Source organism: Dendrobates tinctorius, unplaced genomic scaffold, assembly GCF_039654945.1.
Source record: "Dendrobates tinctorius isolate UK_male_01 unplaced genomic scaffold, ASM3965494v1 ptg000058l, whole genome shotgun sequence".
Classification (NCBI taxonomy): domain Eukaryota; kingdom Metazoa; phylum Chordata; class Amphibia; order Anura; family Dendrobatidae; genus Dendrobates; species Dendrobates tinctorius.
This window is the reverse complement of record NW_027361726.1, coordinates 2,307,847-2,452,025: the sequence shown is the minus strand read 5'-3', so window position 1 is coordinate 2,452,025 and position 144,179 is coordinate 2,307,847. Positions and strand designations below refer to the sequence as shown.

The following is a 144,179-nucleotide window of genomic DNA, read 5'->3' as shown; positions in this document are numbered from 1 at the left end:
CCCGATCATCAGCGCTAGCGGTGACGGAGCCTCAGAAGCTGCAGCCCGCATTCGAGGCTTCATCACTGAATGACGGCACATCGCGAACGCGTGTCGCTTTATGGCATGCATCGCGATGCGCCACATAATGGGGGTCAATGGCAGCGTTAACGGACTGCGTTACACCGTGTTATACCGTGGTTAACGGACTACCTAAGCGCAATGTGACCCCAGCCTTAAACAGAAAACATGTCAAAAGCAAGATAATTTTTTGACTTGGATGACTAAACCTTTAAGTCTACAGGCAAACAAAAACTGGAAGACAACAACCAAAACTTTTATGGAGCCCTTGAACACTAAATGGTATTTAGTGCATTAGCCAGCTTACGACATTGTGAAAATGTGAATATTCTACACTCACACACACAAAAAAAACTAAATTGTAAATTGACCTCAAGCCAAAGAACGCATTAATTACATAGCAAAAAAAAAAGAAGATAATGTTTCACTCAGCTGGATACTTTGTAGTTAGCACAAATGTAATATAAAGCGATCCAGAGTTTTTCAAGTGTCTGTCTGGTTTTTCAGTTTTCATTAACGTTCTAATTAAAGCCACATTTTGAGCTATATTACCCTATAACAAGAAAGGACTGAGCTTGTCAAGGTCAAGTCTTTCGTGCAGTTAATAGTGTGGATCAGTCGCCCACAAGGTTTAGGAGTTAGTTTTTTTTAAAAATGGAACAGCCTTAAATGCCATAGTACAACAAATATTCAGATTTTTCATGAGGTCACTAGAATTGGGATGTGGGATGAGATAAGTAGCTGCATAAATATAACATTGTGTCCTGGGTATGCTTGCCAACCAATATTAACACCTTTCCACTTCATGAAGTAGCAGTACATCATGAACTGTTGGGCCTTAATACAAGAAGCGGGGTCCAACATGCTGCCTGTCTTACAAGCAATCCAAAGATTGGATAGACCGCCACAAGAAAAAAAAAACAGAAGTAAAAAAAACAAACACTTTTTTTTCTTCTATTATTACTGGAAATAAAAAAAAAATAAATAAAAAACACATGCAAAACAATAACCCCTATATAATTGGCACATTTTAATCTGTAATAACCAGAAATATACAATAATTGTGTTATTTTTCCAGGCTGGAAAGCTCTGTAAAAGACAAGAAAAATACTTTTTTCCCCTTTTTCTTTGGTTCTTGTTACATATCTAACGTGGGTGATTTAATTGGGGTTGGTTTCAACTATATAGGTACATTGGCTGAACTGCCCAAAAAAAATATATATATATTTTTTTAAAAATACTTTGCAAGTGTTCTAGAGTTTTATTTTTTTTCTTCTTAAACTGTGATCTATTTTAATTAAATAGATCACAAAAATAGTGTGTACATAATGAAAACATAAGGTACCGTATTTTTCGGATTATAAGACGCACTTTTGTTCCCCCAAATTTTGGGGGAAAGTGGGGGGTGCGTCTTATAATCCGAATGTGTGCTGTAGAGGAGGGAGGACGGCTCTGGAGTGGTGTCAGGGGGCTGGGGTGGGCTGGCTGCGGGCTGCAGAGACAGCGGGTGGTCAGTGCTCCCGCTCATTAGGCTCATGTAATATTCACTGCACCCGCTGTCCATCACCTTGGTGCTGAAGCCGAGCCAAGTTGGTAGACAGGGGAGAAGCGCATATTACATGTGCCTGCACTCTCCCCCTGTCACTATAGTCACCTTCCGATGATGGCTCCTGCTCCCAGCTCCCCCCGTGGCTTTCCTGTGTCTGTGCTGAGTCTGCTGACATCCTCCTCCTGCAGGGCGCGTGGCAGCAGCTGCTCATTCAGGCAGTTCATGGTAGCTAGTAGCAACAGGACCTTCCATGATGTGACCAATAGGACCTGCGGTCATGTGACTCCCAGTGTGCATTGCGAGTCACGTGACCGCAGGTCTTATTGGTCACATCATGGAAGGTCCTGTAGCTACTAGCTACAATGAACTGCTTGAATGAGCAGCTGCTGCCGTGCACCCTGCAGGAGGAGGATGTCAGCAGACTCAACACAGACACAGGAAAGCCACGGGGGGAGCTGGGAGCAGGAGCCATGATGGGAAGGTGAGTTAATTATTTGATATTTTATCATGTGCTTGCCAGCAGGGGAGAAAGATAGGGACAGGGGCCATGTGTGACAACAGGGGGGAATATATGGCCGGGGGGGACAATGTGTGCCAGCAGAGGGGAATATAGGGACAGGGGAAAAATGTGTGCCAGCAGGGGGGAATATATGGATGGGGGGGACAATGTGTGCCAGCAGGGGAAATATAGGGACAGGGGGACAATAAATTTCATCCGATCCCTCTCACCCGGGACACTCCTCATTCCAACTACTCCCTTCAGGACGTCGCTTCAGAGTCCCCAAATGCAGCACCAACCGCCATATGAACAGATTCTATCCACTCTCTGTTCAACAATGAAATCGTCATGTGTAGACTATATACTGTATCTGTCTTGTTAGATGTTACTTGTTGTATCTGTTGTTATATATTATGTTGCCTCTTTGCCACAAAGAATTCCTTGTATATAAGTAATATGTACTTGGCGATAATAAATTTGATTGATTGATTGATTTGATTGATTGATTGATATGTGCCAGCAGGGGGGAATATATGGACGGGGGGACAATGTGTGCCAGCAGGGGGGAATATATGGATGGGGGGGACAATGTGTGCCAGCAGGGGAGAATATAGGGACGGGGGACAATTTGTGCCAGCAGGGGGAATATAGGGACGGGGGCGTGTGAATGCCAACAGGGGGGTAATATAGGGATGTGGGGGCCATGTGCATGCCAGCAGGGGGCATATAGAGAGAGGGGGCCATGTGAGTGCCAGCAGGGGGGCATATAGAGGGAGGGGGGCCATATCCAGGATGGGATGGGGGGCTATGTGCCAGCACAAGCGGGCAATGTGCCAGGATGGGGGTTATATAGATACCAGGATGAGGGACATATACAGTATATGATTTGAAAGACGGACACTGGCATTATAATACACACCTCCATTTAACATTAAAAAAAAATGTTCTCTTTTTCTTCACCAAATTTGGGTGTGCATCTTAGAATCAAGTGCGTCTTATAAAGCGAAAAATACAATAATTAAAATTTACTAATTTGTGTTAAAATATTTAATATTTATAAAACTGCAAATGTTTACCAAATTCTGTGGCATATTCACCCAAATAAAGTGCAATGTGTTTTAGACAGTTTCATTTTAACGCAAATAAAAAAAATAATAAAAAGTCTGCAATCACTCAAAACACAAAAAATATTTATTTCCCATCATGGATTCCAACAAAAAACTATGAAAGATTCCAGTAAAAAATAGTTTAATTATGTTCACAGAGGTTTTTTTTAGGGGATCCTATACAAAGCACTCTTCAAAAACTGCTTGTAAAACTGTTCCTACTCATTTGTATAGAAAATCCTATTTGCTGTTCACCTGAAAGGTTTCTCGAGTTTTTTCCCTTAAGTGGTTCTTAAAAATGCACGACGAAAAACAAGTACATTTAGGAAACCTCTCATTTTTCAGGAAAAAAAAACTCTTACAAATTTCTTTAAAACCACACCCAAAAAAAGAATTTCCTGAAGCGGTTTCCACTTGAAAAACTCATTGTTTTTGAATATCTAAAAAAAATTACTAAGAGCTGCACAGATTCATGTCAACTAAAAGCCGAGATCCTTAGATCAGGGATAGAACAGATAATTTATAGGACATTTCATAACGTTCCCAAATTCTTATGAAAAAATTTTCATCACATCCTGCACTGAACTACGGTACCCAGTTTATTATATATTTTAGGAGTGGGACCATTTAAATACCATCTCCGACTCCACCAAAAAGGACACCGACTCTGACTTCACAACTCTGAATCCACAGCTATCCTTTTTGGAAGGAAAACCACCTGAGCAAGTTGTGTGCAGACCTTGAGGCTAGCAACGAATGTTGGAGGATTTCAGCTCTGAGTTGTCATTCAGCTGGTAATTCAAAGTACCGGTAAATAAATTAATTTATTCACTAAGTTTTTGAATTTTTTATATACATCAATTTTACCATAAATAGATGCTAAAAAGGTAGACATATGTTTTAAATCGGGTGTCGTGATAAGTTTCAAGAAGCACTTGATATTTTTGAGATCTAAAACAGCACAGAACGCTTCACCATGATTCTGGCACTGCTACCTTTCTGAACTGTTAATGATTTCATCAAGTAATTTGTAATGTTGCAACAGGTATTACAATTGGGACTTCAAAGCTGATATTACCCAGTGCTGCCTCCCGAGTCTTTGTGTTGACGTGAACTCTGGGCTATGTAATAATTTAAAACAGCAGCACAAGGGCCACAAGCAGACACAAATGCCAACAATCACATCATCGCACAAAAGTCTCATGTTACATAGCTAATCCAACAAAGCAGGTAGTAAAATAATAAAATGGCGCTTACTGCTGAAATTCCCAATGTATCCACCAGTGCTGGTATCTATTGGGACAATATAGCTCATCACGATTCTCTGCTCATTGCTCTTATACCGTGACACAGAATATACATCACAAAATGTCACCTTAAGTCAATAAATTATTTGATATCGCATACATTGTTTATAATGTGCATTTACAAGGCACAATGACAGTGAAATGAATGTTCCTAGGAATACTTGTTTCACAATAAGGGAAAAGTCAGACGGTCGTATAACTCGGACTGCAACGCTATACTCGGACTGGCTGTCGCCTCTCCCGACCAATGCATAATGATACATACTGTCACACTCAGGTTGGGAGAGCTAACAGCCAGTCCAAGAATTAGGTTGGGAGAGCTAACAGCCAGTCCAAGAATTGTGTTCCGATCTCCATCCGAGTTATTTGGCTGTCTGACTCTTCTGTATTCATGCAGTCTAAACAGGCAGTCAATCACTCAATAAAAGCGCAAAATTATTATTATTATTCATTTTTATAGCGCCATTTATTCCATGGCGCTTTACATGTGAAAAAGGGGCATACAAAAACAAGTACAATAAACACGAGCAATACAAGGCACACACAAGTACAGAAGGAGAGAGAACCCTGCCCGCGAGGGGTTACAGTCTACAGGGGATGGGTGAGGATACACTAGGAGAGGGTAGAGCTGGTCGTGTGGCGGTTCAGTAGACTGAGGATCACTGCAGGTTGTAGGCTGTTGCCTGTTTTCTTTTGGTTTGCACAAAAGATCACCATTCTTGTCAGCAAATCGTCCTGTGCAAACGAGTCCCGCACTTATGAGAACATTGACAACTACTCCACTGAAAGATCTGGGCAGCACGGTGGCTCAGTGGTTAGCGTTGCAGCCTTGCAGCGCTGGGGTCCTGGGTTCGGATCCCACCAAGGACAACATCTGCAAGGAGTTTGTATGTTCTCCCTGTGTTTGCGTGGGTTTCCTCCCACACTCCAAAGACATACTGATAGGGAATTTAGATTGTAAGCCTCATTGGGAACAGTGATGAAAATGTATGCAAAACTGTAAAGCGCTGCGGAATATGTTAGCGCTATATAAAAAGAAAAAAAGATCTATTTTTATTATTTAGTGCACGTCTGAAGTGTGCTTAACCTGTGTAAACGATCTCTAATGTGAGGGGTTTTTTTTCAACTTTGCAGTTTAAGGGCTCTTTCACACACGTCCAATTTTTCCATGTGTGAGAAATATTGAGCCATTATTCTGATCAGACTATAATCATAGTGTGGTCCGAGTGTCATCACTTGTGGAGAAATTAAAAAAAAAAAAAGACTTTCTCCACCTTCTCCTTTGTAACAGTCCATGAAGATTAGACCACACTCGGATAACATCTGATTGCGGTCCGTTTTTTTCACAGATTCATTAGCTTGCGACCTGATTTTGATCCATGTCTCCACAATTTTCTTTGGACCGAAGAATCAGGGATATGTGAATAGTCCCATAGACTATCACAGGTACAAGTACTATCCGTGAAGAACACGGATAGCGCTTGCACGTGAAAATCAGACATCTGCATTTCCCTAATTGAAAGCACTGTTTCTCAACTCTCCTACTGCTACAGTAGTTACCGTATATCATTGAAGTGTCTGCAGTAACCTCAGTAACCTCATTTGTTGATAACTTTTAATGGCTAACTGAAAAGATGGTAAAAAATTGCAAACTTTCGAGACTACTGCAATTTGTTATCTTTTCAGTAGTCGCAAATCATGCAGCTACGGCGACAGAAACTAAATTTCCGAGCACATCCAAATACTCAGATCACCTGAGCATGTTCGGGAAATCTCGAGTAACAAGTAAAGGCCCCGTCACACTAAGCGAGATCACTAGCGATATCGCTTAAGTGTCACCGATTTTGTGACGCAGCAGCGATATTGCTAGCGATATCGCTATATGTGACACTTACCTCCGACCGGCTCCCCCGCTGGTTATCGCCGATCACGCGAGAACGTCCTGGGCCGTTTCTCGTTGGCCGCTTCCTGCTGGGCTTCCTGCTGGCACCGAGGAGCGACGCGTGGACGCGAGCGGGAGGACGTCATCATCGCCGCGTCTGACAGGTAAGTAACGACCGCCGACCCCTGCTATGTCGCTGGTGAGATCTGCCTGTTTGGCAGCTCACTAGCGACCATTTAGCGATGCACCAGCAATCCTGACCGGGTCGTATCGTTGTCGGGATCACTGGTGCATCGCTAAATGTGACGGTACCCTAACTCACTAGTTACTTCTCTGCATGCACCAATGAAGGACAACTTCTCCTCGACACATCTAACCCTGTATATATATGACTTCAGCAATGTCGTCGAGGCTGAAAGAGAAGGCAGAAACTTTCTGTACATGACATCAAAAAAAAGTCTGCATATGTCTGACATGGCATGCCACATCACACATATAGACAAAAGGGAATGTTCAGAAAAGAAATCCACCTTTATGGGAAGGGAAAAGAGAAGGTTCAGTTGCTGAGCAATAGTAAAAAAACATGAACTTGAAAAAGTCTCGGGTGTGCAGTAACCGAACCTGGTAATAGCAATTACACAAAATCTACCAATATGACGAGTGATGGTGACTTCACCTACATGCGATGTGTGACGGAAATAGAAAAAGTTAAAAGTACCTGGGTTAAACTGAACCACAGAAAACAGAGCTGACTCATAAGTAACCACAAGAAATGCGGAAGTGAGGCAGAAATATCCCTTGACATCCTTTTCATGTGGTGTGCTCGTCAGGGCAAGGATGCTAACAATGTTACAGGAGAACTACTGAGATAATGCAAGATCATAAAACCAGATGATCTGAAAAAAAAAAAAGTCTACATTTCTTCTACTGAGAGCTGCCAGAGATTACAACACAGCTTGCTAAACCCATACAGGTGCAGTTAAACCGCTGTCTATGGTAGAAACAGTCATCAGGGTTTAAAAGGAAAAAACAACAACTTTCCTTCTGCTGAAATTTGCCACACACTCACTTAAAATAGAGCAGAAAGTTTTATTTATATCGATATGAAGAATAAAAGATCGGCTCCATTTGAAATACATGGACTGACTAATGTAGACCCTGTAACATGTAGAGCTGGTCATTGAGGCTTAACAGGAATTACAGCTATAATAAAACAAAAAAATTCTAACTTAATTTGGTCGTAAATCACACACACGTCCTGTACCATCACGTCAGCTCACATTCTGTACTTATTGGAATTTTATTTGGCCGGTATGTGTCTTTTTTTCTTTTCTTAACAATGACTAAGCCAGTCAGAGTGTCACCATTAATTACCACTATCTCTATCTCTTTACTGCCCCGGATTGCACCACCTTGGAGCCACTTCTAAGTAACACCAGCCTGTGAGAGCAAGAACAGTTTGCATTTGTAAGAAGATTTGATTCACAAAGATGTTTATCAAGAGACGTCTAGGGCCTGTAAACTCCCCGCTTAGTCACAAGGACCAAATACTTTTAGGTTTAGTCACCAAAAAGGAATGGTCACTCCACACCCTGGGAAGATATCAAAGAGAGAACCAGAAGAAACTTCTAGAGTGATTGTAAGTGTTACAATGAAAATAAATAAAAATTCTATACATACATTATACACCTGCGTAATATTTTCCCTTTTAGCTTAATGTAACCTTATGTTCATAAGGACTATCTACGGTATCGACCTTACTCCTTCTTCCTTGTTCTCCTTATAGATAGGCACACTTGTCCAACCGGGGCTTCAGAGGAGAAAGGTATCATATAGAGAGTAAAGCCACTAAACACCTTCATGTTTGCCTATGAGCCTGTTGAGTTTGAGTCAAGAGACGAGAGGCCAGTCTGTTGTGAGCTCATTTTCGGGTTTGCCTCTGGCTTCTGGTGAGGGTTATGGAGCTGGCTATGCTGACAGAGGAGTAGTGAGTTCTCTATCTGGACTCCCTCTGTTGGTGAAGGGAGGTAATGAAGCTGATCTAAATGGCAGAGACCGGCCACCTGAGGAAGAGGACTGCAATTGGACATCAGGAGTTTCTGATTGGATTTAAGGCAGCAGACTCCCTAGTTTCTTGCTGGTGATTTTTCCTGACTGTGGCTTCTGGTTTCCAGTTTGGTTCCTGCCTTCCTAAGCTAAGTTTTCTCTGCTATTGTTCATATGAGTTTTTGTCTGGTTTACTTAGTTTTTGGTTTCAGCCAGCCCTGGCTGGGACTGGGCTGAATCCCCATTTTGTCTCTGATCAGTTGTTCTCTTTTGCTCTGTCTTCAGAATATACCTGAGTGCTGATATAGTGATTTGAAGTCTAGCGACTTCAGGGCATTTTTCTATCAGACGTGTTGGACATTTTTTGGGGGGCAAGGTTATTTGCGTGATTGCAGACACTAGCTTTTCTTTCCTGTCCTTTCTAGTTAGTGAGGGCCCCATCGTTTGCTCAGTCTATCTTTCTATCTGTGTCTGTGTTTTCATCTTGTTTCACCGACAATACATGTTGGGGGCTGTCTATTGCTTTGGGGTCTGCTCTGGGGCAGTTTAGATTTTCCCTTTCTTTCTTTAGGCTTATTTACTTCTCCGGCCGTGACGAGGTGTCTAGGACCACCGTAGGCACGCTCCACGGCTACTGCTAGTTGTTGTGGATAGGATCAGGGGTCTGCAATCTGCTAGTTACCAACCTCTCCGGTTTTCTGGGCTTAGCTTGCTTTTTGTTTTTTCCTCCTCGGTGACTCATTCATAACACCAGTCCGTACTTGGACTGCGACAAACAAATGTGTGAAACCGACCATATACAGAGCATAGGTCTCCAAACAAACTAGTATCTGGGAAAAAGAGCCACGTAATAAGCGCTCCAGCAGTGATAAAAATGGAACGTGATAAACGCATCATAAAGCTAAAAAATATTTATAAAAAAACTCCAATGCATTTTGGCTGTATCCAGCCTTCATCAGGTATCTAGCTAGACATCCATATAACAGTTGTAAGTCACTTTGCAAGTCTGATAGCATCATACGAATCTATCATTCTGTCAGTTTGGGTCATTAGATATCAAGTTATATACCATTATTTTAAAGCTCCTCTACGACTGAGCACTGACATCAGCAGACATCAGAGTGCCTATCATATTATCTTCCATTATCTTCCACACTGGGCTGGGACCTACAGTTGTGATGTGGTGAAACTGGCTTCATACTTTTGCTATGCCTATAATCCACTCCTGGATTTGGCAAACAAATACTAAAATGCAAATATGAAATGGTATTTTGCATAAACCAAAAGCAAGACAGGATAAAAAAAAAATAACATTTCAATATATCTTTTTTTTCTCTATGTTGTTTCACTCTGTGTTTGGAGCTATAAATTCAGATGCAAAAAGTATCAGCATTTTGAAGCCAAAATCAGAAGTGGTGAAAAGGAGCAAAGAAGTAAACCAGGCCTGATCAATCAAGACAGATATTGAGAAAATCGTCAAAGTGTAGTGACCGATTTAAATTGACAGATAATCAGAGACAAGTATTGGTGGGAATGCTTGTTTCCCGATTATCGGCGTGTCTAAGCAGGCTAGGCTGGCAAACACCAGATGAATAAGCAAAACTCATTTTTAAGCTTGCTTAAATATGATCATTATCGGCAGCACGTTGCTTGATGCAACCAATTAGCAGCAGCCTTCACATTGTTCTTTCACTGAAGAGCAGCGATATAGGGCCATTAATAAGTGGGTGCTCACTAATGGACAGTCTCCATCTTAGTAATCTCTAATAAAAGGTATTCTGTGCATTTCTTGTAACAAAACTGAAGTTTTCCACCAAAACAAAAGAAAAAAAGTCCTACCATGATTTGGATGCATTTAAAAAGGTTTAAACAAAAGTTCCTAAGACGCTCTCCTTGCATGATCATGAGCCTGAAGGAGCCTACAATACTTTCCCATTAAATGAAGAACAGTTGTAGCACGTCAGCAATAGCTCATCTATAGCAGCACCCAACGTCGACTTTAGAGAACTAAATTATATTTAAGACAAATTATATATCGTGTGTAGGAACATGTTTAGAACTAATTTATAAAAAAAAAAGGTAAAACAATTTTCATTTACCATTTTTTAAATAAGTTTAACTAAAAATTACACTATAAATAATGTATAAGCCAATTAGAAAGGGTTGTTTCAGCCATTGCAAGTCCAACAAATCCCTCTGTAAAATATGTTTACAGTGTACAAACCCAAGAAAATAAGCTGGATCCAGTCAGTCATTGTGAAAAAGATCAATTCTGGCTTAGGGAGATCATGTTCTACAAACAGAGTGAAATGGCTGTGCAGACTAATGGGCTTGTTGTAGAGCAGTCAATTTCTGGAGCCGTGACACTAATAGGCGAATCACAGTAAGGGAGTAATAAGTACAGTTTACAGGGCTTAGCCTTTTCAGACAGATGGTTGATATTAAGGATATTGCATTTTTATTGTCAGATTTCTTTATTGCACAGTCATTCAGGATTAAGATAACCATCAAGTAATATTGGATTGTATTTATATAGAGTCCATCAGATATTTAGCACCATAAATGCAGGGCAATCTATGTGACTGCCATGTGGTCATTGGGCGTCAGAGGGAAGATTAACCTTTACAGGTTGATAAAGGGTTAATGAGTTTATCTACTATATGCATTTCTATACATTTTCCATTGCAGAACAAAGAGCAGTGTGCAGCATAAAGGGGGTTTTACACATAGCGATATCACTAGCAATATCGCTAAAGCATCACCGATTTGGTGACGCAGCAGCGATATCGTTATGTGTGATACTTACCACCGACCGGCACCCCCACTGTCCACCACCAAAACCTTTTCCCAAAATTTATTGGTTATTTTAAATTTTCGTGGAAAGTCAAAAACTGAAAAATGGGGCGTGCAATATTATTCGGCCCCTTTAACTTAATACTTTGCTGCGCCACCTTTTGCTGCGATTACAGCTGCAACTCGCTTGCGGTATGTCTCTATCAGTTTTGTACATCGAGAGACTGAAATTCTTGCCCATTCTTCCTTGGCAAACAGCTCGAGCTCAGTGAGGTTTGATGGAGATTGTTTGTGAACAGCAGTTTTCAGCTCTTTCCACAGATTCTCAATTGGATTCAGGTCTAGACTTTGACTTGGCCATTCTAGCACCTGGATATGTTTATTTGTGAACCATTCCATTGTAGATTTTGCTTTATGTTTGGACTATTGTCTTGTTGGAAGACAAATCTCCGTCCCAGTCTCAGGTCTTTTGCAGACTCCAACAGGCTTTCTTCAAGAATGATCCTGTATTTGGCTCCATCCATCTTCCCTGTCCCTGCTGAAAAAAAGCAGCCCCAAACCATGATGCTGCCACCAGCATGTTTCACAGTGGGGATGGTGTGTTCAAGGTGATGAGCTGTGCTGCCTTTGCGCCAAACATATCATTTGGCATCGTTGCAAAAAATTTCGATTTTGGTTTTGTCTGACCAGAGCACCTTCTTCCACATGTTTGGTGTGTCTCCCAGGTGGCTTGTTGCAAACTTTAAACAACACTTTTTATGGATATCTTTGAGAAATGGCTTTCTTCTTGCCACTCTTCCATAAAGGCCAGATTTGTGCAGTGTACGACTGATTTTTGTCCTATGGACAGACTGTCCCAGCTCAGCTGTAGATCTCTGCAGTTCATCCAGAGTGATCATGGGACTCTTGGCTGCATCTCTGATCATTCTTCTCCTAGTTTGAGATGAAAGTTTAAAGGAACGGCCGGGTCTTGGTAGATTTGCAGTGGCATGATACTCTTCCATTTCAATATGATCGCTTGCACAGTGCTCCTTGGGATGTCTAAAGTTTTGGAAATCATTTTGCATCCAAATTTGGCTTTAAACTTCTCCACAACAGTATCACGGACCTGCCTGTTGTGTTCCTTGGTCTTCATGATGCTCTCTGTGCTTCAAACAGAACCCTGAGACTATCACAGAGCAGGTGCATTTATACGGAGACTTGATTACACACAGGTGGATTATATTTATCATCATTAGTCATTTAGGACAACATTGGATCATTCAGAGATCCACAATGAACTTCTGGAGTGAGTTTTCTGCACTGAAATAAAGGAGCCGAATAATATTGCACGCCCCACTTTTCAGTTTTTGACTTTCCACAAAAATTTTAAATAACCAATTAATTTCATTCAACCTCACAACTGTGTTCCACTTGTTGTTGATTCTTCATCAAAAATTTACATTTGGTATCTTTATGTTTGAAGCATGATATGTGGGAAAAGGTTGAAAAGTTCCAAGGGGCCAAATACTTTTGCAAGGCACTGTAGCAGGCTGAATACAAATAGCCACATATGAAGCCGGGAACATTGAAGACAATATAATATACAATAAAATAACATAACATGAATTCTAATTGATTAAACAGCTATTCATTTCAAGTCTTCATAGGCGCGATGCTCGTTGCCAGTTTATGGATCAGTGATGAACACATCTATAATTTGGCATAACCTGCTTTTGATGTATTCTGTAACTACACAGGTAGAGAGAGATGAGCAAATATTTCAATGTTCGGTTGGGACTACGATTGCCGAATTTGCAATATTTGCCGATTAATTTGTCAAATATTCGCAGAACATAGCCGAACACCATTCAGCTCAATGGGAGGCAAAAACAAATTTGTGGTGCACATCTTCTAAGGGCCCCAAATACTGCCAAAACACATCAAATGAGGGGCAGACACCAGGAAAGTGGCCTCAATTCACACACAGTACTAATTGTAGCATGGAACTGCAGCAATCAGCCAGGCATGAGGTGTCGGGGTCTGGGACAGCATTTACAGCTTTCAATTGAACGTCACAGTAAAGCTGCCGTTACACTAAGCGATGCACCAGCGATCCCGACAATGATATGACCTGATAAGGATCGCTGGTACGCCGCTAAATAGTCGCTAGTAAGCTGTCAAACAGACAGATCTACTCAACGACGCAGCAACGATCCGGCGATCCGTATAATGACCTCGGCGGTCGTTGGGACCTTGTCACACAGCAGCTATTTTGACGACTCCCGCCTGCGTCCCTGAGTTCTGAGTCACCCACTAGGTCGCTCGTTGGCGTCAAACACAGTGATCCCTGCTGGCCAGCGGGACACCAGCGATCAAAAAATGGCCCAGGACATTCGAGCACGATCAGCGACATCGCAGCGGAGGCCCGGACGCCGCTATGTGTCACACGTAGCGAGATCGCTGGCAAGGTCGCTGTTGTGTTTCAAAATCTGTGATGTTTCAGCGATCTCACTATGTGAGACGGGACCTTAGGACGAGGTGGGTGAGGGATCAGTGTAGGCATCCTGTGCTGGGAGCCCTGATACCACATGCAACACCTCTAGCTGCTTTCATGTTGAGTCACATTCAGGTGGCTCAAATATCATATTGTAGACTACCATTGTCAGAAAAACTTAAGGATAGTAACACTGCTACTTGAGTCCAAGGAAGTGGAGGCCTGACAGTCTTGGAGGCGTACTGCTACCGGCAACACACATGAAGGAGACCCAACCAGGAGTCTACACATTTACAAAAATTAGTGGCAGAGACCAACAAAGTGACATCAATTGCAATCTATTCTATTATTTCTAAACACTGCTTTTCGGTGATTACTTTGTATCTCCGTTCATACTGCACCCACACACACAAATGATAATCCATTTGAAAGGTAAACTTGCCCCCTTCAGCAAGAAAATAGCCAAACAAACCACACATTCATGATTTAATCACAAAATAAAGTTTAAACATTAATTTTCATAAACCTGCAGTAAGGAAAAATGACCTGCAGGTGGCACCACAGTACCCCAAAGCACACTACCACAAAGCTGCTTACAGACATCACAAACAAAACCAAACATTTGCCTTGAGGGCTTTCCAGCTTGCCGAACTGCTTGCCCACCCTATTTTAGCCAAATTGGAGGATTGCACACTTCACTGCACGTGAGGCACATATACAAACACATTTCTAAACACGCACTGCCTATTGGATTGCACACTTGCTCCTTTCAAACTCCACCCACACAAACAAATGATATACTATTTGAGAGGTCAAATTACCTGCAGATGGCAGCACACTACAACAAAGCTGCTTACAGACATCACAAACAAATCCAAAAATTTGTCTTGGGGTCTTTCCAGCTTGTGCAAGTGCTTGCCCAGCCTATTTCAGGCACATTGGAGGATTGCACACTTCACTACAGGCGAGTCACTTATGCAAACACATTTGTATACATGCACTGCTTTTTCAGTGATTACTCCGCCCCACACACACAAATGGTGAGTCACATATGCAAACACATTTGTATACATGCACTGCCTTTTCGTTGATTACTCTGCCCCACACACAAATGATACACCATTTGAAAGGTAAATTTGCTCCCTTCAGCAAGAAAAGAGCCAAACAAACCACATATTCACGATTTTATCACTAAATACAGTTTAAACATTCATTTTCATAAACCTGCAGAAAGACACAATGACCTGCAGGTGGCACCTCAACCAGAAGACATTTTTTGGCCTCTACTTATCAAACCAATTTATTGTATTACCAATCTACATATATAAATACCTGTCTGTGTTCATCATCTCATGAAATACATTTACATTTGACCAGCTTGCTTTTTCTGAAATTGCCTGTGCCCCCGACGACCAATGTGCGAAAATTTTGCACGGGCCAAGCTAGTTAAATTTAACGTGCAACAGCTCTGCACGTAGAACAAGTTCAACGTCACTAAATGAAAAGGTTGGATATAGCCGGGTGTATCACATTTATCAACAGAAAAAAATTAAATACTTAAATGTGCTTGCAGTCTCCAGACAGCTTCATGTCACCACCAGAAAATGAAAACGTGGGATACGGCGGGCTGTATCACATTCAGCAACAGAAAATATTATAATTTTTTTTACATACGCGTCAGGTCTGCAGACAGTTTCATATCACCGCCACAAAATGACAACATGGGATACAGCAGGTTGTTTCACATTTAGCAACAGAAAAAATATATATTTTTTTTAATGTGCCGTAGGTCTGCAAATAGTTTCATATCACCACAGCACTAAATGACAAGGTGGGATACAGCAGGCTGTTTCACAGTTTCACATTTAGCTTTCACACTTTCACATTTAGCTAGAGAAAAAAAATTAATTACAATGCTATACTGGTGCATGGAGCACAATAATAATAATCTTTATTTATATAGCGCCAACATATTCCGCAGCGCTTTACAGTTTAACAGTTTCAAACACAACAGTCATAGGTAACAACCGAAACAATACAAAAAAGTAAAGTAAAATAAGACGGTCCTGCTTGTGAAAGCTTACAATCTACAATGACGTGGGGGAGATACAAAGTACAGGTGTGTATTTACACTTATGTATTTACAATGATGGTCCAGCCATCTTGAGGGAGTGAGGGATAGATGGAGATAGTGAATGGGCTACACATATACTTACATATAAAATTACTTTGATTAGGGATCGTGATAGGCCGCTCTGAACAAGTGTGCTTTGAAGGAGCGCCTAAAACTATGCAAATTGTGGATGGTCCTAATTTCTTGGGGTAGAGCATTCCAGAGGATTGGTGCAGTGCGGGAGAAGTCTTGGAGTCGGGAGTGGGAAGTACGAATTAGTGCAGAGGTTAGTCAAAAGTTGCTTGCAGAGCACAGTGGTAAAGCGGGAGTCACACATGGCAATCTCGCTAGTGATATCGCTGCTGAGCCACAACTTTTGTGACGTAACAGCGATCTCACCAGCGAGATCGCTGTGTGTGACAGCAATCAGCGAGCGGCCCCCCTGCCGGTATCGCTGATCGCTGTAAGAAACCTCTGGACATATTTTTCGTCGCTGGTCTCCCGCTGGCCAGCACGTATCGCTGCGTGTGACAGGCGGGAGACCAGCGATCAGCTGTAAAAAATAGAATTAAAATAAAAAATATTGTTATTCTCACCTTCCGACGTCCCGCGCAGCCTTCCCGCCTCTCTCCACGCTCCGGTCCCAGTGATCCTTTGCACGAATGACCGCGAGACTTCGCGCTCCCGCGAGACCGTGATGTCTCGTGGTCATTCTCGCAAAGGATTACTGGGACCGGAGCGTGGAGAGAGGCATGATGGCTGCGCGGGACGTCGGAAGGTAAGAATAACAATATTTTTTATTTTAGTTCTATTTTTTACAGGGATGGCCAGCGATGCCGCGCGCTCGGCATCGCTGTGCTGATCGCTGGTGAAGCTGTCTGTGTGACAGCGATTACATAGCGACTTACCAGCGATCCTGACACTTTGATATCGGTGTCGGTATCGCTGGTAAGTCGCTATGTGTGACTCCAGCTTTAGTTAGGCCGATAGACGGAAATGAGGGATCAGTGCACAACACACTTGTAGGACATGTGCTCTGCTCACTTTTTTCTGTGGACCTCAGTAATGGCCCCCAAAAAACTGCTGGAAGGTAAATTTAACAACCACACTGGACACTAGCTAGCTACACTATCTGATTGATGTACAACCACCTATCAAAAATGTTGGATACAGCAGGCTTTTTCACATTTAGCTAGTGAAAAGATATTAATTAGAATGCTACACTCGTACATGAAGCACAATAGAAGCAGTGCACAACACACTTGTAGAACATGTGCCCTGCTGGCTTTTTCTGTGGACCTCAGTAATGGTCAAAAAAGAAAAAAAGTGCTGGAAGGTAAATTTAACAGCCACACTGGACACTAGCTAGCTATACTATCTGACTGATATACAACCACTTAACTAACTAGCTAAAATCTTGCTGTTAACAGTAGTAGCATCAGCAGCTGCCTCTCTGAGCTGTTAGTGTCAAAATGGCGCTAAAACAAAATGTCCGCTCTTTATATGGAGAGGGACATGTGATTTCAGCAGCCAATGACACAAGATGTTTTGTCAGGACATTGTGGTTTTTTCCTGTGCCCTGATTGGCTAGCTGCAATGTGCACACACAGAGTTAGGGGGGAAAAAATGACTGTTTACAAAAATGCCTCTGAGCTCTGCAAACCCCCCCACCTCATCAAACACATGCCAAACGCTCATGATACACCACCATTATCGTTGCTTACGTGCTGAAAATACTTTTGTGGCAACGCAAATATTTTCCCGCACCTTTACCGAATGTTATTGATTTTTCTCGATTTTATAAAATGTTGCTCGTGTTTCCAATCACAAATCTGAATGTGCCATATTCGTGACGACTTTATGTTTGGTGATCGTTTTCCGAACAAATACGCTTATCACTATACATACGTCAATGATTTCAAAATTACCATACTTCTTTCACAGAGTCCAAGAAATAATAAAAATGTGCTTATCCACAGTAAATGTACAGTACGATCATTAGGAGGAAGAAATTCCCCACCATTCCTGAGAATGAGTGAGCCATAGCACTGGTGTAGTTATGCGTCTCCTTCGAGGTTTTCCCTGCACACAAGGTGGCTGGGATGTTATAATGCAGGGTAAAACAGTAGTGGGGTGCCACCGCTAAATTAAAGCTGCAAATCTTTAAAGCCCCATTTAGATGTCCATTTTTTTCTTGTGTGTAAAAAATGAGTTATATTTCATCAGCGTGCTTGATCAGATTTTCGTCCATTTCTTGCTTGCATTTTTACAATGATCGGTTCTTCTCTTATGCTATGAAAAATCAAAAGTCCAGGTTTCAAAAGGTGGCCCAAAACTAAAATTTATTTTAATTCTAAATGTCCATTTATTTAATGTCATAATTTAATCTATTTTCTTACATACTTTAATAAAAAAAGTACCTACCATTCACTATCTAACTGCTTTATTTTTTTAACTACTAGTACATGCTGGGATTGAAGCGATGGCCGGGAAACCACCACGGTACAGGGAGACTACACAAGATGTGTCATGATCCATGCTGGATCATGACAGATAAAAAGCACTAGTAACCGTTTTTTTTACCTTAAGCTGTGTGCTTAATGATAGTTTTGCCCCCGGTGGCCGTTAGGGTCATTGCACTTGATGTTTTCTTTGCTTTGCCTTTTGCCCCCGGTGGTTAGTGGGGTTATAGCAGCTTTTTGCCTCTGATCATTTGACCATCCCCTTTTCCTATATAGGGTCACATGGTCTATGAGCAGTAATTGGTGATATTGCTCTTTCACAACCAAGTCTGGTGGAGAAAGGAACTACAGAGAAGAGTTACTGGCAGCTCAGGGGAGCTCTGGTGTATATCTTCTGGTGGAAGCTGAACTCAGGTGTCGAGCTTCAGGGGAAAGCTGCATTCTGGTGGTGGACTCTGTTGCTGGGAGCAATAGCAACAGAGCAAAGCTAAGTGGTGTTTCCCTGTTTGTATTTTTCCCTGGTGTGTATTAGTACAGCGGTGAGGCCAATGCCTGCACCACCCAGCTCCCTAGCAAGGGATAGGTGTAGGGTGTGCTAGGGTGACAGGTATTCTGATCAGCGCCCGGTGCGGAACCTGCCTAGAGATCGTTAGGAGTGTGAGGGACACTGACTCAGAGGTGTGCAGGAGGTCTCCACGTCCCCGTTCCCTATCGCAGGACCCACCATTGTAACGGTTTCCCTTCCCCTTGTCTTGTTGTTTTAGTTATCGGCCTGCGGGTCATGTCACACAGGACAGTTACACGTGCCGTGTCTTGTTGTTTTAGTTACCGGCCTGCGGGTCGTGTCACACAGGACGGGACCACGTGACAAGATGAGGTGCAAACAACAAAGGGTAAATTTATTGGAAGGCAAGGAATTAAGTGGATAAGGAAGGTGCAAACAGGGGTATGCAATGGCAAAAGATAGTTTACAAGAGTTTGTATTCTTTAGCTGGGCCATCAAATAGCACGGTGCTCCAACTATTACAGGATCAATATATTTCACACAGCCAAATCCAAGCAATGTACACAGAATGATGCTACTCTACGTATAACCTCTCTGGCCTCTACTAAACAGGCCACACGGCTGCCGTGTTCTGTCTGTTGAAGCCTACACTATGCCCTGAGATGTGCACAAACGGGAACAAACTCACGGTGATGTTGGGGACTCAGGTCCAGTCCTTCGGCCCCCCACAGTCTTGAACGGTGGTGCGCACATTTGTCTGGCAGATCCGTGAAACGTGGCCTTCTCCTTGCTTCAGGGTCCTGTAGGTGCTCCTGGAAACTGTAAATCCCTTTCTCGGTCTGTTCGTGGCTTCTCAAAATAGCACAGGACAGCCACCTTTGCTACACCCGAAGAGTCTGTTCAATCTCACAAGTCCACTAAGTCTCAGGCTGTGCAACCTGTTTACACAGCTCCATGCACAGCAGCAGCTTCCAGCTCACCCCCTCTCACAGGCTCAACCCCTCCCCTACTCAGCCTCGGGCAGTTCATTAACACAGTCCTTTACAGGGGTGGCAGATCATTCCATCACACCAGACAAAGGGGTGCTGTCTCTTAAAGTTGCAGCGTGTTTCTTACTGTCCATAACAGCACCACCCCCTTACAGTATACTCAAGTGAGACGTCATCAGGGGGTCAGAGGTTGCGGTCACTGCTACAGCCTGTGCTCCCTACCCGAAGTGAAACGTCATCAGTGACATCCATTTCAGAGGCTGGGCTAGTCCATGATCTACTGATCATGCGTCCGTTGTCAATTCCAATGTATGCTCAGTAGGATCTTGTCTTGACAGTACGCTCACTCGCCAGCTTTGATGAGAACTGACAAGTCCGCTAGAGAGCGCATTGTAAGGCTGTGTGAACGTTGTGGATTTTGATGCGTTTACGCAGCGTTTTTGAACCCGTGGAATTGCATCAAATCCGCAGTGTAGTACAGCACCAATGATTTGAGATTTGCTGTGCACATGCTGCGGAAAAATCCGCTGCATTTTTTTTTCCCTCAGCATGTCAATTCTTTGTGCGGAAACGCAGTGTTTCTGCACCATTGACTATACATTGAGTAAGGCAAATCCGCACAACAAAAAACACATGGCAATCCGCATCAATTCCGCATGAAATCTGCAAGCATTTTGGCCTGCGTTTTCTGCCAAGAGATGCAGATTCTGTGCGGAAAATTCCGGAGGCCCATCCGCAACATGTGCACATACCCTAATTGCGTGATGCAAAAAGATTACTTGGCATGCAAAAAAAAGCAGAGACAGGTGCTGACTCCGCAAGCGACGCTACCTAACGTGACATGAACCTGTCAGTTTGAATGGGTAAGTTTGATCTGACACTTTGATTGAAAGTGGACATGTCTTTGTTTTAATCCCTATACACAAGAAAACAAATACAGTACATGTAAACAGCCCCATAGACTATAATGGGTACCTGTTATATCCACGGATAGAACATGCACATAAAAAACGGAAGTCTCAATGTGGTGCCATTTTCACGAACAGTAAGGTATATATATAGAGTATGATAGCTGCTGGTTGTTACTGTCATAATTAATTACCAAATATCCAGATTTAGTTAGGGCAATGCACTACAGCTTTGACTGGGAATTGTAGACTCCATATTGTGAGTATAGCTTTATACATACACATTAAAGGTATGTATGCATTACTTATAATATAAGCAATAAGACCCACACAATGGCCAATAATAAACTCTGATCCTCATGATAAACGACAAAGAAATGAAAACAGTCAGAAAAAAGGAAGCACAACTTGAAAAAGAGAATATTAATTACTAACCTCCACAAACAGAGCAGCTACACAGGCTGGTAGAGGCTGCCATGTCTAATTAATCATCTACTTAATTAAAACAGAGCAGAGTTCCTTCTAACTACTGTTTGTTTATTGTTAATCTTAAGAACAAACAGAAAAGGAAGAGAAAGAAAAAAAATGACAGCATATTTTTATGGTATTTGAGTAAGGTCCCGAGTAAGAGCGCACGTGCAGTGGGCTTTGAGAGGTGGCCACCCAGGCTGTGGCCTTCTGTATTTTTCAGCATTAAAAAAAAATATCCTTTCATATCCAGGAAAAACAGATACAGGAAGCCCAGAGCAGGAAATGTCAAACATTTCATCTGCGCTGCCAGTTGTGTGACTGGACTCTTTCTGCGGCTTTTAATGCAAAGCACCAAAACAAAAGACTGGGGGCCAGGATGTTCAGGAAAACAGCGCTAACCTGGTTAAGAATTACTTACGTGGGAATGGCTCCCACAGCGTTGAATGTGAACATACAGCTCGATTTTGCATCTTAGGCCACTTGCACACATCCAGTATCTGGTGAGTTTTTTACTTCAGTATTTGTAAGCCAAAACCAAAAGTGGGTGAAAAATGCAGAAGTGTGCAAATGTTTCTAATAGGGCAGAGACACACTGCCGTCTTTTTCGTCCGAGATTTGCATTGTAAGGCCGGGGTCACACTAACCGACGCAAAATACGGTCCGTAGTTTACAGGCGTAATACGGATGAATGACCCCTAAACAGTGCTCCGTATGTCATCCGTAAGCAAGGTGTGGTCGCGTATTTTGCGCATGTCAGCATCCGTATGTAATCCGTATGGCATGCGTATACTGAGATTTTCTCGCCGGCTTGCAAAATGGACATATAATGGAGCCCTATGACAGGGTTTATAACAGAAACCAAAGAATAGATATATACATATAGAATGCATATATATATGGCTGTTGGGAGCTGCCCCATAGAGAATCATTTGTCCGTGTGTAATGCGTGCTTTTAGCGCCTCTCACTTGTCCGTATTCCTCGCCAGTGTGACCCCAGCCTAAAACTGGCACTGGCTGTCTGCTCTCCTGACCTGAGCTTGACAGCTGCATAGTAATCCATCACGCTGTCATGCTCAGGTCAGGAGAGGTGCCGGCCAGTCTGTGCTATGCGATGCGATAATCGCATGAGAAATTCGGCAGTGTGACTCCAGCCTTATTCTTTTCCTCTGACCGTTTCACTCCTGGTTTTGGCTTACAAATACTGGGGTAAAAAACTCACCAAATACTCAATGTGTGCACGTGGCCTTATGCACGTTTTCATCTTACAACCTTATTTATTATCGTTGAAATCGTTTGGCATAGTTTGCACCACTACAAAGAAAATTTAAATTCCTCAATGTTCCCTCCAAGGGTGCAGTAGTCTGCAAATAAAATGGACAAGAGAGATAATTGCAGGAAAGCCACAGATAATTGGAGTTCACTGGTCGTATTATAAATCTATGTTGCCTACAAAGATCTGCTGTAGAGTTGGGCATACATGTTGCGGTGTCTCAAGGGTCATAGAACCACATAATTGGAGGCAGAATTTCCAATATAGTAATTCAGTAAATGTTACATTGATCAACTCTGATCTCCAAAACCACTTTATAGTGGGCTTTATTATTGGTAAGGATAATGGCCTGCTTTGGAAGATCTTTTCCAGTTACATCAGGAAAGTGCTAGTTAAAGGGTTGTACGCTACTAATAAACTTTTTTTTGTTATTTAGAGTGGACACATGGCGGTGATAAAATAAAAAGATAAAAAACACATACTCTCCTACTGTACCCCTGCTATGTCTCTCTACTGTTACCCACCAGTATCTGCTCGACACTGCCATGTTCCATCTGTGGAAGCAAACTGTTTCCTACCATTTTTTTTCTGGTTTAGATTAAACATGGCTGTAGCAGTCACCTAATGCCCCCCTGCAAGAAAAAGAAGCCAAAAAGCTAGAAGGGGACACTAGCAGAAGAAAGGAGGAATTGTGGATTTAGGGTTAGGGTCTCATGTCGGGGCTTAAAGGGAACCTGTCAGCAGGATTGTACACAGTAATCTACACACAGTGCCAGTTTGGCGCCGTCATACTAATTAAAATGATTTCTTGGTTGATGAAATCCATCTTGTGGTTGTTCTTTAATCTTTATTTTCAGTTTGTAGATAATGAAATGCTCATGTCCTAAGGCGGGCCTGGAGGTGGGTAGATGACTACTACTAATTTTTTTTTAAGTGGACAAATGGCAGTTTTAAAATAATTAGCTAAAAAAAAAATACACCTGCAAAATCTTTGCACTGCTGCCTGTGGTGTTCCCCACCGGTCTCCTGTCACATTCCATTAGTGGAAGAAAACAGTTTCCTGTCAGGCCTGGAACCAGAAGGGGACACTAGCCACACTATGGAGGAATGGTGGGGTTTAAGAGGTATACATATTTTTTTCGCTTTATTAAAAGGGAACCTGTCAGCAGGATTGTGTACATTAACTACTGACAGTGTCAGGTCGGTGCTGTTATACTGAATAAAATGATAAATTGGTTGATGAAATCCATCTTGTGGTTGTTCTTTAATCTTTACTTTCAGTTTGTAGTTAATGATATGCTCATGCCCTAAGGCGGGCCTGGAGGTGGGTCTGCATGCTGTGCTTTGATTATTCGTAATGCAGACTGCTGACAGGTCACTGATCCCTCATTGACCCGCCCCCTAGATTGCATAATGAATACCTAACATACTGAAGAAAGAGACAAAAAAACGCTTCTGCAGGCAGGTGCCGGCCGTGGTACCTGCTCTGCAGCATAATCGCATGTTTAGTGTGCCAATAATACATTTTATTGATATTATTCAGCTAGGGAAAGAAAAAAAATCAATTTGAAAATGGCGCCCACCTCCAGTAAGATGGTGCCACCAACGCATGCTCAGTAGCCGCTATTGAATCATAGCTATAGCTACTGTGCAGGCGCGGCGGGCGCCATTTTCAAATTTTCTAGCTCCACTTTAAAAAATATGGTACTTTATTCCAAAATATTTGCAAAAGGGAGCCACAAAATAAATCAAGGGAACCTACTTACTGATGTGATTGATAGATAGATAGATAGATAGATAAGACTTCATTTCAATTATTGATATTCACAACTCCTCATTGATATACACTGAAAGTAGCTCTGAATATATAATAAAATAAAACTATGTGAGGGAGTTTTATCAAAACTAATGATTTTATTTTTTATTTCTCAAAGGTTCTCTGAAAAACAAGAGAAGAAATCTGTGTGGTTGAAAAGAGGAACAAAAAAATACAAATCGAAGAACAAAAGATTCATATTTATGATAAACAGAATTACTTTAACAAAATGTTCCAAAGTTCTCCAATGTGAATAATACTAAAATAATCTTCTATTGAAAACTCATATATATTATTTTGTTCAATGAGGGGAGAAGCATTTATTAAGACCGTTAAAATGCAGACTAAAAAAGAAGGGTATGTGCGCACGGGCATCTCCGTTGCACGTTAAAAACCATCAACAGTAAATGTCGCTGTGGGGCACATAAAACTGCACCCTTCTTCACCCTTTGCAATAATGTAGTGTCAGATCCACTGTAAGATTTCAGCAAATCTGCAGTGTTGGTCAGTTTAAGCTGCAGATTTTCTTAATAGTGTGTGAATGAGATTTTAAACATCTGATTCACTGGACAGCTACTGTAAAAAAATCCAAAATCACATTTTGGAGAAAAATGGCTAGTCCAAGCCAAGACTGTAAATTACTTGTTCTTTGACCTATTCTTTCAGGTACAACCCTTTTAAAACTGTATAACCCTTAGGCCGGGTTCTCACTGCGCTATGGCAGTCCGTTAACGCTGCCATACATCACCATTATGTGGTGCAACGCGACGTATGGCACAAAGCAGCACGCGTTCGCGATGTGCCGTTAAGCACTGATGGAGCTTGATTCATCAGAGCTAGCGGTATAGCATTACGCATATCACGTTATGCTATAGCGTTAACGCTTCCCGTCAACGCTAATCGTTGATAGGGCTGGTTAACGCTATGTGAACCCCACCTTAGGCTGGAGTCACACTAGCATATGGCATCCGATTCAAGAGCATTGCATGCAATATTCTAATAACCCTCGGCTCCTGCTCTGCTGCGAGCGGAAGCTGTGCTCTCATCCTTTCACAGAGAGGATTGGACCACAGCTGCAGAAGAGGTGGAGAAATTAATTTCTCCATGTCCTTCGCTGCCAGGGTCGGCGTATATGGTTACGGTATATCCAAGTGTTGTGCATTGTGTCACTCGCACTCATAGATTTATAGGAGTGCTAGGGAGCCGAGTCTCGGTGGAGTCTGGGTGCCAATCGAATGTTCTCGCATGCTGATTCGGCATGAGAAAATAATCGCAGATATGAGCTGACCCATAGAGTATCACTGGGCCAGGGGCTATGCAATGTTTTATTGCATAGCACTCGGCCGTATTGTATGGCAGTGTGACTCCGGCTTTATAAAGAAACTAAGTCAGCACAGATTATGCAAACCAAATACAGGCACTCTGTGAAATTTAAGTGCACCTTTCTACCCGATTGTTTTCCCTCTATGTCTGCCTAGAGTGGTACTCTGAAGTTCCTCCTGTCAGATGTTCCTAACAACTCTACTCGTATGGCAGACAGCTGTAGCCTCTCTCGGGGACTCCTTTCTCCAGAGTCCTGGCTCTCTATTCAGATGCTGTTGTGCCCCAAGTCTTGGATGGGAGTAGTGCATTTACAGCCAACTACTCCACCGGTGTCTGCTGCAGAACCATAAGTGTCCATACAACCTCGGGGACCGGGCCCTGGCCTTGCGCTGAGAACCTATAGGCAGGGTTCCTCTTCCAACCCACAACTGCTCTCTGTTCTCCTACTCCTTCGTTCCGCGCTGTTCCTTCTCTCTCTTATGGAAGCTTAGGTTGCAGTTCTACATCTTTCTCCTCCTGTTCCTTTCCTAGGGAGCTCATTCCACTAAGACCAGTCCTCAGCCTTGCCTGACTGACTGTCTTCCTCCGCCTTGAGCTCCCCTCAGGCTGACCTCCTGTCAGCCTGCTCTCAGCCTCCCCTCCGACTGATCTCCAGACTGATCTCCTGTCAGACTGATCTGTAATTCTAAACTTTCCCACTCTTTTATATCTACCTCCACCCACCTCCCAGCACATCTCGTGTTGCGAAGCAAGGACCCACGAAAGGTGCTGTGCTATCCTCTAAGCATGGAGCCGCAATCTGGTCCATTGCTGAACTATCCTGTGTGTGGGTGCAGGTGTTGGAGTGTGGAAAGGAGTTCCCAACTTACCTAGTTGATGGGGCACTACACCTTAGGAGAAGGTGCAGTACCTCTGTGGCAACTGAGCCTCAGGGGCGCCACAAGTGCACCCAGAGCCTGTGCTTTGTTTGATCAGTCTTTCTGTGCTGACAGAGTGGCTTGAATTTATTTTCTTAATTTTCTGGAGCAGAACTTACCCGTACCACCATCATCATAATAGTAAAACAGAAGACAGAAAACACCCCTACCTTAAGAGTGACTACAGGGTAATGAATAGCAATAATGAATTCTTCCTTATCACTCCACTGTCATCCAGATGATACATTTCTATATTCAGCTCTGCTTTCTTCCATGACAGATGGACACATTTCTTCATTTACTTTTATGTCGCAGTAAGGGAGCATACCATCACTTCAAAATGCTGCAATTTCCTGTACAGGGAGCCAAATAACTTTACATTACCAGAGCGAACAAAAATAGGCAAGGTTGTCACAGGTCCAGGCTCTAAATCATTATACTCAAACTGCTCACCCTTAATATATATTTTATTGGGTAAAGGTTAATTATTTTTTCTATACATGAATGTTATTTTGCTCACTATTAGGGCTCATTCAGACATCAGGGATTTTATCTCAAGACAGAAAATCGGTCTGTGTTTCATCTGTTTTTTTATATAACAGTGTCGTCAGTGTAAGTTTTTACCAACAGAGATTGGTCAAAGTTTGATCAGTTTTTCTCGATGAGAAACAAAAAAAACAATTATGAATGATGGATAGCACCAATATACGCAAAAAAACACCAGAGATGTGAATGAGCGATTACACTTATTCATTTATTTTTTGTCTATTTACCTATAGTGGGGAAAATAAGTATTTGATCCACTGCCGATTTTGCAAGTTTTCTCACCAACAAAGAATGGAGATGTCTGTAATTTTTATCGTAGGTACACTTCACTTGTGAGATAGAATCTTAGAGGCTCTCCCAGACCTGTTAGGCTGTGTGCACACGTTGCGGATTCTGCTGCGGAATTTTTCGCGCGGATTTGTCAAAATCCACATGTAAATCCGAAGGTCAAAAGACCTGCGGTTTATCTGCAGATTTATTGCGGATTAGGCTGAGGTTTGACACCTGTCATGGAGCAGGTGCCAAACCGCTACAGAATCCGTACAAAGAATTGACATGCTGCAGATTTAAAACTGCAGCAAATCCGCGAGGAAAATTCCGCACCGTGGGCACTGCGTTTTTCTATTTATATAGACTAAAAGGGTACTGTACAACGCAGCGGAAACTGCTGCGGATCCGCAGGGCCAAATCCGCTGCGGATCCGCAGCAGAATCTGCTGCAGCATTCAAGACAGATTGGAGAGGGGAGAGTTTTGTAAGAGGGAGACCGATTAGAAGAGAGTTACAATAGTCGATACTATGCAGGATCTCGCCTTGTGGTGTAAGGATGATTCTGAAAAAGGTCAGGAATCAGCTCAGAACTACATGGGAGGACCTGGTCAATGACCTGAAGAAAGCGGGTACTACAGTCTCAAACATTACCGTTAGTAACGCACTATGCCGTCATGGATTAAAATCCTGCAGGGCTCGCAAGGTCCCATGCTCACGCCAGCACATGTCCGGGCCTGTTTGAAGTTCGCCAAAGACCATCTGGATGATCCAGAGGATTCCAGCATGATAATGACCCGAAACACACAGCCAGGGCAACTAAGGACTGGCTCCGTAAGAAGAATTTCAAGGTCCTGGAGTGGCCTAGCCAGTATCCAGAGCTGAACCCAATAGGAAATATTTGGAGGAGGTGAAACTCAGTGTTGCACAGTGACAGCCCTGAAACCTGAAAGATCTGGAGAAAATCTGTATGAAGGAGGTGACCAAAATAACTGCTGCAGTGTGCGCAAACCTGGTCAAGAACTACAGGAAACGTCGGACCTCTGTAATCAGGGTTGCCACTAGGCATTTTGGGGCCCCATAGTGGCAAAATTTTCGGGGCCCCCTTGAGACTCCACCCAGGCTTCACCCCAGCCCCGCCTCCACCCCTCGAACTGTCCACAGTCAAAAGATTTTTTAAGCTGCCACAACAACAAGGTAGACTCTTTTGGCCAGACCCTAATCTACTCTAACCTATTAAACATTTGTTAAAATATCTAATACAATTTAGGTATATTTTTATTTATTTTTCAATTTTTAAAATGACAAATAATATCATGTACAGGGGCAAATACCGCCGCACCATGACCAGACACCATATTACCACCACATACTGACCTATAATACCAGATACAAGAAACAAATACCGCCAAACCATGTCAAGACCACATATTACCACCACATGGTGACCAATAATACCACATACAAGGAACAAATACCACCACACCATAACCAGACCACATATTACCACCACATAGTGACCAAACAATAGCACATAAGAGGAACCAATACTGCCACACCATGGCCAGACAACATATTACCACCACCTAGTGACTGAATACTACAGTTCTGACCAGTAATAAAAGAAACATAATACTATCACCATAAGTTCCGTTATACACAGAAGATCTGTACTTATTATGCAGTGTCTGTGTATAGGTAATACAGTGATCACTGGTGACATTGTACACAGGAGCTTTATATATAGTGTCAGTGTAAAGGTAATACAGTGATCACTGGTGACATTGTACACAGGACCGCTGTATATAGTATACAGTGTATAGTGTCAGTCTACAGGTAACACTGAATCACCAGTGACATCTCTAGGTGAAGTCCTTCATCTTTGTTTTTAATCTTCATCGAGCACAGACCGCTGTCACTTCTTCGAGTCAGGGCTTGTCTCTGCAGAAAATAACACAGTTATCTAGAGCACTGCTTGCAGAACACATTACTTATTTTTTTCCCAAATTCTAAACTATACCAGATGAAGAAAAAGGCGACAGCGTTGCTCTGCACAGTAACAGGACTGCCTCCCCCATTTAAAACAGTATCCTCAAAAAATAGAATAAATACATCACTGCAGTAATAATATCCCTTAATTAGCCCCTATGGTAATAATATCCCTCATCCTGGACCCCGTGTGTCTCATTCTTGGCTCCAGCCATATGTTCTCCCATCCTGCCCCCATGTGATGTCCCCATACTGCCCCATCTGTCCCATGATCCTGCCACATCTGTCTCTATCGTATCTATCCTGCTCCATTATCCTGCATCATCTGTCTCCAACCTGCCCCATATTCCTGCCCCAGTTGTCTCCATTCTGCAGCACCATGTCTCCATCCTACCTCCTGTGTCTTCAATCCTGCCCCCGTGTTTCCATTCTGCCCTCGTGTCTCCAATCCTGCCATGTTTCCAATCCTGCCCCCGTGTCTCCATTCTGCCTGTGTCACCAATCCTACCCCCGTGTCTCCATTCTGCCCCTGTGTATCCATTCTGCCCTTGTGTCTCCATTCTGCCTCTGTGTCTCCATTCTGCCCCTGTGTCTCCATTCTGCCAGTGAAACATATTGCAGCTTTCCGCTTTCAATAAAAATTTAAAAAAAAAAATTCTCCTTACCTAGCCGCGCTCCTGTGGCGATTATCTCTCCCGGCGTGTCAAGCGCGCACTTGCCGGCAAATGACAATGAAGTCATACGCCGGCGACGCGTGTGCCGACGTGAGCTGCCAGCCTCCGATTGGCTGGTGGCTTTCACTATTGCCGTGCGGGCCCACAGGTTCAGCTACTGTCAGCAAGCAGCATGATAGAGCAGCCATTTAGGAGACAAGGGCAAGATACCAGGGAGGAGGGAGTCTACTCAATGTGGTGCCGGCCAGGAGCGCAGCGCTGGCAATGAAAGACCAGCTCCAGGACCTGTGAGGAGGGCGGAGTTGTGGTGAGACAGCCGAGATTCACAGGGCCTGCGGTCACGTGACCGGGAGTCAGAGAAGGTGGGCGGGGCCACAGGCGAGCCTCAGTAACGCTAGCAGCTATACTGGAAATGATGTGGCTCAGAGGAATGGAATAGTCAGACAAGCAACCAGGTCATACACGGGGCAGGCGGCGAGGTACAAGAGGGGCATTCCAAGAGGGGTCAGTAACGTAGCCAAGGGTCATACACAGGACAGACAGCGAAGTACAAGAGTGGTATTCCAAGAGGGGTCAGTAACGTAGCCAAGGGTCATACACAGGATGGGCAGCGAGGCACAAGATCAACAGACAAGAGACGTTTACCGTGACAGGACCGAATCAAACACCAGACAGACAAACAACGATTGGCATGAAGCACAGGCAGAACAGGGTCAGGCACACTCGGCTAGGAGTATAAACGACAGAGGACAGCTCTACCATGAGGCTATAAAAACCCTCCCTGGACCCACAATGAGGCTTTACAAGTTAACTCTTAAACATCCAACCCTGAAATCTCCATAAACCATGACAGTACCTCCCTTTTAACGGGAGGCCTCTGGACCCCCAGGCCTCTCAGGATATCGAGCATGATATGCCCTAACCAGACAATCAGCGTGTACCAATCTGGCTGGCACCCAAGACCGGTCCTCCGGGCCGTACCCCTTCCAATGTACCAGGTATTGCAATGACCCGCGAACCCATTGCGAATGTACAAGGTGTTGCACTTCAAACTCCATGTATCCATCAACCAATACCCGAGTTGGAAGGGATCCTGGCTCCTCTACCACCGAACCTACTGGTTTCAGCAAGGACCTATGAAATACGTCATGGAGTTTTAAGGACGAAGGGAGAAGTAAGCGGTACGCAACCAGGTTAATCACCTCGGTTATCTCATAAGGGCCAATGAATTTCGGCCCCAGTTTGGCGGAGGGTAACCTTAGGCTAATATTTCGCGTGGAAAGCCACACTTTATCACCACACCGTAACGTCTGACCAGAGTCCCTTTTCTTATCGGCGAAAAATTTGTATTTCTCCTGTGCTTTGGAGGTGTTCAACCATACCTTTGACCATAAATCACTGATCTGGTTGACACAGTCCTCAGCCCCCGGAGAGTTAGAGTCTAGACGTGAAAATTCACCAAAGTGAGGGTTTAATCTATAGTTAATAAAAAACGGTGACCTACCAGTGGATTGACTTATCTGATTGTTAAAGGCGAACTCCGCCAATGGCAAGGCATCATACCAGTCATCCTGCAAAGTGGAAGTCAAGCACCGGAGGATCTGTTCCAGCGACTGGTTAGTGCGCTCCGTTTGTCCATTGCTTTCCGGATGGTAAGCTGAGGAGAAAGATAGAGATATCCCCAACTTTTTACAAACGCCTGCCAAAACTTAGCTACAAATTGTGTCCCTCTATCAGATACAGTGTTCATAGGTACTCCATGAAGACGAACCACCTGGGAAAGGAAATGTTTAGAAAGGACTTCAGCTGACGAAAATTTAGCCATAGGTACAAAGTGTGCTAACTTGGAGAATCTATCCACAATTACCCAAATCACAGTATTACCCCAGGATGGAGGAAGATTAGTAATGAAGTCCATGGACAAGTGAGTCCATGGCCTTCTCCATGGCAAAGGCATCAATTCCCCGGCCGGCAATGAGAGCTCTTGGAACGTGCACACATCCCACATGCTGCAACATATCTCTTAATTTCTGCAGACATACATGGCCACCAAAAAATTCTTCTTATTGCATCGCATGTGGCTGAAATACCTGGATGAGCACCTAATTTCAAGTCATGGAATTCCTGTAGGAGATTGGTGCGCAAGTGATGTGGAGCAAATAACTTACGCGCAGGTTTGGATCTTGGAGCTAAAGATTGAGCCCCCACAATCTCCCCCTCCAATTCCGATGACAGTTCAGCTATAACCACCCTGGGTTGAAGAATGGAGGACAGTGGATCGGTGGCAGACAAAGGCTCAAAACTTTGTGATAACGCATCCGCTTTCACATTCTTAGACCCTGGTCGAAAGGTAATCAAAAATTGAAACCTGGAAAAAAATAGTGACCAACGGGCCTGCCTGGGAGTCAATCTTTTGGCCGTCTTAATATATTCCAAATTTTTGTGATCAGTGATGACCGTGATAGGGTGAGCTGCCCCCTCCAAAAAATGCCTCCACTCTTCGAACGCCAGCTTGATTGCTAACATCGTATTCCCAACATCGTAGTTTCTCTCTGCTGGAGAAAACTTTTTAGAAAAATAGGCACAAGGCCTAAGGTTAGTCAAAGTGGCTGGCCCCTGAGACAACACCGCCCCCACCCCTACTTCTGAAGCATCAACCTCTACAATAAATGGCAAGGATGGGTCTGGTTGGACCAATATCGGAGCAGACATAAAGCAATTCTTAAGAACTTGAAAAGACTGTTTGGTGGGAGGAGACGAATTTCTAATGTCAGCCCCTTTACATGTGAGATCAGTAAGGGGCTTAACTATTTGCAAAAACCCTTTGATGAATCTACGGTAATAGTTTGCGAATCACAAGAAGCGCTGGAGTCCTTTCAGGTCCTGAGGTTGGACCCACTCCATAATGACCTGCACCTTCTTGGGATCCATCCGAAACCCCTGTGGCGAGATTATGAACCCCAAAAATGTTAACTCCTGGACGAAAAATTTACATTTTTCAAGCTTAACGAACAGCTGATTTTCTCTGAGTCTTTGAAGTACCGTCCTGACATGCAGTAAATGAGAATCCCTGTCAGTAGAATAAATAAGGATATCATCCAAATAGACAACGACAAAACGGCCAATGAGGTCCGCAAACACCACATTAATAAAATTTTGGAAGACAGCTGGTACATTAGTGAGACCAAATGGCATCACTAGGTTTTCAAACAGTCCCTCTGACGTGAGAAACGCTGTCTTCCACTCGTCTCCTTCTCTGATTCTTATCAAGTTATAAGCCCCTCTAAGATCCAACTTGGAAAACCACTTAGCCCCAGAGAGTTGGTTACACAATTCTGGGATCAGGGGTAAAGGGTATGTATTCCTGATAGTAATTTTGTTGAGTTCCCGAAAGTCGAGGCAGGGACGTAGGCCACCATCTTTCTTTTTAACAAAGAAAAATCCCGCTGCTACCGGGGAAACTGAAGGTCTTATATGCCCGTTACGTAGACTTTCAGTGATGTATTCTTTCATAGCAAGACGTTCAGGGCCTGATAAATTGAATAGCCGGGCTTTGGGCAATTTGGCCCCAGGGATTAGATCAATAGTGCAGTCAAATGGCCTATGTGGGGGTAATGCCTCTGCCTCGCTTTCTGAAAACACGTCCTCAAAGTCCTTGAGGTACTCCGGAATACCCTCCAGACAGACAGAACACTCAAAGACAGATTTTGTGGGTGTCACACAAAAAACAGCTTTATAACAACAATCAGTACATTTAAGGCCCCACTTGATGATTTCCCTTTTTTTCCCAATCGATCACTGGGTTGTGCCATTGAAGCCACGGCATGCCCAATACCAGCCCCGCTGGCAATTTGTCCATCACAAAACATTTCATTTCCTCACAATGAGAGGAACCAATTTGCAGAAAAAAACGGTTAGAAACATAAAGAATCCCTGAACGGGTGAGAGGGGAAGAGTCGATGGCCACAATTTTCAGTGGGGTCTCCAGCCTGACTGTCCCTATCTTGAGTTGGGAAAGGAGATCGGAGCTGACCAAATTGAGGGATGAACCACAGTCTACCAATGCTGTAGAAAAGAAAGTGAATATTGTCTACTACCAGTTCAACTTCAAGCAAAATTTTAGGGCATGAGGAAAAAGGTACCTGAAGGTCTGGGCAGCCTCCTCGACAACTACCCAGACCAAGTAGTTTCCCGTCGGCTTGGAGGATGACGGACACAATGGGCAATCCTTATTCCAATGTCCCGATTCTCCACAATAAAAGCAGAGCTGTTTCTCTCGATGGCGTCTCCTCTAATTTTCTTTGACTGCGGTGGCACCAATTTCCATAGGCACTGGACTGGCCTCAACCTCTTCTTGCTGTCAGAAAATAAAGAGGTTTCGGAGTGCATAACTCCTCTGGCCCTTAGCCGGCGATCCATCCGTAATGCTTGGGTCATGGCCTCCTCCAGAGTGTCAGGAGGTGGATGCAGGGCCAAGGCATCCTGAAGGCGCTCAGACAGACCTCTATGGAAAAGTCCCCAGAGGGCGACATCATCCCAGGAGACCTCCGCTGCCCATCGTCGGAACTCTGAGCAGTACCACTCCGCTGAGTGCCGACCCTGACGTGCATTCATCACCATATCCTCAGCCATTCTAACCCTGTCAGGTTCGTTATAAATGCGACACAGGGCTTCAAAAAACGCATCCACAGTCATATGTTCTGGGGTCGTGGGGGCAAGAGAGAACGCCCAGGCTTGTGGAGCACCCCGAAGTAAAGAAATAATTACCCAAAACCCTCTGAAACTCTCCCCCGGAAGAACGAGGCCTCAGGGAAAAAAATAGTTTGCACCTTTCCTTAAAAGACCTGAACTCCCTTTTATCCCCAGAAAAGGAGTCCGGCAGTTTAACAGAAGATTCCGGGGACGCAAGTGACACATCCCTGCTTTCAGGACCGAGAGCCCCCGCAGAGACGGCTCCCTGCACTGTGTCCACCAACTGCTGCTGGGTGTGGGCCATAGTGCGCTGCTCCATATTTAACTTTTGAAACATTTGCGTCAGCTGCTTAACCTGGTCTGAGAGCGCCTGCATAGGGTCCATAATCCCAGCCCATACACACACACCTTTTCTCAGAGAGAGGGGAAAAAATGGTTATGGTCATTTATAATGTCAGCAAGCAGCGTGATAGAGCAGCCACTTAGGAGACAAGGGCAGGATACCAGGGAGGAGGGAGTCTACTTACTGTGGTGCGGGCCAGGAGCGCAGCGCTGGCAATGAGAGACCAGCTCCAGGACCTGTGAGGAGGGCGGAGCTGTGGTGAGACAGCCGAGATTCACAGGGCCTGCAGTCACGTGACCGGGAGTCAGAGAAGGTGGGCGTGGCCACAGGCGAGCCTCAGTAACGCTAGCAGCTATACTGGAAATGATGTGGCTCAGAGGAATGGAATAGTCAGACAAGCAACCAGGTCATACACGGGGCGGGCAGCGAGGTACAAGAGGGGTATTCCAAGAGGGGTCAGTAACGTAGCCAAGGGTCATACACAGGACAGACAGCGAAGTACAAGAGAGGTATTCCAAGAGGGGTCAGTAACGTAGCCAAGGGTCATACACAGGACAGGCAGCGAGGTACAAGATCAACAGACAAGAGACGTTTACCGTGACAGGACCGAATCAAACACCAGACAGACAAACAACGATTGGCATGAAGCACAGGCAGAACAGGGTCAGGCACACTCAGCTAGGAGTATAAACGACAGAGGACGGCTCTACCATGAGGCTATAAAAACCCTCCCTGGACCCACAATGAGGCTTTACAAGTTAACTCTTAAACATCCAACCCTGAAATCTCAATAAACCATGACAGCTACTGCACCGGCAGAATCCTGCCGCTGGGGCCCGATGCGGGTCTCCTCTGCTGATCGGATCCCATACGCCAGTCAGGTCATTAATGCCCTGATGGCGGCCCTGTCTGTAATTGCAAACAAAGGTTTCTGTACAAAATATTAAGTTCTGTTTCATATTGTATCAAATACTTATTTCATGCAATAAATGCAAATTAATTATGTAAGAGTCACACATGATTTTTTTGGATTTTTTTTAGATTCCGTCTCACAGGTGAAGTGTACCTATGATAAATATTACATACATCTCCATTCTTTGTCTTTGTAGATGGGAAAACTTGCAAAATCATTAGTGTATCAAATACTAATTTTCCCCACTGTAGATGGTCTTGATAGTTAAAAAATACTTTAGAGGGTAAATATGCATATCCAGTACTAGGCATGAGGATGATATTTTAACTAATTTATGACACTTTCCAAGGCACTTTCTTTAAGTCCAGAAATTGATTTGCGGTGCAAATTTTAAAATCTACTTTTTCTACTGCAATAAAGGGACATATTTGTTATAGATTTTCCCATTGAATTCAACAGGGAAGAAAAATTATAGTATTACATATTTTCCACAGCAAAATCTACACAGTAAACAGAGTACTCTGCTTAAAGGGAATCTGTCACCCTATTTTTGCTCTATGAGCTGCGGCCACCGCCATCAGGGGCTTATCTACAGCATTCTGTAATTCTGTAGTTAAGCCTCCCAATATAACATGAAAGCTAAAAAAACAAGTTAGATTATACTCACCGGGGGACGGGAGCGGTGCAGTGGGTGTCGCGGTCCGGCGCATCCCATCTTCATGCGATGACGTCCTCCTTCTTCGTCCTCTGCTTCGGCTCCCGCGCAGGCGTACTATATCTGCCCTATTGAGGGCAGATAAATAATCTAATAATAATTTAATAATCTGATGGAGCTCCAGTGATAACTCCCCTTTTGCCCCTCTGGATCCAATTTATTGGCCTCCAGGCTGCAGCAGTCAAATGTGTGGACAGGTCATGGTAGTTGGTTGGGTGGACAGTATCCAGTGAAGGACGTAGGAAGTATCGCCAGAAGAGTCAGAATTTTAGATAGTCTTTGTTTTAATCAGCAAAAAATGGGAAATCCACAAAAATCCATACAACTTGGTGCAGAATTGTTCCATAGAAAATTCATTACATGTCAATTTACTAAAGACTAATGTAGAGGTCCGCCATTTACTAATCAAAGTTTGCAGAGCGCACACCAGTCCTAAAATATGGTGTGGCGTAGGAAATATTATTAAAGGCTTGTCCAGAGAAGATAAGTTATCACTAGTGTTGAGCGATACCTTCCGATATCGGGAAATATCGGATCGGTTTGGATCGGACCGATACCCCAAAAATATTGGATATCGCCGATTCTGATACCGGAAACCAATGCAAGTCAATTGGACACAAATATCGGAATGAAAATAAACCCTTACTTTCCGTGTAGGTTAATTCTACATGCAGGAAAACAGCTAGGAATAATGTAGAATGTATTGGGGGAGGTGGAGGAGACATTAAAGGCATAGAGGTTTAGCCCAATCAAATGGAATAGCAGGAAGTAATTTTTTTTTTAAGACGTTCGGAGTTACAAAGATATTGACTATGTTAAGCTTTTTTATATTTTGTCAGATATTTACGTTTCTCCTTCATCATCCTCAGCAGCAGCATCTTTTTGATCAACTTCTTCACCTTATTCCTATTATTCTTTTTTTTTTACATTCTTCATATTCTTCTTATTCAACTATTATTCTTTTTCATATTCTACTTCTTCATCTTCTTCATATTCTTCGTCTTCATCATATTTGTGACAGGCATTCCTGTAGTTGTTATCTATAAAAGTTTGAAGATTACACCTTCCGTTCTGCCTGTCACAAAAGATTTGCAACAGGATTTGTCCGTGTTCAGTTTTGCCTGCAGCAGCAGGTATTTTCCAGGGGCACCACGAGGAGGAACGGACTCACCCCCATACACTGCTTAGTCTTCTTCTGCTTATAATTTAGATATCTTTTGCTCTGATTTTTAGTTTTATGCTTAATGTTCTTCTGCTTTTTGTTCTGGTTCTGTAGCTTATGTCTCTTGTTCTTCTGTATCTTGGTGGTTGTCTTCTTGTTCTTTGTCCTCTTGGTCATCTTCTTCAGGGTCATCTTCTTGGTCTTCTTCGGGGTGGTCTTCAGGGTCATCATCTTCGGGGTCATCGTCTTCTTCGGGGTGGTCTTCAGGGTTGTCGTCTCCAGGGTCGTCATTTTCGGGGTCGTTTCTTCGGGGTGGTCTTCAGGGTCGCCGTCTCCAGGGTCGTCGTTTTCGGGGTCGTCGTCTTCTTCAGGGTCGTCGTCTTTAGGGTCGTCATCAGGGAGATCCAGAGTGATTACCAAAAACCATTTGAAAAACTTGAACTTGGAAATGTAGCAGAAGGTACAAGAAGGCTGAGGAACTGCTGAGAACCAGCTGACGGTACTGGAACCTGGATGGGTAGTCGAAGGTACAAGAGCCAATGGAACTATCGAGGACCAGCTGATGGTACTGGAACCTGGTTACTAAGCAGGAGGTACCTGTGCCAGAAAGCACTACCAAGGACCAGCAGACGTTGGTGGAACTCGGATACCGAGAAGGAGGCACCTAAGCCAAAGGCTCTGTCTGGAACCAGCTGACGTTACTGGAACCCAGGGGGACAGATTCAAGATTGACTTCCAAAGAACCAGCTAATGGTACTGGAACTCAGATTGGCAGCAGAAGGTACACATGAAAAAAAACTTGTCCTATTGGCACTACGGAACCAGCCTTCATTGCCAGATCCTGCAGCCCACATAGGAAGCACCTAAACTGCAGGCACCATAGAGTCGGCTAACCCGACCGCAACACGACAGGACAACATATTGGAGGCAAAGTGACGTTGACACTACCCGGAAACAGCTGGCGTGCTGGAACCAGGCTGGGCAGGAGGGAGTACCCATGCCAAAGACACTTGTGAGCAGCAACTGGCGGTGTTGGAGCCCAGGGATTACAGTAGAAACAGAGTGTAGCCAGAGGCCTAATTGGAGCAAGTTTAATATCTGTATTAGTGTGAATGTGGACAGAGCAGGTGAAATTGCCGGACACACAGCAGGGGATCAGCTGACATTACTAAACCCCAATAACACTGGAGCATGTGTTGACTGTGCAGACGGCACTTCTGAGTAGCAACTGGCGGTGTTTGAGCCCAGGGATTACAGGAGAAACAGAGTGTAGCCAGAGGCCTAATTGGAGCAACTTTAATATCTGTAGTAGTGTGAGTGTGGTCGGAGCAGGAGAAATTGCCGGAGACACAGCAGGGGATCAGCTGACGTTACTGAACCCCAATAACACAGGAGCAAGTGTTGACTGTGCAGACGGCACTTCTGAGCAGCAACTGGCGGTGTTGGAGCCCAAGGATTACAGTTCAGGTGGTAGAAACATGAACACAACAGGAGACCTGGATACTGTTGCCAACCAATTATTTAATCTGGAAGAGGACTGGCAAATTCCTGCGAGATCCAGGCCTTGTTCATTTTCAAAAAAGTAAGCCGTCAACGTTAACGGAGGATAGTCGCATGAGACGGTCTGTTAGTACACCACCTACGGGACTAAAGACGCGTTCCGATAATACACTAGCAGCAAGGCAAGCCAGCACCTCCAATGCATACTGGCTAAGCTCTGGCCATGTATCCAGCTTAGAGACCCAAAACTTGAAGGGGGAAGAGCCGTGTGGGAGAACACTGAGTGGGCAAGACATGTAGTCTGTCACCATCTGACGGAAACGTTGCCTCCTGCTGACTGGAGCCGTCTGTGATGGTGTAGACATTTGTGGCGGGGACACAAAACTTTGCCACATTTGGGCCATACTGGTCTTGCCTTGTGCTGAGGCGCTGCTTCTGCTCCCTCTTTGTGCAGAGCTTCCTCCACTGCCTCAACTCACTGAGCTGCTTTGTAAAGCACTAGCAGCACTGCTCTCGGGTGGAATGGAGAACATGATGGAATGCACCAGTGTGTCTTGGTACTCCCGCATTTTATGCTCCCGGTTCAACGGTATTATGAGGCTTTGTAAGTTGTCCCGGTAGCGAGGATCTAGGAGGGTGTACACCCAATAATCAGCAGTGTTGAGAATGTGGGCGATGCGACGGTCGTTTCTCAGGCACTGCAGCATGAAATCAACCATGTGCTGCAGACTGCCAACTGGCCAAGAAACGCTGTCCCCTGCTTGAGGTGTCATCTCTCCCTGCTCTGCATCACCCCACCCTCGCTCTACATACTGACTACTAGAGCATTGTGTACCTCCCTCCTCTGGACAGATGTCTTCCTCCTCCATTGACTCCTCTTCATCCTCCTCACAAAGTGTCCCCTGCCTAGGCCTTTGTGAGGAACTATGTTGCGCAGACTGTCCAGAAGCAGATGGCATTTGTGACTCCTCATCCTCCACCTCTTCCACAACCTCCTTCCTTAGTGCTTGCAGTGTTTTTTCAAGCAGGCAGATAAGGGGGATAGTCATGCTGACTAGCGCATCATCCGCACTCGCCATCCGCGAGGAATCATCGAAGGCATGCAAAACGTGGCAGATGTCCTTCATAGAGGTCCACTCAGTGGTGGTGAAGTGTGAACGGCGTGCAGTGCGACTTGTTTGCGCCTGATGCAGCTGGTACTCCATTACTGCTGCCTGCTGCTCACACAACCTCTCCAACATATGTAACGTTGAATTCCACCTGGTGGGTAGGTCACATATGATGCGATGTTCCGGAAGGCGGAATCGGCGCTGCAGAGCTGCAATGCGCGATCTTGCCATGCTGGAACGCCACAAGTGAGCGCACTCTATGCGGACCTTGTGCAGCAGTGCATCAAGATCCAGATAGTCCCTCAAAAAACTCTGCACGACCAAGTTGAGCACATGTGCCAGACATGGGATGTGAGTGAGGGTGCCTAGGCCCAGAGCTGCCACCAGATTTCGGCCATTGTCACACACTACCATGCCTGGCTGGAGATTCGCTGGCACAAACCACACGTCGCTCTCCTGCTTGATGGCATTCCAGAACTCCTGCACTGTGTGGCTTTGATTCCCCAAAGAAATTAATTTCAATATGGCCTGTTGACGTTTGGCCACGGCTGTGCTCATATCGGTCGTAACAGGTAAGCGTTCACGGGTCCATGTGGAGGTAGACTGTGACGGCTCCTGAAGCGCTGATTCAGAGGAACTGGAGTATGAGGAGGAGTCAATGTGTACAGACTGGATTCCTGCAATCCTTGGAATTGGCAGAACACGTACAGCACCACTCTCAAGATCTGTACCCGGCTCCACAACATTTACCCAATGGGCAGTGAGGGAAAGATATCGTCCCTGTCCATGGTTACTGGTCCATGCATCGGTGGTCAGGTGGACCTTGCTACTGACGGCGTTTAGTAGCGCATGTTTAATTTTTCCCTTCACATGCTTTTGCAGGGCAGGGACGGATTGCCTGCTGAAATAAAAGCGGCTGGGCACGTTGTATTATGGGACTGCCAATGCCATGAAGTTACGGAAGGTGTCAGTCTCCACCAGCCTGAATGAGAGCATTTCAAGGGACAGTAGTTTTGCAATGCCAGCATTCAGAGCCTGTGCTCGGGGGTGGTTTGCCGAGTATGGGTGCCTTTTCTCCCATGCTTGTGCTACCGATGGCTGTAGACTGGCCTGGGAGTGTGAGGATGACAGGGAACGTGGTGCTGTGGGTGGAATGACACTGTGTCTCTGTACAACAGTGCCAGAGGTTCTTCCATGGCGATCCTGTGAGGAAGCCGAACCAGTTGTGTGTGAGCTGGAGGAAGAGGCTACAACACGAGCTGAAGAGGTGGTAGGTGGCGCTGTAGGTTGACCTAGGTCTTCAGTGTGTCTTTGTAACTCCACCATGTGCTTGGTCCGCACATGTTTCCACATATTTGTGGTATTGAGGTTGCTGACACTTTTCCCTCTTTTCACTTTCTGATTACATAGCTTGCATTTGACAAAGCAAATGTCATCTGCAACTGTGTCAAAAAAGGACCAGGCACTGCAAGTCTCGGGAGCGCCTGTTTTGGGTTTTGGAAGAGGCATGCTCCTAATGGGTGAAGTGGAGGCTACAGGCAACCAAGTCTGCCCCCTCCCTCTCCCTCCTTTTTTGGTCGTTCGGGGAATCTCTTCCTCAGAGCTGCTCCCACCACCTTCCTGTACCTCACGCCCTGATGGGTCAAGGACCTCATCATCTACACTACCCTCTTCAAACAACTGCTTCTCCTGGGTAGTCTCGACAGCACAGTACGCACCAGAAAGTGGCACCTGAGTCTCATCATCAGATGCGTACTGAGGTGTGCTGACCATTGGCACTGGCCCACCCGCCTCTTCAGATTCAGAGAGACAAAGCTGTTGCGCATCACTGCATACTACCTCTTCTTCAAATTGTCGAATGCTGCTTGGCTGGCCCCCTCTTTCCAAGCCAACAGATTCAGGGAACAGAAGTAGAGATGGCTCCTGTCCAGGGCTCTCTGACTGCCTGGGCAATTTGGCAGGTGGTGAAGAGACAGAAGGGTGCTCTTCAGTGCTCTGGACCTGAGAGGATCTGGAACTAATTGAAGTCGATGCATTAGCTGCCATCCATCCGACAACGTCTTCAATTTGTTCGTCCCGCAGCAGTGGGGTACGGCGAGCTCCTACAAAGCTGCGCATAAAGGACTGTTCCCTGGTAAAACTGGGGGATGCTGAGTCACTGGTGCCCGCAGCAGGCACAGAATCCCCACGTCCTCTCCCTGCAGAAACTCCACGCCCACGTGCCTTACTCCCTGCCTTCTTCATCTTGGAAGAAGGATAAAGATAGGCAGAAAAGTACTAAGGGCTTAGTGTGCTTATTCCTGAACAGCTGCTAACAGGTATAAGAAACACTAATTTTATAAAGTGTGGACTAGACTTTATTATGAGCTAATGTGGCCTACACAACTGTAAAGTGGAGTGTTTGGTGAACTTTATTAACTTTTTTTTTCACAAAAAGACACTGGATGTGCCCAAAGATGTAACACCGATAGTATCACAAACTTTTTGTAGCTATTACAATGCAGGAAGGTAACCTACAATGCAATAGATGAGGCTCCAAAAAATAGGCTAATACTAATCTGGCTGGGGCTGCAGGGCACAAGCCAGCAGAAAGGCTCCTCTATCTACTCCTGTCTAGCTGGATACGGATAGAACCACACTAATAGGAGAAATCTGGAAAAATGAGCAGCACTAATGCAAAAAAGGACAATGTATGAGGCAGTGATGCACGCTGAGCGGACTACAACCAGAGGTGGCTGCAGAACACACTACAGAGTGAGCTGCACTCGCACACAGAGACCTCGCAGACAGCCGTGAACAGTGCTGCAAGGCTGCAGAAAAGCTCCTCTATCTACTCCTATATAGTGTTTTCAAGCAATCTAGCTGGATACGGATGGAACCACACTAACAGGAGAAATCAGGAAAAATGAGCTGCACTAATGCAAAAAAGGACAATGTATGAGGCAGTGACGCACCCTGAGTGGACTACAACCGAGGTGGCTGCAGAACACACTACAGCGTGAGCTGCACTCACACACAGAGACCTCGCAGACAGCCGTGAACAGCGCTGCAAGGCTGCAGAAAAGCTCCTCTGTCTACTCCTTTATAGTGTTTTCAAGCAATCTAGCTGGATCGGATGGGACCACACTAATAGGAGAAATCAGGAAAAATGAGCTGCACTAATGCAAAAAAGGACAATGTATGAGGCAGTGATGCACGCTGAGCGGACTACAACCGGAGATGACTGCAGAACACACTACAGCGTGAGCTGCACTCACACACAGAGACCTCGCAGACAGCCGTGAACAGCGCTGCAAGGCAAAAGAAAGCTTCTCACACAGCGGTTGCTAAAGTAAACTGGGTAAAGCACAACAAAGCAAATCGTTAGCTCAAACTGTCCCTCAGAGTCAGAACATCAGCGTCCTGTCCCTAAGTAAATTCACAGCAGAGTGAACCCAAAATGGCGGCGGCGGCTTTTATAGTGCATCATGACATCATTTCAGCAGCCAATCACAGCCATGCCATTAGTTAACATGCCTACATGCATAACAGGATGTGCCCACACTTCTTAGGATTCCTCATTGGCTGAATAAAATCAAACTGGCTCATTGCATTATGGGAACTTCCGATTCCGGTATTCGATATTCTAAAAGTATCGGAACTCAGTATTGGAACTCCGATACCGCGAATATCGGCCAATACCCAATATTGCAGTATCGGAATGCTCAACACTAGTTATCACGTATCCGGCCATGGGACCAGCACCTCTTGGCAGAATCCCTAATAGGATGGAGCTGCAGTGCTCCCTTTTCTGCAGTGGCGCCCTAGGAGATGAATGGAGGGCAGTCCAGCATGTGCATTGCTCCTCAGTTCTAAGATAACATTCACACGTTCAGTATTTGGAGAGTTTTTTACATCCGTATTTGTAACCAGGAGGAAGTGAAAAATACAGAAGTGGTGACGTGTTTCTATTATACTTTTCCCCTGATTGTTTAACTTCTGATTTTGGATTAAAAATACTGATTGAAACTACGGACCAAATACTGAATGTGTGACTGCGTGGCCTTACAGTGATAAAAGTTCTGACAATTGGGTCCTATTCCATGGATAGGTGATAACTAATGCTCCTGGACAACCTCTTTAGTTTACAAAACATTTACAAACATAACTATTTGTAAAATAATGTTATTAAATTGCTTGTTTTTGTTACCATATACATAATAAAACATTATGAAAAATAATTGCATTAAATTTAGCTCATGTTATTACACATTACCCTCCTAGATATTACCAAGTCTATTTTTTCACCTTTGATTCAATAGAACAGTTTTGGTGCCATCTAGTGTTCAAGAATCATACCATGAAAGAGAAATCTCAGCATTTTAGTATGTGTGTGTGCCTGTATATTTTAATCCTCCTACATTTAAACTGTTTCCCAAAAACACTGATTACATGGACACCTCATCAATACCCATTAGGAATCTCACCCTGTCCAGTCATCTTAGAATACATCATCTCACAGCTATTTGTTGTGCGTTTTGCAAAGAAAAGCTTTGTCCTGGTGACCTACTTAACATTTACAGCACATTCAGACATCTGTGCATATTGGTCCGAACACAGACCACTATGCACAGACTGGCCGCGGGTCTCCTTACCAGTATTCAGCAGCCTCATATATGACCTGTGGCCAGTCCGTCCACAAGGGCCTTGATTAGACCGATATGCATGAAAGTATGAATGCGGCCTAACTGTTTGCCTACTTGGTACTTTTTGGTTATCCAGCATTATTTGCATTTAGGGGAATCTACAATGCAGATTCATACAAATCTATATGTTGTCTATAATACTACGGATGACGTATTTGGTTTTTAAAAGTCTTTGGACCTATTCCTCATCATACTTTCTATATTATTTATTTTCCGTGCTTTATCTTGACTTTACCATTTACTGTGACCTCATATGCCATCTAGTGTCTTGGCATACCAATAGAATAGTGATGCTTTAAGACCCTGTTACATGGATTGTGGGTTTAAGGGGTTTCATGTATTTGGATGTAAACCCTTTTCATAAGTACAGCAGCAGCAAGAAATCAATGGTGCTTTACAAATAATAGAAAAGGTGGGGTTTGCATACAAAGTAAATACATATACAGTCAATAGTGTTGTCTCCCTTGAAATTGTCTCAGAAAATTATTGCAATTCCTCATGTTTTATTATACACATGATTATTTCCTTTGTGTGTAATATAACAACGCAAAAAAACAGAGGAAAAAAAGGCAAATTGGAGATAATTTCACACAAAACCCCCAGAATGGGCAGATCAAAATTATTGCCATCTTTTCCAATTTGTGGGGACACAACTTTTTTTCAAGCATATGATGCTCGTTCACACTCACCTCTGGCAAGTAAAATGTATGAGCAATATGAAAATCACACCTGAAACAAGATTAAAAAGTGGAGACGTTGACTCTCAATCTTTGCATTGTATATCTGTGCGTGCCAGACTAAGCATGGAGAACAGAAAGAGAAGAGAGCTGTCTGAGGACTTTAGAACCAACATTGTTGAAAAATATCAACAATCTCAAGGTTACAAGTCCACCTCGAGAAATCTTGATATTCCTTTGTCCACAGTGTGCAACATAATCACGAAGTTTACAACCCATGGCACTGTAGCTAATCTTCCTGGACGTGGACAGCAGATAAAAATTGATGAAAGGTTGCAACATAGGATGGTCCGGATTGTGGATACGCCACCCCAATCAAGTTCCAACCAAAGTCAGGCTTTCCTGCAGGCTGAGAGTACATTAGTAAAATTGCAAACTATCGGTTGACATTTGAATGAAATGGAACTGTCACAACCCAACAGGGATCGGTCCAGCAGACAGCACAACACACAAAATGGGATGGAAAAAGGGAGAGGAAGGCCCTAACAATAGGGAACAAGGGATGGGGCACCTCCTACACAGCCTGTGCTACTCACTAAGCTCCCGTAATTCACTATGCAGGTCCTTCCTCCCGCCATTATGTGCCTAGTCCCTTGCTGTCACCTCACTAAAACCTGGCTAATGCATTGGCCGGCAAATGTAATGACCAGAGGTCCGAATAAGATCCAGTGGGTCAAAAACCGAGACTGAAGCAGAAATCCCAGAATTGTCTTTACTCAAATAGCAGATAAAGTAGAACTTATTATGAAGGAAACAGATTGAAATATCCTAATACAGTACACTCATTCAGCCGCAGCTGAAATCACTATGCCAAACCAAGGTTCCCTGAAAAGTGTATTATACTGGGATTTAAAATAAATTTACCAGTCAAAAAGGTCAATTCAGGTACTCAGAGAACAGGTGTAATTGAATTAGGTGATATCAATGGACCCCCTGGGATGGTACACTGAGTATAACCTACACTATCCTACAATAACAGTACATAATATAATACAAGATTCTTAAGCGTTTTAACTAGGAATACCCGGGGATCTATGACTATGGTACCGTTAAGCTGAGGTGAGTATCCTCTCAGGCATATAGATTGCATCGGCTGCAGCCAGTCCCAAATCTTCGGCGCCAATCATTTGCAGCAACACAAGGTTCCCCGTCTTGTCAGCAGATGCCGAGCCCAAACACCAGGGACTTATAGTTCTGAAGCCTCAAGATGCCATCTCTCCTCCTGTAGTCCTCCCGAATTCTCCTAGAAGCAATCCGCCTTGTTAAAATATAAAATATCTGTCCAATATTGCTTCTCAGCTCACCACTACAGGGACTCCACAGAGCTCCACAGTCATACAGCTCTCAGGAACTCCCTGTCTCTATTCCACAACAGGCTTCCAAGATGAAGGGGTTAATGGAGCGCCATCACTCACCAGGGCCGTGGGGTACTCGGTACCAGGCTGGTTGATCCTCTCAACGGGGTTGTCACGGCAGCAGTGACCTGGTCCGTGGCCCTGGGGCTCCATTACAAAAGGGGTTGTTTCGGTTTATGGTGGTGAAAGTTTATAAGTGATTCGTGATGCCACCTGTGGTGTTCGGCAATAGAGATGTAAGCCGACGCTGCAGACAGATCCTCTGGGACAGATGGTGTGGTGCAGCAGTGATGTTATAGCCCTCCACAGGCAGGGCTGTAGTCCCAGGGCAGTGTAGGTGAACTGACACGTAGATGGTGTAGTGTCAGGCGCGAGGGATGTAGCAGTGCTGGACAGGTTGGCGCAGGAATAAGTGGAAGGCACCAGGGCATGTAGTTCCAAAGCTTTACTCACAGTCTGTTGCAGGTACAGGTGCCCGCATCCGTGCCGTGTCCTCCGGGTCAGGAGCTCAGCCAACTTCGAGGCAAGATGAAGTACTCCTTTCCAACACTCCGCCAAAATATGTGCCTTTTCTGAACGTCTCCTCTTATAGCGCCTTATGGTGGTGAATGTTTATAAGTGATTCGTGACACCACCTGTGGTGTTCGGCAATAGAGATGTAAGCCGACGCTGCAGACAGATCCTCTGGGACAGATGGTGTGGTGCAGCAGTGATGTTATAGCCCTCCACAGGCAGGGCTGTTGTCCCAGGGCAGTGTAGATGAAGTGACACTTAGATGGTGTAGTGTCCGGCACGAGGGATGTAGCAAGATGAAGTCCTCCTTTCCAACACTCCGCCAAAATATGTGCCTTTTCTGAACGTCTCCTCTTATAGCGCCTTTGAATGAAGTACTCCTAGTACTGAGTTACACTGGAATTCCTCCTGTCAGATGTTCCTATGAACTCTACTTGTACGGCAGACAGTTGTAGCCTGCTTCGGGGACTCCTTGCTACTGAGTCCCGGCTCACTAATATGTTGCTGTTGTGCCCCCAAGTCTTGTGTGGGAATAAAGTGGCCCCAAGTCTTGTGGGGGAATAAAGTGGTCACTACTTCTATTCCTCTGGTGTCTGCTGCAGGACCATTAGTATCCATACAACCTCGGGGACCGGACCCTGGCCTTAGAACTTGAAAAGGGTTCTCCTCTAACCCTGGTCCTTGTTCTCTTATTCTCCTCACATTCCATGCTAATCCTTCTTTCCAATGGAGAATCAAGCTTCCTTTCTCTGTCTCTTTCCTGTGCCAGCAGACCCAGATCACTGTGGCCTGCTGCAGCACTTCCTTCTTCCATCCCTCTCCCAGGGATCTTCTCTTTCTCACTCTCTGTCCTTCTACATCCTCACTCATTGACTGAAAGACTGACTGACTGACTCAACTCTTCCAGCTCTGTGAACTCAACTCCACCCACCTCCCAGCACGTTTCGTGTTCCAAGCAGGGAGCCACCAAGGGGTGCTATGCTACACTCCAAGCAGGGAGCCGCCGAAGGTGCTTTGCTACACTACTTTGTGGTGTGGGGTGCAGGTGTTGAAGTGTGGTCAGGTGTCTCCACCTTAACTGGATGGTAGGGTACCACACCTCAGAAGGAGGAGCAGTACCTCTGTGGCAGGCCCGAATTGATAATGCGCCCAACCGCGGGCTGCCAGTGCCTGCTCATCTGGTCAGCTGGTGTGGCCACTGGCCTGTTCCTCCTGCCGCCGGCCCAAAGCTCCCGACCATCGCGGGATTTATATTTCCCACAGCCCGCACTGCAGGGAGATAAGCCGCCACGCCCCTCCACGCACCACATCCTCACTGAGTCCCACAGACCCACCGCAGCATGAGCCTCTAACAGAGTCACTAGACTGCTCCCTGCACACAGGACCTGTGATGAGGTCACAGCAGGGCTGGCGTCAAGGGTCACATGATCACTAGCCTCTGTCCCAGGCCCCTGATCATGTGACCCGACTCCTCCCCTCCTGTGACCTCATCACAGGTCCTGTGTGCACAGCCCTCAATGTGTGCAGGACGCTGCTGTGCTGGTTGTCATGGTGCTGGTGCTGGATGAGGTAAGATTTCTGTGTGAGGTCAGGAGGGGTTTACAGTGTGGATGTAGCAGAGCCGTATGTGATGTGTGTACGAGGTGTACGGAGCAGAGCTATGTGTGTACGAGGTGTACGGAACGGAGCTGTGTGTGTAAGAGGTGTACGGTGCAGAGCCGTGTGTGTATGAGGCGTACGAAGTGGAGCCGCATGTCTACGGAGTGGAGCCATGTGTGTACGAGGTGTACGGAGCGGAGCCGATTGTGTGCGAGGCGTACGGAGCGGAGCTGTGTGTGTACAAGGTGTACAGTGCAGGGCCGTATGTGTGCGAGGCGTACGGAGCAGAGCTATGTGTGTACGAGGTGTACAGAGTGGAGCCATGTGTGTACGAGGTGTACGGAGCGGAGCCGCGTGTGTGCGAGGTGTACAGAGCGGAGCCGTGTGTGTACAAGGTGTAGGGAGCAGAGACGTGTACGTACGAGGTGTACGGAGCGGAGGCGGGTGTGTACAGGGTGTATGGAGCAGAGCCGTGTGTGTACAGAGCGGAGCTGCGTGTGTACAAGGTGTACGGAGCGGAGCCGCGTGTACGAGGTGTGCGGAGCCGGAGGTGTATGGAGCAGAGATGTGTACAAGGTCTACGTACCGGAGCCATGTGTGTACGAGGTGTATGGAACGGAGCCCTGTGTGTACAAAGTGTACGGATCTGAGCCTTGTGTTTACGGAGCTGAGCAGAGCCGTGTGTGTATGGAGTGGAGCTGCATGTGTATGGAGCGGAGCCGAGTGTGTACGAGGTTTATGGAGCAAGGCCGCATGTGTACAAGGTTTACGGAGTGGAGCCATGTGTGAATAAGTTGTACAAGGTGTACGGAGCAGAGTTGCATGTGTATGAGTTTTACGGAGTGGAGCCATGTGTGCGTGAGGTGTATGGAGCGGAGCCGTGTGTGTATGAGGCATACAAAGCGGAACCGTGTGTATGAGACGTGCGGAGCCATGCGTGTACGAGGTGTATGGTGGGGAGCATTCATTCCTCCCAACCGTCCCGGGTCCAACGGGACAGTCCCGATTTAGAGAGAGAGACTGCCCCAGCTGGGAGCTTACTTCTCCCGCGGACATAGGAGTACACGGCGGAGCCCCAAGGAGCACTTTAAAACTTGCACGTGACGTTCTACCGGAAGTGACGTGATGGAAGCTGACCGGAAATGAGGTAATTTCATGAGGAGATTGTGACGGGACCATGGAGGGACTTCAGGGAATGCTTCAGATCCATCACCTTGTGCTTCTCCAACAGCACGGACAGCGGGATTGCCTTGGAATCAGGGATGTCGGTCATGTGAGCGGATCATGATAGGTCCTGCATCGGGAGGCTCAGGTGGGCACTACAATGTGAGCCAGGCTGCTAAAGTATCTTTATAGAATCTTTATTTCTTTCTCTCTCTGTTTCTTTCTCTCCATGTTCTTTCTTTCTTTCCTTCTTTCTAATCTTTATTTCTTTCTTTCTCTCTGTTCTTTCTTTCGTTCCCCTCTTCCTTTCTCTCTCTCTGTTCTTTCTTTCTTTCCCATCTTTCTTTCTCTCTGTTTTTTCTTTCTTTGTCCACTCTTTCTTTGTCTCTCTGTTCTTTTTCTTTCTCTCTGTTCTTTCTTTCATTATTTCTTTTCCCTCTTTCTCTCTCTCTCCCTCTCTGTTCTTTTTTCCCCTCTTTCTTTCTCTCTCTCTGTTCTTTTTTTCCATCCACTCTTTCTTTCTCTGTTCTTTTTCTTTCTTCTTTCTCTCTGTTCTTTCTTTCTCTCTGTTCTTTCTTTCTTTTTTTCCCCTTTCTTTCTCTCTCTCTGTTCTTTCTTTCCCCTATTTCTTTTCTTTCTTTCTTTTCCCCATTTCTTTCACTCTCTGTTCTTTCTTTCCCCTCTTTATTTCTTTTGCTCTGTTCTTTCTTTCGCTCTCTAATTTTCTTTCTCGAATCTTTCTTTCTTTCTCTCTATTCTTTCTTTCTCTCTGTTGTTTCTTTTTCTCTCTGTTCTCTTTCTCTCTGTTCTTTCTTTCTTTCTCTCTCTCTGTTCTCTCCCTCTCTGGTCTCTTTCTTTCTCTCTCTCTGTTCTTTCTTTCCCATATTTATTTCTCTCTGTTCTTTCTTTCTTTCCCCTCTTTCTTTCTCTCTGTTCTTTCTTTTCTCTCTCTGTTCTTTTTTCTGTCCCCTCTTTCTTTCTCTCTCTGTTCTTTCTTTCTCTCTCTCTGTTTTGTTTTTTTCCCTCTCTCTGTTCTTTCTTTCTTTTCCTCAGTACCTGCCACTGTACCCATAATGGCAGCCACTGTGCCCATAGTACCAGCCACTGTGCACATAGCATCAGCCACTGTGCCCTCAGTACCAGTCAGTGTGATCAGCAGTGCTAAATGGTGTGGTTGGGGCGTGGACATGGGTGTGACTAGTTGTGAAATGGGTGTGGTCGGGCATGGCCTAATATTTGCCACAGTGCATGCCGCACCCTTTGTCCCTCTTTCCCTTCTTCAAAAGTTGGGAGGTATGCCCGGTTACACAGGTGCGCGCAAGCAGCAGTCATTGCTTGCAGTGCATGTAGCAGGACCGCTGCTGCAGGGGTTAAGAACGTGCTGACTTTGACATCAGGACGTTCTATGTGAGCGGAGAGAGTGCACTCTGTTCTCCTGCCCCTGGATGCAGCCTGAAGTATCAAGTACTGGGACACACAGCACAGGAATTGCAGAGCTACAACCTGCACCTGTAATCTTGTGCCTGTATTCAGTCTGCGTCTGGGTGAGTGTAATCCCAGCCCAAACACGTTTAAATTAAAATACATCAGCCCCCAGCACTGCATCGGTATATACACCAGCCCCAGCACCTGTATATACATCAGCCCCAGCACCCGTATATACATCAGCCTCAGCACCCATTTATACTTCAGCCCCAGCACCCGTATATACATATGTATATACAGTAGTCTCAATGTGATATATATTCAGCAGTATGTAACATAATCTATATATATAATTGCCTTAAATTGTCCTCGAATCCCACAATCCACCGCCCTTCACCGGAAGTACGCCGACCGCCATATTGGAATACCCAATTGATGGGTATTCCAATATGGCACCCGCTGGTGGTACCAGGCCCTTGCGCAGTATCAACAGTGGGACAATGCCAGTATCCCCGCCGCCGGACCCCGCCACCGGGACACCTGCCTCCAGACCCCCACCACTGGACCCCCGCCGCAGGGACACCCGCTGCATCCCGCCGCTGCCTGCCCACCCACCTCCGTGCAGTCACAGCCGGCAGGAAAGACCGCGACTTGCGGCCTGTGCTGGAGATGGGGTGCAGGCGCCCTCTGGTGGCGCCGCATCCCATCTCCAGCACAGGCCGCAAACCACAGTGTTTCCTGCCCACCCCATCTCCAGCACAGGCAGCAAACCACAGTCTTTCCTGCCGACCCCATCTCCAGCACAGGCCGCAAACCACAGTCTTTCCTGCTGACCCCATCTCCAACACAGGCCGGAAACCACCGTCTTTCCTGCCGGCTGTGACTGCACGGAGTTGGGTGGGCAGGCAGCGGCGGGACACACACCCCACACACACACACACTTCCCTCCCGATGCGATAGCATCGGGCACACCTCTAGTATAGTATAATACTGTCAATTATAATGTAGGGTTGTGTGTATATAGTGTAGAGCTGTTCATATAGTATGTTGCTGTGTATATAGTATATAGTGTGGAATCCCCACTATATACACTGGCCCATCTCTACACTATACAGTATATACACAGCTCCACTCTATATTCCTTACCACAGTATATAGTGTGTAGCTGGGTACATAGTGTATACTCCTCCTGTCCTGTATACATGGTGTAAATATAAGTATCTGCTCTAAGTGTGTGTATCTTTGAAAATAAAAAGCGCTCTGATGAATTGTGCAAAGTGGCGGACTCTTTATTAGCCCATGTGACAAAGTTCTGGATCTATAACAGATCATTTCTCTGCTGTGGAATTGAAATATTACCACGTGGGCTAATAAAGAGTCCGCCACTTTTCTCTTATTTAGTCTGTGTGCTGATTATTTTCTTTTTATAAATCCCTTTGATTTAAGGGTGTGTGTCCTAAATGCATTTCACCCACTGGTTAATATTTGGTGGTGCTCAATTATGACACACATATCAAGGCTGACATCACCACCCGGTGAAAGCGGGCAAGTGCCGTCCGGGACTTGGCATGCTATGGGGCTTGGAAGTAGTGGGGCTCCGGTGCCAGCGCCAACACAGTTGAAAACAATGATGAGTGAGGGAGCCAGCTGCTGATGCTCCCTCTCCCATCATTCCCCCTCTGCCTCTGACCTCTGTGACGTCTTAGTGCAGAGGACACAATGACATCACTACAGCACATCCTCTGTGTCAAGCAGACCAGAGGATCAGCATACACTGAGGAGACCAGAGGAGTGGGGACAAGGACAAGTATTATATGGGGCCCATTATACTGTATAAAGTAATATATGGGGCCCATTATACTCTATGAAGTAATATATGGGGCCCATTATACTGTATAAAGTAATATATGGGGCCCATTATACTGTTTGAAGTAATATACAGTATGAGGGCCCATTATACAGTATGGAGAATTATATGAGGCCCATAAAAATGTATGCAGCAATGTATGGGGCCCGTAATACTGTATGGAGCATTATGTGGGCTCATTGTACCATATGGAAGAATATGTGGGGCCCATTGTACTGTATGGAGCAATATTTGGGGCCATTATACTGTATGGAGCATTATGTGTTGCCCATAATACTGTATGGAGGACTATGTGGTGCCCATAATACTGTATGAAGGACTATGTGATGCCTATAATACTGTATGTAGGACTATGTTGTTCCCATAATACTGTATGTAGGACTATGTTGTGCCCATAATACTGTATGGAGGACTATGTGGGGCCCATAATACTGTATGGAGGACTATATGGTCCCTATAATACTGTATAGAGGACTATGTGGTGCCAATAATACTGTAAAGAGGACTATGTCGTACCAATAACAATGTATGGAGGACTAAGTGGTGCCCATAATACTGAATGGAGGGTTATCCAAATTTGGAAGTTCTCCCCTATCTTTTGGATAGGGTATGACTTTCTGTTTGTTGTGGATCAGACCGCTGGGACCCCCATGATCCTAGGAAACGTAGCTTTGAAGAGCACCATGTAAATGGAGCTGTGGTCAGTCATACGCACTGTGACGCCATTAATATGTGGCACTTCAAATAACTCCTTTAATAGAGTGATGAGGGGACGACAAAGTATAGCAAAAATTCACTGATCAGGGCTGATGAGTGCTATAGTATGTGGGCTGGTGGGGTTTGTGTGGCAGGGCTGCTTTTTTGTCCCAGTCCGGCCCTGCTCTGTGGCGACTGAACCCTCAGGGGCGCCACATTAACACTCTCTACACACGCTGGCAGCGAACAGTCTTTTACAGGGTCCAATCTCTTTTCTTCTCAAAAGCTGCTCCACACACACAGTGTTTCTCAGGACAGTCTCTCATCTAACTGAAGCTTTCCTTAGGCTACTTTTACACTTGCCCTGTTTTATGCAGCCCGTTTTTAAGGGCTGTTTTTGCGGGCCATATTGTGGTCTCCCGCAAAAACGGGCCGCAAAAAACATTCATGGATTGCCGTTTTTCCCTGTTATAACAAACAGCAGGGAAAAAACGGCGATCTGCAAATACGGCGTACCGCAAAAACAAGGTAACGTTGTTTTTGCGGTACCATCGATTTAAATGGAGGCCGTGTCCGTGAGCCGTGAAAAATATCGAGCAAGCTCAATATTTTTTCACGGCTGTATATACAGCCCTCACGGCCATAAGGGACATGGCGCTCCAATGTATTTTTGCGGGCCGTTCTTGCAGCACCATAGAAATCTATTGGGGCCGCAAAAACACGTCAAGTGTAAAAGCAGCCTTACAGCTCTAGACAGCAGACACTAGGCCCCACCTCCCACCACACACAGTTTCCCGGACCTGTTCTTAGCTGCAGCAAACACCACAGGGTCCTAGTGCTCTCCTGGTATAATCACAGGTCACCCTCTTACACAAGGACCACTGCTGATGGTGTAAACACAGGGGACGTGACAAGCACGAGACAGACAGAGAAACAACAAAAACTTAGCTCGAGCAGTGGCTGCAAACTTCACAAAGCTGAAGAAACGGAATCAGGACCTCAAGCTGATACCCTGCTGGCACCAGAGAGCTTCTTACTCCAAGGCTGGTCTTCAGAGACAAACTTATTACTAACAATCAGCTGATGCATCATGTGACTATTTAAAGGATGGTGGGAGTGATCACCACCCACATCAGCTGACCAGCAACAAAGCAGCTGCCAGCAAGAAAACTGACATTAACCCTTACTGTCCTGAAAGGAAAAAACTACATTTAAATTATAGCAGAACCAGAGCTGCCACGAATCCAACAATGAATTGTGACAGAAACTATGATAGGAGACCCAGGAAGACCCCACTGCTGACACAGACATAAAAAAGCTAGACTGTAGTTTGCTAAAATGTATGCAAATAAGCCAGAATCCTGCTGGGAAAGAGTCTTCTGGACAGATGAGACCAAGACAGAGTTTTTTGGTAAAGCACATCATTCTACTGTTTACTGAAATCAGAATGAGGCCTACAAAGAAAAGAACACAGTACCTACAGTCAAATATGGTGGAGGTTCAAAGATATTTTGGGGTCATTTTGAAATCTGAAAATTACCAAAGCATTTTGGGTGGCAATGTAGTGGCCATTGCAAGGAGGAAGGGTTTGCGTCCTAGGTTATGGGTCTTCCAGCAGAAAAATGACCCCAAACATACTTCAAGAAGCACCCAGAAATGGATAGAAACAAAGCACTGGAGAGTAGAGATGAGCGACTTTACCTCCGGGAGGGTCGAGTTGGGTTTTGGACCACCCAACTTTTCCAAAAGTCGAGTCGAACGAAATCGGACGACTATCGGCAAAAGTCGGAGTTCCGACCGAAACCCGACCCCAATGCAAGTCAATGGGGAATAAAAGTCGGCAGTGAGTGAAGGACAGTAAACACACCTACAGTGCCCATTTCACTGGCAACGACATCAATTCTTATTACTTAAGCTTAATTTACTTTATAATAGTAACGCATTGAAAACTGAGGTTATTTGGCTAAAATTGTGGTGGGGGGGTACAGCCCAGTTAGGGAGGTGGAAAAACTGGCATATGTTGAGGTGTAGGCTGGACGTTCAGCAGCTGCAAATGGAGGAATTGGAGAAGTCGGAGGAAGAGGAGGACAAAGCGAGCCATTTTGCTGGCAACCTATGTGTCATCAGGGGAAGGTGGTACAAAATCATTTGAAACCCAGGCATGGTTCATTTTAATGAAGGTGAGATCACCTACATTTTGGGTCGAAAGCCAGGTCCTTCTTTCTGTCAGGATTGATCCAGCAGCAATGAAGACTCTTTCTGATAGCCCACTACCAGCAGGGCAAGCGAGCTCCTGTAAGGCATATTGTGCTAATTCAGGCCAGGTGTCCAGTTTACAGGCCCAGTAGTCAAAGGGGAATGAACTGTGAGGGACAACATCAATAGGGGAGGAGAGGTAATTTTGAACCATATTTGACAACTGCTGTCTCCTGTCTGTTGCAATCGATTCAGTATTACCAGTCGTGTGAGCGTTACTCGAGAAATCAGTCCACAACATGGTCATGAAACCCCTGTCTCCAACGCCACTTCAGCTGTGTGCACCACGAACACCTCTTCCATGTTGCCCAGTACTGCTCATGGTAGAACCTGCACCGCTGCTGTGTGCTGGGAATGCCTCAAACAAACGGTTTACCAGAGTTGCTTGCTTGTTTGCCAATATTAGCTCTAGGTTCTCCTGTGGCATGATGTTCTGTAATTTGCCTTTATAGCATGGATCGAGGATGCTGGCCAACCAGTAGTCGTCATCCCTCATAATTTTGGCAATGCGGGGGTCCCTTTTTAGGATCCGCAAGACATAATCACACATGTGGGCCAATGTTCCAGGTGTCAACGATGCACTGCCAGTGGTGGGTGGAGGAGCACTTTCTGCCAAATCCACATCCCTCCAGTCACGCACAAACCCTGTACCTGACCTTGGCAAGCCAACATTTTCTCTTGCCCCCTGAGAAGCATCCTCCTCCCCAAAATAATCATCCCACTCATCCCCCTCTTCCTCTTCTTCCTCCACCTCGTCCAGGACAGTTCCCTGAGCAGACAATGCCTGACTGTCATCAAGGCTTCCCTCCTCATCCTCCTCTGCTGCAGACGCCTGATCCTTAATGTGCGTCAAAGTTTGCATGAGCAGACGCATAAGTGGGATGTTCATGCTTATGATGGCATCATCTGCGCTTACCAGCCGTGTGCATTCCTCAAAACACTGAAGGACTTTACAGAGGTCTTTCAGCTTTGACCACTGCACACCCGACAACTCGATGTCTGCCCTCAAACTGCCTGCCCGTGTATCCTCCCACAAATGCATTACCGCCTGCCTCTGTTCGCACAGCCTCTCAACTATGTGCATGGTGGAGTTCCACCTTGTTGCAACATCTATGATTAGGCGGTGCTTGTGGAGGTGGAGCGATCGCTGCAGCCTCTGCATACGACTTTGCACCTTATGGAGCAGGGCTGGTAACTCCGGATAATTATTTATAAGGAACTGCACCTCCACGTTCAAGGTGTGAGCCAGGCAAGGTATGTGTCTGAGTTTTGCCAGTGCTATGGCCGCCACAAAATTACATCCGTTATCACTAACTACCTTGCTTGGCTCAAGATGTAGACTGCCCAGCCATGACTCAGTTTCTCGCTGCAAGTAGTCGGCCAGTACCTCCGAGGTGTGTCTGTTGTCGCCCAAAGACATCATCTTTAAAACAGCCTGCTGACGCTTACCACTAGCTGTTCGACAGTGGGACACCTCATGTGCAACAATGGCAGCTGCGGATGGAGTGCTCGCGCGACTGCGCTCTGTCGGCGAGCTTTCGCTTCTGTAGGCGGAAGGTCGAACGCCTACAGCCAACTGTTGCCTATACCGTGGGCTAGGCAGCACTGTCCCACCGCCGCTGTCCCCCGTGGACCCTGCATCCACCACATTCATCCAGTGTGCAGTGATGGAAGCGTAATGGCCCTGGCCATGCCTACTGGCCCATGCATGAGAGGATGAGTACTTTCTTGTCCTACTCAGAGTCTCTGCTAGGGTGACCTGAACTTGAGAGCTGCATATGGTGGAACTAGCGGTGGACATCGTGGACTGAGGGGGGTTGGTGATGGTGGTGGTGGTGGTGGCCTAGATGCAGTCTTTCAGTGTAAAAACATTGTGATTCCCTGACTGCTTTGGCCTTGCAACGACACCTCAACATTTCTTGCTGGTGGTGTGCTAACTGGTGGGCTTACAGTGGGGGAAGCGATGTAGCGTTGCTGGCTACCTTCAGTCGGAGCAGGTGCCCATGTGCTACCTCAGGTTTTTTTAGTCCGTCCACGCTTGCAAGTGCATGTTGATTAAATGTCTAAGCATGCAACAGTTATTCAAATTTCAGAGATTTTTCCCTCAGCTAAAGGTCCTTCCGCACTTCTTACAGATAACCTTTGCCTCATCAATAGGACTTTGGTCAAAAAAGTGCCACACTGCACTCTTCCTACTATGGGAAAAATTTTCAGGGTTTGCACGCTGTTCTAATTTGACCATCTGGCCAAGCTGTCCTGCAACCCTTTTTGTTTTTTAACACGTTTTTGGACTGCTATGGGCCTGCCAGTTAACCGCAGCTGCGATGTCGATGCCTGCTGCGGATCCTCCTCTTCTGAGCTATTGCCAGCGGCACCCTCTTCCCCCAGTGGATGCCAATCCGGGTCAACAACTGGGTCATCCATCACCTCCTCTTCAATTTCATCTGCACCTTCCACTGTGTCACTATGTAAGGTGGTATAGTATGCGGGAAGGAGCACCTGAGTTTCATCAGGGTCAGAATCTGGCTCAGTAGACTGCGAGAGCAATGCAGTGCTCTCGGTGAATGTACCAACAGAATCATATAGCACTGGCTGTGCATCAGTGCACTCCATTTCATATTCATCTTGGACTGGGGAATTCAGGATTTCACTTGATAACTTAGACATGGTATGTGAAAAGAGCTCCAGGGAGTAATCTGAAGTGTGGCCTGCCGCATCCTTCACTTTTGGTGGGGGTGAAGGACACAAGGAAAGGTGTTGTTCCTGACCAGGAGCATGCACTGACGACTCAGTGCTTGCAGTTTTTGAAACTTCAGAAGAGGAGGCGATAGAGCTGGAGGCTGTTTCGGCAATGTAAGCCAAAACCTGTTCCTGATGCTCCGGCTTTAAAAGCGGTTTAACTACTCCCAGAAAAGGGAGCCTTCCAGGCCTTCTGGAGCCAGACGATGATGCAAGCTCAACACCTCCTGCCTTATGTGCTATTGTGCTTTTGGCACTACCAGCAGATGCACCACCACCATCAGTACCAGCTGCCCCCCGCCCACGTCCGCGACCTCTTCCACCATACTTCCTCATGATTGGGAAAATGTACCAAAAATACCAGCAGATATATGGTACTGTATGGGGCGCGTACAGCTGTATACGGTGTAGGGGAAAATTTAAATCTCCGTATTTATTTCCGGAGTCACACACAGACGCTCACTCAGTATGGATTTGACCGTAATACAAACAGCAGATATACAGTACTGTATGAGGAGCGTACAGCTGTATACGGTGTAAGGGAAAATGTAAATCTCCGTATTTATTTCCGGACTCACACACAAATAGTCAGCATGCATTTGTCCGTGATACTAGCCAGTACACGGTAGTTTGTGAGGATCGTACAGCTCTATACGGTGTGGGAAAAAATGAATGGTCGGTAACTGTGCAGAAAAAAAGAATAAAAGTGTTAGTGCTGTGTAAAAAGCAGTCTGCACAGCAGTTTACACACAGCAATACAGCTACCAGGCAGCCTAATAACCAGCGCTGCTGCACACAAGAAAATCCTTCCTCTGTCACTGCACACTAACTGTACAGCACAATTACTATCAGCAAAGGACCTAAGAACTTCTACATCTTTACAGCCCTAACTCTCTCCCTACTGATAAACAGCAACCTCTCCCTACTTTTAAGATCGGCAGAAGTAAAATGGAGGTCGGCGGTCAGGGCTTTTATAGACACTATGACGCCCCCCAAAGCAAGCCAATCACTGCAATGCCCTTCTCTACGATGGTGGTGGATGCTGCACATGTCATCTCGTTGCCCACAGTGTACGTCCTTCCTCATTGGCTGAAAAAAAGGCACCTGCAAGCATTCTGGGAAATCCGACTTTGACGCTCATTTTGCCGACCGCATGGCCGACTTCACCCTATGGTCGGGTTTCGGTCGGCGAAACTCGACTTTGGCATAAGTCGGCAACTTATGAATCTGGCCGACCTGTTTCGCTCAACTCTACTGGAGAGTTCAGAAGACGCCAGCAATGAGTTCGGATCTAATTCCCGCTGTGGATAGATCTTAAAATTGCTATTGGGAGAAGGTGCTTTCAAATATGAGAGACCTGGGGCAGTTTGCAAAAGAAGAGAGTGGTCCATAATTCCATTTGAGAGGAGTAAGAATCGTGTGGTTGGTTATAGGGAGCAAATGATTGCATTTATTTATTCCGAAGGGTGTGCAACCAAATATTAAATTGAGGTTGACAATTTTGTTTGGTCCATTTTTGGGACTTTGTGCAATATTGTATCCAATTTGCCTTTTTTCAGTTTTTATTCTGCACAGAAAGGAAATAAACATGTTGTGGTGTAGTGACCAGTATGTCCGCTAGGGGGCGCTGTGTATAGATGCTGAAGGATCGTTATGTATCTCAAGGTGGGTGGCCTTGAGATGGAGACTTATGTGTTGATCAGCAATGATATTTCTGATGTGTTGTTTCAATGTGTCAGGGAGAAGTCTCCAGGTAACTAGAGAGATGGGCGAGCCTGGTTACCTACAAACTCACCCAGGGGTGTGTTTAAGAGTGTCATAATAAAGTATATGTGTGGCTGTGTGTAATAGGACCTTTAGTGAGGTCATAGCCATGTGATCACCTGTGGGTGTGGTTATGGACCATATAAGGTACCTGAGGTCTGGTCACATAAGAGAGAGCGCATGGATCTGATTGGGCCATGTGGAAGGTCCCGGCAGGCCTATGTGGAGGAAGGTGTGCTACCTTCCTGAAGACCACGTGCTAAGGCTGCTGACCCGGTGAGGTCTGTGTATATTGGCTGTATGCGAGGAGGGATAAGCCTCTTGTGTTTACTGAGGCTCCAGGACTGAGCCGGAAATAATGGACATTTATACTTGCTTTTGCCTGAGCTAAAGGCTATTCCTTATGTTATGTGCTGGTTTATGGGTTATGGAGCAATAAACCCTATGAACTTTTAAAGGAACGTGCCTCCTGGTTGTCTCCCGTCGCACCTAAGTAAGGTGAATCCCTACAATGTGTATAACATGTGTTTTTGCTGTACCATTGAAATGTATTGCGTTCATGTGCCGTGAAATATATCATAGAATCGTAGAGTTGGAAGGGACCTCCTGGGCCATCTGGTCCAACCCCCTGCTCAAAGCAAGATTCGCTAAATCATCCCAATCAGATGTCTGTCCAGCCTCTGTTTGAAGACTTCCTTTGAAGGAGAACTCACCACTTCTAGTGGCAGCCTGTTCCACTCATTGATCACTCTAACTGTCAAAAAGTTTTTTCTAATATCCAATCTGTCTCCTCCCATTCAGTTTCATCCCATTGCTTCTAGTCTTTCCTTGTGCAAATGAGAATAAAGATGATCCTTCTACAATGTGACAGCCCTTTAGACAGCTATTAAGTCTCCTCTCAGTCTTCTCTTTTGCAAACTAAACATTCCCAAATCCTGCAACCTTTCCTCATAAGACCGGGTTTGCAGACCGGTCACCATTCTGGTCGCTCTTTTCTGAACTTGCTCCAGTTTGTTGATGTCTTTTTTAAAATGTGGTGCCCAAAACTGGACACAATATTCCAGATGAGGTCTGACCAAAGAGGAGTAGAGGGAAATAATGACTTCACGTGATCTAGACTGTATGTTTCTGTTAATATATCCTAGAATTGCATTTGCCTTTTTTGCTGCTGCATCACACTGTTGACTCATATTCAGTCTGTGATCTATTAGTATACCCAAGTCTTTTTCACATGTGCTGTTGCTTAGCCCTATTCCTCCCATTCTGTATATGCTTTTTTCATTTTTATTGCCCAGATGTAGTACTTTGCATTTTTCCAAGTTAAAAACCATTCTGTTAGTTGCTGCCCACTGCTCCAGTTTATTTATATCTTTTTGAATCCTCTCTCTCTCTTCTCTAGTATTAGCTATCCCTCCTAGCTTTGTGTCATCAGCAAATTTAATCAGTTTACCCTCAATTCCTTTATCTAAATCATTGATAAAGATGTTGAACAATACAGGACCCAGGACTGAGCCCTGTGGTACCCCACTTGAGACATTCTTCCAACTGGATGTGCAGCCATTTACGACCACTCTTTGGGTCCGATCACTAAGCCAGTTATGAATCCACCTAACAGTTGCCTTGTCCATTCCATACTTAGTCATTTTTTCAGTAAGGATTGTATGATATACTTTGTCAAATGCTTTGCTGAAGTCAAGATATACTATATCTACAGCATTTCCTTGATCCACCCAATCAGTGATTCCGTCATAGAAGGAAATTAAGTTAGTCTGACATGACTTATTAGTTACAAACCCATGCTGACTCTGTTTAATCACTTCATTCTTATCCAGGTACTGACATACATGTTGTTTAATAATTTGTTCAAAGATCTTTCCTGGTATAGAAGTCAGACTCACTGGCCTATAGTTGCCTGGGTCCACCTTCTTCCCCTTTTTGAAGATAGGAACAACATTTGCTCTTCTCCAGTCTTCTGGGACTTCTCCTGTTCTCCAAGAATTTTCAAAGATTATGGAGAGGGGTTCAAAAATTTCATCTGCTATCTCCTTCAGTACTCTGGGGTGTAATTCATCTGGACCAGGAGACTTGAATTCATTTAGGTTAGCTAAGTGTTTCCTGACTATCTTTCTGTTTATAGATATCCTGGATTCTTCTATTCTCTTAATAGGACAGTGAAGAACAGTTGATGTTGCATTTCCTTTCTGAGAGAAAACAGATGCAAAATAGGAATTTAAAAGTTCGGCCTTCTCAACATCCTGTCTTACCATTTCATCATTTTCATCCTGTAAAAATCCTATCGCATCTTTGACTTTTCTTTTACTTTTGACATATTCCCAAAATCCTTTATTATTGCTTTTGACATCTCTTGCAAGCCTCAATTCATTATCAGCTTTAGATAATCTGATTTGTGCCCTGTAGGTTCTGCAGACATCATTATATTCTTCTTTAGATATGCCTCCCTCTTTCCATTTTATAAACATTTCTTTCTTCCTTTTTAGCATGTGCTTAAGTTCTGTGTTCATCCATCCTGGTTTCCTTAAATGCTTCCTATTCTTCCCTCTTTTCGGAATTGTTAACAATTATGCTTTGAGAATTTCATTTTTCAAGATTTCCCATCCTTCCTGGACAAGCTCAATATTTTTTCACAGCTGTATATACGGCCCTCACGGCCATACGGCACACAGCACTCCAATGAATTTTTTGGGGCCATTATTGAGGCCCCATCTATTGGGGCCGCAAAAACGGCCTGCAAAAACACGGCAAGTGTAAAAGAACCCTAATACAGTAGTATAGTAGTTCAACAAGTCCCCTGTAGGCACTAAAAAGTTTTCCATTAGTATCTATCATTTTTGGTTTATATAATATTTTGATCGCTTTTTATTGCATTTTTGGGGTTGAAGTTGCAGCCAGAAATGTTGAAGTTTTTTTTTCTTTGCAACCCTTAAGCACTTTGTAACTTGATAGATTGTACTTTTTGGACGCACCTCTACCAAAAATGTTTCTTTTTTAATGAAGCCATGCAAGGTTTTTTATGACACACTGAAATTATGCAAAAGCTGGCCAGAGACCATGGAAATAGACCAAAATTTGCAGCAATTCCGAATACGTTTGTTTATGTAATTTTTTTTAACCCCTTAAAGACCGCTGATACACCTTTTAACGGCGGCAGTTAAGGGTAGTTATGCCTCAGCACTGCTTTTTAACAGCACTGAGAAATAAAGGTATAGCACCCCCCAGAATCAGAATTTCTCCGGGGTCTTGGCTACCGGGAGTAGCTGAGACCCCAGAGAACATGACTCGGGTCAGTTTCTACTGACCCCAATGTTGCGATCACCGTTATTAAAGGAACAACTGCAACAGCAAAAATAAAAAAAAAGTCAGATTTCCCATTTAATTTCTGTGAGGGAGATCTCCCCTCCACTTCTAAAATGTGCCCCCACCCTTGCATTCCCCTTCCCCCAGGACATAAAAAACAAGTGTTCCTTAATAAACTCCAGGAAGAAGCTCTTTGAAGCTCGGTCACCACCAATTAGCACCAGGGTGTGAGCTCTCTGCAGCTACAGGCAAATTGGATTATTTTGTCTGACTCAAGCACATGGCAGACAGCATGGCAATATAGGTCACATCAAGACTCTGAGGTATTGAATCTGGAAAATGACCTATAATAACAGAATGCAATATCTCTGAGACTAGCCGAGCACATAATCAGAATCAACATTCCTTCCCCCCCACACGCCCGTGCCCGGCAGCCACCTGTAGCACTCTGCGTTATTGAGTTATAAAGCATAGCTACCAGTAATTACATACAGTAGGCATATTTAGTCTATGCACAGAAAATCCAGCGTAACCCAGTGGCGGCGGCGCCAACCCATTCAGAGCATCAGGCGGAAAGTTATGGGCCATCCACGGTTCTGGACAGAAAATCATACTCTCAGAGATGGGAGGAGAGAGGCTGCACAAGCCCAGGGGTGGGCACAGAGTGTGGGAGGGAACAACCTAGGAGATAAGAGACAGCTGCTCATTTTGAGCTTAGCTTTCTACTTGCAGGCGGATCCAATACCTGACGTGGCCAAGGAAAGCCTGTAACTAAGATTTGGCCCTGTGATCCATCAGCGCCGACCTGTGGTCACATGCTATGTAACATGGTAATTGAAACCTATTTATACCCTACCCTTGTAATACACTCTTGACTGCATACTTGTATATTGATCTGTAAATATATGCCTGTATAATATTTCCAGTGCACATTTTCGGCGATTAAATATAAAATTAATCTTGGGCTGCACTTTTATCTCGATTCACGAATCCCCACGTCTGCACGCTCTGTTGGATATTATACGCTATCCGGGTTGGTTTCTGACCTGATATACGCGTGCTGTCGGACTGGGTTTATTCCGAATGAGGAACTGGTGGCAGAATACCGTACTGTGTTAGTGAGGAACTCTGGCAGTGAGGTTTATATATATATCCCCAGTCTGGTCTGGTGATGTATATCCCCTCTCACTGGGAGCACCTCAATAACCCGTACTTATAAGGGAAGCCTTTTTCGCGACTATTTGCCTTCGGTGCAGTTCCCTGACTGACCTGGAGCAAGTGGTGGCTCCAAAGAGCCAATCCCTGCTTGGTCCTTATCTCCCCTCCCCCAAGGTGAGCGAACATCGACACCCCCTTCCGCTGTGCGATCCGTCACAATTTCTCTCTCCTCTGATGTGATCGCACATCAGACAAGAGAGAAATGGGGTCCCCGATTCCCTCACGGGTACCTCAGGTGTCTCTGGCTCCTCCTGCTTCCCCCAGTCCTGTCCTCTGTCTGCAGGTGTCTTCTTCCAGGAAGAAAATGGCGGGCGCATGCGCAGTGCACTCGCCGAGATCTGTCGGCCAGCACCCAGCAACAATAGGAAATGTTTCTTATTGGTTTATTTTGACCACTGTGATAGACCCTATCACAGTGATCAAAATAAAAAAAATAGTAAATCAAACCCCCCTTTATCACCCCCTTTCTATTAAAAATAATAAAATAAAAAAATATTTATTTCCATTTTTCCATTAGGGTTAGGATTGGGCCTAAAGTTAGGGTTGGGCCTGGGTTGTGGTTATAGTTGGGATTACGGTTAGAGTTGGGATTAGGGTTAGGGGTGTGTTAGGGTTAGTTTGTGGTTATGTTTGAGATTAGAGTTAGGGGTGTGTTGGGGTTAGGGTTGTGGTTATGGTTATGGTTGGGATTAGGGGTGTGATGGGGTTAGGGTTGTAGTTAGAATTGGGGGGTTCCACTGTTAAGGTACATCAGGGGGGTCTCCAAACGCGACATGGTGACTCCACTGATTCCAGCCAATTTTGCATTCTAAAAGTCAAACGGTGCTCCCTCCCCTTTCTGAGCCCTGCCATGCTCCCAAGCAGTGACTTTCCGCCACATACGGGGTATTGGCGTACTCAGGAGAAATTGCACAACAAATTTTGTGGTCCAATTTCTCCTGATACCCTTGTGAAAATAAAAAATTTGGTTCCAAAGTAAACTTTTTGTGACAAAAGTAAAAAATTTTTTCCTTCCACATTGCTTTAATCCTCGTGAAGCACCTGAATGGTAAATATACTTCTCGAATGTGGTTTTGCACACCTTGAGGGCTGCAGTTTTAAAAGAATGGTGTTACTTTTGGGTATTTTCTGTTATATTGACCCCCCCCCCCCCAAACTCACTTCAAATTTGAGGTGGTCCCAAAAAAAAAGGTTTTGTAAATTTTGTTGGATAAATGTGAAATTGCTAGTCAACTTTTAACCCTTATAACGTCCTAACAAAATAAAATATGTTTCCAAAATTGTGCTGATGTAAAGTTGACATGTGGGAAATGTTATTTATTAACTACTAGATGGTGGCCCGATTCTAACGCATCGGGTATTCTAGAATATGCATGTAGTTTATTTATGAAGACAGAACTTGTTCAGTAAAGATGAGTGAAGTACGTTGCGCTGTGAGTGAGGGATAAATTCTGCGCCAATATCGCTGATTGGTCGCAGCCGGAGACCAATCAGAAAAGCGTGGTTCAAATCCCACGGCAATTCGTGGGCGGACTGCATCTGTCGCTGATTGGTAGCGCCTGGCCGGCCGCGACCATTCAGGCTAGCGCAGGTCAACTCCCGGCTGCGTCGTCGCTGACCTCCGTGCGGCAGGAGATGACCCGGGCAATCGTTGGGAGATCAGCGGCTAGCGCTGCAGATCTACCGACTGTAGGGGCGGCATGCGTCGTTCGAATTCCGAGCCAATTCGTGGCCAGACTACGCCTGTCGCTGATTGGTCGCGGCCGGCCCGGCGCAACCAATCAGCAATGCGGGATTTCCATTACAAACAGACAGAATTCGACGATTATATAGTAGATTTTGTGTGACACCACTCTCTGATTAAGGCTATGTGTACACTATGCGCTTTTGATGCGTTTTCGCCGCGTTCTTTTATGCACGGAGATGCTCCAAAAATACAAAGGAATACTAAAGCAAGGTAATGCAATCACAATCCTGAAATATTGTGCACATGATCCGTAAATTTCCGTCCAGATTTGCAGGGTCTTATTTTTTGCAGCATGTCAATTCTTTTTGTGTTTCTACAGCGTTTTTGACTCATTGACTTCAATTGAGTCAATCAAATCTGCAGCAAAGACACAGGTATAAAAAGGTTTGCGTATTTGCTGCAGATTTGCTGCCAAAAACTAACGCTGCAGAATTGTCAAAGGAAATGTTAGAAAGAGGAAGGTTGTATGGGCGGAGAATATATGTGAGCGGAGAATATGTGTGTGAGCGGAGAATACGTGTGTGAGCGGAGAATATGTGCATGTCTGTCTGTGTCTGTCTGCAGTTGTCTGTGTGTGTCTGTCTGCGTCTGTCTGTGTACACATGCGACGAACAGCCCATAGTGATTGTACTTAAGCATCATCTGATGGGACTAATCCTATTGTCTGCTGTCACACATAACAGACAGCATGAGCCAATGATGGGAGAATAGTCTCATCATCCGTTGCCTCAGTTCAATTGTAAAAAAAAACAAAAAAAAAAAACATTAACATAATCACATTCATATTCACATACAAAATACATACTCACTGAACACGTAGTCCCAATGCCCGTGTCTTCTGAAAGCAATCAAAAATAATAAACCAACATATACTCCCTGACTGCCGTAGTCCATTTAATACCGAGTGTCCCACGTCGATGTCACCCGGCCGCCGACGATACACTGACAGGAGGTAATTGCTCCAGCAGTGTATCACTGAGCCGCCATGAAAGTTCACCGGAGTACATCAGTTGATCAGCTCCAGAGCTCTCACTTACGGCACCACTGCGTGAGAAAGTTCTCACCCAGCGGTAGTGTCGTGAGACCACCGGAGCTGATGAACTCCGGTGAAAACTCACGGCAACGCAGTGATACACTGACAAGAGGTAATTGCTCCCTCAGTGTATCGCCGAAGGCCGGGTAGAACAGTCACATCTCCTGATGTGACTGTTCTACACGTGAGATCACCGTGGGACACTAGGAATTAAATGGACTACATCGGACAGGGAGTATTATATATTGGTTTATTATTTTTTGATTGTTTACAGGACACGAGGACATCGGGGATTAGGCGTTCAGTAAGTAAGGTTAATTTAGATTCAGTAAAGGAGTCTGTGTGATTATTTCAAATAAGGGATTTTATTCTGGCTGTGTGTTTATTTACCATATAACTATAGGATTAGTAATGGAATGGTGTCTTATAGATGCCTCTCCATTAGTAACCTGTGGGCTTGATGTCACCTGAAAATACAAAGGTGACATCAACCCCACAAATATTACCCCACTTGCCACCGCTACAGGGCAAGTGGGAAGAGTGAGGCTAAGTGCCAAAATTGGCACATCTATAAGATGCACCTTCACAGGCTATGAATATCAGCCCACAGCTGTCTGTCTAGCCTTCGATTTTATAGTGGGACCCCATGACAATTTTTTTCTGGGTTTCCCCTGTAAACTAGCCAGTAAAGGCTATGCAAGCATCTGTGAGCTGATATTAATAGCCTGGAAACCTTTATAGCTATTGGCTCCTTCCCAGAAATATAACATCAGCCCTCAGCTTTCCCTCTGCTGCTTATGAAAATTATGCGGGAGCCCACGCAATTTTTTTTTGGAAAAATATACAGACATCGCGTTTCACTAAGATTTCTAACAGTTGCTGTTTTGTTACAGCATATGTAGGTTAATTATGTTAACCTACATAGGCTGGTGTGTGTGTGACTCCACGCAGCCTCAGTGACATCAGCGGTAGTCACTGAGGTTGCGCAGAGTCCCCAGCTGACCTGGGGTGAACTCAAGAGCGTGGGAAAAAGTTCAGAAACTTTCCCACGCTAATCAGTTCATCTCCGGTCAGCTGGGGCACCTTCACAGACATGATTTCATTAATTCTGCAGTGGTTTACAGCTGGGCCAGTAGCATTACCACTTGGTCCAGGTTGTAAACTAGTTCATCCCTTGTGATGCATTGCAGCGGGGAACCTGACTGAACTGCGGAGAGGTATGGATATTGTTATTTTTTTTATTTTAAATTTTTATTCCAGGAGAACGTTGGCTTCAGTTGGAATGGCAGCATAATGGGGGAAGATGTTTGTAGCCGGGGGGCAATAACAATGGTCCCTCTCTAGGTTATTAATATCTGCCCTCACTCACTCTGGCGGAGAAAATTGCACGGGAGCCCACAAAATTTTTTTCAGTGAATTAATCCTTCAACTTAAGACCTACAGCTCCAAAATGTTACAGACATACACCACTAACATTATTAGTCAGAGACATATATAAATCTAACCTGATATGCAATGGTTTACTGTATGTAAACCATGTCTCATATCCTGTCGGCTTTTGCAATTATTTTACAAAAGCTGATAAATGAATTAACGGCTATTCTGCTCTCTCAAATATAATTATATATACACTCACTGGCCACTTTATTAGGTACACCTGTCCAACTGTGTGTTAAGACTTAATTTCTAATCAGCCAATCACATGGCGGCAACTCAGTGCATTTAGGCATGTAGACATGGTCAAGACAATCTCCTGCAGTTCAAACCGAGCATCAGTATGGGGAAGAAAGGTGATTTGAGTGCCTTTGAACGTGGCATGATTGTTGGTGCCAGAAGGGCTGGTCTGAGTATTTCAGAAACTGCTGATCTACTGGGATTTTCACGCACAACCATCTCTAGGGTTTACAGAGAATGGTCCGAAAAAGAAAAAAAATCCAGTGAGCGGCAGTTCTGTGGCCGGAAATGCCTTGTTGATGCCAGAGGTCAGAGGAGAATGGGCATACTGGTTCGAGCTGATAGAAAGGCAACAGTGACTCAAATTGCCACCCGTTACAACCAAGGTAGGCAGAAGAGCATCTCTGAACGCACAGTGCGTCGAACTTTGAGGCAGATGGGCTACAGCAGCAGAAGACCACACTGGGTACCACTCCTCTCAGCTAAGAACAGGAAACTGAGGCTACAATTTGCACAAGCTCATCGAAATTGGACAGTAGAAGATTGGAAAAACGTTGCCTGGTCTGATGAGTCTCGATTTCTGCTGCGACATTCGGATGGTAGGGTCAGAATTTGGCGTAAACAACATGAAAGCATGGATCCATCCAGCCTTGTATCAACGGTTCAGGCTGGTGGTGGTGGTGTCATGGTGTGGGGAATTTTTTCTTGGCACTCTTTGGGCCCCTTGGTACCAATTGAGCATCGTTGCAACGCCACAGCCTACCTGAGTATTGTTGCTGACCATGTCCATCCCTTTATGACCACAATGTACCCAACATCTGATGGCTACTTTCAGCAGGATAATGTGCCATGTCATAAAGCTCGAATCATCTCAGATTGGTTTCTTGAACATGACAATGAGTTCACTGTACTCAAATGGCCTCCTCAGTCACCAGATCTCAATCCAATAGAGCATCTTTGGGATGTGGTGGAACGGGAGATTCGCATCAGGGATGTGCAGCCGACAAATCTGCGCCAACTGTGTGATGCCATCATGTCAATATGGTCCAAAATCTCTGAGGAATGCTTCCAGCACCTTGTTGAATCTCTGCCACGAAGAATTGAGGCAGTTCTGAAGGCAAAAGGGGGTCCAACCCGTTACTAGCATGGTGTACCTAATAAAGTGGCCAGTGAGTGTATATACACACACACACATATATATATATACACACACACTACCGTTCAAAAGTTTGGGGTCACCCAGACAATTTTGTGTTTTCCATGAAAACTCATACTTTTATTAATCAAATGAGTTGCCAAATGAATTTAACATCTAGTCCATACATGGACAAGGTTAAAAAAAAATATTTTTATTTGAAATAATAATTTTCTCCTTCATACTTTGCTTTCGTCAAGGAATGCTCCCTTTGCAGCAATTCCAGCATTGCAGACCTTTGGCATTCCAGCAGTTAATTTGCTGAGGTAATCTGGAGAAATGTCACTCCATGCTTCAAGTAGTCCCTCCCACAAATTGGTTTGGCTTGATGGGCACTTTTGCTCGCCATACGGTCAAGCTGCTCCCACAACAGCTCAATGGGGTTGAGATCTGGTGACTGCGCTGGCCACTCCATTACAAATAGAATACCAGCTGCCCTCTTCTTCCCTAAATAGTTCTTGCATAATTTGGAGGTGAGCTTTGGGTCATTGTCCTATCTTAGGATGAAATTGGCTCCAATCAAGCGCTGTCCACAGGGTATGGCATGGCGTTGCAAAAAGGAGTGATAGCCTTCCTTATTCAAAATCCCTTTTACCTTGTACAAATCTCCCACTTTACCAGCACCAAAGCAACCCCAGACCATCACATTACCTCCACCATGCTTGACAGATGGCGTCAGGCACTCTTCCAGCATCTTTTCAGTTGTTCTACGTCTCACGAAAGTTCTTCTGTGTGATCCAAACATCTCAAACTTGGATTTGTCTGTCCATAACACTTTTTTCCAATCTTCCTCTGTCCAATGTCTGTGTTCTTTTGCCCATATTAATCTTTTCCTTATATTAGCCAGTCTCAGATATAGCTTTTTCTTTGCCACTCTGCCCTGAAGGCCAGCATCCCAGAGTCGCCTCTTCACTGTAGACGTTGTGGTGTAGTGACCACTGTATCCGCTAGGAGGCGCTGTGTGGATGTCCCAGGATGGACAGATAGCCATGTCCAGAGTGGTAACAGGAGCAGGGTCCTAAATGACCGTTATGTATCCCAAGGTAGGTAGCCTTGGGATGAAGGCTTGATTATGTGCTGATCAGCAGAGCTGATCTTTTGTTCCAATGTGTTAGGGAGAAGCCTTCAGGTGATTGATGAGACGGGTGGAATAAATCACCTACAAACCCACCTAGGGGCGGGTGTCTAAAACGCCATAGTAAAGTATGTGTATGAGTGGTTGAAGGACCTGTGATGAGGTCATAGCCATGTGATCTGTTGAGCGTGGCTACGGACCATATAAGGTGACCTCACATGAGTGAATGTTTGGACCCGGTTGGTCCGTATGGAAGGTCTTGTCAGACAGACTGTGCTGAGGAAGATGTGTCTGCCTTCCTGAGGGCATGAGGAGACGTGTGTCTGATAGTTCCCTGGAGGGAATGAACGTCTGCACTGAGAAGCAGTCATGAGGTAACCAGACAGGGGAAATACCTGTGAGGCTAGAGAGCCTGCATATCGGACATAGCAAAGCCTGTGTGACCACAGGGTTAACAGAGGGGAGCTCTGTCATGGATGCTATGCTGATATGAACTTTCTGTTGCTGTTTTATGGTTTATGCTGCATAGTAAACTGAATGGACTGAGTTTATGTTGAGAAACCTGTGCCGGACCTGATTTATCGGCTGCCTAGCGAGTATCCCCTATCTGAATAACAAGCGCTACCTTACAACGTTGACACTGGCGTTTTACGTGTACTATTTAATGAAGCTGCCAGATGAGAACCTGTGAGGCGTCGATTTCTCAAACTACAGACTCTAATGTACTTGTCTTGTTGCTCAGTTGTGCAGCGGGGCCTCCCACTTCTCTTTCTACTCTGGTTAGAGCCTGTTTGTGCTCTCCGCTGAAAGGAGTAGTACACACCGTTGTAGGAAATCTGCAGTTTCTTGGCAATTTCTTGCATGGAATCAGGGCCGGACTGGCCATCTGACAATTCTGGCAAATGCCAGAAGGGCCTGTCTTGTTGTGGGCCACCTTGCCTGCTATGTTGTTAAAAGAATCGGTATTATTAAGACACCCATACTGTTAAGAGTTGTGAGAAAGCACAAAGTGGCTGACTCGGTCACAACCCAGCAAGCCACGGGTATCATTAGAAATATTGGTCTTGTAGTAAATCTTGCTTTTCTTCCTCCAGGATAATATTAGTAATATATCCTATCTGGTGCTTGGGGACAGTGACAGCAAGGGTCTGTGTCATTTCAAATGCCAGGGCTCTATTTCAGTCCCAGTCCGTACCTGCTTGGAATAGCCTTCATTTCTAAGAACAAGAACACACTCTCGAGTTTCACATGAAAGTTCTTTTTTTCTGGCCATTTTGAGAGTTTAATGGAAGCAACAAATGTAATGCTCCAGATTCTCAACTAGCTCAAAGGAAGGTCAAGTTTATAGCTTCTCTAATCAGCCAAACTGTTTTCAGCTGTGCTAACATACTTGCACATGGGTTTTCAAGGGTATTCAAACCATCCATTAGCCTTCTTACACAGCTAGCAAACACAAAGTACCATAAGAACACTGGAGTGATGGTTGTTGGAAATGGGCCTCTATACACCTATGAAGATATTGCATTACAAACCAGACATTTGCAGTTAGAATAGTCATTTACCACATTGACAATGTATAGAGTGTTTTTTTAATCAATTAATGTTAGCTTAATTGGAAAAGCTGTGGTTTTCTTTCAAAAATATAATATAATAATATATACACATATATACACATACATGCAATATATATATTATATTATTATATGTTAGGTTTGTACTCGCTCAGGTGCAACGGGTGGCAATCAGGATACACGTTCCTTTTAAAGTTCACGGTGTTTATTGCTTCACAAACCCACAAAGCAGAACAGAACAAAAAAAAATAGCCTTTAGCTCAGGCAAAACAAAGTACAAGTGTCCAGGACTTCAGGCTCAGTCCTGGAGCCTCAACACACACAGGAGGCTTCCCCCTCCCAACATACAGCCCTGTGTTAAGCAGTAGCCCACATTATATAGGTATAACCACACCCAGGAACCCATCACCTGACTAGTCACGTGACTGTGACATCACCGCAGGTCCTCAAACACATAGAGGTACGGTGACATCCCTTAGTGCTTACGTGCACTAAAGAAAACACTCTGGGCTACATGACAGCAACAAGCCATCTCTGTGACACATACCTCCCATCAACTATACGACTCTTAGCCACACCACAATATATACAGTCATGGCCAAAAGTATTGACACCCCTGCAATTCTGTCAGATAATACTCAGTTTCTTCCTGAAAATGATTGCAAACACAAATTCTTTGGTATTATTATCTTCATTTAATTTGTCTTAAATGAAAAAACACAAAAAGAATTGTCCTAAAGCCAAATTGGATATAATTCCACACCAAACATAACAAAGAGGGTGGACAAAAGTATTGGCACTGTTCAAAAAATCATGTGATGCTTCTCTAATTTGTGTAATTAACAGCACCTATAACTTACCTGTGGCACCTAACAGTTGTTGGCAATAACTAAATCACACTTGCAGCCAGTTGACTTGGATTAAAGTTGACTCAACCTCTGTCCTGTGTCCTTGTGTGTACCACATTGAGCATGGAGAAAAGAAAGAAGACCAAAGAACTGTCTGAGGACTTGAGAAACCAAATTGTGAGGAAGCATGAGCAATCTGAAGGCTACAAGTCCATCTCCAAAGATCTGAATGTTCCTGTGTCTACCGTGCGCAGTGTCATCAAGAAGTTTAAAGCCCATGGCACTGTGGCTAACCTCCCTAGATGTGGACGGAAAAGAAAAATTGACAAGAGATTTCAACGCAAGATTGTGCGGATGTTGGATAAAGAACCTCCACTAACATCCAAACAAGTTCAAGCTGCCCTGCAGTCCGAGGGTACAACGGTGTCAACCCGTACTGTCCGTCGGCATCTGAATGAAAAGGGACTGTATGGTAGGAGACCCAGGAAGACTCCACTTCTTACCCCGAGACATAAAAAAGCCAGGCTGGAGTTTGCCAAAACTTACCTGAAAAAGCCTAAAACATTTTGGAAGAATGTTCTCTGTTCAGATGAGACAAAAGTAGAGCTTTTAGGGCAAAAGCATCAACATAGAGTTTACAGGAGAAAAAAGAGGCATTCAAAGAAAAGTACACGGTCCCTACAGTCAAACATGGCGGAGGTTCCCTGATGTTTTGGGGTTGCTTTGCTGCCTCTGGCACTGGACTGCTTGACCGTGTGCATGGCATTATGAAGTCAGAAGACTACCAACAAATTTGCAGCATAATTTAGGGCCCAGTGTGAGAAAGCTGGGTCTACCTCAGAGGTCATGGGTCTTCCAGCATGACAATAACCCAAAACACACTTCAAAAAGCACTAGAAAATGGTTTGAGAGAAAGCACTGGAGACTTCTAAGGTGGCCAGCAATGAGTCCAGACCTGAATCCCATAGAACACCTGTGGAGAGATCTAAAAATGGCAGTTTGGAGAAGGCACCCTTCAAATATCAGGGACCTGGAGTAGTTTGCCAAAGAAGAATGGTCTAAAATTCCAGCAGAGCATTGTAAGAAACTCATTGATGGTTACCGGAAGCGGTTGGTCGCAGTTATTTTGGCTAAAGGTTGTGCAACCAAGTATTAGGCTGAGGGTGCCAATACTTTTGTCCGGCCCATTTTTGGAGTTTTGTGTGAAATGATCAATGTTTTGCTTTTTGCTTCATTCTCTTTTGTGTTTTTTTCATTTAAGACAAATTAAATGAAGATAATAATACCAAAGAATTTGTGTTTGCAATCATTTTCAGGAAGAAACTGAATATTATCTGACAGAATTGCAGGGGTGTCAATACTTTTGGCCATGACTGTATGAGTGTATATATATATATATATATATATATATATATATTAGAATAAATGGGTGATAGACATATTAATGTGGAGGCCAAAAGAATCACCGATTACAATGGCCATACAAAGATGATCAATAATATATATTGTATACCTTTACACATTTACCTCATGATCCACATAATAGAAACAGGACATTATAGGAAAACTGCACATTTTCTAGAAATTACCCAAAAAGAACCAGCAGTCAAAAAATCCATAAAATGCAATATTTTATTGAATAGTATTAAAAATTATGGACATACAGTGCATGGATAGGGAGGAACAGCAATTGTAGGAGCATAGTGGTCATAGGACCAGCCACACTGCAAGCACAACACCAGGAAGAAATTGTATGCAAAAAGGATTGCAAAATACTAATAATAAGTCAGGGACACATAGAAAATAATATAGCAAGGAGTGTTATACAACATCACCATGTAGCAAGTGCTACTGCCCTTATATAAGCTGGAAAAATTCGCCCCCTGAGGAAGGAGCCTCTTGGCTCCGAAAAGCGCATTGGGGACAGGACTGACCTCACTGCCACCACTGCTTCCAGGTACATTAGTGTAGCTATCTGCTATTCCATTTGTGATGCTCTTTGAGCATCAGTTAAAGTCATGATGAGTGTTCTTAACTGTCAGGGAATTTTTCCAGCTTATATTAGGGCAGTAGCACTTGCTACATGGTGATGTTGTATAACACTCCTTGCTATATTATTTTCTATGTGTCCCTGACTTATTATTAGTATTTTGCAATCCTTTTTGCATACAATTTTTTCCTGGTGCTTGCAGTGTGGCTGGTCCTATGACCACTATGCTCCTACAATTGCTGTTCCTCCCTATCCATGCACTGTATGTCCATAATTTTTAATACTATTCAATAAAATATTGCATTTTATGGATTTTTTGACTGCTGGTTCTTTTTGGGTTATATACTGTATATATATATATATATATATATATATACACACACTGTATATATATATATATATATATATATATATATATACGTATATATATATATATTTTTTTATTTTTATTTTTTTCAAGATGCCAGGCTGACTACACCAACACTACACATTTACCTCAGAACAATGTGCCCGCGGCGTCATGACGTTTCCATATTTAACCAATCACATAGTAACATAGTTATTAAGGTTGAAGAGAGACTTTAAGTCCATCTAGTTCAACCCATATCCTGTCCTAACCTGCCCTAACATGTTGATCCGGAGGAAGGCAAAAAAACCCATGTGGCAAACAGTAAGCTTCACATTGGGGAAAAAAATTCCTTCCCGACTCCACATGCGGCAATCAGAATAGCTCCCTGGATCAACGAAATATTAAGGAAACTAGTGTATATACCCTGTAATATTATACTTTTCAAGAAAGGCATCCAGTCCCTTCTTAAATTTTAGTAGGGAATCACTCATTACAACATCATATGGTAGAGAGTTCCTTAGTCTCACTGCTCTTACAGTAAAGAATCCGCGTCTGTGAGTATGCTTAAACCTTCTTTCCTCCAGACATAGAGGATGCCCCCTGGTCCCCGTCACAGGTCTAAGAGTAAAAAGATCATTAGAAATGTCTTTGTACTGTCCCCGCATATATTTATACATTGTAATAAGATCACCCCTAAGCCTTCGATTCTCCAAACTAAATAACCCCAAGTGTAATAACCTGTCTTGGTATTGCAGACCCCCTAGTTCCCTAATAACCTTGGTCGCTCTTCTCTGCACCCGCTCCAGTTCAGCTATGTCTTTCTTATACACCGTAGACCAGAACTGTACACAGTATTCTAAGTGTGGTCGCACTAGTGACTTATTTAGAGGTAAAATTATGTTCTCCTCCTGAGCATCTATGCCTCTTTTAATGCATCCCATTATGTTATTTGCCTTTGCAGCAGCTGCCTGACACTGGCCAATAAATGTGAGTTTGTCGTCCACCCATACACCCAGGTCTTTTTCAGTGACCGTTTTGCCTAGTGTTTTACAATTAAGCACATAACTAAACATCTTGTTCGTTCTACTCAAGTGCATGACCTTACATTTATCCCCATTAAAGCTCATATGCCATTTATCAGCCCAAGCTTCTAGTTTACATAAATCCTCCTGTAATATAAAATTGTCCTCCTCTGTATTGATTACCCTGCAGAGTTTAGTGTCCTCTGCAAATATTGAAATTCTACTCTCTATGCCCCCTACAAGGTCATTAATAAATATGTTAAAAAGAAGCGGGCCCAAAACTGACCCCTGTGGTAACCCACTGCTAATCGTGACCCAGTCCAAGTGTGTTCCTTTAAAAACCACCCTTTGTTTCCTATCCCTGAGCCAGTTCTTAACCCACCTACACATATTTTCCCCTATCCCCATTGTTCTCATTTTATGTATCAACCTTTTGTGTGGCACCGTATCAAAAGCTTTTGAAAGTCCATGTACACCACGTCCACTGCATTCCCTTGGTCAAGTCCGGAACTTACCTATTCATAAAAGCTTATCAGATTAGTCTGACAGGATCGGTCCCTTGTAAACCCATGTTGATATTGGGTCGTGAGGTTATTCTTCTCCAGATACTCCAGTATAGTATCTCTTAGAAAACCCTCCAGGATTTTACCCACAGTTGAGGTTAAACTTACTGGCCTATAATTTCCGAGTTCAGTTTTTGTCCCCTTTTTGAATATTGGCACCACATTTGCTATACGCCAGTCTTGTGGTACAGACCCTGTTATTATGGAATCTTTAAAGATTAAAAATAATGGTCTATATATGACTGTGCTTAATTCCTGCAGTACTCGGGGGTGTATCCCATCCGGGCCCGAGGATTTGTCAAATTTAGTGATTTTTAGACGCCGCTGTACTTCCTCCTGGGTTAAGCAGGTGACATTTAATGGAGAATTTTTATCCCTGATCATGTTATCCGTCATGGGGTTTTCTTGTGTAAATACTGTTGAAAAAAAGTCTTTTAGCATATTGGCTTTTTGCTCATCCTCATCCACCATTTCACCCAGACTATTTTTAAGGGGACCAACACTATCATTTTTTAGTTTCTTACTATTTATGTAGTTAAAGAATATTTTGGGATTATTTTTACTTTCTCTGGCAATGAGTCTCTCTGTCTCAATCTTTGCTGTCTTGATTTGCTTTTTACAGAATTTATTTAATCTTCTGTATTTAGTTAATGCCTCATCACTACCTACTTGCTTTAATTCTCTAAATGATTTATTTTTATCTCTTATTGCGCCCCTTACAGCTCTATTTAGCCATAGTGGTTTCCTCCTATTTCTCGCATGTTTATTCCCATACGGTATATATTGTGCACAGGTCCTATTCAGGATGCTAATAAATGTCTCCCATTTTCTTTGTGTATTTTTATGTCTCAGGATATCGTCCCAGTTAATTGCACCAAGATCATCTCTCATCCTTTGGAAATTTGCTTTCCTGAAGTTTAGAGTCCTTATAACCCCTCTACTACACATCTTATTAAAGGATACATCATGACACTCCACTGCCAATGACAGGTCACAGCAGCGGTGTGACCTCTCTGTGACCTGCCAGTGACCTGTCTGACTGCTGTTTTCCTTTTATTTTTCACCCCCCCTTGCACCACCCCTGTGCGCACATACAACTGCCGCCGAACTTTGATAAGTGAAACAGTTCACTTGTCAAAGCTCGTGCCAACTGTTTTAGACACTTTTATATTTGCCACCCCCGTGCGCACATCCAGCAGCTGCCGAATTTTGATAAGTGACATGCAGTTCAGTTATCAGAGCTAGGGCCTGCTGTTTTAGACTTTTTTTCCAGGTATTTTTTCTCTCAGCTTTTTCCTTTCAGAATAGTTTACACCAATCACTATCCCCCCCCCACATGCACATACAGTTATCAATAAAGTACACACAAAGCACCATATTCACACAAAAAATGTTCTCCTCGTCAAATTCGTCCCAAAAGCGCTATTCAGTGGAGGAGGCATATTCTTTCCTTGCCTCAGACACTGATAGCGAGGGAGAGGATCCCACATTTCTGTACTTTTCGAATTCTTCATCCTCATCCTCTTCCTCTTCCCCCTCCTCATCTTCCTCCTCGGGTCCTGCGGAACCGCCATGCAGACGCCCCAGGACAAAAGATGAGGCAGTGCCCACCATTCCCGCAGCTGAACCAGCGCACCCCGTATGGACCTCGCCCCCCGAAAATTGCGAGCCACTGATCCCTGATTTTGTGGCAGAATCAGGAATCAAGTTTGACACCAAAGGCCTCACAGAAATAGACTTTTTCAAAGTCTTTTACTCTGAGGATTTTGTTAACCTCATGGTGGAGCAAACTAATTTGTACGCTCGTCAATTTTTGGAACAAAACCCGCGTTCATCATTTTCTAACTGGTCTCCTGTAGACGCAGTTGAAATTATGCAGTTTTGGGGCCTGGTCCTTCATAAGGGGATCCTGAAGAAGCCAGAACTTTGGCAATATTGGAGTGTTGATATTTTATATAACACTCCAGTGTTCCGAATGGTCATGGCCTGAACGCGTTTGAGGCAAATCACAAATTCCTGCATTATACTGATAATGCACAGTGTCCCGCACAAGATGACCCCAACTTTGACCGTCTGTTTAAAGTTCGGCCGGTCATCGAACACTTCAACAAAAAGCGTACGTGCCCCAAAGGGACATCTGCGTGGATGGGTCCTTGGTTCATTTTAAAGGGAGTCTGTCACCCTTTTTTCGCACTATTTGCTGCCGGCATTGACATCATAGTCTTATCTACAGCATTCTGTAATGCTGTAGATAAACCCCCGATGTAACCTGAAAGATAAGAAAAACTCGTTAGATAATACTCGCCAGAGGGGGCGGTCTGGTCCATAGAATCGTAGAGTTGGAAGGGACCTCCTGGGCCATCTGGTCCAACCCCCTGCTCAAAGCAGGATTCGCTAAATCATCCCAGTTAGATGTCTGTCCAGCCTCTGTTTGAAGACTTCCATTGAAGGAGAACTCACCACTTCTCGTGGCAGCCTGTTCCACTCATTGATCACTCTAACTGTCAAAAAGGGTGTCGCGGTCCGGTTCGACGCCTCCCATCTTCATACGATATTGTCCTTTTCTTCCCGTCCTGTAGTGCTCCGGCGCAGGCGCACTCCTCTGCCCTGTTGAGGGCAGAGCAGAGTCCTGCAGTGCGCAGGCGTCATAGAGGTCTGGCGCCTGCGCACTGCAGTATTCTGCTCTGTCCTCAACAGGGCAGAGCAGTGCGCCTGCGCTGGAGCCACTACAGGACGGGAAGAAGAGAACGTTATCGTATGAAGATGGGAGGCGTTGGACCGGACCACGACACCCAACGGACTGGACCGCCCCCTCTGGTGAGTATTATCTAACATGTTTTTCTTATCTTTGAGGTGATGTCAATGCCGGCCCAGCAAGAGGGCCAGGTACGGAATCAAACTCTACAAACTGTGTGAGAGTACCTCAGCATACACCTACAGGTTTAGAGTTTACAAAGGGAAGGACACCAGGATTGAACCCCCTGAGTGTCTCCCTTTCCTGGGAGTGAGAGGGAAAATTGCGTGGGATTTGGTGCACCCACTGCTGGATAAAGGTTATAACCTCTACACATAACTTCTATACCAGCGTCCCACTCTACAAATCCCTCACTGCGCGAGGTACCACAGCCTGCGGTACTGTCCACAAAAATGAGAGAGGCCTCCCGAAGACGCAGCAAACCGACCTGTGTACTGAGGTACAATAAAAACATGGGGGGCGCTGATCTCTCCGATCAACTCCTCCAACCTTACAATGCTTTGAGGAAGGCCAAGGTGTGGTATAAAAAGCTGGCAGTGCATATCGTCCAAATGGCAACGCTTTCCTGCCATCACGATGTGCACGCCACACTGATACGTCGTACCTTCAGTTCCAGGAGGTAGTGATTAAGGCCCTGATGTTTGGCACTCTGGAAGGAGCGGGACCCAGTACTTCTGGAACTGAAGGTGCTCATATAGTACCAGCATTTTCCGGGGGTGGTCCGCCAACCAAAAGAAAAGTTAAGCGGCAAAAAAAGTTCCGAATGTGTTACAAAAAGGAAATACGCAAGGACACCATTTATCAATGCGACACCTGCCCCGAAAAACCTGGCCTGTGTATGAAGGATTGCTTCAAATTGTACCACACCTCCATGCACTACTAATTTACTTTACCGGAAACATTAGATTAGTTGGGGCACATCTAGACATGTTCTTTGGGGGTCTAGTATCCAAAATGATGTCACGTTTTTTTTTACTGTTTAGGCACATCAGGGGCTCTGTAAACGGAATATGATGCCCGCAGACCATTTCATCAAAGTCTGCATTCCAAAACGTCACTACTTCCCTTTCGAGCCCTGACGTGTGCCTAAACAGTTTTCTCCCACATGTGCGGTATCAGCTTACTCAGGACAAATTGGACAACAACTTTTCGAGTCCAATTTCTCCTGTTACCCTTAGGGAAATTAAAAATTGGGGACTAAAAGATCATTTTTGTGGGAAAAAATAGGATTTTATGTTTTCACACCCGGGCATTATAATCTTTAGTGAAACACTTGGGGGTTCAAAGTTCTCACCACTCATCTAGATAAGTTCCTTAGAGGGTCTAGTTTCCAAAATGGGGTCACTTGTGGGGGCTTTCTTCTGTTTAGGCACATCAGGGGCTCTGCAAACGGAACATGACGCCCGCAGACCATTCCATCAAAGTCTGCATTTCAAAACGTCACTACTTCTCTTCCGAACCCCGACGTGTGCCCAAACAGTGGTTTTATCCCACATGTGGGGTACCAGCGTACTCAGGACAAATTGGACAACAACTTTTGAGGTCCAATTTCTCCTGTTACCCTTGGGAAAATTTAAAATTGGGGACTTAGGAATCATTTTTGTGGGCATTATAAACTTTAGTGAAACACTTGGGGGTTCAAAGTGCTCACCACACATCTAGATAAGTTCCTTAGGGGGTCTAGTTTCCAAAATGGGGTCACTTGTGGAGGGTTTCCACTGTTTAGGCACATCAGGGGCTCGCCAAACACGACATCATGTCCCATCTCAATTCCAGCCAATTTTAGTTTGAAAAAGTCAAACGGCCCTCCTTCCCTTCTGAGCCCTATCATGTGCCCAAACAGTGGTCCCCTCCCCCACATATTGGGTATCAGCATACTCAGGACAAATTGGACAACTTTTTGGGTCTAATTTCTACTGTTACCCTTGGGAAAACAAAATATTGGGGACTAAATGATCACGTTTGAGGAAAAAAATATGATTTTTCATTTTCACACCCGGGCGTTATAAACTTCTGTGACGCCATCGGGGGTTCAAAGTGCTCACCACATATCTAGATAAGTTCCGTAGGGGGTCTGGTTTCCAAAATGGGGTCACTTGTGGGGGTTTCCACTGTTTAGGCACATCAGGGGCTCGTCAAACACGACATGGCGTCCGATCTCAATTCCAGCCAATTTTAGGTTGAAAAAGTCAAATGGCACTCCTTCCCTTCTGAGCCCTGCCATGTGCCCAAACAGTGGTTTCCCCCCACATATTGGGTATCAGCGTACTCAGAACAAATTGGACAACAACTTTTGGGGTCCAATTTCTCCTGTTACCCTTGGGAAAACAAAATATTGGGGACTAAATGATCATGTTTGTGGAAGAAATGTTTTTTTTATTTTCACGCCTGGACTTTAAAAACTTCTGTGAAGCCCCTGGGGATTCAAAGTACTCACCCACATCTAGATAAGTTTCTTAGGGGGTCTAGTTTCCAAAATGGGGTCACTTGTGGGGGGGTTTCAACTGTTTAGGCACATCAGGGGCTCGTCAAACGCGACATGGCGTCCGATCTCAATTCCAGCCAATTTTAGATTGAAAAAGTCAAAAGTCAAACGACGCTCCTTCCCTTCTGAGCCCTGCTATGTGACCAAACAGTGGTCCCCCCATATATGGGGTATCAGCGTACTCAGGACAAATTGGACAGCAACTTTTGGGGTCCAGTTTCTCCTGTTACACTTGGGAAAATAAAAAAATTGTTGCTAAAAGATAATTTTTGTGACTAAAAAGTTAAATGTTCATTTTTTTCCTTCCACATTGCTTCTGTTCCTGTGAAGCACTTGAAGGGTTAATAATCTTCTTGAATGTAGTTTTGAGTAGCTTGAGGGGTACAGTTTTTAGAATAGTGTCAGATTTGAGTATTTTCTGCCATATTGACCCCTCAAAGTGACTTTAAATTTGAGGTAAATAGTTTTGTAAATTATGTTGTAAAAATGAGAAAACGCAGGTCAACTTTTAAACTTTATAATTTCCTAACAAAAAAAATATTTGTTTACAAAATTGTGCTGATGTAAAGTAGACATGCGGGAAATGTTATTTAGTAATTCTTTTGTGTGACATATTTCTCTGTTTTAAAAGCATAAAAATTAAAAGTTTGAAAATTGCAAAATTTTCGCCATATTTCCATTTTTTTCATAAATACACGCATGTTATATTGAAGAAATGTTACCGTTAAAGTGAAGTACAATATGTCACGAGAAAACAATCTCAGAATTCAAGATCCGTTGAAGCGTTTCAAAGTTATTACCTCACAAAAGGGACAGTGGTCAGAATTGTAAAAATTGGCTCGGTCATTAACATGCAAACCACCGTTGGGGGTAAAGGGGTTAATGGACGAGTTAAATAATTTCATAGTTGGATAACTTGGCCCTCTTACAGATTTAAAAAAAAAATGTTTTAAACTAGTAAAATAAGGGTGATTAGAATTTAAATATTTTTTTATTTTTATAAAATGTTGGGATTTTTTTTACTTCTCATAGGGGTCTTGCATCTGCTTGAATCTTGTTCTTTATTCTGCATTACCCAGCATGTGGTTAGGCTTCACAAATAGTACCAAGATGGCTGCCATGAGCATCCCGGCAGCTATGAAAACCAGTCGAGACCCCACCATTGTGTCACTGAGTAACGATGGACTCATGAAGTGTTATGTGACACCCGGATCATGCTCTTTCCATTGAAGGCCTCTTTCACACATCCTTTTGCCATCAGTCATGATCCGTCGCAGATAGTGACAAACTGATGCGATGGATCCGTTTTTTCGCTGGATCCGACTGACGGATCCGTTGAAAAAATAGATCCGTCACGTCCGTTTTTTCATCCGTTTTGGCCGTTTTTTGACGGATCCAACACACAGACACACAGACAGATAGACAGATCTATAGATAGATAGATATGGAATAGATAGATAGATAGATAGATAGATAGATAGATAGATAGGTAGAATACATAGATATATCCATAGATCTATCTATAGATAGATCTATGGATATATCTATGGCTACAGTGCCTTGCGAAAGTATTCGGCTCCCTGGAACTTTTCAGCCTTTTCCCACATATCAAGCTTCAAACATAAAGATACCAAATGTTAATTTTTGGTGATGAATCAACAACAAGTGGGACACAATTGTGAAGTTGAAGGAAATTTATTGGTTATTTTAAATTTTTGTGGAAATTCAAAAACTGAAAAGTGGGGTGTGCAATATTATTTGGCCCCTTTACTTTCATTGCAGTAAACTCACTCCAATGTTGTCCTAAATGACTAATGATGATAAATATAATCCACCTGTGTGTAGTCAAGTCTCCGTATAAATGCACCTGCTCTGTGATAGTCTCAGTCTCAGGGTTCAGTTTGAAGCACAGAGGGCATCATGAAGACCAAGGAACACAACAGGCAGGTCCGTGATACTGTTGTGGAGAAGTTTAAAGCCGGATTTGGATACAAAATTATTTCCAAAACTTTTAACATCTCAAACAGCACTGTGCAACTATCATATTGAAATGGAAGGAGTACACTGCACAAATCTGGCCTTTATGGAAGAGTGGCAAGAAGAGAGCCATTTCTCAAAGATATCCATAAAAAGTGTCATTTAAAGTCTGCAACAAACCACCTGGGAGACACACCAAACATGTGGAAGAAGGTGCTCTGGTCAGATGAAACCAAAATTGAACTTTTTGGCAACAATGCCAAATGACATGTTTAGCGTAAAGGCAATATAACGCATCACCCTGAACACACCATCCACACTGTCAAACATGGTGGTGGCAGCATCATGGTTGGGGCCTGCTTTTCTTCAGCAGGGACACGGAAGCTGGTTAAAATTGATGGGAAGATGGATGGAGCCAAATACAGGACCATTCTTGAAGAAAACCTGTTGGAGTCTGCAAAAGACCGGAGACTGGAACGGAGATTTGTCTTCCAACAAGACAATGATCCAAAACATAAAGAAAAATCTACAATGGAATGGTTTACAAATAAACGTATCCAGGTGTTAGAATGGCCAAGTCAAAGTCCAGACCTGAATCCAATCGAGAATCTGTCGAAAGAGCTGTTCGCAAACAATCTCCATCCAACCTCACTGAGATAGAGCTGTTTGGCAAGGAAGAATTGGCAAGAATTTCAGTCTCTCGATGTACAAAACTGATAGAGACATACCCCAAGTGACTTGCAGCTGTAATCGCAGAAAAAGGTGGCGCAACAAAGTGTTAAGTTAAAGGGGCCAAATAATATTGCACGCCCCACTTTTCAGCTTTTGTATTTCCACAAAAATTTAAAATAACCAATAAATTTTGTTCAACTTCACAATTGTGTCCCACTTGTTGTTGATTCTTCACCAAAAATTAACATTTGGTATCTTTATGTTTGAAGCTTGATATGTGGCAATCAACAATAGCTAGGAGGATTCGCCACTTCATAAAACATAACCTTTAAACAATCAGTCATTAAAACCTGAGACATCACAATAAACACAGTAACAAACATAACAGAGCTCGTGCAGATCAATGCTCATTAAAAAATGGTTTGGTCTCACCACTAGTCACGGACATAGCAATCCCGATCTGTTTTCAGATACGTATATCCTGCCGGGTACTGGATCTAAACAATGGGACAGAACAACATAAGGGGAGAGGGATATGAGTATGCGATATTCCCTATCCTCCCTGTCGTGCCCAAGTTTTGCTCCTGTCTTCACAAGGACAGGCCCCAAGTGGACCCTATAGTGTCACCCCCAATGGACGGAGATCAGCACTACTAACACCCCATGAGAGAGACACAGAGGTACCTCAACCAATGAGATTAATCTGCTCCTTTGACAACAGGGCCCCCTTTGTCAGAGAGATCATCACTAGGCATTGGGATGTTTTAAAAATGGATGAGGACCTGAGGGATGTGATTGGAGAAACTCCCCAAATAACATATAGAAAATGTAAGACCCTCAGTGATCGATTGGTGCATAGCCACTTCGTTCCATCTAGGGTCAAAACGTGGCTACCGAAAAAACCGACAGGCTGCTATAGGTGTGGAAATTGTGTGGCATGCGAATCTATTGAGGTGGGGAAGGAATTCTATAACATCAATACACAAAAGACTTACCAGATCAAAGAGTTTATCAATTGTAAAACTAAAGGTATCATCTATAGGGCTCGATGTGATTGTGGGATGACCTATATTGGCAAAACGATCAGAGAATTTAGGAGACGGGTGGGTGAACACCTAGGAGGCATCCGCAACCAGAGAGACACCCCGATTTCAAGACATATTAATGGAACACATGGGGGGAACACTGGAGCTATTCATTTCATGGGCATTGACAAACTCAAGATACCCCCCCGAGGGGGGGGGACTTTGATAAGGCTCTACTACAGAGAGAAACGAGGTGGATCTTTTTCTTGAACACCTGCCACCCACAGGGACTAAATGAAAAGCTCAATTTTGGCTGTTTTTTGTAGTCTGGACTCCACCCCTGCCATATTGATGGAAATATTAATTTTCCTTTTATATATTTCTCCCCTAAATGATACCTTTGCCTATTTTCTATGATTTAATTGATGAACTGCCACCTTTGATAATGAATTCCCATACATTTAGGAACTATTGCTTGAGTGGATTTGTACATTTACCAGTTTTCGTAGGTGGGATTACTTCCGTTGACATTATTTTCTTCTTTATTACAAGTCAATCTGAATAACTCCTCTATTTGGGTTTAAAGGATTAAGGATTGATTTCTCTGGCACTTGTCGCATATGGGACCAACAATGAAACAGGAGTTTTTTTTATTATTTGTAAAGATACTTGAAATGGGATATATACTTTCCCGTCACGTATATTCTCCTTCTACAGTATAACTAATATGCCGGGCTTGACCTAAGTATGTGCATTGATTAGGAATTATAGGGAGTATACTTTTAATTTTAATTAAATGTGCTGTCTTTTTATCCAGTGATGGTGGACTTGACCCTATGGCATCTTGATGGTAAAAACATATATCGCTATATCCTATAAATATTACCCAGATGGTACCCCAGAAATGGGATTTGTCCACCTGTGTTAGGAGATTTCCGCCTTCCCCGCTATCGGCATATGCCCCTGGTGCAAAATCCCTCCCTCCCTCCTTTTTCCGTCATTATTCCCTTATTTGTATTTTCACTGATACCTAATTTAAAAGTTGTATTTAGTATTGCGCATTCACACTGGTTTTTGCGCATTTTTATATATCTGATTGTTTACATATAAGGGGCATGTGCAGTGTGTACTACATACTGGTGGTGGTGCTCAGTAAATGTGCAATAGACTAGAAGGACTGTACTGTACAGATGCTTTGTATAATGTACGATTAAGGTCTTTTGACATACTGAGATTGATAGATAGTACATCACAGAATGAGGGCTGATGATTTTTATGGTGTGGTCATGTTGCAAAAGTTTATACCACTTTACATATGAATGCTTACTCATAACGATGTACATATGTGACTGCGCATTTTTGGGAATATCAGGCGTTCCTTTTGCATCACGTGTGAGGAGCGCTACCTACCCTTGGTGTGACCTTTATTTGGTGGTTATGTGGTGATGACTTTACCCCTTGGTACATCATTAGCTATCTCTGACCCTGTATATATGTGACGGTGCATCTGAATGAGTATTGTGTGTTCCACCTGCGTCATGTATGAAGAGCCCCACGCCCCCAGGTGTGACCATTTTTTGATTCCTGTGCGCTCCACTGGGTGAGGAATATAGGCTCAGTTACCAGCCGGAAATGACGTAGCGCTGAATCTGCGGCTACTTCCGGTCTAAGCATTCCACTGTGGAACGCATAAAACCTCCCAGCCGGAAGTGATGTACCTCGACCTATGCGGTTACTTCTGGGTTGGATGCGCGCTATTCTTTTTAACATAATGGGTCTTTTTCTTGAAATAAACGGAATTATTAAAAGGTGGTTGAGCGATCTTTGTCTTTATGTTAATATCTTGGGGTTTTAGAGATTTCTTTGTTATATACAAAAAGGCTTAGGGGCAGTACTTTCTGAGTGATTACACCAATGGACTGGCCTGTCTCCTATATGGAGATTTACTTTGACCCCTTATTGGCCATTAACCTAGCTATCCCCTATGAGGTCAGATGCCAGGGGCGGGACTTGCATTCAATTCGGTCTACTTAAGGGAACTAAACCACTCGTATATGGGACTCATCTTTTGGCAGTGACATGGATAGTCACTCTGTTGGATAAGGCACTCAGCCACTGTGGGGCCTATATTTGATATACGGACAAATTTTGAACCCCCCCTCCTTAATTATCTGTTCAACTCCCCTGATGAATCCCCGCTATTGGGGAGGAAACGCGTAGGGAGCAAGTAACCCCTTATCACCATTGGGAGTGACACAATAGGGTCCACTTGGGGCCTGTCCTTGTGAGGACAGGAGCAAAACTTGGGCACGACAGGGAGGATAGGGAATATTGCATACTCATATCCCTCTCCCCTTATGTTGTCCTGTCCCATTGTTTGGATCCAGTACCCGGATATATCTGATAACAGACCGGGATTGCTATGTCCGTGACTAGTGGTGAGACCAAACCATTTTTTAATTAGCACTGATCTACACGAGCACTATTATGTTTGTTTCTGTGTTTATTGTGATGTCTCAGGTTTTAATGACTGATTAAAGGTTATGTTTTATGAAGTGGGGAATCCTCCTAGCTATTGTTGATATGTAACTCCTGAGGGTCTCTTGTATGGTAGTAAGTATCTTACACCATAGCTGATTTTGTTAAGCATTATATGTGGGAAAAGGTTGAAAAGTTCCAGGGGGCCAAATACTTTCGCAAGGCACTGTATATACCTATGGCTATATCCATAGATATATCTATGGATATATCTATGGCTATATATCTATGGATATATTTATAGATATATCTATTTTTATATCCATAGATATATAGCCATAGGACTCCGCGCAGCCTCACTGATGTCAGTGGTAGTCACTGAGGCTGCGCAGAATCCCCGCCTGACCGGCAGTGAACTGACAGCGTGGGTTAAAGTTGAGAAACTTTCCCACGCTATTAGTTCATCCCCGGTCAGCCGGGGCGCCTGCGCAGAGATGAATTCATTCATTCTGCACTGGTTTACAGCAGGGCCGGTAGCATTAGCACTGGTCCCCATTGTAAACTAGATAACCCCTTGTGATGGATTGCAGCGGGGACCTGACTGAACGTCGGACAGGTATGTATATTGTCATTTTTTTATTTTATTTTACAGAACATGATCTTTTTTTGGCTTAGCAGATTAATAAATTTTGTCAAAAACTTGAGATGATTATTTCATTAAAAGAATTTTTAATTAATGTATTTGTGTCTTTTTTTAACCCTTTATTATTCTAGGGTTAATAATGGATATTGACACCTCTCCATTATTAACCCGGCTTAATGTCAACTTTCAATAGCAAGGTGACATTAACCCCTTATTACCCCACTTGCCACCGCTACAGGGCAAGTGGGAAGAGCCGGACAAGGCTCCAGAATTGGCGCATCTAATAGATGCACCTTTTCTGGGCAGCTGCGGGCTGCTATTTTTAGGCTGTGGGGGGCCAAGATCAATGGCCCCTTACTAGCCTGAGAATATCAGCCCCCAGCTGTCTGCTTTAGCAAGGCTGGTTGTCAAAAATGGGGGGGAACCCACGCCGTTTTTTTAAATTATTTATTTAAATTTTTTTTTTTTTTAAAGTGTGGGAACCCCTCTATTCTTGATAACTAGCCTTGCTGAAGCTGACAGCTGAGGGTTGCAGCCCCCAGCTGTGTTTCGTCTGGCTGGTTATCACATATAGGGGGAGACCCACGCCGTTTTTTTTTAAATTATTTATTCAGCGCAGGAGCGGCAGATGAATACTCCCATCTGCCGCTCCTGCTTTCACTGCAATTAGTAGTAGTAGGTGTCGGATTATGGGATCAGTTGTCCCATCAGCTGACACCAGTGACCAGAGGTAAACTGAGCATGCTCATTTAAAAAAACGGAATCCGTCTCCGGATAACAGCATGTGATGGACTACGACGGATCCGTCGCCCATAGGCGTCCATTCTAGCAGACGACGGACGGCGACGGATCCCTTGCTGTCTGACTTTTCAACGGACACAATAAACATTCCTATGTACGTTGTCTCCAGCGGACGGACAAAGATTTTCCGACGGATCCGTTGAACGACGGCTGAAACATGCGGCCATCCATCGCAATCCGTCGCTAATACAAGTCAATGAGAAAAAAAACAGATCCAGCTGCATCAGACGCAGGATCCATTTTTTCTAAAAACGACGGATTTCGACTGATGGCAAAAAACTGATGTGTGAAAGAGGCCTAAGGGGTCAAACCGCAGCGATCAGAGCTCAGCTCCAGTCACTGCTGTTAAGAGTTCGATGTTGGCTGTATACCACAGCCCTATCCATACATCGGCACAACACAAGACGTATGTGTGCATCACACTTTGGAGAAGAACTATCATTTCTATTGTATCCCATCTATTTCTTAGGGCAATATATTCAGTGGTGTTGGGTAGGTTTCCAGCATCTCCCATTGTTTGATCATGTCCCTGAATTTGTGATTATTATTTGAGATTACTTTTTATGTGGATTTTACATATTATTGACTCCTGTAATTGACACCCATGACCGAAAATGAATTTGCCTCTTCAGACGAGGAAACGCAGAAAAGGAGCAAACGCCATTCGAGTTGTCCTGGTAAGTCCATTATTCACCCACAAAATGCCATGGTCCTGCAAACTTCAGAGAATCGGATGGTTGGCATAGTTTGACTTTCTCTAGGATTTTCCATCTGCCTGCTGCAGCAAGGTGAGAGTTAAAAATACAGAAAGATTAGAAATAAAACTGTCCAGCATTATTAATGTAACAAGGGCTTGTATATTATATATCTTTTCTGGATATTATGTGTCTATATACACTTTAATATTATAAATATACCGTATATACTGGAGTATAAGCACACCCGAGGCCCCTAATTTTGCCACAAAAAACTGGGAAAACTTATTGACTCAAGTATAAGCCTAGGGTGGGAAATGGAGCAGCTACTGGTAAATTAGTCCCCATCAGTGACTCGGCACACCACAGTGCACGTGCTCCACACTCCATAGCCAGCGTCTATAGCGGCGTTCGCGGCAGCGACGCCGTGCGCTCAGAGGGACTAGAGGAACTCTAACCCTATGTCCTTGGGGGTAGAGTCCTGTGGCCACTTTCTGTGCGCTTTTTGGCCGGGCTCTGTGAGCTAAACAGGCTCCGGTATTTGCGTTCAGCGGTTGTGCGGCTCTGTGAGTCAACAGAGTTCGCTCCTGTTCACACTGGGTGACGCAACCCACATGTGACTGTTTTCACGCCGGTCTATTCTTCTGCCATTACCTAGCAGCAGTGTACCACCTCTGCACGGTGGTCCCCGGGCTGCGAACGCACCTACTATTATTTATAATTTGGTGCGTTCCGCCAGCCCTAACAGAAAGCATATACCCAAAATCAGCACGCAACAATTCAGTGCAGCGTCTCCAAGGAGCTAGGAAGCAAGGCTTTCCATGGCAAGGCAAAGAAGGTGTGGACAGGTTTTCTAGGGAGAGCTAATGACCAGATCAGAAGTAACTGAAATGGAGATGCAAGTTTCTCACCAGCATAGAAAGGGTCGTTAACCTCTTCAGCACCAAAGGAAGTCAAATCCATTTAATATGGGACACAAACACAAGCAAAATGGTTGATCTGCAATTTAGAATATGTAGTGATCTTCTAACCCCAGCAGGATGTGACACACTCGTGACAGTACCGCCTTCCTTCTACGAGGGGCAACAGGACCTTCGAGGCCGGGTTTATCCAGCTGGGCCAAATGAAAGGACCGTATCAAACTATCGGCATTAACCTTAGATGCCGGCATCCACATTCTCTCCTCCGGACCATACCCCTTCCAATGTCCTCAGTACTGTACAGAGTGGTGAACCATATGGGAATCAATGATTTTCACTACCTGAAATTCTAAATTGCCATCAACAATAACAGGGTAAAGGTGACGGTTCAACAGGCGCAACAAATTTTTTGAACAAAGCCCTGTGAAAAAAAATTATGGATCTTGAGAGACGGCAGAAGCTTGAAACGACGAAAAGCTACATGGTTGATTACATCGATCACCTGATAAGGACCAATAAACGTAGGATCTAATTTCCAAAAAGGAACTTTCAGTTTAATATTTTTGCTGGACAGCCATACTAAATCAATCACCCCCATGTTTGGACCTGACAATCATTTTTTATCAGCCATACATTTGTATTTGTCTTCCATGATCTTTAAATTATTCTGAACCCTTCCTATACCAATGAAAGAAGAAAATTGTTACCCCCCAGGAACCCCCAAAGACTCACCTTTACTGAAGGTACAGAAGCCATATGTGCCAAAAATGTCAACTTTCCAGTGGACTCACTACAAAAATTGTTTAACACAAACTCAGCCAGTGGTAAAAAAAAAACAAAAAAAAAAAAAACAATCCTCCTGGTTATCTGGCATAAAGCATCTGAGGTAAGTTCCAAACATAAACACCTAAGCCACGGTCTTGGTGTTAGGGAGAGCTGGTAAAGCAATAAATTACGTCATTTTACGAAACCTATCCACCAGAATTAAGATAACAGGTTTACCAGAGGACGAAGGAAGATCCACAATAAAATCCATGGATAAATGAGTCCATGGTGGGTCAAGATGATTAATAGTAGAAGAGTCCCAGGCAGACAAGTATGCGTGGGTCTTGGACCGAGCACAGGCACATCAGGAGGACACAAAGTCAAATACTTCCTTGCGCAACTTTGGCCACCAAAAACTCTGAGAAAGGAGGTGCAAGATCGCCTTAATACCTGGGTGACCAGCCAGAGCCGAGTTATGATGTGCCTCTAAAATTTTAAGATGCAGATGTACTAGTAAAATTTTCCTGAAGAACCAGCAGGGGTGTCCCCCTGAGCCTTCAAGACATCACACTCAAGTTCAGAACAAACTGCAAAGACAACCACACCTTGTAAAATAGGGACCGCATCATCCGTACTCCCACCCCCAGGGAAACTCCGAGACAAAACATCCACTTTAACGGTAAATGACCTCAGAATTAAACCTGGTGAATAACAAAGACCATCTAGCTTGCTTGCGATTAAGATGTTTTGCATATTCAAGGCACATCAAGTTTTTGTGACCAGTGATGACTGAACTGGTGAACTGCCCCTCCAAAAAATGACGCAGTTCCTCAAATGCCATCTTAATGGCTAGGAAAGATGTATATCTTTGTACCGTGTTAGTCAGTAGATAGAAGAATAAGTCAATGCCTGATGAAGAGACCTGAGTAGTTTCGAAAGCTTGCAATTTGTTACCATCTTTTCAGTTAGCCATTAAAAGGTATCAACCACTGAGGACTCTCAATTCTGAATATTCTTCTTAACTTAACGGCCAAACGTTTTGCTTTGCCTATATCATAGTTTCTTTCGGCTGATGACAACTTTTTAAAGAAGAAGGCACATGGATGCCATTTACAAGGCAACAACCCCCACCCCTGAAGCATCAATCTCCACAGTAAATGGTTGAGAAGCATCGGGTTGTATGAGTACTGGCACAGTGGAAAAACATCTCTTCAAATAAGTAAATGCCTGCTGAGCGCTGTCGGACCACCTCAAGAAATCCGTACCTTTCCTAGTCATGTCAGTGAGGGGTTTGACAACAGACGAGAAGTTTCGGATAAATTTCTGATAATAGTTTACACACCCCAAAAAGCGTTGAATTGCTTTTAGATTTTCTGAGAGGTTCCATTAAAGAACTGCTCGGATCTTATCAGGATCGCTGTGGAAACCTACAGCTGACACTAGGAAACCTAAAAACTGAACCTCCTATACGGCGAATACACACTACTCCAACTTAGCATTTTGTTTACTGTCCTGTAGAACCCGTAACACCTGCCTTACATGAACCTTATAAGACTTGAGATCGAATGAGTAGATTAAAATATCATCAAGATACACTTAAAAAAATCGTCTCACGAGGTGACGGAAGAGGTTATTAATATAATAATAATAAATTTTATTTCTATAGCGCCGACATATTCCGCAGCACTTTACATTTCAGAGGGGATTTGTACAGACAATAGACATTACAGCATAACAATAATCACATAGATTATAACAAATACCAAGAGGAATGAGGGCCCTGCTCGCAAGCTTACAATCTATGAAGAAATAGGGGAGTCACAAAAGGTGGGTGGTAGCAATTGCCCTGATTGTTTGGACCAGCCATAATGTTAAGTGTGTAACAGTACAGACACAGAGGGCTAATGGATGCATAAAGCATGTGGGAACATGATGCGGGGAACCTGGTTATGGTAAAACTTTTGACTGTGCCACCCAGGGATAGATTAGGTTAATGTGTTGAGGCGGTAGGCCAGTCTGAATAAATGCGTTTTCAGGGCACGCTTAGACTTGTGGGGATTGGGGACTAATCGTATTGACCTGGGAAGTGCATTCCAAAAAATTGGCGCAGCACGTGTAAAGTCTTGGAGACGGGAGTGGGAGGTTCTGATTATTGAGGAAGCTAACCTCAGGTCATCAGCAGAACGGAGGGCGCGGGTAGGGTGGTATACTGAAACAAGGGAGGAGATGTAGGGTGGTGCTGAGCCATGGAGAGCTTTGTGGGTGAGGGCAATAAGTTTGTACTGGATTCTGGAGTGGATGGGTAGCCAGTGTAATGACTGGCACAAGGTAGAGGCATCTAGATTATTGAAATGTTGGAACACGGCAGGAGCATTACTCAAACCAAAAGACATGGCAAGATTTTCATAATGCCTTTCTAGGATGTTAAATGCGATCTTCCACTCATCCCTCTCCTTAATCCTAATTCCGATTATAGGCTCCCCTGAGATCAAACTTGGAGAACCATTTTTTTCCCCCAATAATCTGATTGAAAAAAATCAGGTATAAGTTGGAGGGGGTATGGGTCCCAGATAGTAATCAAATTTAACTCACGAAAGTCTAAACAGACACATCTTTCTTCATAACAAAGAAGAACCCTGTTGCTACAGGCAAATATGACATTTAATGTGTGCCTTGGCAAGGCTCTCAGAGATATCATCTTTCATGACCTGTCTCTAAAGGTACTGTCACACTTAGCGATGTACCAGCGATCCCGACCAGCGATATGACGCGGTCAGGATCGCTGGTGCATCGCTAAGTGGTCGCTAGTGAGCTGCCAAACAGGCAGATCTCACCAGCGACATCGCAGGGGTCGGGGGTCGCTACTTACCTGTCAGACGAGGCGATCCTGACGTCCTCCCGCCCACGTCCACGCTTCGCTCGTCGTCACAGCAGGAAGCCCCAGCAGGAAGCTGATGACGAGAAACGGCTCAGGATGTTCTCGCGCGATCAGCGATAACCAGCGGGGGAGCGGTCGGAGGTAAGTATCAGACATAGCGATATCGCTAGCAATATCGCTATAACGTCACAAAAACCAGTGACGTTATGGCGATTTTGCTAGCGATATCGCTTAGTGTGACAGGCCCTTTAGAACCTAACAGATTGTATAATCTGATCTTGGACAACCTGTCTCCTGGATGCAAGTTCGCAGGACAATCATACACACGATGGGAAGGCAGTTCTTGACACCTCTTTTCAGAGGACACCTCCTCAAAATCAGACAGAAAAGATGGAATGTTTTTAGTGGAGACACTAGACATAATAGTACCTAGGCAATTATTTTTGCAAAAATCATGCCACTTAATTATTTCTCTGGCCTGCTAGTTTATGACTGGATTATACTTTGTCAACCAGGGAAGACCCAACACAATAGGAGAAGGGAGGCCACCTTCCAGAAGGTAACAAGAAAGGAGCTCTCTGTGAAGAGCACCTATCCGAATGATCACTTTATGCGCTATTTTTGTAAAACTTCCCCGACCAAGTGGTGCAGAGTCTATTGCAAATATGGGAATGGACTTCGCCTGCTTACTACCCGAGAGACCTTGGGTCTGAGCAAACCGAGCATCCACCATATTGACTCCTGCCCCACTATCTAGTAGGACATATATTGTCTCAGTTTCCATACCTATAATCACTTCTACAGGTTGAATAAACTGAGACACATACTGTATGTGGTGGAGATATTTGTGGGTCGCCCTCCCAGGGCTGTGGGGTACTCGGTACCGGGCCGGTGTCAGCGGGATGTGTCACAGCAGCAGTGACCCGGACCGTGGCCCTGGGCACCCAAGTAACAAAGGGAATTGAATGGAATAGTTTGTGATGCCACCTGTGGTGTTCGGCAAGTGAGATGTTAAGCCGACGCTGCATGCAGATCCTCTGGGTCTGGTGGTGTGTTGCAGCCAAGATGGTGAAGCTCCCCACAGGCGGAGCTGTAGTCCCAGGGCAGTGTGAATGTAGGGGTAGAGGAGAGGTGCAGGCGGTGTAGAAGCTGGTACCCAGATGTAGTTTTACCGGGTGTGTTGGTGCAGGAATAATTGGAGGAGACCAAGACCTGTAGTTCCAAAGCTTTACTCACAGTCTGTAGTACACACAGATGCCTGCCTCCGTGCTGTGTCCTCCGGGTCAGGGACTCAGTCAACCTCCCGGTCAGATGGAATGCTCCCTTCCAACACTCCGCCAACATGTGCCTTCTCTGAACGTCTCCTCTTATAGCGCCTTTAAGTGAAGTACTCCTAGTACTGAGTTACACTGGAGTTCCTCCTGACAGATGTTCCCAAGAACCTTACTTGTACGGCAGACAGCTGTAGCCTGCTTCAGGGACTCCTCTCTCCTGAGTCCCGGCTCACTATCCAAGTTGCTGTTGTGCCCTCAAGTCTTAGATGGGAGCAGTGCATTTACAGCTCACTACTCCACCGGTGTCTGCTGTAGGACCATTAGTATCCATACAACCTCGGGGACCGGGCCCCGGCCTTGCGCTTAGAACTTCTAGGCAGGGTTCTCTCCTAACCCACGTCCTCTGTTCCCTTTACTCCTACGTTCCGTACTTGTCTTTCCTTCTTATGGAAGATCAGGTTTCTGTTCAAAGTCTTTCTCCTTCTTTCCTTTCCTGTGCCAGCAGACCCAAGTCACTGAGATCTGCTGCAGCACCTCCTTCCTCCATCCCTCTCTCTGGGGATCTTCTCTCCTCACTCCTCTGACTCTACTCACTGAAATTCTAAACCTTCCCACTCTTTTATCTATTCTAACTCCACCTGCCTCCCAGCACATTTCGTGTTCCAAGCAGGGAGCCACCAAAGGTGTTCTGCTACACTCCAAGCAGGGAGCCGCAATGTGGCTTTGCTGAACTACTGTGTTGTGTGGGATGCAAGTGTTGGAGTGTGCTCAGGAGCCACCAACCTACCTGGATGGTGGGGTACCACACCTCGGAGTAGGTGCAGTACCTCTGTGGCAGCTGAATCCGCAGGGGCGCCACATTCGCCCAGGTCGTAATCCTCCACACAACCTGGGGTCAGAAGTTTTTCAACAGTTTCTGGTGCTTAGGTTTAGATCAGAGGTCCCCAACCTGTAGCTCGGGAGCCAAATGTGGCACGCGGTCCCATGAATTGTGGCTTGCGGCTGTCTGCCAGCTTGGTGCATTAGACCCAGGTCTATCAATCAGGTATGAAGAGCACATCTCAAAATGGTGAATTTTGTGAGTAGCCCTGCACAGAAGTGCAGTTCTGGATGCACATTTACTGGTCTTAGGGGCTTAGAGATGTTTTAGGTATGGTACACTGGAGGATGGTACTACCTGTTAGAGGAGGTGCTCAAAAAGCTGGATATGATAGTGTATTGGGAGTCTTTGATGAGAGAATACTGAATTGGGGTGCTGTGGGAACCTCTGGATCCCAGTGTACTGCTTTGGAGTGATTTCTGTGGAAAAGCCTTGGTTATCATTATACCTGTAATGTGGGCTTTGGTTAACACTACTTTGAAGGGGGTGGGAGCTCGATGTGGCTCAAGACCCTCTCTCAGTGCTGAATGTGGCTCGCGACCCTCTCTCTAAGCTGAATGTGGCTCTCAAGGTCAGAAAGGTAGGGGACCACTGGTTTAGATGGACAAACCTGAATTAAATTACCCTTTTGCCACAATAAAAGCTTTGTGGTGAACCGCAAGAGACCCATAACGAGGGATAGTCCCCCTAACTGCATCAGTTCTTCAGAGAACACAGGGAGAACTTCTGCTTTAGGACGTACCACAGGGGGTCGGCTCACTAAAGGTCTATCCCTGAGGCATCTTTTTATACGTATGGCAATAGCCATGGCGGCTTCCAATGACACTGGAGTTTTGTACTGCATGAGTGCATCCTTTATCCGTTCAGACATTCCCTGACAAAACTGACTCCTAAGGGCAGGATCATTCCACTGCGTGTCAGTGACCCATCTGCGGAATTTTGAACAAAATTCCTCTGCCGGTTGCTCTCCCTGCTGGATTTAATGAAGTTTAAACTCCACAAGGGAAGCTTGGTCGGAGGCATCATAAACAAGACCAAGAGCCGCAAAAAATCCATCCATCAACTGGTGTGAAAATGAGTCAGATGACCTAGAATTGAGGGTCGCCTTGAAGAAGGGACACAACAATCCCCAGCCTATGTACCTCACTCCACGATGATTGCGGACAAAGCCTGAAATAGAGCTTTCAAGCTTCCCGGTATACCACAAATTTTTCGCCACCCCATGAGGCATGAGACAGAAATATAAAGTAAACAAGACACAAACACAAAACCGGGATAACAGAAATCAGCAAACATACAAGCACTCACCAAAGGTAGAGAGGTATATAGGGAAGGATAGGAACGTACCAACCAAATGGAAACAAGACAATGAGGAAAGCATACACCCAAAAACAACATGCAACAATCTCCAGTACCAACAACGATCTCCAGTTCAGCACAGCATCTCCAAGGATCTAGAAAGCAAAGCTTTCACTGAGAAGACAGAGAAGGTTTGGCCAGCTTTTATAAGGAGAGGTAATCACCAGATTAGAAGCAGCTGAAATGGAGCTGCAAGTTTCTGACCAGCATAGAAAGGTTCGTTTACCTCTTCAGCACCAAAGGAAACCAAATCCATTTAATATAGGACACAAACACACAGACTAAATGGAAGATCTGTGATTCACAATATATAGTAATCTAACCCCAGATATCCCAGGATGACGTGACATATTCGTGACCCACTGAGGCTGCTGTATTGTATATACGTCACACAGAAGACACAAATTTTGCTGTTTACACATCACATAGGAGACACGGAGACTGTTTATCAGGGGACATCATTTCTAGGTCACTGATCTATCATTGCTGCAATTAGATAGGAGCAAGAGCAATGGTGATGAGACTCATCATCACTGAACATGCAGCCTGCATCTATAGCAGCAAAACTTAAACACGTAGCCAAAACGTATTTTACCTTTTGCATATTTCCGAGCACACATATTATCGCACTCCCACTGTAATACAAGAATATGACAAGCAGGGCTTTGTGGTACATCATTTATCCTTTCATGGATGGAGATGTGCCGGAACTTGACATCTGCCATCAAATATTAGAAGACGTATAGACCTGCATGGTAGTTTGCATCCATGGAGACACCCAATGGTACAATATTTTTTCTACATTTGTTCTACATTTTACATTTCTAATTTGCAAAGTTTTTTTTTTTCTTTAAAACAAAATTGGTTGCATAAGGGTACATACCCATGAATTAGCTGCTGAGGACAACACCTTTTTTTTATACATTCACACATGCGGGTGTCACCTATGGCAGTTAAGGTTGGGGTCAGGAGACTATCGGCTGGTCCGTACTCGGACTGTGAAACCAAGATATGTGAATATAGCCTTAAGGTACTGTCACACTAAGCGATATCGCTAGCAGTATCGCTATAACTTGTGACGTTATACCGATATTGCTAGCGACATCGCTGTGTCTGATACTTACCTACGACCCACTCCCCCGCTGGTTATCGCTGATCGCGCGAGAACGTCCAGAACCGCTTCTCGTCATCAGCTTCTTTCGGCGCTTCCTGTGGAGAGACGAGCGACGAGCGTGGAGCCGGGCGGGAGGACGCAGGATCGCCTATTGTGACAGGTAAGTAGCGACCCCCGACCCCAGCGATGTCGCTGGTGAGATCTGCCTTTGTGGCAGCTCACTAGCGATCACTTAGCGATGTACCAGCGATCCTGACCACGTCATATCGCTGGTCGGGATCGCTGGTACATCGCTAAGTGTGACAGTACCTTTAGTCTGCACTAGTTTCTCATGCATTTCCCCAAATGAAGAACTTGATTTTTCGAATATACGCAAGAAATTGATAGCTCACGTTTGCCCCCTGCCTGCACTTGTGAGGTCCTTTGCATTAGTCTGCATACAGCAAATGTTCATTTCCTGTAATCTTTGCCCCACAGTAGAGGATAATCTGATTGAATCCAGCACAATCTGGAATGATGTTTAATTCGCTGCAATGCCTCAACTTCTAATTTTATCTAATATCTTTCCCTAGTGGAGAATATTTTTTTTCTCAGCCCTTTGTCCCAGAGGATCTCAATTCTGCATTATCGCCTCCTCTACAATTCATTATTTTGTATAAATTAAAATTTCCAGAATAATGATCATTTTGAATATTGTATAACTCTACTATAATCTTAAAGGACCCGTGACTTCTAGTTTTTTCAATAAATATTCATTGAGAGAATTTGCTCCAATTTTTTTGCGTCTTTCAGACACTTTTTAACGTTTCTTAATCCCTTTCAAAAAGTATGTAAACCATGAACTTGTAAAATATGGCAAATGTATTAAAGAGGAAATTCAGCTATGCTGACTTTCGCAACAGGAGTAAGCAGAGCAGGGTTTTCCCCCTTCACGTTCGTCACGTCTTCAGAGATCTGACGGGATGTATGGGTGAGCAGCAAGGATCGATCATCTGTCCTGTTCACATGCAGATACAACCCAGCAGATATCTGTAGACGGTGCTCAATTTGCATTTTAAGAAACCGTGTTTATTGGGAGATTAGCTATTTTCATCCTTATGTACAGTAGACACCTAAGTATTGGCCTATTTCTAAGTGGAAATACACTGCTCAAAAAAATAGAGGTGACACTTAAACAACATAATTTAAATCACACTTCTGTGAAATCAACCTGTCCAGTTATGAAGCAACACTGATTGTGTATCAGGTGAATCAATTTCTCGTGTTGTTGTGCAAATGGAACAGACAACAGGTAGAAATGATAGACAATTAGCAAAACAATCCCTATAAAGGGGTTGACCACAGACCATTTCTCTGTTCTCATCCTTTTTGGCACTTGCATTTTATCATTGCTCTCACCCCTAGAGATACTGTACAGTAGCATGAGGCCGTGTCTACAACCCACAGAAGTTGCTCAGGTAGTGCAGCTTATCCAGGGTGGCACATCAGTGCAAGCTGTGGAAAGAAGGGTAGCTGTGTCTGTCAGCACATTGTCCAGAACATGGAACAGATACCAGGAGATGGACCAGTACACCAAGAGATGTGGAAGAGGCTGGAGGAGGGCAACAACCCAGCAGCAGGACCACTATCTCCTCCTTTTGTACAAGGAGGAGCAGAGCCAGAGTCCAGCAAAATAACCTCCAGCAGGCCACTAACATTCATGCGTCTGCTCAAACTGTGAGAAACAGACTCCAAGAGTGTACTATGAGAGCCCGACATCCACAAGTGGGTGCTGTGCTTACAGCCCAACACCGTGCAGGACGATTGGAATTTGCCAGAGAACACCAATATTGGCAGATTCGACATTGGCAATCTGTGCTCTTCATGGATGAGAGCAGGTTTACACTGAGCACATGTGACAGACATGACACAGTCTAGAGATGCAATTGGGGAATATTGTGCTGCCAGAAACATCCTACAGCTTTACCGGTTTGGCAGTGGGTCAGTAATGGTGTAGGGGGGCATTTCTTTGGAGGGCTGTGCTAGCCAGAGATATCCTGACTACTATTATATACCAGTATGAGATCCTCAGACCTATTGTGGGACCATATGTGTCAGGAACACCGCACTACACTTGCTCACTGAGCCAGTGCGCATGTCCTGAGTACAAAAAAAGTGCTCAAAGATACCTGTGGAGCAGGGCAGCAGCGGTGACAATGCGTGCTTCAAACTATCAGGACCTGAAGCACATGACTGCTAGGGACGTGGCCTAAGCTCCACAGAGCTAGGAGCTGCAGGGAAACTCCTAAAAAGGTAACTACGGGACAGGTTACCAAGGGGCATAGACAGGGGCGGAAACCAGATCAAGCCGGGGGTCAATGCACGAGATAGCAGGACAGTACCAAAGGGTTAGACTGAGTGGATAGTCAGGACATAGCAATAGATCAGAAAACCAGAACGGGCAATAGACAGTACAATAGGGGCAAACGGTAACGGAGTAACAATAGCCAAGCCAGGAGGTCAGAACCAGAGAAGACAATAGTACCTAAAACGTGAGATGGAGTTCAGAGTGAGGGGACAGGCCGGGTCATACACGGGAATCAAACAAGCAATGCAGTACACGCACACCAGGGGGGGTCGGTCAGACACACAGCCAGAATAACAGTTTAGCTGACAGAGAATGCTAGTCTGGAGTGAGTATAAATACCCCTCCCAGATCCAAAGAGAGGCCGGTGTTATGAGTCACCGGAGGAGGAAAAAACAAAAATACAAGCTAAGTCCAGAAAACCAGAGAGGTTGGTAGCTAGCGGATTGCAGACCCCTGAACCTATTCACAACAACTAACAGTAGCCGTGGGGTGTTCCTACTGTGGTCCTATACACCTCGTTCACAGCCGGAGAACTAAATAAACCTAAAGAAAGGGGAAATCTAAACTGCCCCACAGTAGACCCCAAAGCAATAGACAGCCCCCAACATGTATTGACGGTGAAAACAGACGAAAGCACAAAAACAGACAGAAAGATAGGCTGAGCAAACGATGGGGCCCTCACTAATTAGATAGGACAGGAAAGAAAAGCAACTGTCTGCAATCAAGCAAAAACCCTGCCAAAAATAATGTCCAACACGTCTGATAGAAAAGGCCCTGAAGTCACTAGACTTCAAAATCACTATATCAGCACTCAGGTATATTCTGAAAACAGAGCAAAGAGATCAACTGATCAGAGACAAAAATGGAGTTCAGCCAGTCCCAACCAGGGCTGGCTGAACACAAACACTAAGTAAACCATACAAAATCTCATGGAACAATAGCAGAGCAAAAACTTAGCTTTAGTAGACAGGACTAAACTGGAGGCCAGAGCTCAAAGCAGAGAGGATCACCAGCAACCCAGCAGGGCGTCGGCGGCCTTATATCCACTCAGAGATTCCGGATGTCCAATCACACTCCACCTGTTCAGATGACAGGTTTTTCCCATCCAAATCAATTTCACTACCTCCTTTCACCAGCAGAGGGAGTTCATCGGACATCAAAGGTGAAGGAGAAAATGAGCTCATAACAGGCCGGCAAAAGTTAACCCTGTGAGAACAGGACATTAACCATGTCCTAACCATGACAATATGCAGGTGCACTTGGCCCTGGGTTTCTTCTGATGCATGACAATGCTAGGCTTCATGTGGCTGAAATGTGTCAGCAGTTCCTGCATGATGAAGGCATTGATGCTATGGACTGGCCTGCCCATCATTGTAACATAGTTACATAGTTATTAAGGCCTAAAAAAGACATTTATCCATCCAGTTCAGCCTACAATTCTCTTAGAATAAATCCCCAGATCTACGTCCTTCTACAGAACCTAATTACTGTAAGATACAATATTGTTACGCTCCAGGAAGACATCCAGGTGTCTCTTGAGCCCCTCGACTGAGTTCGCCATCACCACCTCCTCAGGCAAGGAATTCCAGATTCTCACTGCCCTAACAGTAAATAATCCTCTTCTTTTTTAGTGGAAAAACCTTCACTCCTCCAGATGCAGGGAATGCCCCCTTGTGACTGTCACCTTCCTTGGTATAAACAGATCCTCGGACAGATATTTGTATTATCTCCTTATATTCTTATACATGGTTATTAGATCGGCCCTCAGTCATCTTTATTCTAGACTAAATAACACTAATTTTGTAGTTCCCCCTTCCCCTTTATTAATTTTGTTGCCCTCATTTGTACTATCTCTAGTTCCATTATATCTTTCCTGAGCACCAGTGACCAAAACTGTACACAGTACTCCATGTGCGGTCTAACCAGAGATTTGTACAGAGGCAGTAAAATGCTCTCATCATGTGTATCCAGACCTCTTTTAATGCACCCCATGATCCTGTTTGCCTTGTCAGCCGCTGCCTGGTACAGGCTACTCCAGGTAAGTTTATCATTAACTAGGATCCCCAAGTCCTTCTCCATGTCCGATTTACCCAGTGGTTTACCGTTCAGTGTGTAATGGTGATATTGATTCCTTCTTCCCATGCGTATAACCTTGCGTTTATCATTGTTAAACCGCATCTGCCACCTTTCAGCTCAAGTTTCCAACTTATCCAGATCCATCTGTAGCAGAATACTATCTTCTCTTGTATTGACTGCTTTACATAGTTTTGTACCATCTGCAAATATCGATATTTTACTGTGTAAACCTTCTACCAGATCGTTAATAAATACAGTGGATATGGAAAGTATTCAGACCCCTTTACATTTTTCACTCTGTTTCATTGCAGGCATTTGGTAAATTCAAAAAAGTTCATTTTTTTCTCATTAATGTACACTCTGTGTCACGATTGGCCTGGTGAGTAAACTGGGACCAGGGGCACCTTTTCTGGCCTGGACACTAGGGGGCACCCTAACTCGCCCTGTTCCCCGGGATACCTCAGATGGTGAGGATGCCATGCCGGGGCCTCCGCCCTAGCCCTGTCTCCTAGCTATAGCCCTGCGTCTGTCCCCCTCCCCCCTCCCGGGGAAGAGAGGCACAACCGTGTACCTGAGTATATCAGCCCTCAGCTGTCAGCATCATCAAGGTTGGTTCTCAAGAATAGAGGGGTCCCCACGCTGTTTTTTTTAATTATTTAAAAAACGACTTGGGGTCCCCCCTATTTTTGACAACCAACCTGACTAACGCTGACAGCTGATATTCTCAGGCTGGTAAGGGGCCATTGATCCAGGCATTGCAGGGAGGTCATACAGGCACGTGGAGGCCACACACTACTGAGCACCATTTCCTTGTCTTCAGGCATTTCCACTGAAGTTATATCAGCCTGTAATTTGATTTTTTGCACTTTGATTTTGAGTATCATTCCAAATCCAGACCTCCATGGGAAATTAATTTTGATTTAGATTGATCATTTTTATGTTTTATTATTCTCACCACATTGCACTATGTAATGAATAAAGATTTGCAACTGGGATATTTCATTCAGTGATATGTAGGATTTTAGTGTTCCCATGACCACATGTGATGACACAGCATTTTATCTTAATTAACCAGACTTTTCAGCAAACTAGGAGGAATATACTTACCATATCTATATGTTGACTTTTGAATTCGTGGTTTTTCATCAGTTGGTCAAGAGTCTGAAATGTTGACTCTTCCTTCATGCAGGGTCATTGAACAATTGTTTGCTGATATGTTGAGATTACACATTCTCCAGACCAGCCAGTTTGTTGACTTGCAAAGTAGAGGAGAAATAAAGACTATGCAAATTGATTAGATGGTCAAACAATGGGAGTCAATCTCATCATATCTTCTCCTTGACCAGTGAATAATGAAACAGGAAAAGAGTTGTTATTTATAAAAAGAGGTTATATTCCTCTAAAAGAAGAGTCAGATATTCAGCCAAGACATCCAAAGAACCAGAGACTCTCTACAGGACAGCAACCAAAACATCATTGCTCCATCACGAGGGACACAGATTTGTCATTCTACAGGATGCCAGCTTAAGGGACCATGGCCCTGGATGGAAGAATACAGATCTGCTCCATTGACCATCGCTGAACCATAGATTCATTTGTGAAAGCCAGGAATCCGACCCACTGGTCGCCTGGCTCCATGGAGATGTTTTGAGAAGCCAGGTTGTGACCCTCAGGTCAGCTGCCCTTGTAGCTGAATATACTGTCATCTTTCTAAGCTTGTCATTACTTCCTCTCTGTGAGTGCCAAAAATGGGGTGGTCGACCCTGGGAGCTCTGAAGTAACAGTTGCTCTTATCCCGGCGGGTTAGCAGAAGGGTGAGACTCTGTAATGTGCCCCATCTTGGGTATTGTGCGGGACTGTTCTATGTGTTATTTGCCTGTTTTGTGGTTCAACAAAGTATTGCCACACTGTTTTACCCTCACCCTGTGTTGTCTGAGTAGCCTTGTGCCCACATTAAAAGGATAGCGGGCGTTCGGTGGGATGTTCCCTGCTTCATGCGGCGTTGGCTACTGGACCTGAGCTCCCGCTGACACCCCCGGTGTTCAAAGTCTCAGATTGGCTGAAACCTAGATCTCTACTGTACATAAGTGTTTTCTTGAAATGCAAATTAAGTGCTATGATTAGTTAATCTACAATTTGTGAACTTCCTGCAACGCACCATCACATATTTACTTTGAGTGCCCACCATACTCCTGGTCCATCTGTAGACGTGATGTCACTGGTCTTGCTCCTCTACCGATGAGAAAGGGGGCTGGAGGGCACCATCACATATCCATAAGCTATGGTGTATCGACCTGCAGTATGTCAAAAAGAGTCAAATATATGCAAGAAAAGGAGACATACTATACACCAGGGATCACCAAACAATACAATTAGTAGCAAAAAATTATTTATTCAAGTAGTCTTAGAAAAACCACACACACCAACAAATAATTGAAAACAATTAAAACAGGACAAAAAAGCCCCCCATGAGATGTTATATACCCCCTGAACACAAACCGGTCAATCCCATATGGAACCTATACATGCTAGGTTAAACACTGAATGGTGAGCAAACACAATGAGAGGGATACTTATACATGCATAGGAAAAAACTAAATTATTATACAAAGTATCACAATATGAGAGTAGATCCCCCAAAGGCCTAGGGAGGAGAAATTCCTCCAATAGCAGACTTTACATAGAGAACTGAAAAAAATGGCTAACAAGGCAGCAGTGCTGATTCTAACACCCTGATATGGTAACCAGCCACTAGGTGGCTACTAGAATCCTGCACAGAAATCAATACATGAAGTATTTTGTGATGGATTGGGACACATTGGAGAGGATGATTATAAGTGTGTGAACCAATACTAGAAGGTTAGTGGCAGCAGTATCACAATAGATCAGGGGAAAAAAAAACAAGAACAAAGGGAGGAATGATTCAAATAACCAACTTAACAGGAAAATAAATTGCAGTAGCAGGATAAAGGTTCACATACTAATAAATTAATAAGAAAAATGGCCACTAGGTGGCTATCATAGATTCAAAACACAGTCTGTGCCTAAAAAGCCTATTACAGAGATTTTAAGAAAAATATATACAGGAGATGGAGATGGTTAAACCTATGCAACTAGGTGGAAAAATTTCAGAGAACCAAACATGATAGATTGAGCATAGCCAGGATGTTACCAAGCCGGAGGGTCAGGGGGCATTAGCCCAACGCGTATCGCCACATCAGTGGCTTCATCAGGGGCAGGAGTGGTGGATGGACTAGACAACTGAGTATTTATTAGAAACAGTTATTTAGCAAACTCACCGCAGCTGCATGGAACTCCCACATGGAGACTTGCCAGTAAGCACAGGGGGTGGGGGATGGTGCTGGACGCCGTATCTACCTGATTATGGCTGCTATGGATAACTAAACCATACTGCACAGACGTTGCAAAGAAAAGCAGCACTATAGAATATGTCATATGAAGACGGTGCCACATGAAAGGATCGCTAGATGCATGCTATGTACATATCACATCAGTAGATCACAGTGTGCCCTACAGATGGTGCTGCTCAGATATGCCAACTGGCATATGCCTAGATGCCAGGTTAATTTCATTGTCACATACGCCAATAAAAACAATCTGACAGCCTGGCCAATTGTTGTTGTTAAAGGAGAACCATTAATAATATATTATATGCGTACTGGATTTGGCATTTATAAGTAAACAACGCAGGACATATGAGTGTAGTGCCCCAAGGGTGCTAAATAGTAGATAAAAACACAAAAAAAGGAAAGTCATATCAATGAGGTCGTCATTCTCACATAGCCAGCATGCAACAATAAGTAATAATTTGTACTGGTCTCGTGTACGCCGGTTTCCAAGGTAAACAGCGGGTATCCAGGAGCCACGGCTCCTGCATACCCGACGTTTACATTAGAAACCAGCGTCCAGCGTCGCTGATCGCTGGTCTCTCGCTGCCACTAGCAGCGATGCGTGCTGGCCAGCGGGAGACCAGTGATCGAAAAACGGCCCAGGCCGCTCGAGCACGATCAGCGATGACCGGCAGGGGGGCCGGTCGCTGATTCCCGTCACACACAGCAATCTCGCTGACGAGATCGCTGGTGTGTCACAAAATCAGCGATCTCGCTAGTGAGATCACTGTGTGTGACGGGACCCTAAGAGTATAGCACTGCTTGTTTTCTATGCACACAGGGCCAATATTTCCTGAAGGGGAACAACCCCTTTAAATAATTAGGTCAGCAATAATATTGCCTTGTGACTTGTGCAGTGATCAGACATTTTCTCACACTCTTATATGGCTGATAGTGAAGAAAAGATTTGCATGGTGTGAATGTTTAACCCCTTTCTGCCATGAGATGTACTATCCCGTCCATGTGCCCTGGGACTTAATTCCCAGGGACGGGATAGTACGTCATAGCGATCAGCGGCGCCCACGTGGTGAGCGCCGCTAATCGCGGCCGGGTGTCAGCTGATTATCACAGCTGACACCCGGCACAATGTGTCAGGGGCGGTCACGGACCGCCCCGACACGTTAACCCCTTGCACACCGCGATCAAACACGATCGCGGTGCACCGGAGGTTAAAGGGAAGCATCCGCAGGGAGGGGCTCCCTCCGTGCTTCCCTGAGCCCCCCACGGCAGCGCAATGTGCAGCGCTGCTGCGGGTGGCTCCTTCCCTGCAGGCCCCCAAATCCAAGATGGTGATGGGGACCTTCGGGGGCCTGTAGGGAGCTGGCTTCCTCAGTGCCTGCAAAGCGCAGGCACGAGAAAGCTTGCTGATCTGTCACAGTGATCTGTGATGTGACAGATCAGCGATCTGTCACAGGACAGTGATGTCCCACCTGGGACAATGCAATAAAGTTAAAAAAAAAAAGTGTTAAAATAATTTTTAAAAAATCGCCAAATAAATTAGAAAAAAAATATATATATTCCCCCACTAAATTCATTTTTTGGAAATAAAAAAAAAACAATAAAAGTACACATATTTGGTATCGCCGCGTCTGTAACGACCTGCCCTATAAAACTGTCCCATTAGTTAACCCCTTTAGCGAACCCCTTAAAAATAACAATAAAAAATAATGATTTATTATCATACCGCCCAACAAAAAGTGCAATAACGCGCGATCAAAAAGACGCATATAAATATCCATGGTACCGCTGAAAACGTCATCTTGTCCCACAAAAAAACGAGCTGCCATACAGCATCATCAGCGAAAAACTAAAAAAGTTATAGCTCGCAGAATAAAGCGATGCAAAAATAATTATTTTTTTTATATAAAATAGTTTTCATTGCATAAAACCAACAAAACATAAAAAAACTATCTAAATGAGGTATCGCTGTAACCGTACTGACCCGAAGAATAAAGCCGCTTTATCAATTTTATCGCACGCGGAACAGTGTAAACGCACCCCCCCAAAAGAAATTCATGAAACACTGGTTTTTGTTCATTCTGCGTTCCAAAAATCTGAATAAAAAGCGATCAAAAAATGTCACTTGCCAGAAAATGGTACCAATAAAAACGTCAACTCGTCCCGCAAAAAATAAGACCTCACATGACTCGGTGGGTCAAAATACGGAAAAATTATAGCTCTCAATATGTGGTGATGCAAAAAACTATTTTTACAATAAAAAGCGTCTTTTAGCGTGTGACAGCTGCCAAACATAAAAACCGCCATAAATAGTAAATCAAACCCCCCGTTATCACCCCCTTAGTTAGGGAAAAATAATAAAATTAAAAGAAAATTTATTTATTTCCATTTTCCCATTAGGGTTAGGGCCAGGGCTAGGGTTAGTGCTAGGGTTAGGGCTGAGATTAGGGTTAGGGGTGTGTTGGGGTTCGGGTTGGAGTTATAATTGGGGGGTTTCCACTGTTTGGGCACATCAGGTGCTCTCCAAATGCAACATGGCGTCTGATCTCAATTCCAGCCAATTCTGAGTTGAAAAAGTCAAATGGTGGTCCTTCCCTTTCAAGCTCTGCCATGCGCCCAAACAGTGTTTTACCCCCACATATGGGGTATCAGCCTACTCAGGACAAAATGCAAAACAACTTTTGGGGTCCAATTTCTCCTGTTACCCTTAGGAAAATAAAAAATTGGGGGCAAAAATATAATTTTTGTGGAAAAAATGATCTTTTTATTTTCACGCCTGGGCGTTATAAATGTCTGTGAAGCACTTGGGGGTTCAAAGTGCTCACCACACATCTAGATAAGTTCCGTGGGGGGTCTAGTTTCCAAAATGGGGTCACTTGTGGTGAGTTTCAATAGTTTAGGTACATCAGGGGCTCTCCAAACGCACATGACACCCGCAGACCAATCCATCAAAGTCTGCATTCCAAAACGTCACTACTTCCCTTCCGAGACCCGATGTGTGCCCATACAGTAGTTTTCTCCCACATATGGGGTATCAGCATAGTCAGGACAAATTGGACAACAACTTTTGGTGTCCAATTTCTCCTGTTACCCTTGGGAAAATAAAAAAAATAGGGACTAAAAGATCATGTTTGTGGAAAAAATACGATTTTTTTATTTTCATGCCCGGGCATTATAAACGTCTGTGAAGCCCTTGGGGTTCAAAGTGCTCACCACACATCTAGATAAGTTCCTTAGGGGGTCTAGTTTCCAAAATGGGGTCATTTGTGGGGGGTTTCCACTGTTTAGGTACATTGGGGGCTCTCCAAACGCGACATTGTGTCCGATCTCAATTCCAGTCAAAAACGTCAAATGGCGCTGCTTCCCTTCCGAGCTCTGCGATGAGCCCAAATAGTGGTCTACCCCCACATATGGGGTATCAGCGTACTCAGGACAAATTGCACATTAACTTTTAGGGTCCTGTTACCCTTGGAAAAATAAGAATTGAGGGTGAAAAGATCATTTTTTTGGAAAAAATACAATTTTTTTTATTTTCACGCCCGGGCGTTATAAACTTCTGTGAAGCACTGGAGGGGTCAAAGTGCTCACCACACATCTAGATAAGTTCCTTGGGGGGGTCTAGTTTCCAAAATGGTGTCATTTGTGGGGGTTTCCACTGTTTTGGTACATCAGGGGCTCTCCAAACGCGACATGGTGTCCGATCTCAATTCCAGCCAAAAACGTCAAATGGCGCTGCTTCCCTTCCGAGCTCTGCCATGCGCCAATAGTGGTTTACCCCCACATGTGGGGTATCAGCGTACTCAGGACAAATTGCACAATAACTTTTAGGGTCCTGTTACCCTTTGGAAAATAAAAATTGGGGGTGAAATGATCATTTTTGTGGAAAAAATATGATTTTTTAATTGTACCGCTGTACGTTATAAACTTCTGTGAAGCCCTTGTGGGTTCAAAATTCTCACCACATATCTAGATAAGTTCCTTGGGTGGTCTAGTTTCCAAAATGGGGTCACTTGTGGGGGGTTTCCACTGTTTTGGTACATCAGGGGCTCTCCAAACGTGACATGGCGTCTGATCAGAATTCCAGCCAATTTTGCATTGAAAAAGTCAAAAGGCGCTCCTTCCCTTCTGAGCTCAGCCATGCGCCGGAACAGTGGTTCCCCCCCCACATATCAGGTATCAGCGTACTCAGGACAAATTGCACCAGAAATTTTGCAGTCCAATTTCTCCTGTTACCCTTGGGTTAATAAACTTCTTGAATGTGGTTTTGAGCATCTTAAGGCGTGCAGTTTTTAGAATGGTGTCACTTTTGGGTATTTTCTATCATATAGACCTCTCAAAGTGGCTTCAAATGTGATGTGGTCCGTAAAAATAAAATGGTGTTGCAAAAATGAGAAATCGCTGGTCAATTTTTAACCCTTATAACTTCCTAACGAAAAAAAAATGTTGGTTCCAAAATTGTGCTGATGTAAAGTAAACATGTGGGAAATGTTACTTATCAAGTTTTTTGTGTGCCGGATCTCTGTGATTTAAGGGTATAAAAATTCAAAGTTGGAAAATTGCAAAATTTTCAAAATTTTTGCCAAATTTCCATTTTTTTCACAAATAAACGCAAGTTATTTGAATGAAATTTTACCACTAACATGAAGTGCAATATGTAACGAGAAAACAATGTCAGAATCACCGGGATCCATGAAAGCGTTTCAGAGTTATTACCTCATAAAGGGACATTGGTCAGAATTGTAAAAAAATGGCCCGGTCATTAACGTGCAAACCACCCTTGGGGGTGAACGGGTTAATTGCCTTATGTTGCACACTGAAGCTTCCTGTAATGCACCTGTAGGAAGCAGCATCTTATATCTGTACTTTTCTCCATACTAATTACTTATCTTAGTATGTTAGTAGCTGTTATGGTGGTCTGGGATATTCTTGTACTAGTAAGTGCTACTCCACATGATGCAGTTTCACAAAATCACATCTTTTGCTTTGCATTTTCACAAGCAGGCCATCACGTGTAACTTGGTAGTTGACTTCTGAATGCGTCGACAGACACAGGCATTGTGGAGGGTTTCAAGTAAAATCGGTAGTACATAGGAATAGATGTAACTTTATTAAAAGACTAGCTGGAGAGCCCGGCAATGCCAGGGCATAGTAACTAACTACGGTTAGTTATAACAAATTATAATGATTATATATATATATATATATATATATATATATATATAAAGCTGAATGTAGAGCCCCACCCACTCCGCATAGCCACATTCACTATAATATCCCACATCATCCCGTCAGCCAGAGCTACCGGACTACGAATATCTCACATCATCTCGTCAAAGCCACCGGACTACTACCCCTAATATCCCGTCAGCCATAGCCACCAGACAACTACCACTAAAATCTCACGTCATCCCGTCACAGCCGCCGGACTACTACCCCTAATATCCCACATCATCCCGTCACCCAGAGCTACCGGACTACGAATATCTCACATCATCCCGTCAAAGCCACCGGACTACTACCCCTAATATCCCACATCATCCCGTCACCCAGAGCTACCGGACTACGAATATCTCACATCATCCCGTCAAAGCCACCGGACTACTACCCCTAATATCCCGTTAGCCATCGCCACCGGACAACTACCACTAATATCTCACATCATCACGTCACAGCCACCGGACTTCTACCCCTAATATCCCACATCATCCCGTCAGCCATAGCCACCGGACAACTACCACTAATATCTCACATCATCCCGTCACAGCCACCGGACTACTACCCCTAATATCCCACATCATCACGTCAGCCAGAGCTACCGGACTACTACCCCTAATATCCCACATAATCCCATCAGCCAGAGCCACCGGACTACTACCCCTAAGATCCCCACATCGTCCCGTCAGCTAGATCCACCGGACTACTACCCCTAATATCCCACATCATCCCGTCAGCCAGATCCACCGGACTACTACCCCTAATATCCCACATCATCACGTCAGCCAGAGCTACCGCACTACTACCCCTAATATCCCACATAATCCCATCAGCCAGAGCCACCGGACTACTACCCCTAAGATCCCACATCGTCCCGTCAGCCAGAGCTACCGGACTACTACCCCTAATATCCCACATCATCCCGTCAGCCAGAGCCACCGGACTACCACCCCTAATACCCCACATCATCCCGTCAGCCTGGGGGTCAGAACCAGAGCGCTGAGTGGAATGGTCCTAACTTCCATACCGGGGATCCCTTTAATAGAAGCCTAGGGGTGAGAATCAGAGTGCTGAGGGATTTACCCTAACTTCCATACTGGAGATCCCTTTAAGAGAGGCATGGGGTCAGTAGTAAAGCGCAGAGTGGATTTGCCCTCACTTCCATACCGGAGATCCCTTTAAGAGAGGCCTGGGGTCAGTACCAGAACATTTGAAGGCAATTGACTTCCATACCGGGGATCCCTTTAAGAGAGGCCTGGGGTCAGTACCAAAGCGCAGAGTAGATTTGCCCTAACTTCCATATCAAAGATCCCTTTAATAGAACCCTGGGGTCAGAATCAGAGTGCTGAAGGATTTGCTCTAACTTCCATACCGGAGATCCCTTTACGAGAGCCTTGGGTCAGTACCAGAGCATTTGAAGGCAATTGCCCTGACTTCCATACCGGGGATTCCTTTAAGAGAGGCCTGGGGTCAAAGCGCTGGTTGGATTTGCCCTGACTTCCATACCAATGATCCCTTTAAGAGGGAAGATGTGCCTATGGGACGGAGGATATGTGATGGGTATATAGGCACGGGAGGGGAGATTCATTTCTGTCATGCTCTCTGCTCCTTTCTGGGGGCAGACAATAGCTGGGAGCTTCTGTTCCCAGGGATGCTAGATTTCTCACACCATGTCAGTGTCTGCTGAGGTGTTGTCAAGTGGGAAAACTTGCTCATAGCAAACAATCTCAGCTCAGCTTCTTTTAACCAGCTCTGGTGAAATGAGAGATGCTTAGTGATTGGTTACAAGGAAAACTGTTGCTCATAGCAACCAATCAATGCTCAGCTTCTTTTGAACAGGTCTGCTGAAATGAAAGATGCTTTGTGATTGGCTGGTGATATACACACACACATTTTTATATATAGAGATAAGTAGAGTAGAAGTTTAACTTTTCACTGCCAGTAGACAGTAAACATCCAGAAACCTTTTCAATCCCCAATAAATCTACCCAGACTAATACAGTAACAGTAGATGGGGATGCAGCTGACAGACTGAGCATCATATCATAAAGACACTGATAGCACACAAGGAAACTGAGAATTCACCCTCTAGTATAGCAAAGCTGTGATCTGGTTTGTTTTCTTGCAGTTGCAGCATGTCTATTTCTTCGTATGGATGAGAAAACGACACCAGAGAAAGCAATATGTTTGCTTTGGGGTGCACAGGGTCCTGGTGCCATACAAACCATTAAAGAGAATCTGTCACCTCATTTTTTGAGTATCAGCTGCCGACACCGCCATCAGGGGCATAGTACAGCATTCTGTAATGCTGTAGATAAGCCCCACGACGTAACATGAAAGATAAGAAAAATGATTTATATTATACAAAGCGTTGGGGCGGTCCGATCTTGGTCCGATGGGTGTTGCGATCCGGCGCCTCCCATATTCTAACGGTGACATCCTCTTCTTTGCTGCCTGTCGTGGCTCCTGTGCTGATACTCGAAAAATGGGGTGACAGATTCCCTTTAAGATAAACCAATTCTTTGCTGCATTGCGCCATTCTCACACTTGTTAGATTCTGTTTATCCTAAGGGCTCATTCAGACTTCAGTGTTTCGTGTACATGCTCTATCCCTAGTGGACCTATGCAGGTCTGTTTTTTCTTCATGTTATATGCACTTTTGATCCAACTTGCACATAATGTGTCAGTAAAATAAACCGTTAATGTAATGTTTGCCATCGTAGTAGTATCTTTTTTTATTCCACTGTTTTCTGGGAGACATTCATCAATTGAAGTTATACTAGGGGTGGCATCTCAATTACATGTTCTGAAGGCCTGTGTGAACCGAGCCTGAGGTTGCGTTCAAACAACCATGATTTACTTTCCATATAGCCTGTCCTGAAGTGGTTATCTGGCCTGGGCTTTACAGCTTCATAGTCACATATATAATTTAAAGCTTTTTGGTTCAGGTATAGACAATTGTGGTCAGGCCAGGCACTGCCGCTGTAAACTTGGAACCTAAAAGTTGAGAAGACTCATTTTTAAAAATTTAATTTTCCATTACTCTAAAAAAAAAAAAAAATCATCTCACCTGATCTGAAATTTAATGTGTGTAAGGTAACGGTCTAGGTCATGTGAAATATACATTTCTTTCCTCTTCCGACAATATAACTTTGTATACGCGTTCCGTGAGAACACATCCCACAGTCATCCAGCGCATGCAGAACCCAAACAATCCCTGTCCAGATGGAGATACTCTGTGCTCATATGACAATTCCAGTTATATCCTGAATTAGAACTGGGAACTTTGAGGCTGTGTGCACACGCTGCGGATTTTGCTGCGGTTCCGCAGCGGTTTTAGCCGCTGCGGACCCGCAGCAGTTTTTGCTGCGGTGTACAGTACCATGATTCCCTATGGGAATCAAAAACCGCAGTGTAGACGGTGCGGAATTTTCCGCGCGGATTATCTGCGGTTTTCAATCCGCAGAAAGAATTGACATGTCAATTCTTTCTGCGGATTCTCCTGCGGTTTGCCATCTCCTCCATTGAGGAGATGAAAAACCGCAGGGCAAAACCGCAGAGCAATCCGCAGGTAAAACCGCAGGTATTTTGACCTGCGGATTTTACAAAATCCGGGCGGATGAATCCGCACATAATCCGCAGTGTGTGCACACAGCCTTACCTTCCTGTTTTGTTTCTGATTTTTTTCACAGGGGGGGGTGCTTTCTGGTTTCCGTTCCCATTTTTCCTAATGGGTTCTTGTGTAAAATGTTATAGTAAATTTGGTAAATATACACCGGCAGATGTACAGCTGATATTCAATTACCGAAACAGACAAAGTGCCTAAAACCAATCAAACTCAGATGTCATTTTCTGGTACCCTCTATGTACTATGCAAATTGTCTCTTCAGAGAGGAAGAGGACATGAACGCTAGCGCCACTTATTGGAAGTAGCAATCCTACTAGTCAATATAGACTTTAATGAGCCTTGTCAAATGACTTGGGATAAAAGAAATCAGAATTGCAATCGGGAGAGGTCCGGCGCCTGTGCACTGCCGTATTCTGCTCTGCCCTCAACAGGGCAGAGCAGTGCACCTACGCAGGAGCCACGACAGGAAGGAAAGAAGAGGACGTCATCATTAGAAGGAGGGAGGCACCGGATCGGACCGTGACACCCATTGGACCAAAACCGGACCGCCCCAGGGTGAGTATAATCTAAAGGGCCCTTTACACACTAGCAATATCGCTAAAGCGTCACCGATTTTGTGACGCAGCAGCAATATCACTAGCGATATCGCTACATGTGACACTCACCTCCGACCGGCTCCCCCCGCTGGTTATCGGTGATCACGCGAGAACGGCCTGGTCCATTTCTTGTCATTGGCTTCCTGCTGGCGCCGACGAGCGAGCCATGGCCGCAGGCGGAAGACGGTCACCCTTGCCGCGTCTGACAGGTGAGTACAACCGCCGATCCCTGCTGCATCGCTGTGAGATCTCCCTGTTTGGCAGCTCACTAGTGACCATTTAGCGATGCACCAGCGATCCTGACCGGGTCGTATCGTGGTCGGGATCGCTGGTACATCGCTAAATGTAAGGGGCCTTAACTCATTTTTCTTATCTTTCAGGTAACATCAGGGGCTTATCTACAGCATTAAGGCTCATTCACATGTCAGTATTTGGTCAGTATTTTGCATCAGTGTCTGTATGCCAAAGCCAGGAATGGAACTTACCGAGAAAAAAATATAATTGAAAGACTGACTCCTGTTCCTTATTTTGGAGACATTCCTGGTTTTGGCATACAAATACTGATGAAATACTGATCAAAAATACTGATGTGTGAAAGAGACCTTACAGAGTGCTGTAGATAAGCCCCTGATGTCGGTGCTGGCAGCTGATAGGCAAAAAATAGGGTGACGGATTCCCTTAAAATTTAGCGTCCAGGACTGAACCCGACTGTAGTTGTGTAGTCTGTTTCTAATTCCTAGGATATTCAGAGGAAGAAAAGTTCTGTGGTACAATACCCCATCCTGTATTCTGACCCGATACAGAGCACTGTAAGGATATGCACCATTATTGAAAAGACAAAAACACAGCATGTTGGAGATAAGAGCAACCAAATATAAAGTAAGTGAGAATCAATTCTCAGGGTCCCAACCAGCAGCCAGGCTGGAAATCCTGAGAACCACCTCATACCTGACCAGCATCCTCGGCTCATCTTGTGATGAGCCAGCATGAAGCACACAAGCCACATACGGACAGACAAGTAGTTCACTGGGCTCCCGTCCAATGACCGCATCTACCAACATGGCCGCTGAACCGGGTCTTGCAAATCCATTCACACCAACTCTAAATAACTGAAATTTGAATAATTCTGCCACTACTGCGAGCCAATTGACAGCTGCACTAGGTCGATAATAAACTTGGCTTCACAAGGCCTTATTCATATATTTTAACAAGTACCTACCTATTCATTTGTGGACATTTTCTCCCATAATGACAAATCTAAATCAAAGCCAGATACATATAGACGCTTACAGAAAAGAAGCCTGATCTCCTACATTCATACACCCCCTTACTAAGGAATTAATATATAATATTGGATCTCTAGTCCAAATCGGAATATGGAAAAATATAGTACAACACTTCTCTCTGACTGGGATCAGCCCCTTTTGGAATTGTTGATCTGCTCAGAAAATTTTCTTATCAGCTTGTATCACATACTCTAAGCTCTTCCTCGCATTATGCAATCTTCCACCTGCAAAAAACATGCAAATACATTAGGTAAAGTTGTCGAACAAGTTCAATGTCCAGGTCTCTCTTTATTGGTATATTATATTGCATTTGTTGTATTTCTCAGTACTAGAAAAAGAAAAAAGAAACAGGCATTTTGGGGTGTTTTGACATGGAAATGTGAGGCATGCATCTAAAGATATATAACTTAAAAAGATGGATAATTAAATTAGCTATACAAATCAGAAAGCGTCACAGCAGCCACAAAATATGAGTTGTTTAGGAAGGGGGCAGGGAAAGTTTAAAAAAAAAAAAAAAAAAGGGCAAAAATACCTATATCGAATCAGTTGAAACCACATATGCTTGGTAGAAAGTGAGCATTGGTTAGTTATATACAAATAATGACGGGATAGAAATCACTTGTAAAAAGGACGTATCATGAAGACAAAGCGGTCTGGTGAAAGCTGCAGATAGTAATGAAAAGCCATTCATGTAATACAAGCACAGACTGGGTCCGCCAACACCACAGACAATTTCTCCGTGCATCTCTGCTGTATTTCTGAGAGGGGCAGTCCTCTGTGTCCTAATCCGGATTATGGGAAAGTTTTTTGGTTTTCTTCATGAAATAATCCCTCTGAGATGCAATCAATGGAGACCTGGCTCGTTATCAGTGGCTAATAATCCATTTCCACGTACCAACCTGTGATCTTCTACAACACAATCGTCTGCTGACCTTCAGATGACAGACAAGTCTTGGAAAGGTCTGTTTGCAGCGTGTTCCCAAAATCTTTAGGTTGGAAAAAAGTATTGCTTTTTTTCCCGCAGGGGATTAAACTGATCCCAAAGCATGGTAATTACTGCCGATGTCAAATTAAGACTATCACACGACCATTAATAATGTGTTGCCCCTCATTAGTGGCACAGACTAACAGAAAAAGCGCCGAGCTAACCAGCATCAGTGAATAGTAAAAGTCCATAAACCCATATACAGCTGGGAGTGTTTCTAAACCAAACTTTAAAAAAAAAATTTTTGCAAATTTTTAACTGAAGAATTTCATTAAGCCAATTCAGTCATTATCATCAGTGCAAGACCTTTCACACAAGCAAAGATATCAGAGAAAAGGCTTAAAAAAAATACAGCAACAGCTTAAAAGGAAACAGAGGAAAAGAATGATGAATATACACGATTTCTCAGTCCTTGTAAAACGAAGGATCTTCCCCCTCCAGCACGAAATGTGACTGGCTGTTAAAAAAAAAAAAGTTGGGAAGCCATGTTTGTCCCCCTCAAGTATATATGCAGTGTAGGGAATGCACTGGCCGCTGCGGTAGGATCTGGTCGGATCAAATGCCTATAGTGTTTACAGCTTTGCATGCAATTATCTTCAACCAGCTTCTTTTTCAGGCTTCTTAGGAGCTCACCAACACGTAGATCATGCTGCAAGAGAAAGAGATGGAGAGACGGGATGACTATATGGTGGGCCGCCTATTTGTAGTGCTTCAACTTGGGATACAGGTGAGTTTCTCTGGTAGATCTGTAACCTGTGACTCTCCAGCTGTAGGGACATGCTGAGAGTTGTAGTATCACAAACTGGGGGACGCACAGGTTGCAGATCGCTGCCTAAGGACTCAGATTTATAAAATATACTCTGCACATTATATCATCGCCCTAGGAGCGTAGCTCCTTAGATTAAGTGGTCTTGTGAACCATCCTGGAGCCTCTGCCATGTGCATTAGATCTAGAGGAGACATCAACATTGCGTCAAATATTGGTTTGGGACTGGAAACCCCAACTCCTGGCAGCTGGTTATACGCAGCCATTCAAGCTCAAGGCCAACATGTAGGTCATGGGCTAAAGGGGGTCAATGTGGCACGGCAATAAAGTATAGGAATAGGTTTAGCGTGCACTCGGTCTTATTATGAACAAGGTGCTGGTGTAACGGACCTGGTGGTCCCAATATAGAGTAACGCCGACTCAGCCAGGCGCGGGAGCGCCGCTTTAGACCGCAACCCCTGCAGATCCCCACTAGCCATTGATGGTGATCCGGCACCTTTATAAGGATTTTAGCATATGACTAGTCTCTGTGACACCACAGGGATTTTCATCCCTCTTCTCTATACCCTTCTCTTGTATGGCACTGGATTAAGCGATTGTGTGATAAAGGCTCTGGTGGAGCCGAAACGTTCTATATATCGCTTCCATTGCATTTTTCTGTTGCGCTCCCAGATTGTGTGTTAATAAAATTTAAACTATTTGGCATGATAATCCACAAGAGTGTGCGGTGAATTATATAATTACTCGCATGGCAATAAAGAGCAGGGGGCCAAATTCCCCCCCCCCCCCCCCCCCCCCCGAGCACTAATAAGGAACAATGGCAGGGCTGTGATTATACAACATTTCTTCCAGTAGTTTCCACTTGGATCCCATCATTAACTGCACGCAAACTACATCTGCGAGCACAGATCCATCCATAGAGAACAAGCTCCAATGTCTGGATATTGCAGACCATAATGCCCAAACTGGCCACAGGCATCTGGACCAGGACGTGACAGTCTCATGGGCATATATGAGGCCAACGCCATGATATACGGACTGAACTGAGGGGCTTTGGCAAGGACCCTAAACACAACTTACCCATAAAGATAGTAGAAAAATGAGAGCAGGTAAAAAGCTAGTTTGCACCATCCCTCCTTTTGACAATATGCTAGAATGTCTGCATTCATAATGGTCGTGGGGTCGTAAAGTCCAGGGCCGCTCATTACAGGCCTGCTCATGTACCTGCAAACGAGAGAGAGGACAGTGCGCACAGCGTCACAATAAACTGAAAATGACCAAAATAGTGGGAATAAAACCGTAACATAACATTGTACAGGTTCAGAAAAAAGACATTTACCCGGCCGCCAGAGTACTCCTCACTGGTCTCCTGCCAGCCTCTATACCTGGCCTCCAGCGATGAATCGTTGCCCCCGGAGTGCCAAATGTAGTGGGCAACCCTGACTATTGGTCAAAATCTATTAGAGATGCAGTTCCCAAAAAAACGGCAGCGCACCAGCCCATGGGCCGCCTGCTACTTCAGCTCGGCTCTGGTGCAACATGACACAGGCCGTGGACTGGTTTGGTGCCATCTTAAAAAAAAAAAAAAAATGGCAGTTTTTATGATTTTAAACTTAACATTTGCAAACTGTGCTGCGGATATGAACGTCGTCTGCAATAATTAGGTTATGTTCACACGTCTCGTTTTATTCTGCAGCAAAACCTGCTCTCATGGCAATAAAGCAGCTGCGTACAAAATGCAGGTTCTGCAGAGTTTGCGCTGCATTTTTGTTGTCTCTTGTGCATGTTGATAAAGTTCAGCCCCCCTCCATACCCCCCATAAAAGCATGTTTCAACTGCCTTAAGTTTTTGCACTCACCCATTGTTTTCTATAGGTGAAAAAACGCTGAAAGAAGCGACCTGCTAGTTTTCAAAAAAAGCAGCAGTTTTCCAAAGTCAAGAAAATCAAACAAAGCTGTGTGCAGGAGATTTCTGAAATCTCAGACTTTGCTGGTTCTGCATAATGCAGCTTAAAATTTGTATAAAAACTGCTGCAAAAAACGCAACTTGTGAACATAGCCTTCATTATTTGTTGCAAATTTTGACTTCCCTATTGAACTCTCATGGTAAAATTGAACTCCAATTAAGTGGTAGAAACTGACACATTGAAACAAATCTCATCCACACTGCAGAAATTGACCTGGAGGTGGGTATTTTCATCTACTTTTTTTTTTTTTTTTTTAAATAAATTTGCAATCTCATGCACTTTGTTGTAAGGCTATGTGCACACGTTGCGGATTCTGCTGCGTTTCCGCAGCGGTTTTGGCCCTGCAGAAACGCAGCAGTTCCGCTGACATGGTACAGTACAAAGAAACCCTATGGGGTTTCAAATCCGCTGTGCTCACGGTGCGATTTTTTCCGCGGTTTACAAACCGCAGCATGTCAATTGTTTGGGCGGTTTCACACCTTTAACATAGTAGAGGTGTGAAACCGCAGGGCAAAACTGCAGACCAAACCGCAGGTCACTTTACCTGCGATTCTGCGTGGAAAAACCCGCAGCGGAATCCGCAATGTGTGCACACAGCCTTACTGTTCTGTACTTTTCGACCCAAAATCAGGGCAAAGTCTGCAACAACGTGAACATTAATTCTGTGGTGTATTCTACAATATTTATTCCCTCCTTTGTAACACAGAAAGTGAAGTCTAGGCCCAAACCACCAAGTGCAAAATCTGAGACCGCACCAGTGAGCACAGGCTGCATCCTTCTCTCCCCATCTGTTGGGCGCCCCCTTACACATCAGGCTGTAGGCCGATCCCATGGATATTATGTGTATGGAGGCTTTTAGCTGCGGATTTTCCAAGAAAAATCATCAGCGCCACAATCCGCACTAAACCGTGCAGATTTCCCTGAGGATATCAGTATTACTCTATGCAACATAAAAAGGGAGAACATTTATGGCATAAACTGACAGCATGGGGTTTGGTAAAAATATCTATAACGATATGGATTTTCCACATCCGGCACAAAAACTAGCATCATATTCTATCATAGGAATGTCAGACATGAATGAAATCATTATTATACATTACCTCCAAATGTGGTACGCCAAAAGGGGCATGTTTAATCCGAGCGTTAACCACTCTGCAGCACAAAGGAACATGACACAGAAGAAGGCATGGATGAGGTACTCGGGAAGCACCAGCTGCAAGAGAAGGAACATTTCCATCAGTGCCATACTCTGCCAGGACACTGGAGCAGACCCTCAGTGCACAGCCCCTTTCTCCATCACACACTGCACCGGTCATCGACAGGAAACTAGAATGTGCCAGAAAGTAAAACTGGAGGTTGGGGGGTGGAAATCTACCAACGCCCTCATCAAAGTGGCAGTAGTACCTCCAACGTGATTGGAGTATGCTAGGGGTTTCCTTTTTATTCCCATATTTGCAAGTTATTATATACCCACAAGGTAACGGATAATTTGCCGATCACAGAGGTCCTACTGCTTCACGCTCCTCCACTCACAAGAATGGGGCTCTGGGGTTCAGAGACCCCAAATGTGAGTGCACTATCGTTCCACTGATTGCACGGTCGTCCGTGGGACAAGTGCTCAAAAGTGGCCAGGGGGGCCACTAAAAAGTGCATACAGTCAAGACATTACTGTGCATTAATAACTACGGTCACAAGTGCATATTACATGGTCTGTACTCGGACTACAATGATCAGACCGACCCTGAAATAACAGGTTGTGAGTTCAGCTCAGGAGACCCAAGGTTGGTCCCCATACAGCATCATGTCTGCAGCACATCTCGTCTTCTTGCGGACACTCCTTTGCCAATTATTTAGTCCGCTGGGGAGTAAAGTGCTTATTTATGGGTTACACTCATCCTAGGGGGCACAGCGTGTGAGGCGATCGGGACTTGTGCACACGGAGGGTATACACGCTGGCATCCTGATAACCCGCCGACACTACGTCTTGTTGCTCATTCTTGCCTACAATACGCCGTAGCGGTGGGGGAAGGATGAATCTCTTACTTCTGGAGAAACAATAAGTGATGGTGCCTGAAGGGGTAGAGATCTCTACAAGATCATGTCACTGACCACCGAGAAGATCTGCAAAGTGCTACATTATGTGGACTCTATGAAATCACACATTTCTCGCCTGAAAACCAGGAGACTGCCAAATCTCAAATACACCAATATAAAAGCAGGATTATACTGCAGAGCTGCACTCACAATTCAGCTGGCTTTAGCACTGAAATCTCACCAGTATCTGTCCTTATTTCATTTCTGCTTGCTCTGGCGATTTGCATTATGGAAAGTGTCACTAGGCACCAAATGGCAATATGACACCTGACAAGGATGATGCAAAAAGGCCTCACATTGTATAACTGTTTGTAAATTTGGGGCAGATGCATCCCACTTAAAGCAATGGATGGGGAACATGATTGGGCCTAGTTTTGTGGTCAGATTCTGCACCCGTTTGCAAGGCGTACGAGTACATGGACCCAGTCACTGGTCTGAGGAGGTCTTTCTTAAAGTAAAGGCCAAGTTCACACATCTGATGTGCACGGCCTGAACTCAGTCTCATACATGTACATGGGTCAGGGGAGAAGCCACCGGCGTAGATATCGAGGTCTGCAATTGGACCATCATGGTCGCTTAGAAGTGAGGCCAAAACATATCTTCCTTCCATTTCTACACTCCAATCTAGGACATGGGTGAGCAAAGTCGTAATCACTACACAGGTATTGTAGGGCATCAATGTAATCAAACCAGGTGGAAACCCAAGTCCTAGTGGAAAGCCCCTTTAAATCTAGCACCAATTTAGGATTATCTGGTCTGGACAAGCAAATGGTTAATGATTGCAGCAGTTCATACGGGGCCCTGTAATACAGGAACAGCTGGAGAGGCAGAAAGGGCTTAATCCGGCTGCCCGGGCCCCGTAATCTCTGCAGATGCAACGACTGAGCTGCCATGAACATCAGGCGAGGCATCGGCCGGGATCAGGCTCATCTAAAGAGAAGGAAGCATGGAAATACTTGGAGCAAACCCCGGAGTCGTGCACATTCCTGGGTTAATATCACACACGCTTTCCATGCATGTTAATAACCTCACGGTGAATAATAAGATGGTGACGTGAATGCGCAGGTGACGTCAGCTCTGCACTTATAATAGGTGTGATGATGACGAGCGAGCGGCACAAACTGTGAAATGCCTTCTGTAACAATAGCGTGTGGTGTGCAGGGGGGAAGCAGTAGGGGGGCAATTTGGTATAAAAAAACAAAAAAAGATGGAAAAGTAGTTCCCGTCCTACAATCGTCGTTTACGAGACTTTCTGACACCGCCTACTACTAGACTTTGCATTGCAGTTGGTTGATAATTTTTTATAAATTTCTGCCTGCTGTGACAAATCAATCATTGTTCAGAATCAGGGGAAAAAAAAAAAAATCTGAATGCAGAGTTGCAAAAAAAAAAAATAAAAAAAAATAATGATATTTCAGAATTCAGGCTGAGCAGAAAGATTTGCAGAATCCTGGTCCAGCGGCCACATTGGTAGTCAGTGGCTCCTGCAGATCTCCTCCTACCTTGCAGCACCTCTGGCGCCTCTACGGATTACTAGCCCTGGTGCAACGTCATTGCCGACCGGTGAAGAGGAGCCGAAGACGCAGTCAGGAAGGAGGACTGCAGGGTTCAGGGCCATCGACTACCATCATCATCGTCAATGCACCAGGGTCTTGCAACTCTTATCAACTATCCAGCATTGTTCTTTCATAGGGAAATACAAGCAATTACTTATAAAATATGGATACCTCCGGGGGCATTTATTTTTTTCTTTATTTAAATGCATGTATTTGGGGTTACATTTTGCAATTTGGGATTAAAATATTTTAGCTTTTCCAATATCTTTAGTTCCTGAGTTAACTGAGAATCTGTAAGTGAGCTCACTCCATGTGTGGAGTTTCTAATTCTTTTATCTGTCATTTTCTGAGCTCTCTGCCAATTTATGACCACATCAAAGGTTCAGATAAACTCTGATGTGGTCAGAAACCAAAAAGTCTGTAAAAGCCAAACAGTGCAAAATGTTTAATGAAACCCAACTGCAAAATTACAGCTAGCAGAAAATTACGCTCTTGAAGGCGGCTATAGCCTTTAAACATGAGCACCACATTATTTGGATAAAGGTTTTCCTTTTTTTGGCTTATAAAGGAGAACTCCGAAGGCAGATAACAGTTTTTCTTGTACGTCAGCAGGCAAAATCAAGTTCTTCCATGTGAGAAGATAAACGGAATATATGTAAATCTGAGGATGCGGATGGATCAGGCACAAAAATATATAGATATGATGGAGGCGGAGGACTATCCATACAGACACAGGGGCCTAAAACAACAGGGGGAGGGTGTACACACCTTCAGTGCACTTTTCACTCTTTTAATCTTTTTCAGCTTTTCAAATGTCTTTGTTTGCGACAAAGTAAAAAGCAGATTGAGAGATGTTAGTGTAAGAGCCGGGGAGAGATTCAAAGCCAGAAAACGTACTACACATCCCAGCTTAACCGCACAATACAGGGACCGTCCCACTTAGCAGCAGCTGAAGACTACAAGCACAAAATTTTTTTTTTTTTTTTAAGAGCAATTAGTATCGCAGTTCACACTTTCCAAATGTGTAATGTGATTAAACGGCTATAGACACTGCCATCCTATCGCTTACAAATCTCTCCGAGTCCGACCCTTGGGACCCCACTGATCCTGAGCAGGATTTAGTGTTGCGCCTCCTTCCTAGGCTTTCCCTGCATTGCTGTAGATCATGTCCCCGATGCAGCACAGCTCCGGTCATGTGAATGGGGCCAGGAGCAGCGCCCCGGACAGAAGGTCAGCTGGGAGCATCACCGAGCAAAGAAAGGGACACCAGAAAATTAACAATTGTTTAGTTGTTTTTTTTTTTGTCCTATCACTTTATTAAAAGTAAAAATCAGAAATCTTGCAATTTTCACTCCAGCTTCCTGCACTTTCAGGAAATGCACATTAGCCACAATGATCAGACTCTGACCCCATATTTTGTATTTAAGCAACTAACAGGCGGGTGCAAAAATCAATGTGACAGAAGGTGAGCTGTGACATCAACTATGAGGGGTAGATCCTGTGTCATCTACTGTACATAGAGGTGTTATCAGTGATTTTACAGGAGGATGAGGTGAGCTGTGACATTATGAGTGGTGGATCCTGGGTCATCTACTGTATATATAGGTGTTATCAGTCATTGTACAGGAGGAGGCGAGCTGTGACATCATTATGAGTGGTGGATCTCATGTCATCTACTGTATATAGAGGTGTTATCAGTTATTGTACAGGAAGAGGAGGTGAGCTGTGACATCAGCTATTGTGAATAGTGAATCCTGTGTCATCTACTATATAAAGAGGTATCATCAGTCATTGCACAGGAGGAGGAGGCGGCAAGTGGTGTCATCAGGTATTGTGAATGGTGGATTCTGTGTTATCAGCTTTATATAGAGGTTTTATCAGTCATTGCACAGGAGGAAGAGGTGAGCTGTGACATTATTGTGAATGGTGGATCTCGGGTTATCAGCTGTATATAAAGGTGTTATCATTCACTGTAGTCCTGCTTCTGATATGCAAACTGGTTAAAATGCTTCCTAAAAGGATAGGAAATAGAAGTCTAAGGGTACTGTCACACTTAGCAATGCACCAGCGATCCCGACCAGTGATATGACGCGGTCAGGATCGCTGGTACATCGCCAAGTGGTCGCTAGTGAGCTGCCACACAGGCAGATCTCACCAGCGACATCGCTGGGGACGGGGGTCGCTACCTACCTGTCACACTAGGCGATCCTGCGTCCTCCCGCCCGCGTCCACGCTCGTCTCTCCACAGGAAGCGCCGCAGGAAGCTGACGACGAGAAACGGTCCAGGACGTTCTCGCACGATCAGCGGGGGAGCGGTCGGAGGTAAGTATCAGACACAGCGATATCGCTAGCAATATCGCTATAACGTCACAAGTTATAGCAATATTGCTAGCGATATCGCTTAGTGTGACAGTACCTTAAGGCCAGGTGCAAATGATCTGGAACTAGCAGCGCTTTGGATGCAGCACATGATCGCTGCGTCCAAAGCGTTGCCGTCTATTGAACACCGGTAAATCCGCACGTGTTCCCGGAACCGTGCAGATTCACAGCATCAAATACATTCTATTGAAGCAATTTCTGTTGTGAAGACGCACCGCATGTCGGTCTCTGCAGGGAAGCCTTGGGTGTCTGTGCGCGCATAGTGGGCATGGGATTTCTTGAAATCCCATCCACTACGATTAACATCTGGACACTGTGGGTTGCGCAAGTACGCAGCTTCAAACCCGCAGAAACTCCATAATGAGGGCACATACGCTAAAATCATGATTTATATATAAAAAAGTTACACAAACATTTTTAAAAGACATTAAACACATCAACCTGATTTTCTGAAGACACAGGAGGCACAGACCTCAAGGCTCCTTGCTATTCTCATGATCGGGGGTCCCAAGGGTCAGACAGCAGCCGATCGGTGAGGGCATGTCTTGGAGAGATTAGAATTAAGCACTAAAGTTAGGGAACTACAATTGCAAAACTTCTCCATTGTTAGCAGTGACTTCCTCAGCCTTCTGGGGGTGCGACTAATGTGAATCCCATCAGTCCAGCCGCCCCGGCTGTGAGCTCAGTGAGAAGTGTATTAGTTATAATAATAGAGCCAGGATAAGCAGCCGTCATAAGGGTCAGTGGGGCTCAAGGTCAACCGGCTTTTCCCTTACAGACATAATGCGGGAGACAGACCATACTAGCTCCACTTTCCACCTATCTTGTTATAAACTCTGCCCTGCTAAGTGGGACGGCTCCTCGGTCGCGACCACAACTCCCATCATTGCGAAGTGTGACGCTGACGACACAGAGCATCACAGTCAGGACAAGAATGGGGAACGAGCGTCACCCGTAACTTACAGGATTGAGCGTGTTACACTGGTCTATCGGGTTCTTGTAGTCTGTCTTCAGCTCATCAAATGCAATAATCTGGGGGGAAAAAAATCCAAGATTAATGTACAGGAAGAAGCCTAACCTCACAGAAGAGCCCCGGTCACACCTGTGGATATAGGTCGCCATCTACACCAGCACAGGTGTGCGAGTGGAGCCGCCCTGCTTCTGGATCACACATACTAATGACATCCTGACCTACATAAACAAGTGTGAATGAGGCCTTCGGGTGGGGCATCTTCCCCCACCTCATGCAGGTGTTCACCTTTTACCCTTTATCTTCTCAGCTTCTGGTTTGATAATACACACAAGTCAGAGGTACATTGTACTATGTGCACGGATCAGCAGCAGCGCTGTGCAATGTTTCCGTGCTGATCTGGGGGGACACATTATTGGGGGTGCAGAGTCCTGTAGCGACCGTGTATGGATGTAACCCGCAGTACAGATCAGTCTGACTGATCAGTTCTGCAGGGAGGACATAGAACCACAAGTGCCAGGATGCAAGTAGCTGTGAGACAGTGCCTGCTGTGGTGAAAACAGCAGCTCCCAAGCGCTAGATGTCAGGTCACAACAGCTGGAGAGCCGCAGGTTGTGGACACCTGCACTAGAGGGACGGGGTACTAACATGCACAATAGCTGTAAAGCTAAGCAGTCGTCCTCTGCGCTAACACACTGTAACAAACTATCCTGACAGCAGGAGGATCTTTTGCTGCCAAAGTCTGAGAGCAATGAGTTTTGCCTGCAAGTACACACGTTCCTATTCACTAACAGAAAGCAGAGGTCTTGAAGAGGATGAGCGAGCTGCCAATTTCCCTAATAAACCCATCACACCTCCTGCGGAGTAGCTGGTAGAACTACAAGTCCCAGCATTTAATCCTGGAGCTTTACTAGGATTGAACTACAAATCCCAGCATGCCAAGCTGGCAACAGACTACAAGACCAAAGCGCCTTGCCTTGTATTAGTATTCCCAGGTCTGAGGGTGAAGAACTACACGTCTCAGCCAGGAGTGACCAGCAAAGAGGGTCATCATTATGTACCAAGTGGACAGCGAAGTACAAGCTCCTCGGGCATTGCACGCTGGGAGTTGTAGTTCGGAGAGCAGCAGAGAGGAAATCGAGGTGGAAGTGTGAACCTTGTACTGAGATGGAGGGGGAGCAGCCAGCTCAGCAGCGCCGCCGGATACTTACGTGCCAGATAGCGAAGAAGATGAGCGCGGCGGTGAGCAGCAGAGCCAGCATGTAGCAGAAGGCCGCGAACGTGAACGCCATGTTCCGTCCGGGGGGCGCGGAGGCTGCTGGGAATAATCATTCACCGGGAGCTCGGCTGGGCGGGACCGCGCACGTAACGCCGACGTGAGAGGCGGGGCCGAGCGCGACACCTCGAGATGAAGGCGGGGCCGCGCTCTCTGCGGTCAGCTGACTGTTTGGGAGCTACCAAGCCATGGTGCTGGTAGTGGGGGCAGTCGGGTGACTACATGTCCGATCATAATATGCCTGCAACTAAACAACACTGGCCGTTTCTTCCTCAGTGGGTGGAATTTACAGAGAAAGGTCCAGAAGACAAAAAAGACGCCACAAAAATGCGAAACAAATGTCAAAAAAGTCTGAGAAAGCACACCGTCATAGCGGGATATTGTCGGACAGTTCTTGGGGCTGCACACATTTACAATTTATTGCTTATATAATTTGCCGCTATTCACCTATTGACGCTTGTTTACAGCTTGTTGCCTAGGAAACCGGCCACCGCTACTGTCTAGCTTGTAAGCGCTGCTCTGAAGCGGCCTGGTTTAGTAACAGAGTTAGGGTGTGTGCACATGCTGCGGTGTACAGTACCATAATATCCTATGGGAAATGGAAACCGCAGTGCAGATGGTGCAGATTTTTCCGCGCGGTTTTGCTGCAGTATCTAATCCGCAGAAAGAATTGACATGTCACTTCTTTCTGCGGATTCCGCTGTGGTTTACCATCTCCTCCATTGTAGAGGTGATAAACCGCAGGGCAAAATCCACGCAGATCAATCCGCAGCGTGTGCACACACCCTAAGGCCTCTTTCACACTTCAGTTTTTTTGTGTCAGTTAAAATCCGCCAAAAAGGCGGAATAGCGGATCCGTTCCAAACTGATGTGAACGGATGCCACAGGATCCGTTTTTTGACGGCTCCGCTGAATGAAGAATTTTAAAGGAACCGCTGGCCGGGAAGGGGGGGGGGGAGAGAGAGAGAAAGAGAATTTTTTCTGGTTCCTGCAGCGGTTCAACAGGAATCCAGAGCCTCACATTCTGCGGTCTCCCATTGTCTTTCAGCAATCCCGGCTTCCCAGACCTGCTCTGTGGGGCTGGCTATTGCTGCCACCTTTGGGTCAGCAGTGGCAATGCAGGCTGCTCAGCAGCAAATCGCTCCATGAGCATGCTCATGAGACGATCTCCCATTGGAGATCGGGAGCCACATGTCCAGGTCCTTCTCCAGATCTGATTGGTCCATCTCAGGGATCTGGAAGCTTCCGGAAGGTCCTGGCTATAAAAGGTTCGCAAGGCCGCTCGTTGATGGATGCATGAACCTGCGAATGACTCATTAAGATCCCCTCCCTCTGATATTACGAGTGTGTATAGGGACTTGCTGTGAGCTCATTTTCGGGTTTGCCTCTGGCTTCTGGTGAGGGTTATGGAGCTGGCTGTGCTGACAGAGGAGTAGTGAGTTCTCTATCTGGACTCCCTCTGTTGGTGAAGGGAGGTAATGAAGCTGATCTAAATGGCAGAGACCGGCCACCTGAGGTGGAGGACTGTGATTGGACATCAGGAGTTTCTGATTGAATTTAAGGCAGCCGACTCCCTAGTTTCTTGCTGGTGATTTTTCCTGACTGTGGCTCCTGGCTTCCAGTTTGGTTCCTGCCTTCCTAAAGCTAAGTTTTCTCTGCTATTGTTCATATGAGTTTTTGTCTGGTTTACTTAGTTTTTGTGTTCAGCCAGCCCTGGCTGGGACTGGGCTGAATCCCTTTTGTCTCTGATCAGTTGATCTCTTTTGCTCTGTCTTCAGAATATACCTGAGTGCTGATATAGTGATTTGAAGTCTAGCGACTTCAGAGCCTTTTTCTATCAGATGTGTTGGACATTCTTTTTGGCAGGGTTTTTGCGTGATTGCAGACGGCAGCTTTTCTTTCCTGTCCTTTCTAGTTAGCGAGGGCCCCATCGTTTGCTCAGCCTATCTTCCTACCTGTGTCTGTGTTTTCATCTTGTTTCACCGACAATACATGTTGGGGGCTGTCTATTGCTTTGGGGTCTGCTCTGGGGCAGTTTAGATTTTCCCTTTCTTTCTTTAGGCTTATTTAGTTCTCTGGCTGTGACGAGGCGTCTAGGATCACCGTAGGCACGCTCCACGGCTACTGCTAGTTGTTGTGGATAGGATCAGGGGTCTGCAATCCGCTAGTTACCAACCTCTCCGGTTTTCTGGGCATAGCTTGGTTTTTGTTTTTTCCTCCTCGGTGATTCATTCATAACAGGGACTTAGCTATAGAGTCTGCACCAGCCAGTGGCAAGCTACAAGCCACTACAGCATCCTCCACAGTGCTAGCGTCCGACAGTGCGCCTGCTTCCGGGCATTGTCGACTAGCGGCAGTGTCTGTCACCGCGCTGCAGTCTGCAGCTTCTCTTGGCGTCCGCAGTTGCAATGCCACATGCACGGTAGGTCTAGAGAGACGCAGACCCTCTGCCTAGGGCCCAGCTCCTGTGACCATATACCGTGCGTGCACTTCCCTGAGACCTGTGACGCTAACAGGCTCAGCCTTTTGTTTTTCACTTACGGCATCTCTGTGACTAAACAGAGATCGCTCAGCGCACCTGGGTGACGTTCAACCCGCGTGCATAATACCGCCATATTGTACGTCCGCCATTAGCTAGCAGCAGTCTTAACACTTTCTGCACGGTGGACCCCGGGCAGCGAACGCACTTTACGTTATTTTATATTTAGTGCGTTCCGCCGTCCCTAACAAACAGTGCTCTCTGGCAATCTTTGCGGGCTTTAACGCAGCGCTTACAAGCACAATAGAAAAGAGCCTGTAAGCGCTGCATGTTCCGCATTCTAGCAGCGGTGGTCGGTCTCCAAGACAACAAGCTGTAGCCTAAAAGTGTTAATATCTTATGAGCGGCTGAACATTTTAAAAAGCACTAAATTGCAGAATTGCTTGTCTGTACAGGCGCTATCTGACAATACCCATTTATGAGAAATAAACCCATAAAGAGGATTGATTTATATAACCCCCACATTGCACTAAAAAGTGATGGAGTGACCACAGGTAGGACTGCTCTAACTATAGAGAACCAGGCGTGTGCACTGAAAAGTGCTGGAGGGACCACAGGTAGGACTGCTCTAACTATAGAGAACCAGGTGTGTGCACTGAAAAGTGCTGGAGTGACCAGAGGTAGGACTGCTCTAACTGTAGAGAACCAGATGCAATTGAAAAGTGATGGAGTGACTACAGGTAGAATTGCTCTAACTATAGAGAACCAGGTGTGTGCACCAAAAAGTGATGGAGTGACCACAGGTAGGACTGCTCTATCTGTAGAGAACCAGGTGTGGGCACTGAAAAATGATGGTGTGACCACGGGTAGGACTGGTCTAACTGTAGAGAACCAGGTGTGTACACTGAATAGTGATGGAGTGACCACGGGTAAGACTGCTCTAACTATAGAGAACCAGGTGTGTGCACTGAAAAGTGATGGCGTGACCACAGGTAGGACTACTCTATCTGTAGAGAACCAGGTGTGTGCACTGAAAACTGATCAAGTGACCACAGGTAGGACTGCTCTATTTGTAGAGAACCAATGTGTACACTGAATAGTGATGGAGTGACCACGGGTAGGACTGCTCTAACTATAGAGAACCAGGTGTGTACCCTGACACGTGATGGAATGACCACAGGTAGGACTGCTCTAACTGTAGAGAACCAGGTGTGTACAATCTAAAGTGATGGAGTGACCACAGGTAGGACTGCTCTTCATACAGGTAACCAGCTCTTTCAATCTCTGCTCTGAATCAACTCCTGTGTTTCTCCACTCCATTCAATGTCAGCAAGCAGTTAATCCTGAATGCTATATATGTGTTTTCAACTATGCAAGCTTATATCTGGTATATAGTTTTTTCAACTTACTCTGCTTGTCCCCTTATGTTGTGAGGTCAAGAAACTTCAAAGTGCTTTATGATCCATGTAGTGCTGGACATCTGTTTATCTGACCACAACATTTTATTGGGTCCTGCTGTCTCAATTTAGTTTGATTGATTAACAAGAAAAAAGAGAGTACAAAAAAAAAGATCTAAGCCTTAGCCTCCTATATATTCAGACATAGCTTGGGGGAGCATTAATGCACATGAAATCGAAGTACATGTATCAAAGTACGAGGCAGTTATAACATGGCAGTTAGGGCAGGAGACAGTTAAGACATTTATATACATCTACTCCCTGTACATTTGGAGTACAACAAATATATACCATATGCATTTGTTTCATTTATATCCTGGCCGCTGCATACACACACATCCACCGCCCTGACATTAACTCTCTACACTCCATCCATATCGGCCCCTCACTCCTTTCCTCTCCTATGTATAGCACTCACGCTCTTTTCACATTGTTAAATTGCACAGATCCAGTCAATCCCACCATTCAACATAAGAGACGCTCTCACAAATCACTTAACTATCTGCTCACTCTTTCTATCCTCCTCCTAGTCGCAGGAGACATTGCTCCCAACCCTGGTCCCCCATGTTATAGAAAGTCAAACCTCCCAACTGCTACACTCAGAAACCCCTCTAATCTTATTAATATTCCCTGCAGGCCATCTGTCTCTCTTAATTGTGCACTTTGGAATTCTCACTCAGTGTGTAACAAACTCTCCTTCACTCATGACTTTTTCCTTTCTAATTCTCTTAACCTCCTGGCTCTTACTGAAACCTGGATACAGCAGTCAGACATTACCGCTGCTGCTGCTCTTTCATACGGTGGACTACACTTCTCTCATACCCCATGATCAGACAATAGAGCAGGTGGAGGCGTTGGTCTGCTCCTGTCACCAAAATGTACCTTTCAGGTTATCCCTCAAGTACCCTCACTTGTCTTCCCTTCTTTTGAGGTCCATGCCGTCAGACTCTACACCCCCTTCTCCATGCGAGTGGCGGTGGTGTATCGTCCTCCCGGCCCCTCCCATCAGTTCCTGGATCGTTTTGCCACTTGGCTTCCACATCTTCTCTCCTGTGACATCCCTACCCTCATCATGGGAGATTTCAAAATCCCCATTGCTCTTCCCCTCTCCCCATCTGCTACTCACCTTTTATCTCTAACCTCTTCATTTGGCCTTTCGCAACTTACTAATTCTCCAACGCATGAAGACGGAAACTCCCTCGACTTGGTCTTCTCTCGGCTTTGTGCAGTGGATGATTTTGCAAACTCCACTCTCTCGCTCTCTGACCACAATCTTCTTTCATTCTCTATCAAGAACTGCCAGGCCGCTCAGGTCACCCCCACTGTCCATACTTATAGAAACATACAGGCCATTAACACCCAGAAACTTATGAAGAACTTGCAGTCTTCATTGGCCCCTATCTCCTCCCTCTCATGTCCTGATTCTGCACTGAAGCATTACAATGAAACACTTCAAAGTGCCTTGGATGAATTTGCACCCCCTATAAATAGAACACCACAACACAGACGGCGACAACCCTGGCACACCCTGCAAACACGTTTCCTGCAGCGGTGCTCCAGGTGCGCCGAACGTCTGTGGAGGAAATCCAATCTACACGAAGATTTCATCCATTATAAGTTTATGCTTCGAACATACAACACTGCCCTTCACCTCTCCAAACAAACCTATTTCAACACCCTCATCAGCTCACTGTCCAATAACCCGAAACGTATCTTTGACACTTTTCATTCTCTACTTAACCCAAGAGTACAGGCCCCAACCACGGAGCTCAGAGCTGACGATCTGGCCAAATACTTCAAAGAAAAAATTGACCAGATTCGACAGGAAATTATCTCCCAATCACCTCATACCATGCACCGTCCTCCCTCCCCCACTGCATCTAGCTCACTCTCTGATTTTGAACCAGTCACAGAAGTAAGCAATCTCCTTACATCTTATCGCCCAACCACTTGCACCAGTGACCCATTTCAGTCACATCTCCTCCAGTCCCTTTCCCCTGCTGTCACCCCTCACCTAACTAAAATATTTAACCTCTCTCTCTCTTCTGGTATCTTTCCCTCCTCATTTAAGCATGCCATCATACATCCACTACTTAAAAACCATCCCTCAACTAAAACTGTGCCACTAACTATAGACCTGTCTCTAATGTTCCCTTCATCTCTAAACTCCTGGAACGCCTGGTCCACTCCCATCTTATCCGCTATCTCTTAGATAACTCTCTTCTCGACCCTCTCCAATCCGGTTTCCGCTCTTTACACTCTACTGAAACTGCCCTCACTAAAGTCTCTAATGATCTACTAACAGCTAAATCAAATGGTCATTACTCCATGCTAATTCTCTTGGATCTCTCTGCAGCATTCGACACTGTGGATCATCAGCTCCTCCTCACTATGCTCCTATCCATTGGCCTCAAGGACACCATTCTCTCCTGGTTCTCCTCCTATCTCTCTGACCGCTCCTTTACTGTATCTTTTGCCGGTTCCTCCTCCTCTCACCTTCCCCTTACTGTTGGGGTTCCTCAAGGATCGGTTCTAGGCCCCCTCCTCTTTTCCTTGTACACTGCCCCTATTTTTCAAACAATCAGTAGATTTGGTTTCCAGTACCATCTCTATGCTGATGACACCCAATTATACGCTTCTCCTGACATCACGCCAGCCTTTCTAGAAAACACCGGCGATTGTCTAAACGCTGTGTCTAACATCATGTCCTCTCTATATCTGAAACTGAACCTGTCAAAGACTGAACTCCTTGTGTTTCCTCCCTCTACTAATGTACCTATACCTGACATTGCCATTTGTGTGTGTGGTTCCACTATTACTCCCCAGCAACATGCCCGCTGTCTTGGGGTCATACTTGACTCCAAGCTTTCCTTTGCCCCCCACATTCGATCACTGGCTCGCTCTTGTCATCTGCACCTCAAAAACATTTCTAGAATTCGACCTTTTCTTTTGTCTCTGCAAAAACTCTTACTGTTTCTCTTACTCATTCTCGTCTCGACTATTGTAACTTTCTTCTAATCAGTCTCCCTCTTACCAAACTCTCCCCTCTCCAATCTGTCTTGAATGCTGTGCCAGGATCATATTCCTCGCCAATCGTTACACCAATGCCTCTACCTTGTGCCAGTCAATACACTGGCTACCCATCCACTCCAGAATTCAGTATAAACTTATTACCCTCACCCACAAAGCCCTCCATGGCTCAGCACCACCCTACATCTCCTCACTTATTTCAGTATACCACCCTACCCGCGCCCTCCGTTCTGCTGATGACCTGAGGTTAGCATCCTCAATAATCAGAACCTCCCCCTCCCGTCTCCAAGACTTTACACGTGCTGCGCCAATTCTTTGGAATGCACTTCCCAGGTCAATACGATTAGTTCCAATCCCCACAATTTTAAGCGTGCCCTGAAAACGCATTTATTCAGACTGGCCTATCGCCTCGACACATTAACCTAATCTATCCCTGTGTGGCACAGCCAAAAGTTTTACCATACCCAGGTTCCCTGCATCATGTTCCCACATGCTTTATGCATCCATTAGCCCTCTGTGTCTGTACTGTTACACACTTAACATTATGGCTGGTCCATGCAATCAGGGCAACTGTTACCACACCTTTCGTGTCTACCTCTTTCCTCATAGACTGTAAGCTTGCGAGCAGGGCCCTCATTCCTCTTGGTATTTGTTATAATCTATGTGATTATTGTTATGCTGTAATGTCTATTGTCTGTACAAATCCCCTCTGAAATGTAAAGTGCTGCAGAATAGGTCGGCGCTATAGAAATAATATTATTATTACCAGGTGTGTACACTGAATAGTGATGGAGTGACCACGGGTAAGACTGCTCTAACTGCAGAGAACCAGGTGTGTACACTGAAAAATGATGGCGTGACCACAGGTAGGATTGCTCTAACTATAGAGAACCAGGTGTGGGCACTGAAAAGTGGAGTGACCACAGGTAGGACTGCTCTATTTGTAGAGAACCATGTGTGCACACTGAATAGTGATGGAGTGACCACGGGTAAGACTGCTCTAACTGCAGAGAACCAGGTGTGTGCACTGAATAGTGATGGAGTGACCACAGGTAACACAGCTCTAACTATAGAGAACCAGGTGGTGTGTACACTGAAAAGTGATGGCGTGACCACAGGTAGGACTGCTCTAACTGCAGAGAACCAGGTGTGTACACTGAAAAATGATGGCGTGACCACAGGTAGGATTACTCTAACTATAGAGAACCAGGTGTGGGCACTGAAAAGTGGAGTGACCACAGGTAGGACTGCTCTATTTGTAGAGAACCAGGTGTGTACACTGAATAGTGATGGAGTGACCACGGGTAAGACTGCTCTAACTGCAGAGAACCAGGTGTGTGCACTGAATAGTGATGGCGTGACCACAGGTAGGACTGCTCTAACTGCAGAGAACCAGATGTGTGCACTGAAAAGTGATGGCGTGACCACAGGTAGGACTGCTCTAACTGCAGAGAACCAGGTGTGTACACTGAAAAGTGATGGTGTGACCACAGGTAGGACTCCTCTATTTGTAGAGAACCAGGTGTGTACACTGAAAAGTGATGGCGCGACCACGGGTAAGACTGCTCTAACTGCAGAGAACCAGGTGTGTACACTGAAAAATGATGGCGTGACCACAGGTAGGATTGCTCTAACTATAGAGAACCAGGTGTGGGCACTGAAAAGTGGAGTGACCACAGGTAGGACTGCTCTATTTGTAGAGAACCAGGTGTGTACACTGAATAGTGATGGAGTGACCACGGGTAAGACTGCTCTAACTGCAGAGAACCAGGTGTGTGCACTGAATAGTGATGGCGTGACCACAGGTAGGACTGCTCTAACTGCAGAGAACCAGATGTGTGCACTGAAAAGTGATGGCGTGACCACAGGTAGGACTGCTCTAACTGCAGAGAACCAGGTGTGTATACTGAAAAGTGATGGTGTGACCACAGGTAGGACTCCTCTATTTGTAGAGAACCAGGTGTGTACACTGAAAAGTGATGGCGCGACCACGGGTAGGACTGCTCTAACTGCAGAGAACCAGGTGTGTACACTGAAAAGTGATGGTGTGACCACAGGTAGGACTCCTCTATTTGTAGAGAACCAGGTGTGTACACTGAATAGTGATGGAGTGACCACGGGTAAGACTGCTCTAACTACAGAGAACCAGGTGTGTGCACTGAATAGTGATGGAGTGACCACAGGTAACACAGCTCTAACTATAGAGAACCAGGTGGTGTGTACACTGAAAAGTGATGGCGTGACCACAGGTAGGACTGCTCTAACTGCAGAGAACCAGGTGTGTACACTGAAAAGTGATGGCGCGACCACGGGTAGGACAGCTCTAACTGCAGAGAACCAGGTGCAACAGAAAGCAGACTAATCCCAGCAGTACGTAGGTGACGTGACCAAACCAGGAACCCTTTTACATCAAGCATCCACCACTACATGGTCTGTCAGTCCTGTGTAAGCACTCCTCCAATTCCCATCCCTTTACTTAGAAAACCATGGAATACCAGCATCACGTTAAATGGTTGCTGGCGATGTAACACAATTTGCCTAATTCAATAGTAGAAGTGGCCATCAGTCATCCGATGCCTCCAACCACAGGAGACCAATCACTGCTACAGCCAGAAGTAAACTTAATGTGTATGTAGTGAATCTGTCAAAAACTGACCTCCTCGTGTTTCCTCCGTCTACTAACTGACCTATGCCCGACATTGCCTTCTCCGTGTGTGGTTCTACCATTACTCCCCAAGCAACATGCCCGCTGTCTTGGCGTCATACTTGATTCTGAGCTTTTAATCACCCCCCCCAATCCGATGATCACTGGCTCGCTCTTGTTATCTGCACCTCAAGAAGATTTCTAGAATTTGACCTTTTCTTTCAGCTCTGCAAAAACTCTTACTGTTTCTCTTATTCACTTGTTCATGGGGACAAATGACACCGCAAGAAACGACCTGGAAACCATCTGCAGAGACTTTGAAGACTTAGGCAAGAAAGTGAAAGAACTGGGAGCGCAGGTGGTCTTCTCTTCCATCCTCCCAGTGGATGGCCATGGAACAAGGAGGTGGAACAAGATTCTGCAGGTGAACAACTGGCTACGTCGATGGTGCCGTCAGCAACTATTTGGATTTCTGGATCACGGAGTGCATTACATATATGATGGACTACTTGCTAGAGATGGGGCGCACCTTACGAAGACTGGAAAACGTATTTGGAAGTCTCCTTGCTACACTTATAAGGAGAGCTTTAAATAGAACAATGTGGGAAGGGAAGCAAAAGGCCAGAAAAAGCCATACACCTGACAAATGCTATTGAGAACTCTGCTATTAGAAGTGGAAAGGAAGAACAAAGACAAAAGAATCTAATTAATACAAATATTGGAGAAAGAGAAACCAGTCACAAACTAAAATGTTTCTATACTTACTAGATTAAGGCCCGATGCTATCACATCTGGAGGATAGTGATGTAGCGTTGACCATGTGTTGTGCGGCACTGTGAGTAGCACACCTTGAGAAGGAGATGTGGTGAACAGCCATCCCGCCCATCTCTTTAGCTGTTCAGAAAAAACCCGGCCCTGTTAAAAGAGGAAATAACATATCTCAGCAGCAAATATGATGCTGGACCTTGACATCCGGGTTTATATCACCAAATTAAAAGAATTTTGATGATACACATCTCCCCTTTTATACTTAATGTGTGTTACAGTAATATTGAGAATTATGTGTAAATGTATCGCACCTATGTTTTTATGTGGATAGGATATTTACATAGTGAGCCTCAAGAGGGACAGTATTACTGACGTATGTAAAGTGCTATTGAAATAATAGTACTCTAAAAATAAATAAAAAATTAATTATTACCTAAGTTATGTAGGTATGTGTTAGCTATGTAGTTGAAATCTATGTATGTGTGCCTAAATTTTTTTTGTTTTTGTATTTTTATTTATTTAATCTATATATACACCTATGTATGTTTTTATGGATTTAAATGTCTATGACATATATGTGAAAGAGATAATTTGTGTATGATATATCTATCTATCTGCTTAGAATATCTATATATCTATATCTATATATATCATATATCAAGCTATGTATAGAAGTCTTAGAAGTCCATTATCTATATCTATTTAGAATGTAACTATCATTTATATCTCTATATATCTATCCATTCCAGGACCAACTTAAATAGTTTAAAGTAAGACATTTTTGTAAAAGACATTTCTAGTGAAGATTTTTGGGCTATTAGGTAGCAATTGTCCTTGAAGTGGTGTATCCACCACTTTGACCCTAACGTTGCTGCGTTGCTTTACTCGGGAGAATGCAACATACAATTGTCCATGGGCAACTACAGGTTCGGGCAAAAAAATGCCAACTCGATTGAGGGTCTGTCCTTGGGATTTGTTAATGGTCATAGCAAAAGCAGGTTTTAGAGGAAACTGTCGATGTTTTAATTTAAACGGTAACCCAGTTTCTGAAGGACACAAATTGATGCGTGGAATAAATACAATGTCTCCTTCAGCTGAGCCAGTAATCACTTTAGCCTGTATGATGTTGCGGAGTAAGGCAATGACAATGAGGCGAGTGCCATTGCAGAGACCTTTCTTGGTGTTTAGGTTTCTTAATAGCATCACAATGGTGCCAATTTTAAGAGATGTGATGGCATTCCTGATGGTGTCGAGAGTTTAAAAATTCAACTGGGTAGTTTTCACATTCCTCTGCCTCATCAGCATCGACAGAATCATCGCTTGTATATACAGTATAATCACCACTGATGCAATCCATAAGGCCGGAGTCACACTGGCGAGGAATACGGGAGAGTGAGAGGCGCAAAATGCAGGCATTAGACACGGACAAATGATTCTCTATGGGGTCCCTCGCACCAGCCGTATATTTCTCCTCAGTATCCTACGCTCCGTGCCACTCGCTGCATGCTGCGATTGTCAGCGTACTACGCCCGTAATACGCCAATGCAAGTCTATGGGTGCGCAAAAAATACGGATTACACACGGACCACACATGTGACTTGCGAGAAATACGCACCCGGTGTCTTTTAGAAACCCTGTCATAGGGCTCCATTATATGTCCATTTTGCAAGCCTGCGAGAAAATCTCGCCATACGGATTACATACGGATGCTTACATGCGCAAAATACGCGACCACACCTTGATTACGGATGACATACGGAGCACTATTT

At 44.7% G+C, this 144,179-nt stretch overlaps 2 protein-coding genes across 2 annotated transcripts; one reads left to right on the top strand and one right to left on the bottom strand.

Moving 5' to 3' along the window:
- The first annotated feature begins 92,241 nt into the window (after nt 1-92,241).
- On the top strand, nt 92,242-116,864 carry CDKN3 (cyclin dependent kinase inhibitor 3). The gene is given in 7 exon segments (XM_073578228.1): nt 92,242-92,284; nt 92,287-92,314; nt 92,422-92,425; nt 101,022-101,087; nt 101,089-101,148; nt 114,205-114,247; nt 116,656-116,864. Coding segments are annotated over 7 exon segments (453 nt in total).
- A 3,441-nt stretch (nt 116,865-120,305) lies between these two features.
- CNIH1 (cornichon family member 1) lies at nt 120,306-132,221 on the bottom strand. Its single transcript, XM_073577941.1, has 5 exons — nt 131,968-132,221; nt 130,750-130,818; nt 124,858-124,970; nt 122,869-123,012; nt 120,306-121,671 (listed from the first exon to the last, which is right to left on the bottom strand). Exons 1-5 carry the CDS (start codon nt 132,046-132,048, stop codon nt 121,644-121,646), a joined length of 435 nt encoding a protein of 144 aa, XP_073434042.1. The 5' UTR covers nt 132,049-132,221; the 3' UTR covers nt 120,306-121,643.
- Between the last annotated feature and the right edge of the window lie 11,958 nt (nt 132,222-144,179).

Excerpts from the sequence above, each read along its gene's own strand:
- CNIH1 (XM_073577941.1), bottom strand. The coding sequence starts at position 132,048 with ATGGCGTTCACGTTCGCGGCCTTCTGCTACATGCTGGCTCTGCTGCTC. Across the intron at positions 124,971-130,749 it reads AGTGTAACACGCTCAATCCT|CTGGTGCTTCCCGAGTACCT; the intron begins GTAAGTTACGGG and ends CTTCTCTTGCAG. Across the intron at positions 123,013-124,857 it reads TTGGCGTACCACATTTGGAG|GTACATGAGCAGGCCTGTAA; the intron begins GTAATGTATAAT and ends TCTCGTTTGCAG.